Source organism: Tachypleus tridentatus, chromosome 10 (genome assembly GCF_004210375.1).
Source record: "Tachypleus tridentatus isolate NWPU-2018 chromosome 10, ASM421037v1, whole genome shotgun sequence".
Lineage (NCBI taxonomy): Eukaryota > Metazoa > Arthropoda > Merostomata > Xiphosura > Limulidae > Tachypleus > Tachypleus tridentatus.
The window spans coordinates 179,508,071-179,652,249 of NC_134834.1; the positions used below are offsets into that span (position 1 = coordinate 179,508,071).

Here is a 144,179-nt window from a genome sequence, read left to right on the forward strand (position 1 = left end):
ATTATCGTAAGCAAATTGTATTCCTCGAACACTGATTAATGTGAACTATAACACAGCTGTTATATTGCTAATAAAACAAACAGGTGTTTGTATTTCATACAACACGTATGACGTTCAATTTCTAGTTCAGGATATTCTTCCAGTAATTACACTGCATTGATGTGAACTCATAATTGAGAGTTGTTGTTGTTTTGAACTAAGCACAAAGCTACATAATGGGCTATCTGTGGTCTGCCCACCACGGGTATTGAAACCCGGTTTTTAGCGTTGTAAGTCAGCAGACATACCGCTGAGCCACTGGAGGGCCATAATTAAGAGACGAGTTATGATTTGAACAGCATAAGTTTGTATGTTTTTGAATTTCGCTCAAAGCTACACGATGGCTAACCGCGCTAGCCTTTCCTCATTTAACGTTGAAAGACTAGAGGGAAGGCAGCTTATCATCATCATCCGCCGCCAAATCTTGGGCTACTCTTTTACCAACGAATAATCGGCTTGACTATCACATAATAACGCCCTCACGGCTGAAAGGGCGAGCATGTTTGGTGTGACTAAGATTCGAATTCGCTACCCTCAGATTGCGAGTCGAGTACTCCAACCACTGGGCCGAACCAACCATTCAAGAGTGGAAACGAATCGCTTTTTCATCTGAAGTAATTTTTTTTATATATCGTGAATATAATGTTTGACTTTTAATTCATGTTATTAATACCTTAATTTACTACTATTCTAATGTGTACAGTCTTTCATTTCAACTCATTTTTATACATCGTAAATATAGTGTTTGACTACTATTCTACTGTGTATGCAGATTGTAAAAATTTAACAACAATTTTGCACCAGCCAACATATTTGTGTTATGTTTTATTAGTCACAACGGTTGTGTTATTTTTAACTTGAAATTGTTTTATAGCCGTTCAAACCTCAGAATCCCGCTTCGCAGAATAAGTTTATTTTTCTACAGTATAAAGTATATTGTTCCTCTATAGCAGCAATTTGATTTTGGTAAATTGCTAACTATAGAATACTGTATTGAGACGTCTTATATGGTTGAATATGGCATTCATCAAACTCTCCGTTCCTGTTTTTATTTTTATGACAACCTGTTCGTGTTTTGTAAATCCGGCACACATACATATCACGTTATGTATGGTTTGGTTTGTTTATAATTTCGCGCAAAGCTACCTAAGAGCTACGTCGTCCCTAATTTTGCAGCGTAAGTCTAGAGGGAAAGGGACTAGTCATCACCACCACCCCGCCAACTCTTGGGCGACCCTTTTACCAACGAATAATGGGATTGATCATAACATTATAACGCCCCCACAGCTGAAAGGGCAAGCATGTTTCGTGGGGCGGGGATTCGAATCCGCGACCCTCGGATTACGGGTCGAGTGTCTTAGCCACGTGGCGTTATGCATGGATACAAGGGTTACTGATATAACGCAAAGACACACAAGGAAGTACACCCTGGATTTGAGTATTGTAATTACCTAAAGTTACCGCTGACCCTGTGGGCGGATAGGTTACAAAAGACAAGACGATCATATAAGTATTTTTCAATATTTCATTAATTCGTAAAGTATATCGTCTTAAATACGATATTAAGAAATCACACTGTAATGGAACTCTTACTTATATGATACTGGAAAAAACGTTTTTATTTCGCAATGTGCAACCCTCAACGTCGCGAAATTTTTATCCTCTGTGCATGTAGATATGCTATAGGGGTCACGATTTTCCCGTTTCGTTTCAGTTTCCCGTCAGAAAGAAGTTTATTTTCCTCCATTCTCAGGGTGCAGATATGATGTCAAGAATAAGTCACACACGGATCTTATGCACTGGTGCCACAGGTAATCGGCTAGTTCTTTTGTAACTATGCTTGTCATATGACATTATTATTTGGCTTATTATATGTTTAACACTACATTCCTTATACTAATGTCTTATGACAAACAAAATTAATTATAGTCATGTTTCGCCAGGTTAGAAAAGGCTTTCACAACATAAAAACTGTTGTAGTAACATTTTATATAAGTAATGTTCTCTCACTACTGTGTTGTATCCCAGTTGGCCTGAAGAGCTCAGTTTTCAGCGAAAGGCGTTGTTCATGAATGGACATGATGTGGTTGAGATACTATTGTAGACTTATCACTTTGAAATAAAAAGAAAATCCCGTAGGAATGAATAGAGATTAGAGCGTTAAAAATATAATCGGCCTAATAATAATGTCCTATGACAAGCGTAATTAATTATAATCATGCTTCGACAGTTTGTTTGCTTTTAGTTTTTCTCAGTACAATGACATTAAAATCCTCGAGCAACCCCGTTACACCAAACATACTCGCCGTAGGGACGTTAATACGCACGTTCAATCCTACTATTCGTTGATGAAATATCAGAAGCTCAAATGTAAAACTAGAGACGGTTAGTGCAGATAGCCATTATGTAGCTGTACGGTTAGTGCAGATAGCCATTATGTAGTTGTATGGTTAGTGCAGATAGCCATTATGTAGCTGTACGGTTGGTGCAGATAGCCATTATGTAGCTGTACGGTTAGTGCAGATAGCCATTAAGTAGCTGTACGCGAAATTAAAAACAAAAAATTAACAGTTCTCGAGCAAACAGTGAAATCCCGACTTTTTAAATTTATTTTGTAATTCACTGCATCAAAAGGACAAAATTGAAAGCCAAAGTAAACTAACACAACAGTTTTAGGGTTAGAAAACTTAGTGTATTACAGCGATTGGAATATATTCGTTATTTTATGCTGGTTTTGGTTTTTCTGGTGCAAAGCACATACTACGGTGGTTCAAGATTTTCATTATGGCTTTGCCAAATTAGATTTTATTTCTAATTTCGCCAAATGACGGTGATAAGATGTTGTTGTTTTGAATTAAGCACAAAGCTACACAATGGGCTATCTGTGCTCTGCCCGCCACGAGTATCGAAACCCGGTTTTAGCGCTGTAAGTCCGCAGACAAACCGCTGAACCACTGGGGGGCTAGTGATAAGAAGCTAATTTTGGGTACACTGCACGAAAGTTTCAATAAATTAAAAGTTAATAATATAACGTATAATATAACGTATAATGTAACGTATAATGTAACGTATATTGCTCCTCTTAGGTCATTTCGGGGTCCGTTTTGGGATTTAAAATTCGTATGCACAGTATAAGAGTTTGAGGATGTCACTCACGAAGTTTCTGTTCTTTAGGAAATGTGTAACGATTCTTACCTCTCACACCATAACTTACATAAGTTGCATCATTTGCAGTTTCGTCACTCTACTGTACAAAAATAGTATGTATGTGGTTCCTTGTTCCTTTTGAATAACGTGTATGTGTGCTACAAGCTATTCATGTGTAAATATAACATTATTTTATATGTTGTTGATCTGCTACGTATGTTATTAGCATAAATTCAGGTGAGCTATTTTATGTCTTCTATAAAAGAAACACAAACAGACCTTGACAAGTGTGTTTCTAATTACTTTTACACTAGCATAGCGTTCAATCAGTGCAGACATCTGTGAGAAGTCTGTTTCTAACCACTTGTACACTGACACAGTGTTTGATCAGGGTATTCATCTATGTGAGATATGTTTCTAACCACTTGTATACTGGGACAACATTCAGTCAGTGTGAACACACATGTAAGATCTGTTTCCAACTTTGTATGCAAAGTACAGCATTCAGTCAGGGTAAACATTTGTGCGAGATCTGTTTCTAGCTTCTTATTCGCTGACATAGCGTTCAATCAGCGTGAATACCCGCGTAAGGCCTGTTTCTAACTGTTCTACACTGGCAAGTCATCCAATTTGTGTTAGATTTTTCTAGCCTCTTTTACACTGGCACAGCAGTAAATCGGAGCGGATATCCATTTGAGGTCTTTTTCTAACCTCTTTTACATTGACACAGTATCCAATCAGTGCAAAGATCTAATTTTGTTTTGGAGGAAGTACCCTGTGATTGCAACCAGTAAAAATCCTCAGATTGAGGTCCTCCGCAAGGGAATGACAGCATCTCTTGTTCAAATGTCCAAGAAACTTTAGTAATGTCTAGATATCGGCTCCACGTTCTAATAACAACACTTCAGAAAACTTCTACCTGATTCACAACACGTTGTAATTGACGGGCTCCCATTTGTACGATGGCTGATACACGAATGAAAGATGTGATTGAACATTATTTTATAATAATAATTTTGCCTTGTCGAAGATATAATATGGTACAATTCGAATAAATTTATATCATGGTTTGTTTTTCTCTGCTAAATACACATTATCATTACTTCAAGGTTATTTTTAAATAATTTATTTCTAGTTTTGAAATGATTTTTGTATCTAGCATTATAATGTAATTATGCAACAATCTAGCATTTCATGCGTTATTTATTAGAAATTAAGTTCCGTATATTTATATCTCTCTAATAATGTACTTGTAACAGACCATCATCCCGTGCCCCTAGTGGCTCAACGTTAACATTGAAGGCTTATAAGGCTAGAAAGGGGGTTTCGACACACGTGTTGGACACAATAGCCTACGTTGTAACTTTTCGCTCAATATCAAATAAACGCATCATAGCGTCTATTCTACTGGCTACAAAGTAATCCACCGTTGTTTTGACGCGTTACTATATTTTTGGCCATTATCCGAAAAAGCTGGACGATTTCTTAAACACAATACACATTTTGCTACAAATGAAGCTTCCAAAACCGAGTTATCTATCAACTAAAAACAAGTACTGTTCACACAAAACATTTGATATATGACAGTACATTTTAATCGCTTCGTTTTCGTACTAAACACAACGGTTCAAGTTTAATATTCATTTATATTTTAAACGCCTTTATGGATGTGTTTGAAATTAAGCACAAAGAAACGCAAGGGCTATCTGTGTTCTGCCTGCCACGGGTTTTAGCTTTATAAATCCGCAGACATATTGCTGTGCCACTGGAGGGCACGTCTTTATAGAAGCATGGTTAGTTAACACTATTAATTCCATCTAGGAACATAGGGCCGCAATCGCTTGCGGATTCTTCAACAAGTATTTAAGTGAGTAGGTTGTTAGCCCACTGCACCAAGCCGTCCCTAATTTAGCAGCGTAAGACTAGAAGGAAGGCAACTAGTCATCACCACCCACCGCCAACTCTTGGGCTACTCTTTTACCAACGAATAGTGGGATTGACCGTCACATTATAACGCCCCCACGGCTGGGAGGGCGAGCATGTTTGGCGCGACGCGGGCGCGAACCCGCGACCCTCGGATTACGAGTTGCATACATGAGGCTTATTTCATTCCATTTGGCCCAAAATTTTGAGATACGTCACTTAATGTTCGTAAGCGCTGAATTCTCTCTTTAGAGACAAATCGTAGTTTCTCTTAATTATATACATGAGCCGTTAATTTGAAAATTTGTGTTATTTTATTGCGTATGATAGATACTTTTTCCAGATTCTTTAAATGTTTCTTGTTGTGTTTAGAAAATTTGTATGAGTTCCTTTGAAGAGAGTTTACATCTTAAATTGATCCTATTTCTTGAGTTTTTCCTCCTCAAAAAGTGGAGATTATATCACGATTATTGGTAGAGATATGAAACCTTTACTTACGAGTGAAGATTATACGCATCACGATTACTGGTAGAGATATGGAACCTTTACTTATGAGTGAAGATTACTTGTGTCACGATTATTGGTAGAGATATGGAACCTTTACTTATGAGTGAAGATTACTTGTGTCACGATTATTGGTAGAAATATGAAACCTTTACTTATGAGTGAGGATTACTTGTATCACGATCATTGGTAGAGAGATGAAACCTTTGAGGCTCAGCATGGCCAGGTGGGTTAAGGCGTTCGACTCGTAATCTGAGGGTCGGGGGTTCGCATCCCGGTCACACTAAACATGCTCGCCCTTTCAGCCGTGGAGGCGTTATAATGTGATGGTCAATCCCACTATTCGTTGGTAAAAGAGTAGCCTAAGAGTTGGCAGTAGGTGGTGATGACTAGCTGCCTTTCCTCTAGTCTTACACTGCTAAATTAGGGACGACTAGCACAGACAGCCCTCGAGTAGCTTTGTGCGAAATTAAAAAACAAACAAACAAACTATGAAATCTTAACTTATGAGTGAAGATTACTTGTGTCACTTACTGGTAGAGATATGAAACCTTTACTTATGAGTGAATATTACTTGTGTCACGATTACTGGTAGAGATATGAAACCTTTACTTATGAGTGAATATTACTTGTATCACGATTAGTGGTAAAGATATGAAACCTTTACTTATAAGTGAAGTTTACTTGTATCATGATTATTAGTAGAGATACGAGACCTTTATTTATGAATGAAGATTACTTGCATCACGATTACTGGTAGAGATATGAAATGTTATATGAAACCCTTACACTCTAAACAGTCAAATAAAAGGTTCATTATCTTATGAATGGCAGAAATATCTGATCTTGTAAAATAATAGTATCATACAAGTAGTCCTATACAGGGATTAACAGAGGGTGGTTGAAAGACCACTTCAGTAATCTAAATTGTCTGATGACAGGTTCTCTATCTTCTGATTTATTTGAAAGTAAACATTTTACTTTCATTTAAATATTTTACGTTATTTGTGTAAAATGAATGATTTATTTTTGTTTTTAATTTACTGCAAAACTACATGAGGGTTATCTGCGCTAGAAGTCCCTAATTTAGTAGTGTAAGACTAGAGTGAAGGCAGCTAGTCATCATCACCACCTCCAACTCTAACGTTACTCTTTCACCAAAGAATAGTGGGAGTGACCGTAAAATTATAACGCCCACGCGGCTGAAAGGGCGACCATGTTTGGTGGTACGTGGATTAAAACCGGTGACCCTCAGATTGCGAGTCAAGTGCCCTTACCACCTGAGGAAGTTCTGGTTGACAGTTTGTATTGTTTGGGAAAGATCTTCCCTCGAAATAAGAAAAACAAAAATACTTTCTCTGTAGTATTGGTTACGCACCTGGTTCTCAATTATAACCCAAGGAGATACGATATCTTAAGCAGTAAATCAAAGAATCTTCAGACAAAAGAATGTTCATTTTTTCCAGGGATGTTGAGCGTGCAAAATGTACCGAAACAGAGTACATTCTCACAATTACATGTACATCGTGCATATAACTAATGATTACTGTTTTCGATCTTTATCCTCTATACGTAGACTACCCTCATTTGTGCGATTTAGGTCAAAATAATTTTTCCACAGTTTAGCTATAGTTCTTCGTGACAAAAGCTTTAGCGAAAGGTTGAACTTTTGAAATTAAAATATTGTCTAGTTTGTATTATCAGATGTAATATTAAAATGGCCTAAAACTTGATCTCACGAGACTGATACAATTTTTTTAAGAATTATTTTTACAAATAAGACTATCTTCTATTAGCCATGCCCAGTTTTAAGTTTCTTATTTACCTTAAGAAACGACTAAGTAAGATATTCATGATAAGCATGATTTTAATTTAGAGTCAAAGGACGTTTTATTTCATCAACGTGAAAAAAGCTGGTTTTGTTCACAGTGTAACAACTTAAATCAGTATTGCACTCTGAATTAAAAGGCTTGCGTAGATTGATACGTTGCACGTTAAGTTTTCGTTATTCTGCGTTTATTTGTTTTTTTTTTGTAATTTCGCATAAAGCTGACTATCTGTAGCTGTCCCTAATTTAGCATTGTAAGACTAGAGGGAAAGCAGCTTGTCATCACCACCCACCGCCAACTCTTGGGCTACTCTTTTACCATCGAATTGTAGGACTAATCGTTACATTATAACGCCCTCACGGCTGAAAGAGCGAGCATGTTTGGTGTGACGGGGATTTGAACCTGCGACCCTCAGATTACAAGTCGAGCACCCCAACCGTCTGACCGGTGTTATTGTGGGTAATTTGAAAACTACGCTCGGGTTGTAGTTTAATTTCAAATAATGTTATTTAATGATGTTACAGTTGCTATTTTACACCGATATATTTCAGATAGAAAGTTTATTCAGTAAAACGTAATTTGGAAGTTCGTTGAAGTAATTCAGTAAGATGGCTATCATGAACATAACAAATTATTGATACTTGAATAATGATAAGAAGGAATACTAATTCCCGTCTCACTCACTCCAGAAAGACAACTAAATTGCTTTTGAGGAAGACTTTAGTAGCAGCTACTCATTGACGGTTTTATACCTTCTGAATTTTGCTTTATTAAAACTATGGCCAAATTACAAAAGTTTAGTTAGGATATAGTGAATATAGTTATAGGGGACGATTTCATGTGTTTATTATTAAGCACAAAGTGGCACATTGGGCTTTCTTTGCTTTGTAGACAGCAGCGATCGAACAGTGAATTTTGTGTGAAATATTTATCTGATCATGCCATTCAGTAACGCTAGTACTCGAAAGTAGTATGGACGCGTGACATTTTAAAGAAATTTTAAATGACAAGGCTCGGCGCTAAGTGTGTAGGCTTAATACACTAACAACCGGGCTTCGATACCTGTTGTGGGCACAGAATGGATAGCCCGTTGCACCGCTTTACTTTTAAGATCACCTAACCATCCCAGTGACAGGCACGGGACATTTTATTGATTGGTTTATCGATCATATTTTCTCTTCTCGTTAAACATTCATCTCCAAGGAAACGTAACAAACAAAAATGCGCATTGGCTGCGACAAATGTTACGTGCTCTACAACGAAATAATATTGCAGTTCAATATTTTGTACAATCGGTTTTGCGCTTAGCAAACATCGGTAATATGTAATTTTTAGTTGCCGAACTGCATTAAAACTAGAGATATACCAGTAAAATGTAATTAATTGTAGTTTTCTAATTCCTTTAAAACTAATGGTGCACCAGTTAGCTAGCTGTGATTTTCAGTTGTTGGATTCATTTAATATTAACAATATTGTTGAATGCAAAATATCAGGTAAATGGTATCATGCCGCAGAGGATTGAAACCAGGAAATTTAAATCACATAAACCTTGAATGTAAGTAGAAACCAGAATGGAAACAGTTCAACCATGAGGACAGAAATGAAACGGTGAGGTGCATGTGTGTTTATGTTTTTATCTATTTATTTTGCTATAACCTAAATCACGTCTAGATCAAACGTATGCCTGTCAATGCACTTTATGAACACTACATGTAGATAAACAAATGAGAGTCACAATATTAGATGAGTTAGTGTTGTTACAAGTTAAAAATGAAATTTACCCAATGTTTTCATCAGATCAAACTGGACAATGATATGACATTTCCAGAACAGAATGTCCAGATGATATTGTCAAAACTCCACAAGAAAGGCTTAAGTAAGAGCTTCCCTTTCATCTAGTTGATGAGGCTACAACTTAAGTAAGAGCTTCACTTTCATCTAGTTGATGAGGCTACAACTGGCCTGAATGAAAAGTTTTCTCAGATTAAAATTTTCTATAATTTGTTGCCTTTCGTTTTTAGTATCAGATAGATGAACAAGGTACAAACATTTACAAATGGATAGTATTGGTTGTGTTGAACTGAATCTCAATATTTGCTCGACTGTAAATGCTTTTCTAGCTGCTATCTCCAGTTCGCCTTTAGAAATTACATCTTACAGCCTGACTCAAACAGTTTTTATTGTTATGTTTTGTTTTACTCTGCAGTGATTAGCGTTATTTCATAAAATGGCTACCGTGTAAAAAGAGGCTCGATGCGATGGATTGGTCGAGGTGAGCTGATTCATGGCCTCGGCGTTCTACAGACATTTCTCTACTACATTTGTTTCACTGGGGGCATGTTAAGGACATCGTGTATCACATACTTATATCAAAATCACGAAGTAAAGACCAGGATAACGGTGTCATCACTACTGTAACTGTTTTTAGATCTGTGTCCAAAACTTAACCTTGAATTAAGTATATTTTTGTTACTGTTTCTATAACTGTAACATTATAAAAGGAGAATATTATTACGTTTGAAATGAATGAAGACTTACTTGCATTCGACCATGTCACAAGACTGTTTGAATAGCTCAGAAAACATCAGCTAAACATGAAATTTCCCGCACGTTGTACTAAATGGTCACTCCTAAATCATTTATATGTTTAGTGTTACCTTAATTGCGTTACCATTTATGCCTTGTAGAACAATAGTATCATTTAACCTTCTGTGTAACTTTTCTACTTGCTCAATAATATACCATACACATCAGTGCACATTGTGAAAGCACAATTTGTTTGTTTTGAATTTTGCGCAAAGCTACACGAGGACTATCTGTGCTAGCCGTCTCTAATTTAGCAGTGTAAGACTAGAGGGAAGGCAGCTAGTCATCACCACCCACCGCCAATTCTTGGGATACCAACGAATAGTGGGATTGACCGAACATTATATCGCCCCCACGGCTGAAAGGGCGAGCATGTTTGGTGTGACGGGGATGCGAACCCGCGACCCTCAGATTACGAGTCGAAAGCCTTATCCTACCTGGCCATGTCGGACCTAGGCTACTTTGACACGGGGATTTTTTCTATACTAAAACAAATATGCAAACGCTCTACTCTCTTTACTAATTTAAGTAAATGAATATTCAGTTATTCCATTCGATAAAAATAAGATAAAAAACAACAATAGGAAAGAGTTCGAGTAGGTTTAAATAAGTATTATTTTAATTTGAAAAAATTTTAAATCTTTCAAACTGATCTATGTGTCTGCTGAATGTAACAAAATGTTCACCATAAACTCTTACTATGACGAAATATTTTAAATCATAATTACTAGACATATGAACATTGGTACTGTGCTTGTATGGTGAAGAAAGTGTTTCCCTATTTTTATATAACTGCTGAACATTATCGATATTCTAAAGCATTCTCTGTATAAAGCGCCCTCCAGTGGCTCAGCGGTATATCTGAGGACTTACAACGCTAAAAACCAGGTTTCGATACCCGTGGTGGGCAGAGCACAGATAGCCCATTGTGTAGCTTTGTGCTTAATTCAAAACAAACAACAATCTGTATAATTTAGTACAATCATAATACAGAATTTTGTAGCATTTGTAGAATTTAGAATAACATTTTTTCTCACTCATTCTTATTTAACAGCTTGGCATTCATTCTTTTCAAAGTTTAAATATGTTTGTGTTGTTTTTTATTTCCAAATCTGTATTGTCAACGTTTAGAAATTTCTAATCCTATGCGTCGTTAAGTCAATGGGAAGAACATAGAGCTCACAGTTGGATTACGTTGTGTTTCTGAAAACGATTATAGCCTTCAAATCCTAAGACATGGCCAGGTGGTTGAGGCGCTCGAAGGTCGATGATTCGAAACCCCGTCGCACCAAACATGCTCGCCCTTTCAGCCGTGGGGGCGTTATAATGTGTCGGTCAATGTCACTATTCGTTGGTAAAAGAGTCCCAAGAGTTGGCGGTGGGTGGTGATGACTAGCTGCCTTTCCTCTAGTTTTACACTGCTAAAATAGGGACGGCTAGCGCAGATAGCCCTCGTGTAGCTTTGCGCGAAATACAAAACACAAACGAAAAATCCAGAAACATATCTGATGTTAAAACAAATATTTTTTTTTTATCTTTAGGAACAATAAGCGTCATCATGGAATCTATTGTGTGTATAAAAAAAACTTTTGACGCAGTAGCATGTAATATTTGTTACATTTCATGATCTATTCATCAGCTCCAATGACTTGACAAACTGATAAATTAACAGGAAGCCAGTTCACTCTTCCATATTTCTTTGTTGAATAGACAACGGTTTGTCATGTATGTAAATATACATACACACAGAACGAGAGGTGGTTGGATGCGTTATATTAAGGCGATTTTGAATATGCAAGTCTGTAAGTCACGTGAGAAACACAACTGATATGAAGCTGTGGTGGAACAGAATGTATCAAAACTGCATAATGTTTGAAATTCTCAACTAGAGTGATGCTACTGAATATTGATCGCTTATGGGAAGAGTAGGTAATGGTCACATAAAACATATTTATGATTCAGATATAATAGTGACAATTTGTATTTCTTTTTGAAGGTGTCTAATCAACCAGCAGCATCTAATGCCACAAGGGCTTTGTCCAGTCTTTTGAATTGAGTAACAAGATTGAATAAGAGTTCTATGATACGCCCATAGCTGAAAATGCAAACTATTTTTGGCAATATCACGTCTCGGTTCTTGGACTTTTCAAGACATGCGGACTATTAGGTCACGTTCTGCCATGTTTTGTTGACAATCATTTAGACGTTTCCAATCTTTTCATTATCTATGATATAATAAAATGAGGTGAAATTGAATCATGTCATATAATAAAACGAGGTTAAATTGAATCATGTCATATAATAAAACAAGGTGAAATTGAATCATGTCATATAATAAAACGAGGTGAAATTGAATCATGTCATATAATAAAATGAGGTGAATTTGAATCATGTCATATAATAAAACAAGGTGAAATTGAATCATGTCATGTAATAAAACGAAATGAAGTTGAATCATGTCTTATAATAAAATGAGGTGATATTGAATCATGTCATATAATAAAATGAGGTGAAATTGAATCATGTCTTATAATAAAATGAGGTGAAATTGAATCATGTCATATAATAAAACGAGGTGAAATTGAATCACGTCATTCCATATAGACTATTCTAGAGAATTATTTCGACAGTTTCCGTTTCAGGAAATCTTCAGTGAAACTTCCCAAATCAACACCTAATCTGGCAACAGGCTGTTATTTGTACCGGAACTCAATATACAAGACGAATGCAAACAATTACTTAAACTGATAAATTAAGAATAACAGAAAATGATAACAGCCCCCTAATGGGTTTGTAATGGGTATCATATACGGTGAACAGGGGAGAAAAAACTACAGTGAGAGTGGACACCAGTTAATATATTAAACTAGTGACATCAGTCAATGTAACTAATGAGTAACACCAGGTTATTTGTCAAACCAGTAACGTTACATAATATATCAAACCAGTAACATTACATAATATATCAAACCAGTAACGTTACATAATATATCAAACCAGTAACATCAGATAATTTATCAAACCAGTTATGCCTTATAATTTAAAAAAAATAGCAGCACGCAGTATATTAAACTAGTATTTGTTTGTTTCTTTGAAGTTAAACACAAAGCTACAAAATGGACTAGCTTTACCACCCACGGGTATCTAAATCCGATTTCTAGCGTTGTAAGTTCGCAAATATACTGCTGTACCACTGGGGGTTATCAAACTAGTAGCATCAGATTATTCATCAAACCTGTAACACCAGATACTTTATCAAACCAGTGTCAGAAGCATTTATTACAAAAAGCGAAAAATGTACATTTATATGAAACTGAGCACAGAAACCATCATCAACAACACATGTTTTATCCATGACGTCACAAGTATGTTGTGAAAACGAGGAGGAACGTGATAAAGCCGGAACGTAAACAATACATAAACACATAACACTGACGTAGTACTAGAATAAACAGCGTTTTGTGAATATTTTCTTTGCAGTGCCACTTTTATGGGTTTTAGAAAGGTATGTGCCATGTTTCTCGCAAAATATAAATGAAAATGTTTGACTGTTATCATGTTTTGTTTTGTATATATTTGGTGGAAAATTCGTGCGCCTGTGGTTTCTGTTCACAATGTATGTTATTCGTCGTTTCTCGTAATATTTCAGATTAAACGAACCTGATTCTAGATCTCTGAGCTCCTTGTCTTCAACATATTCCAAAAAGTCCTCCGGTGGAAGTCAGCTGTCATTGAACTCTGGCAACAGCCAACATAGTCCAACTGTGGACGATCATCAAGATGTTTGGATGATTTGGGATCAAGTAGTCAATGAATGGGATTATTTTATCAAAAAGAAATATTCTTATGTGAAGGTAAAGAATGTTCTAAAAACATTTTGTAAACGAAATTCTTATGTGAAGGTAAAGGATGATCTAAGAAGCATTTTGTAAAGAAAAATTTTATGTGAAGGTAATGTTCTATAAACAATTTGAAAAGAAAAATTCTTATGTGAAGGTAAAGAATGTTTTAAAAATATTTTGTAAATAAAAATTCTTATGTGAAGGTAAAGGATGCTCTAAAAACATTTTGTAAAAGAAATTCTTATGTGAAGGTAAAGGATGATCTAAGAAGCATTTTGTAAAGAAAAATTCTTATGTGAAGGTAAAGGATGTTCTATAAAGAATTTGTAAAGAAAAATTCTTATGTGAAGGTAAAGAATGTTTTAAAAAATATTTTGTAAATAAAAATTCTTATGTGAAGGTAAAGGATGTTCTAAGAAACATTTTGTTTTTTTGGGAGTTCAGTCATTTGAAAAATAAATATCTATTCTATTAAGGCTTTACAGAAGAAGGTATCATACAGAAAAGAACTTTTACAGGTGTAATCAAACACAATGCTATAAAATATATAAAAGGATATTCTTCAAGACGTTTCTGCTTCGCGAATTCCTGTAAATATCACCAAGAAGTAATATTGAACTATCCGAAATAATTACGTTTCTAAATTTAATACCAATGTATAGCTTCAGTCCGTCAGTGGGCCAGCGACAAATATGAAGCCTTTTAACGCTAAAAACCGGGTTGTCATGCCTGTGGTGAGCACAGCACAAATAGTTCATTATGTAGCTTTGTGCTTAACAATGGAACAAACCTTCTTCATGGAATTTCAAAATAAGGGATGCAGAATCTTTAGCCGTAGTTTCAAACGAAACGTGAAGTAGATATTTAAAAATGCTACTAGAGACACTAATGCATGACAATTTCAACTGTAGAATACAGGGAGGCTCAAAATTGTCTTTTCTATTTTAAAATTTAATAACTAAAGCAATGCAATCATGCAGTACACCTTGTACCCGAAGTCAAACAGTTTGTATTGTCATGTTTTGTTTTACAATGCAGTGAGAAGCATTACTTCGTAAAATGGTTATCGTGTAAGAAGAGATTCGATGCAATGGATTGGTTAGGGTGGATAAAATCGATGTTTCCATGTTCGCCAGACATCGCTCTACTAGATTTCTCACTTTGGGTGTATGCTAAGGACATCGTGTATCACACACCTATATCAAACTTCGTCAAGTAAAAACGGATGACGGATGTCATTGCTACTGTAACTGTGAACATGTTGCAGCGGATGTGAACTAAAATCGAATATCAGTTAGAAGTGCTGACAATCACTGGTGGTATACAAGTAGAAACTGTTTGAGCTGAACTACAATATGTTGAAAGCTGCATGGTTATATCTTTTTAATTAAACTTAAAGATAATTTTAGGTCATCCTTTGTATAAGGTACTATGTTGTGTAAACAGGATAGTGGGATTTTTATTTTGTTACTTTAGCCTTATTTTAAAATGTGTTTGTTTGAAGTTAAGTACAAAGTTACACAGTAAGCTGGCCCGGCATGGCCATGTTGTTAAGACACTAGATTCGTAATCCGTGGATCGGGGGTTCGAATCCCTGTCACACCAAACATGCTCGCCCCTTTCAGCCGTGGGGGCGTTATTACGTGACGGTCAATCCCACTATTCGTTAGTAAAAGAGTAGCTCAAGAGTTAGGGTGAGTGGTAATGACTAGCTGTCTTCCCCGCAGTCTTACACTGCTAAATTAGGAATGGCTAGTCCTCGCGTAGCTTTGCGCGAAATTCAAAACAAACCAAGCCACAATAAGCTATCTGTGCTCTGCCCACGACGGATATCAAAACCTAGTTTCTAGCTATTGTCTTTTTTTTTTTTGTATGCAATTCCGCAGTTGCTCAAAGATGAAGTTTGTGTTAAAGTGATGAAGAGGTAGGCGACCTTAGTGAATCAAAACTGGATTTAGGCTTCATAAAACAATGATTTTACGAGCTACTCGTGTTTGAGTTGTTTTTCTTTGTTCCTAAATAAAACTCAGTTATTTATGTTTCATTAAATCGTCTCCTAGCTTTGTTCAGAATTACTTGTTTCCTTTGCTTAAGATAAAAACAGTGAGGAAGGCGGATCTTTAAAGGATCAGTCTGAGTGTAGCCAGGTGGCGCATTATGCTGCAAATTAAACGGTCCAGAGTTAGAGATTTAAATGATATTGAACACATTCCGCATTTTCAACTGTGATCGCATTATAAAAGTAACTATCTAACTTAATATTCCGTGGCGGCGTATACTACCGGTTACCTACCATCTCTCTCTTCGGGAGTTCAAACTTGGGCAAATCTATAGCTAAATCTTAAACGCTGCTCTTATGGCCATTTGTCAAAAGTTCAGATTGAAAAGGGCCCGGCATGGCCAAGCGTGTTAAGGCGTGCGACTCGTAATCTGAGGGTCGCGGGTTCGCATCCTCGTCGCGCCAAACATGCTCGCCCTTTTAGCCGTGGGAGCGTTATAATATGACAGTCAATCCCACTATTCATTGGTAAAAGAGTAGCCCAAGAGTTGGCGGTGGGTGGTGATGACTAGCTGCCTTCCCTCTAGTCTTACATTGCTAAATTAGGGACGGCTAGCACAGATAGCCCTCGAGTAGCTTTGTGCGAAATTCCAAACAAACAAACAGATTGAAAATCTCAATTCACTGAATGGATTTTATGTTGTAATTATTAATTGACTGTTTAATCGACTGTAAATAAAAGTTTACCACAGAGTACCACTATTTTGTTTTTTACAGGACTTGATTAGGAAGGGTATACCGCATAATTTCCGTGGTACCGTCTGGCAACGTTTATGTAACGCCCAAGCTTGTCCAGCTAAGGACAAGTACGCCGAATATCTCAATAGTTCTTCACCGTGTGAGAAAGTTATTAGGCGAGACATAGCCAGAACGTACCCAGAACACGAATTCTTTCAAGAGAAGGATGGACCGGGTCAACAGAGCCTTTTTAACGTTATGAAAGCGTATTCTCTTCACGACAGAGAAGTGGGTTATTGTCAAGGAACTGCTTTTATTGTTGGATTGTTATTATTGCAGGTAAGTGAATAGTAATAAGAAAACAGTATTACATTCCTTGTTGAAAACATTGAACAAAGTGTGAATGTGTAAATCCGGATATTCAGTTACAAATACTTAAACTTTTATACCGTATCTCTCGATTACTTTTTTATTTATTTATGGCCAGGTGGTTAGGGCACCCGACTCGAAATCTGAGGATGGCAATTTCGAATCCCCGTAGCGTCAAACATGTTCGCTCTTTCAAGCGTGGGGGCGTTATAACGTAACGGTCAATCCTTCTATTATTTGGTAAAAGAGTAGCTCACGATTTGGCGGTGGGTGGTGGTGATTAGTTGCCTGCCCTTTAGCCTTACATCTTACACTGCTAAATTATGGATGACTAGCGCAGATAGCCCTCGTGTAGCTTTGCGCGAAATTCAGACCAAACGTTTTTTTTTAAATAGAAACTATGGAAACCCTAGCGTAATACTGCACCATGGCAACCAGAAACAGCTTAAGTAAGTAGTGTGAATATCTAACGTTTTGTTTGTTTGTTTGTTTGTTTTGGAATTTCGCACAAAGCTACTCGAGGGCTATCTGTGCTAGCCGTCCCTAATTTAGCAGTGTAAGACTAGAGGGAAGGCAGCTAGTCATCACCACCCACCGCCAACTCTTGGGCTACTCTTTTACCAACGAAAGTGGGATTGACCGTCACATTATAACGCCCCCACGGCTGGGAGGGCGAGCATGTTTGGCGCGACTCGGGCGCGAACCCGCGACCCTCAGATTACGAAGCGCACGCCTTAACGCGCTAGGCCATGCAAGGCCCCCTAACGTTTTGTACTCGCTAGTTATACAAATGCCCATTTCAGTGGTCCTTATACATGTGAAACATAAAACAAAAGTGTTTTGGCATTTAATTCCTTTTTGATCTGAAGTATTAAAAATACTTTCAAAGAGCTAAGAGATATAAAACATCCTGTAAGTAAGATATGTTTCAAATATAATGAATTATACTTATCATCAGATGCTATATTAGGCCTTTTATATTTTTCACACTACATTTTTTATCTAATCCTTTACGGATTTTCAAGAAATTGAATAATTTAGTAAAGATCTATCTTCAAAGGGTAGAGTAGTGGAATAAAAGGCAAAAACGCTCATAAAACCATAAAATACAAAACTGAAAATGTGTACGTATCTCCCCATAGACCAAATGAATCCCCAAACCACTGTATAACTGAAGGGGGGGGCGAAGTAGTGGTAAAAAACGCCCATAAAAACACAGAACTGAAAATTTGTACTCCTGCATGGACCTAATAAGGCTTCACACCAATTTTGGTGAAGATTCATCCATATATAATGCCCCTCAGCTGGCATGGCAAGCATGTTTGGTACGACGAGGAATCGAACACGCAAACCTCCGATTACGGTTTGAGCGACTTAACTACCGGATGTGCCAGGCAGTATACTTACTAAGACTGTTTTATGTGTAAGCTAGAGGTTATAGTGATTGTTAAAAATAAATACAAGTGGTAAGACTGACGTATTCAAACACGTTTTTTTTTTTACATTTCTATTTATTTTATTTTTGTGAACTTTTTATTTTACTTATATTTAAAATAAGCTTTCGTCATCAAAAGAAACAGTTGGTGACCGGAATAATCACTTTTTATACATAAAGATATGAGGTTAAAGAAGGCAGAGTACATTTATCTGTATTTGTTTAAAATACACGCATATAGCCATAACAACTTAGCTTAGTTAACTCTCAGAAACAGTAATTAAAGTTAAAGTATAACTGTTGAATAATCAAAGATTAACAAATATGCTTGTTTAGTGAAGTTGGATAATTGTGAGCATCCAACTATTATATCTAGATGCCAGAAGAAGAAGCTTTTACTGTCATGGTGAGATTAATGGAAGACTACAGACTGAGAGAAATGTACAAACCTACAATGGCTGAACTAGGCCTCTGTATGTACCAGCTAGAGAATATGGTCCAGGTAGGAGTATATTATGTATAATATAAGGGACTGTATAATCTATACTTATAACGAGTTAGCCAGTATGGATATTTGAAGAACAGATATCATTAGAAGTATCAATTTATCCTTATATCTTCTTCATTTTACTATTGTTGTTTTAATCACCAGTCTTTAAGGTTAAAAGTAAATTACATTGAAAACAGAAAGTGTATTGAATGCCCTCTGGTGATGACCTTTAAGTTAAGTTATGTCCTCTGACATTTGCGTCAGAGGACACAACTTATTTTTTAATCAAACATACCTATGAATTATTATCTAGCGATGTGGTTAAAATGAATATAACCTGACACCTTAGCCCTGCCCCTTGCAACTAGTTTTTTCGTTTCATTTACAACCAATAAAATTATTGTTTTATAGAACAGTATTTATGCAGAATAAACTAATCTTTATATTCCAATTCACAAATCCAAATATATTTGAATATAATTCACTTTTTTTATTTTCACCTATCAATAATTGAAATGCTAATTGAATACTCCAACCTAAATCACCGATTTCAAACACAGAAACCTTCCACAAGCACCTAATATTTTGGGTGCATTTAAGTTAAAGACACACAGATATGTCTGAGCACCACCCAGTATGGTCAGGTGGTTAGAGCGCTCGTCTTCCAAGCTGAGGATTGCGAGTTCATATTGCAGTTCACCAAACCTGTTCACCTTTTCAGTCTTGGGGGCATTATTATGTGACAGTCTTTCTCACTTTTCATTTGTAAAAGAGTACCCTAAGAATTGGCAGTGGGTGGCGATGACTAACTGCCTTTCCTCTAGTCTTTCATCGTTAAATTAGAGATGGCTAGCATGGTTAATCATCGTTTAGCTTTGCACGAAATTAAACAAATAAACCAGCAAACCGGTTCTTTGTTATGGTCCTGCTGATTTTGTTCTGTTTAACGTGAAATCAAACAGAATTAGTTTGGGTAAACAGAGAGAAGAAAAACAAAAGACATACAGTGGGGCCTAGGAGGTTTGCACAACGCCACTGACTTAACCTAGTATTATGATCATACAATCTTCCTGCGTTGTCATAATACAGAAGAAAAATATTGTATTAGACATAATAAATATGAATCATAATAAAGACCACACCAAGATAAGAGATCTTGTTTCATTAGATTATCGTAAATAATTGGATATAACACAGAAACCTTCATCAGGATTTATAGAAAAAAGATCAACAATATTTGTTTGTTTCGAATTTTCCCACAGGGCTATCTGCGCTAGACGTCGCTAATTTAACAGTATAAGATCATAGGAAAAGCAGCCAGTCCTCACCACCCACCGCAAACTCTTGGGCTACTCTTTTACCAATGAATAGTGTGACTAATCGTCACTTTCTAGCGCCCCCACGGTTGAAAGAGCGAGCATGTTTGGTGTGAGGGGGATTCAAACTCACGACCTTCGGATTACGAGTCGAGTGCCTTATTTCCGAGAGATATGAATCTATAAAAATACGAACTATACGTTGTTATCTTTTTATTCAACGTGTCCAGCATCTGTGAAAAACAATGGAATACCCAAAGTTTGAATACGTTGAATAATTTGTTTTGAGTCCTTCATATAAAAGTTTCAGGATCCTATCTGTGTTATTGAAGAGACGTGTATAATTTGAATGAGTGTTAAAACAATTATTCAATTAACATGACAAAGCAATAACACTGCACAACAAAGCTTTTGCTTCTTGAACACTGTTGGGTGTTCCTTATAGATTTTTTGGCTGCTGATCACGAAAATCACATCCAAATTTGCCCATCACGTACCGTTTCATCGAAATCTTCAGTTTCACCAGGACATTGCTACAATGGAAAAACGATATCAGGACAACTGGAATCCGTCAATGCTTGCTGACTACTGTTGGACACTGCAAAGTGATGCACCGGATATTGAATACAAACGAAAATCAGGAGCAAAACACTTTTAATTATGTTTAACGTAATAGCGTATTAGAAACATAAACGCAATTAAATACGTTATTGTCGGTAACCAGTTAACTGTCTATTTCTCAGAGTTCCTATGTGATGAAGCAAAACCAAAACTATATTTGTGCATACCCACCAGGTACCTGTCATAATGAGTAAAAACTTTTCAGGAAGCAAAACGTAAAAAAAAAAAAAATGTTGTGCAGTGTAATTTAATGTAAAAGGCTGAGTTTGACCTTGACTTTAGACTAAGTGGATAATGATCTTTAAGTGCCAAGGCATCCGTTTCGTTGGTTTAAATGTAACAGCAAAATAATAATTAAAAATACTTGAACCATAGTAATCTGTGTGAAAAACTAAACAATTACATAATGTCTAAAGAGAGAATAACGTAGTAGATCAGCGCCCTCCTCTGATAGTGAATAGTAACTAAGAATGGTGTGAACCGTTTTGAAGCATCTAGTAATATTAAACTTTAATATTACAGGTAATTTCTGAGATTATTGTTTCTGCAATGAATACTCTGGAAATTGTGAGAGGGGAAGATATTTATCATTCAGGAATCTGGAAAGTGAGGAGTATATCTGTAACGTGGAATGTCTGTCTTTCCTTCTCACAGAAAATCATTAATACTGGTATGGTAATGAAATGGGCTTTATGGGTGTCTAGATTTATGTGTAGGAAAACATGACGAGAAACAAAGAAGTCTCCTGTATGCAATCTAATTGAAATACTAGAAGAACAACCTCTGATTTATAGTTATGTTAAAAAGAGATGCATATCTCAGTGAAACTTGTATTCCAGGTGAGAAAGCACTGCGTCGAACGTATAAATGAGGTTTTAGTATAAAGATTAATGATATAAAAATATATCATTCATTCTTTCATAGTTTTTACACATCCAACTTGTTTTTACAAGAACACACTTACGTAAATGAACCATTTTACAATTCCAATAATTAGATTACATTCCATTTGATATAAAACCCGAAACTTGACCTTTTTCGTTCTATCTAAGTTGTGGGTCACAAGGCACGATTACATGTAACTTCTTTACATAACTATTCATTGTAGTCCGGCATGGTCAGGTGGGTTAAGGCGTTCGACTTCTAATATGAGGGTCACGGGTTCGAATCCCCGTCGCACCAAACATGCCCGCTCTTTCAGCCGTGGGGGCGTTATAATGTGACGCTTAGTCCCACGTTTCGTTGGTAAAAGAGTAACCAAAGAATTGGCGGTGGGTTGTGATGACTAACTAGCTGCCTTCAGTCTAGTCTTACATTGCTAAATTAGGGGCGATTAACGCCGATAGCTCTCATGTAGCTGTGCGGGAAATTAATAAACAAAGTGTTCATTGTAACTTGATTTTAGATATTGACCTTAAAATATGGCTTGCTGTAAACTTGTTACAAATATTTTCAATTCCAGCAGTTTATACAAGTAAACAGTATAATGTAGTTATTTATATAATATAAATAACCACGTGAATCAATTCTTGGATGGATATTTTTAATTCCTACGATTTCATTGGTTTATGTACAGGAGATTCTACCCGAAATTCACATCCATCTTCAATCTCAGAGTTTCCACACATCAATGTACGCGTCTTCTTGGTTTTTAACAGTCTTCACGGCTTCCTTACCTTTCCAACTAGCCTGCCGAGTCATGGATCTCCTGCTATCTGAGGTGAGACTTGTCTGGTTGCTCTTGTGTGTCCAATAATTCAACATACAAAAATACATTTTTAATATCTGTTAATTTTAATTAACTTTAAATTTTTCTGCAGCTTTTCTGACTTTTTCACCTTTAGTTATTTTACTTTTTATCACCAATCGTTTAATTATGTTCAATGTGTTTCTCTTTTTACAGGGTATGGAAAGTATTTTTAGAATATCTGTAGCAATACTACAGTTTTGTAAAGAAGATATATTGCAGTTAGATATGGAAGGAATGTTAAAAGTAAGTATTATTTTTCGTATTTAACAAATGGTATTGTTGTCTTTATCTTCTTCAATTGTTTTTGATGAGAATTATGTAAAACTCCATTTTCATAAAATAAATGGTACCCTACGAAATTCCTTCTTGTCGTATAAATGTTTTAAAACAAAATAAAATGAAAATTATATTATTATTTAAATTGCCTAAAGGAAAAACACAATTATGATAGTACATAGTTTATATATCTTATCCTACATACTTATATGTATTACCAAATACAAAATTAGTATGAGAATGCAGAATATAGATTAAATGTACATACGCTATCTTTAGTTAAGCACATACATACACACACAAATATGTATATATATATATATATATAAACACACACATACTGTCTTTGATTAAGCACAACAGTGTTATAGATATCAGAAAATATACATATATACACTGTTTAGGGCTAAGCCCAAAAATGATATAAGTATGCATAATACAGAATATACACGTACGCACATAATCTTTGGCTAGGCACAATCATGATATACGTATGTAGGATATACGCAAAGTATCCAGACATCCTTTGGGGGACCTCAGTATTACTGGTACAGTTTTGTTACACCTTCTATTTAATATTAGCTTAGACCATTTTTCTCTGTTAGAAAAACCTAAATTCTGCGTCGTAAGGACTTCACAAGGCACTGAAACATTTCCACTCAGCGTATATTATAAACCTATGACAAAAACCATCTAAACTGTCAAACATAAATTAGTTAATAATATATGCGATATGACAAAAACCATCTAAACTGTCAAAAATAAATTAGTTAATAATATATGCGATAATAAAACTCGTAATTTGAGTTACAACCTTCTCACTAACTGAGTACGGATTTCCAATAATAAATATGCTCGTTGTTGCTGCTACAGCTTATTTATTGAAGACACTGCTGAGAAAGCCTGGAATTCAGCAGCTGAAATATAACATATAACAGTTGGTTTAAACACTTTTTAAATGAGTCAGTTATGAGATAATCTTTTGGTGTCCTTTGAAACCCTGAACGATATTTCTATTTTTATCTTAGTCATCAGTGGTTGTTGATTATAGTTTTTTCTTGGTGACAGCCATTTCTTTTTCATTGTTGTTGTACTCTACCAAGCCAGTGACCGAAGAGACCTTTGATAAGAATGCTCTAGTTAGGTGACAAGCACCAACTATCATGCTTCTTTAAATGCCAGGAATAACCTTTTTCTACCCTTTGTCTCGCAGGTTTATTTGATAGCATTTTGTTTATTTATTGTGTTTATGCAATCACTTGATACTTCAGATGATCAGTGTGTTACGCATGAGATTATTGTTCTTCATCTGGGCGTGTATTGGTGTATTGGTGTGTATTGGTGGGCCTTAATATGGCGCCAAATGTAAACAGAAGCATGACATGTTAGAGTTAGAGATGCTGGAGAGTGTGCAAGATACTTAAAAATCATAAGCTTAATAAGTTTATGAAAAGAGAGAATACCAGATGCTCTAAGTGTGAGTAAAAAGTCAATATGTGATATAATCCCAGTGTTTGACCACGCTGTATCTACTAGAGCCGTGTATTTGATAGTACTATAAGAAATGCAATTGTACTTCAACGTTATAAAAAATTAAGTCTGTGTAAAAGTGATTTATAGTATTACAGAAATATATATCACAAGTGCTATGAAAGATATTTGCAAACAAATAACAAGGATTATATTCTATTGAATTTGAATTTGTCCTGTTTTCCATGAATGTTTGGCTGTTTTTTTTTTTTGTGTAGAAATTGTTAATTTCGAAATATGAAAAAATATTTTAAAAGTTTTTAGAGTAATAAGATTTGCCAAATTGATGGTGAAATATATTTCTGGATGATAGCAGGTGAACGATTTGACTGTACTTTTGTTGTACCGATTTTGAAGGGTAATGGTCGAGTTACGCATGAGACCTACTCGTGAAATATCTGTACACCTAAATAAATATTTGCGGTTATCAAGTAACAGTGTTAATAATGTATGTTTTATTTATTAATATGGCCATATGTAGTTCTGTATAAGACCCATGCTTACTTTTAAGAGAACAATATCAAGATGTCTGAATAACTCAACCAGAACATAGAGGTTAATTGTATTAAAGATGTTTGAGGCCATTTGGAGTAATAGATATGAAATATTAGATCACACCTTTTCATGTTTTATCAAATGGCCAAAGTGTTTAATCAATAACGATTATACCTTGTAGAACAGCAAGTTATTCAGGTCACAAATGATTTTCACCATATTTGGAAAGGGATCACACGGAACTCCTTTCCAGATACTTTTGATATGGCAGCGTACGTGTATATCTCCAAACTGACATTCTGTCAGTTATGAATTTCAGTCTTCTGAGATTGTTGAGGTCAAGTAAAATTGGTTTTAATGAATTTAGCTTTTGAATGTAATAGGCCTAATTCTAATGCCTTGTGCGAAATATAATTTTAATCATTTTTTGCTCGTAAAAGGCATACACATCATAATAAATGACTCATAAACTAGTGTTCCGATCAATACTGTCTTTGTTGTATTTCAGTAGGTCTGATGAGCTCTGGATTGAGCAAAACTCGTCGTCGACAGTGGATAATAAGCAATATAGTTAGCTGTATAACTAATATTATACACTTTTCTAACTCTTTAAAATCTCTAAATATTAACATTAGACACTGTTATTACTTGAAAATCTCTAAATACTAACATTATAGACTCTTATTACTTGAAAATCTGTAGTGTTAAAATATAATAGGCCTAAAAAGTAATACCTTATGACAAGGATAATTGTAATCATTATTGCAACCTTTGAATGAACTTAGCATCAACTTTAACCAGTTTTTTTCATTTTCATAAGAAACTTACCCTTTTATCAGTTTTATGTTTTACAGTTTAATAATATTAGATTATGTCGTATTCATACAGAGAGTTAAGTAAGTTATAATAAAACGAATTTGAGTGCCAATTTATTGGCAAGTCACGTAACGAACAGCCTGCATAAAACATCCTTTCCCACATAAAATAATCATACAGTAAAATAATAAAGATGTATTCAGATTGGGATTTAGAACTTTTCAAACGGAAATATCCTTCGTAGATAATGGTATTGGAAACGAAAGGAATATGGATCATATTGAGACACTAGGATAACCTAGAGAGAGACCTGAACAATCGTACCACAGCCACGATAAACAAAGTGTGACATAAGGTAAACGTTGCGAATCCATGAACACAAAGGAGAGTAACAAAAGCCATCCACGTGTGCCAGACAGTAGTATAGGAGATAAGTAAGCATGATTTTTATCGAGAAAAGCTATATAAGACACGTGAGTACAAACTGCTTTCACAACATATATGATCAACCACTGCATATTTCAAGCAACTGGAAAATGAAACATATATACATGCTATTCCGTAAAAATAAATACGGGCAAAATTACCAGATGCAACGTATATGTATTTATAAGAAATTTGGCTGTTGAAAACCGTGCTAAAAATTCATCTTACGGATACACTATGTAGCTTATGGAAAGAAGTGGTGTGCGTTGGACATGACAGTTTTACTACAGTGTCTTTTGCAATGGAAAGTATCCTGAAAAGCTATTTTCAAGATCCTTGTCGTGGCGACGTGGTTTTGAATGGTTTAACGAGGCGCCTAAATCGTTTTAATATCACTTACTCAACCTCTGTACATCTCTCCTGGTTTAATGTCACTTAATAATAATATTTATTAGATTTTGCAATGGTCCTTTCCTTTCTTTATAATGTATACATTATCATTTCTGCATTGTTGTAGTATTTTCAGAAAGAAATGCCATCTAAATGTGAAACTGATCCCAACTATATAATCAACATGGCATTGCAAATCAAGTATAACAGCAAAAAAATGAAAAAGTAAGTATGATTTTTGGTCTGGTAGAAGTATAATATGAATATTAAGAAAAACAAAACTGAATTGCATTTAGTATCTTAGACTACACGAAAAACAATTCCTTTTCAATCAGAGGAGGACATTTTGCTTTCAGGTTGGAAAAAGAATATTCATCTTTAAAAGCAAGAGAACATGAGGAAATGATAGAAATGCGAGTAAGTTATTAGTCGTTCGTGTGGGAAGTCAGGTAAACATTCTATGTCAAAGTGAAGTAAATATATTAAAACTGGGATTGAAAACTTGCTGGCTACACAGGTGATATTTGTGGAAACACAATTTACTTTCTTCTGGATTTAAGCCTGTATTAAAACCAGGAATTTTCGTTTTAAACAATTTTATTTGTATAAAATAAAATAAAAACCAGACAAATTCTGTGGAAACTTTTTTCAGATGAAGTAACAACTATTTCTTGTTTCTTTTTGTTTCCTCCAGAGATTAAGGACAGAGAATAGAATACTTAGACAAAGAACGGAAAACTTAGAGAAGGTAATTTGTTTCATTTAATTGCAGTTTTTAAGACAATAATGAAAGTTTATTAGTCGTTTTCATTGCTCTCATGGCAGTTTGAGTTGTTGAAAAGCGCTTTGGAAACAATTAATACTATGCGCAGTTAGTAGAGCACTTGGACAAAAAGTCCAAGGTTCAACCTTTCTTGAAGGAGGCACAAGTGGTGGACCATCACTGATTTAAGTATTCAGATCTTAACTTGGAGGATTTAAAAGAGTCGCTTTCTTTAAATAAGCTTCAGTTCTGAATAATGTGTAACACTGTTTCCTGTTTGAATTGGAAGAAGAGTTAAGTTAGTAGAACTGTTTCAAAATGGAAGAGAAAAAAGACTTTTGAAATATCAAATAAAGTTCGTACTGAAGGTGATCTGAGATAGATGCAGTTCTCGCTGTTAAAATGAATATTATTTGCATCCTTTATACACATGGAGAAACATGTTGAGAATGGGGATTCCCTGAATGATTTAGCCTTATTGTGGGCTCATGGGCACAGCTCCTGTTACTGTTTATCCTGTGTCATTATTTGTTTATCGATTTTAAATAAATTTAGCAACATTTTTTTTGTTCAAGAGAAAGTAGTGCACAACACTGTTCCTTTGTTGTTGTTTTTTAATTTCGCGCAAAGCTACTCGAGGGCTGTCTGCGCTAGCCGTCCCTAATTTAGCAGTGTAAGACTAGAGGGAAGGCAGCTAGTCATCACCACCCACCGCCAACTCTTAGGCTACTCTTTTACCAACGAATAATGAAATTTAGCGTCAAATTATAACGCCCCCACGGCTTAAAGGACAAGTATATTTGATGTGACGGGATTCGAATATGCGACCCTCAGAGTACAAGTTGAACGCCCTAACCACTTGGCCACGCCTGGCTTCGAATGCACAGGATACCGCGCTGCGTTCTTTGGAATTCAAGTGCCTTTTTGAATATAACTTTTGCCTGATGACGACTTTGTACTAATAGTTAAAATCAGAACTTGCCTGCTGTAAACGTTTCTGTTATTGTGTATTTGAAGTAGGTTCCTCACTAAACATTCACAAAGTTATTTTAAAGTTTGCTTTTAATGTGCGTTTATGTAACGTTGCTGTTTAAAATCTTAATTTTATGTAATTACTGACTTATTAATGACTAACACTTGAAAGTTAGGGAAGACGAGAGCAGATGACCCTCAAGTAGCTCTGCACGAAGTTCAAGAAACAAACAAATAAACCTTTAAGGTGTTAGATTTCGAGCACTTACATCTACGTGTAGCTATATAACAAATATCGTGTTAAATGTTTATTGAACTTGTACATGTTTTATACTCGGTTATTTTTATTTACTACGAAATAACATTCGTTTGTAATTACAATTTACTTAGGAGAGTACAACACTAGCTGGTAGGCTAATACAGGGACAGGTCAGCAGAGCCCAAGAAGCAGAAGAAAACTATGTTCTTAAGAGGGAACTTACTGCTATGAAAGATAAAGAATCTGCAATGAGGCACGAGCTAGAGGACGCTTACAAGCAAATACAAGAATTGCACGAGGTATGTAATTTTTTAAAGTTTCTTTTAAACTTCAACAACAGCTTTTGTCCAAAACGTAATGCACAAAATACTGCTAATACATTATTATGGAGAGAAATAAGTTAAGATATCATCCCATATTTATTAAATGACTAAAAACGTATGCATATGTACATTAGATATGAAGTAATTAGAATTACCTTTTTCCAAAAATAGTGAGTTCAGTTACGTGTTTTACTCAAAGCATTTTTGCTCACACGTGTGTACATATAACGTTGTGTGTTAAATTTGAGGGAAAAAAGTATTTTTTAAAACCACAACTTGTTTCTTTGTGGTTCTTCTTTAGCTTGAAAGTTTGTTTGTTTTGAATTTTCGCGCAAAGCTACTCGAGGGCTATCTGTGCTAGCTGCCCCTAATTTTGCGATGTAAGACTAAAAGGAAGGCAGTTAGTCATTCTCACCCTCCGCCAACTCTTGGGCTACTCTTTACCAACGAATAGTGGGATTGACCGTCACATTACAATGCCCCCACGGCTGAAAGGGCGAGCATGTTTGGTGTGAGAGGGATTCGAATCCACAACCCTCGGATTATGAGTCGAGTGCCTTACCCACCTGGCCATGCCGGACGAATGTAGAAATTATCACAATATTTATAATTTGATATTGCTTAAATTGTGACGGGGATTCGAACCTGCGACCCTAGGATTACGAGTCGAGTGCCTTAATCACCTAGCCATGCCGGGCCTCTATGTTGATAGTAATACATTTCGTTTAGTGTTAATATTTGCCTAAAATCTACTGTTGGTTTTTATGTCATAACCATGCTTATTTCACCTCAAGTTCCAAACAAGCCAATGAATTCCAGGTATTACTTTAAAAACCAAATTTTGTCATACTCCCCCCCCGAAATATTACAGGTTTCCTTTTTATTTAATCACATATTTCACAGTGACATAAAATTTACCTCAATTTTTTTCTTTCTTTTGATATTCAGGTCAATAAGACACTGAGAGAAAATACACCTGATAATTATATTGCCAGTAAACTACGAGAGGCTGAGGATCGACTAGCCGTGAAAGAGTTGCGACAGCAAATCACAGATCTTCAGCTGATGTGGGAGGTAAAGAAAAAAACCTAACTGGTTTATCTTTCCGAGATATTTTTAAAAGTGTTTTATCGCCTGATTTTTATGATCTAAAAAGAAGGAACGTTTCATTTAAAGTTAGTCTACACCAGTGTGCCGCGGCACACTGGTTGAGAATCACTGGTCTACACGCATTATTGGGTAACTTTACAAATGATCGGCTGAAGATGATGTTATTAATAAAATCTTGGCACGTTTTTCATAGTAAGAGTTTAAATATTTATTTCTAAACCTAAAGATTCTTAGTCAAAAACATTGATTTGTTTTTAAAATCCTAAGTCAAACTTCACTTGACCGTATATGTAACCTTATTCATCTGAATATAGTGAAATTATAAACTTCTTTCTCCAGATAAAAACTAATCTAGTGCTAATTTTCTAGCAACAGCCGCTGGTAGACTTGAACATAAGTTTTAAGCTATTAGCTTCTATGCTCACTGACGCACGTGTGAAGTTATGTTTCGAAGTTTTCACATAACACATTTTTCTTGTATATTAGTGAGGATACGAGAAGGTAGTTGAACTTACATGAATGTACGAATAATCTCAAATTGAAGTCTCTTAGTCAGTTCTTTTTATCTACCCGGTAATCAAGTAGTGATGCATTTAAAAGTAATTTATATATATATATATGATCGGACATTAATGCTGTAATAACTTACGAAAGTAGCATACCATACACAACAGTTAGTGCAAACCAAAATTGGTAAATTTTAGTAAGGAAACAGCTACGTGGAACTGTGTAAGAGAGGATACGTTCAGTGTGAATAAAAATAGTAGAGTTTAGTAAGGAAACAGCTATGTGGAACTGTCGGAGAAAAGACATGTTAAGTATTAAAGATCGGTGTTAATCAAATATGGTAGAGTTTAGTAAGGAAACAGCTATGTGGAACTGTCGGAGAAAAGACATGTTAAGTATTAAAGATCGGTGTTAATCAAATATGGTAGAGTTTAGTAAGGAAACAGCTACGTGGAACTGTGTAAGAGAGGATACGTTCAGTGTGAATAAAAAATAGTAGAGTTTAGTAAGGAAACAGCTATGTGGAACTGTCGGAGAAAAGACATGTTAAGTATTAAAGATCGGTGTTAATCAAATATGGTAGAGTTTAGTAAGGAAACAGGTATGTGGAACTGTCGGAGAAAAGACATGTTAAGTATTAAAGATCGGTGTTAATCAAATATGGTAGAGTTTAGTAAGGAAACAGGTATGTGGAACTGTCGGAGAAAAGACATGTTAAGTATTAAAGATCGGTGTTAATCAAATATGGTAGAGTTTAGTAAGGAAACAGGTAAGTGGAACTGTCGGAGAAAAGACATGTTAAGTATTAAAGATCGGTGTTAATCAAATATGGTAGAGTTTAGTAAGGAAACAGGTAAGTGGAACTGTCGGAGAAAAGACATGTTATGTATTAAAGATCGGTGTTAATCAAATATGGTAGAGTTTAGTAAGGAAACAGGTAAGTGGAACTGTTTGAGAGAAGATATGTTCAATGTAAATATTCAGTGTGTATAGTCCATTTGTATTTATACATATTTACAATGATAGGGAAACTTACACCATTTATCTGGTCATGCAGCCACATTAATGAAATATCCCTCTTATAGTCATCTAGAACAACCACTTATAGTCATGTAGTTATATTTAAATATAACTAGTGAAGTAATCAGTGTTACAACGATGCAAATACTTTAACTATTCCAAATTGTTATGAAGAAATCAACCATGTTAATCATGGCTTTTTGCAAAGATAAAAAGAGAAAAAATGGTCTTTACCTAGCTAAACATTTTGATTAAAATCAATAAAAATAACGACTTGCGACAAAAATAAAAATTTACAGAAGCTATTTTAATCACATGAAAACCAGGTACATTAACCCGGATAACCTTTCACGTTTCCAAAACAAAATTAGCTGCCTTTTGAGCCCCCCGCTAGTACAACGGTAAGTCTTTGGATTTACAACGCTAAAATCAGGGGTTCGATTCCCCTCGGTGGGCTGAGCAGATAGCCTGATGTGGCTTTGCAATAAGAAAACACAAACACACTGCCTTTTGATGTCCCAATTTCTGCTATGTGGTTAATTGTCATTCGCAGCGTATTCTGACTTTATGGTAGTTCCAGGGGTACAAATCAGTTTTATAGTTTAGAAAACAATGGCTGTTACTCAATGTTAGATTGTTATATTACTGCCATTTTAGCTATAATGTTATCTTTCCGTCCTATTTCCAGTCACATATGTTTGGTATTGACACAACAAAGCTTATGAAGAATAAAATTATTCACACCCCACAACGCATCATCTTTGCTCTTCTGTGTGTTTTCTTATAGCAAAGCCACATCGGGCTATCTGCTGAGCCCACCCAGGGGAATCAAACCCCTGATTTTAGCGTTGTAAACCCGTAGAATTACCGCTGTACTAACGGGGGACTTAAGCTTTTCTACTCATTACTTATTACTTCCACAGAGACGTGCAATTCAACCTATTGTAAATCTTCAAGCTCAATAGACCAGTTATTTAGAGTACTAGACAGTGACCAACCCAACATAAGATGAGTGTTTTATATTTATAAGAATGAGCGTTTTATGTTTATAAGAATGAGTGGGCCTGGCATGGCCAAGCGCGTTAAGGCGTGCGCTTCGTAATCTGAGGGTCGCGGGTTCGCGCCCTAGTCGCGCCAAACATGCTCGCCCTCCCAGCCGTGGGGGCGTTATAATGTTACGGTCAATCCCACTATTCGTTGGTAAAAGAGTAGCCCAAGAGTTGGCGGTGGGTGGTGATGACTAGTTGCCTTCCCTCTAGTCTTACACTGCTAAATTAGGGGCGGCTAGCACAGATAGCCCTCGAGTAGCTTTGTGCGAAACTCCAAAACAAACAGGAATGAGTGTTTTATATCAAACCCACAAAATATTCTTGCAGAGCAACAAACATTTTGATACACCTGTTCCTACTCCTTATTTTGCTACACAGAGATTAAGAACAAAACTTAAAGTTTTTTACATCCAGTCCATAAATTCCTATAAATAAATGTACTCGTGTGTATCATACATACATACTCAGATCAACCGAAAATTATGCTTATTTTTCCAACATTATCAAGTAAAGGTATTCTCAGCGAAATGTTTTACAGTATGATGGTGAACCAACACGACATATTTAAAGGTGGTCATCCTATTTGTCCTGCCCTATGTTGATGAAGGCAGAAAACTCGATCATATGATCATTTCAGCCATCACATCAAACTGTAGGTGATGATCAAGTTCTTATCATTTTAGGTAGAATACGTTTTAGAGGTTTAATAATACAATAAGAAAAGAAAGAATTTTTTGAGATTTAAACAAATAAATAGTACTTCCTCCTCACTATCCACCACACAAACAAAGAAGTAGCGGAAAAACCAAAAGATATTAGAAAACATGTTAGTTATATTAATATGCAAATGTTGTATGATTGGAGAACTCTGAACTTACAATATCTTTGTAAAGCTGTTTATTGTTTTTTTCGTAACAAGATTCATTTTCATCTCTCATCAGACACTTAACATTAATTTTGACCTTTATTTGAGAAGATAACCGTTGTGGTGAGATGATAGAAAACAACAACAAATGAACGTTAGAGGTGTCGCTACTGTCAAACCCTTTCTTGTTCTTGATCATCTGGTTTGGTTTGTTTTGAATTTCGCGCAAAACTACTCGAGGGCTATTTATGCTAGCCGTCCCTAATTTAGGAGTGTAAAACTAGAGGGAAGGCAGCTAGTCATCACCACCTATCGCCAACTCTTGGGCTACTCTTTCACCAACGAATAGTGGGACTGACTGTCGCATTATAACGGCCCCACGGCTGAAAGGACGAGCATGTTTGGTGTGACGGGGATTAGAACTCGCGACCCTCGGATTACGAGTTGAGTGCCTTAACCACCTGGCCATGCCGGACCCTTAATCATCTGAAATTTGAATAGAAATACCTTCGTTTTCAAGACTATTTGTGTTATACATATGTGTAATTGTGAGTAGTGCCTTACAGAGAGCTTGACACTGCTACTCATAGAACCAATGAAGAAACGTAGTGACAATCATAAGTCTGCTAGTTAAATGTTTGTAAAGGTGAAGTGCACATAACATTAAGAGAAATCTAAACATATGAATTTTAAATAATCTAATTTATACATATTGGTAAAGCTTAGTTTGATGTATCTGGTAAAGCTAGTTTGATGTATCTAGTAAAGCTTAGTTTGGTATATCTGGTAAAGCTTAGTTTGGTATATCTGGTAAAGCTTAGTTTGGTATATCTGGTAAAGCTTAGTCTGGTGTATCTCAATTCTTTCAAAGTTTGTAAAAATGTTTAAGCACCACGTGTAACAATAATGATTTATATTGTGTGTTTCAAAAATTTGTAGACTTTATCCATTTTAATCAAATATATACAAAATAATTTATTTATTGCTTAACCTTTATTAGCGTCTTAGAAACTTCTGTGTAAGTATACGTCATACTGCTAAATGAGGTTTTACTATTAACCAAAATATACATTATTATACTTTAATTTCCGCACTAAATTCAGAAATGTAGTTGTTTTTACACAAATATGTTTTAGATGTAGGTCGTTTTTCTTCGATTGTTTCAGCAGCAACTTTCTAAGCCTGAAGCTAACTGTTTGTCAGAAACGTCTGAAAAACAAGAGAAAACAATGATCGCTCATTTGCAGAAAGATTTACTATCAACAAAGCTTCGCGAAACAGATGCTATGATTGATGTGAAAGAGCTGAGACAGAAAGTGCAGGGGTTAGAAATTCAGGTAAGAAATACTCTCTCTGTGTGTAGTACTAATGTACGAAAGAATAGATATTTCCTATATATACAATTGACGTGAGTAAGGTATTGCCTTCAAAAGTATTAGCAACGAGCTACTATTAATAAACTTGGATAATCTTATATAAGTATGTTTGAGGGGTACACTGAAAAAAGCTAGCATGTTGCTTTCGACTTTACCTCGAATATTTAGGTTTGTTTTTTCACAATTCTCCTCTTTTGTGTTAGGGTTACAATATTGATGAATGTTTCCCTGTCGGTATGTTTCAATTTCATCACAATTTTCCTGGATGTGATTAATGGTGAAAAATGTCTTTGGTTGTGTTTAAGCGTAAAGATACACAACAGACAATTTGTATTCTACTAATTGCAGGTATCGTACCCTGATTTTTAACATTATTAAATAGCTTATGGAATAAAAACTTTGTGTGTGTGTGTGTGTTTGCTGATTTTGTTGGTATGAGGACAGAACTTGGCAGACTGAATAACTTTTACTCACCTTGTCATTTACTGTTGTCTTATTTACATTCAGTATAACGTTCTACGGGTCGATTAGTGCAAAATTACATGCTTTAAATATCAAAAAAAGTCATGAATCAGTTTTGAGAATTTTTTCTGATGTCTTTGAAGTTGGATACTATGTAAGTGCTACATTTTGTTACATCAGGTTTGAAGCAAAATAGCCTAAAATGGTGAGGTCCACTTATTATCACAAATTAATACATTTTAACAGATGTCAAGTACTGACAAGATTTTATTTATATTTATTTTGTTTATTTGTTTTGAATTTCACACAAAGCTACTCGAGAGCTATCTGCGCTAGTCGTCCTTAATTTAGCAGTGTAAGACTAGGGGGAAGACCACTAGTCACCAACACTCACTGCCTACTCTTGGGCTACTCTTTCACCAACGAATAGTGGGATTGACCGTCACATTATAACGCACCAACGGCTGAAAAGGCGAGCATGTTTGGTGCGACGGGGATGCAAACCCGTGACCCTCGGATTACGAGTCGCACTTAAATTTATTTAAACTGCAAATCTATCTTTCATTTAAACACCAAATTTGTGTTTAATGACAAAGTTAAACATCCTTTAATGATATCAAAAGAACAAAATCATCACAACATAAGAAGAATTATTTTCTATGTGTCAATAGAATCAGGTTAATCTGAACCAGATTCGACGACAAAAAGAAGAAATAAAACAGCTACAGGAAAAGCTGGATACAGCAGAAAAAAACAACAATATCCCAGATCAACAGAAGGAAGAACAAAGGAAAAATACAAATGGAAATTATGAGGTTTGTGAGAAAATTACGTTCATTAAATAAATAGTTTATCTCCAAACCATATTATAGAAATATGGTTTGCATATTTCTTCAAATGTTTGTACAATAGAAGCAGTAAGTAGAAACAGAAAATAGAATTTATGAGTACAAATCCTATCTCTTAGTTCTGTTTTACTTTGTTCAAATAAAACCACTGACTGATCATTAGAAACTCTGTAAATTTTATCGTAGGTAATCATTCCCAATAGTTTGACGTACTTGTACATATGGTGTGGAATTTTCTAACTGCAAGTTACTGATTTAATAATTACTCACTTCGTTTTTCCAAATATATATTAAGGCATTAATTTGATTCATGATTATCTATCTATTTGTTTCTTAAATTTTATTAAACATAATAAATAATAAGAGCTCTAAATGTATCAGTGTTTAATATGTATTAGTGTATGGTTTTCATATACAATTGCAAACTCTGTAGTGCCATGTATCTGTGACAAAATTTCTTCAGTTTCGCTACTACAGGGCCTGGCATGGTCAAGCGTGTTAAGGCGTGCGACTCATAGTCTGAGGGTCGCGGGTTCGCATCCCCGTCGCGCTAGACATGCTTGCCCTTTCAGGCGTGGGGGCGTTATAATGTGAGTGAACAGATAATTTGATGTGGAAAAGCATATACCAGTGTTTAAACCAATGAATTCACTCATAAAATCCTTATCTAATACAGACAGTGCTTTATGTCAATTCGTAATTATTGATATATGGGATTAATTTTTGCCAGTTATCTTTGCATTTGATGTGGCATCAGCTACAATGCAATTTTGACTCACTGTTCCTGTATCGTTACAGAATATTGATAATTTCACACCTAGCGACTGGATAACCACAATTTAAATGGAGGCACCATTATTCGCACTTTAGCCTCTTTTGGAATAACAATTGTTTCTGCATAAGAAGTACAACCATAGCAAATAAACCTGGGAAACTATTTTGACCTATAATGAAACATGACACTTTGTAGCATATGAACCACTATAACACTTGCTTGGTGTTTTGGCGTGTCATGAACTATAGTGGTTCATTTGACACAAACTCACACAACGTTGTTAACTTGTACTTCTGCTCAAGTGTCCACTTCAATGTCAGAATCTCAAACCAGGAGTGTGATATCTTTGAGACCCATATGCTGTTGCATTGGTTTGGTTGGTAGTATACCTTACTATTAAGATAATCACATCGGTTAACAGATTGCATGCTCAGTAATGTCTTTCAACGCCATCTTCTGAGCTCATTCTTGTAAACAGATGAGTTTTTGTGTGGTTTATGCGTTTGCACTTTGAACCTGGCCTCCAGTTATCTGCAAAACTAAATCTGAAACATAATCGTGTTTTGATCATCAAATCCCACTTCAGCTAAATGTTTTAGGGATGTGGAGCAACAAACTATCTAAGCTGATCATCAGACGTTTCACTTCTTGTCCCTAATTCCATCCATTTCAAGCAATAATCTGTCTTAAACTTTTTAGTGGAAATCCAGATCATATTTCACAATTACTTTAAATACTTAAGCACATGTGGTTTAGCCTACTTCATATCACCACCAGTGTAAAAGTTTATTGGAAACAGGTACCTTCCATCAGTTTTCAGTTAACACTGAAAATTAATTTGTTTGTTTTGGAATTTCGCACAAAGCTACTCGAGAGCTATCTGTGCTAGCCGTCCTAATTTAGCAGTGTAAGACTAGAGGGAAGGCAACTAGTCATCACCACCCACCGCCAACTCTTGGGCTACTCTTTTACCAACGAATAGTGGTATTGACCATCACATTATAACGCCCGCACAGCTGAAAGGGCGAGCATGTTTGGTGCGGCGGGGATGCGAACCCGCGACCCTCAGATTACGAGTCGCACGCCTTAACACGCTTGGCCATGCTGGGCTCCTGAAAATTAATAGTTGTTTCAGTGAAAAGACTGGCTGAAGAAACAGGAATTACAGCAGTACTGTTCGATCATTCGTCTTTCAAGTGTAGTAATGCAGCTTAAATGGACTTTTATTCATTTTATCTGCTTGAAACTAATCTTTGAAGCTAACAACTAACAGTTAGTATATGGAAAGTATGTTTAGATGTGTGGTCTAAGATTGATCACCATTTTTCCTAAAGCTTATTAATGGAAAATATAGTGTCAGGCAATAATGCATAATAATAGCCATCAAGCTAAGAATAGTCAAGGACAATATTGAACCTAGAACATCATTTTTATAAAGTGCGATTCTAATTAATTATTTCTTTGTTTCTGAATTTCACGCAAAACTACACGAAGGATATCTACGATAGCCGCCCCTAATTTAGTGGTATAAGATTAGAAGGAAGGTAGCTAGTCATCACCAAATGCCAACGCTTGGGCTTCTATTTTATTAACGAATAGAGAGATTGACCGTCAGTATGAAGCCTCAGAGCTGAAAGGACGAGCATGTTTGGTGTGACGAGGATTTTAACCTTCGACCCTCACATTATGAGTCAAGCACCCTAAACACCAGGCCATGCCGGGCTCACATTAATTAAACTCAACCGATTTCGACAAAAGGATCTAATTTTCAAGGGAGGATATAAACCAAAGTGTCAAAAATACATGGTTTTCAACAAGTTTCTTTAAATTTGATTTACCAAAGTTGTTTTTCCTGCTTTCTTGTTTTTATTCACTGGTTAATAATTTATGCTAAAGGTAATATCTTTTTGATCAAAGATCACCTAACTCTATTATTTTCGCGTATATTTTACTTTAAAGTATTAAACTATTTAAACTGTTTTATATACAGATACTCTGAAATTATTTATAATCAGTTATTAAAATACGATAATATAAGTGATATGATTATAAACCAGAAAAATGTTAAATTCAATAATTAATTATTTTTTTTTATTAAATGATAGGTGGTATATCCAGAAACCCAATACAGTAGATTAATATCTACAGAAATCAACACCACCGTAACTAGTAATACTTCTAAAGGGTCATGTAGTGAAAATACTAACTTCATGGACCTACCCTTTAGTGGATGTAACAGTACTGAGTGACCAGCTAATACAGATTAGCAAGAAACCAAACCATGCTATCAGCAAATATTTGTTGAAGAGTGGTACGATAGATGTAAATGAAGAGACCTGACATCTGTGACCTACTTCCTAAGTAGACTAATAGGAATATTTTGGGAATGTCAAGATAAAGTAGTATTGTGTCTTTTTTTTTAATATGGCAAAGATTTAAATACATTTATTGTTTTGAATGAAGAGTCTCTAATTCATTTTTTTTTTTTTGCACTAGGAACATAAGTCAGCCTTAGAACCTATTATGTATGAGAACTTGAGCATTTAAAAACTTAATTACCGTGTAAGAATGACAGAGAAAATCAAATGGTACATGAAATTCAATAGAATGTTTATTTATTTTGTTTACGTATACACATCAATCTCGCATACATTTCCCGTTAAAAAGATATTGTCTACAAGTTCATATGTCGAGTTTCCCCCCTCAGGACACGTTAAATATCTTTGTATTGTTTATTAGTCACTGATATTTCCTTCTAGCTAACAAAATGCCCTAGTTTCTTAAGTCTAGTTACCTTAACGAAGTCTTGCAAGCTACCGTATAATGTTTCGAATTTTGTATGATTTTGTCTTGAACACTGCATGAAGTTTTAATATAATTTGGTGATAACGGCTCTGACTCATCACATCATCTTACTAATATAGATAAAAAAAAGGAAACTGAAAATAATGGAAGAGCACATTTGCACACTGACTTCTGCATCATACGTGTTCCTCTATCACGCATGGAATAATATTCCACTTCTTTTTTTGCTAATCCTTACACTCTCATCCAACTTACTGTCATCACTTCTGTCTGGTTCCAAAAAATGACTTTTGTAGAGTAGAAGTAGTTTCAATCTTCAAACGAACAATTTCTAAGTAGTTATGTTTAGAAAAAAAGTGGAAAAAATACTAATCTTTTCCCCCTGTTTTATATTATGCTACATAAAGGGTGTATAAAGAAAACAATGATCACTAAAACAAAAATTTTCTGAAGTTAAAAAGTAACATCCATTTATTTAACATCTACAGGTGGCACAGTCAACACTACGTCTTAAAATACCAACAGGATACAAATACACTGTGTATTGTCATTGATTTTCGGCCAGTAACTCTGAAATGGAGGGAAATGTAATTATCTTCTTTTAGTCTAGAGGATTCTCAGTATGCCTTGCAATAAGCCAATCTAGCGTGTTTTGGCCAGATTGAAGTAAAATCTATGCTATAAAGTGGCTTCTATTAATATAGCTGCTGTTGACAAAAATGACCAAATTCACTATCTCTGATCACCAAGAAACTTTCAGGGGTTCTTCAAATGGATTGTAAACCGCTAACGTTTCATTTTCTCATCACTACGAGTATAACAATCATTTCAATTTTCCTCCTTCCTACTGCAAATGAATGATGCACTTGCATGCCATGCAACTATTCACATGATGTAAGTTACCATGACAAAAGTATCAAACGTTAACATCAGTGAACAACATGGTTTCCCTAGTTAGATTTCATTGGTAAATAATATACTTATTGATATAAATATCTTAAATTAAAACATAAGACGGAGAATTTTCAGGTCACTGTATAATGATCAACATACAGCGAGAGAAAACATACATGTATTAATTATTCTATAGTACAACAATTGTATGGCATGATGAAAAGCAACAATAAAAACATTGTAATGGATTGCAAAAACTACACTTCCAATCCTTGCTTTGTAATGCATAAAGAAAGAATTTATTTTATGATCTTGTTCAATATAAACGTGAAAAAAACGTGTATTTGTTTCATATAAACGATTACAATACGAAATAGTTTTTATAATAATGCAACATTAATGAATGTTGAGTATTTTATAATGTCACCAAATAACAAGAAAATAAGTTAGACAAGAACTTTCTTCATCAAATTAACCATTAAATAACTTGAAAACTTAGATTGATTTTGGTATATACACATTTACTGTTTGTCTAGCACTGAAGATATAGGGTTTATCAATAAACTTTGCTAATCAGGAAATACGTGTTGGGTAGAAAATATTAAAATCACTTTCCAAGTTACTATTGTGTTCGTGTATATACAACGTGCAACAATCAAAGCACATTTGTGATACAAATGCCTTAATACGTGCTCATGTCAAATTGTTTTAATATTGTGGTACATTTGGTGTTGTGAGGAAATGTATTGATGTTATTTCAGACGTTATTTATCACTGTTGATTCGAATGATTTTTTTCTTACTTTTGTTGGTTACAATTTATTGAGCATAAGAATTGTGGTTTTGTGTCAAGACAAATGTTTTTTGTTATGGTACACAATGACTTATACTGATGTTGTGTGTTGCAACAAATCTGCTTCATCACCATGAAACAGATACACCATAATAACGTATATATTATAAATTACTGTTATAAATAACGTTTCAACCGAGACTTTATGTGTTACATTCCTAACCAGCCCAATAAGTTATGATATCAAATGAAAGTCGTCGCTCAAGATGCTATGTTTTTTATTACTAGAAACTAGTAGTATTTGGCTATTAAAGAAGTTTTTATAGAAAATTATTACTAGTCTTGTTGCGATGTCACACAAACTAGCAATTAAATTTGTTGTGACGCCACGCAAACTACAATTAAATTTGTTGTGATGTCACGCAAACTAACAATTAAACTTGTTGTGACGCCATGTAAACTTACAGTTAAATTTGTTGTGATGTCACGGAAACTAACAGTTAAATTTGTTGTGATGCCACGCAAATTAACACTTAGATTTGTTGTAATGTCACATAAACTAACAATCAAATTTGTTGTGATGTCACGCAAACTACGAATTAAGTGTTTATAGTTTTAATCTGGTGTGATTATTCACGAAATTTTATTTGTATGAAGGAGCTAAGTAGTTGTTTTTCAGTTATACAAAACAGCTTGTATTTTTGCTCAAAAATCTATAAGAACTGTAAATTTCTTATTTAGAATTATAAGATTCAACTTTATCATTTTCACAGATATATATTTGTCTGTAAATATTTTGCTGAATAAGGCAGCTAGTCAAGGTTCAACACTTTGAATGTTCAGTTTCATTAGTTTGAGGGAAAAACTATTCGGGAATATTCATTATATGCTACCTTATACGAAAAAGTGATAATTATTACAATGTCATCATAATACAGTGTCACGGCAGCGTCCTCTACAGCCAAAACATTGCTATCGAGACTTTAATTATTTCTTATTCACGCCCACACCAAACGTACAATATTGTAAAAAAGTGAGCTATAATTTTAATAAAATGGCAAACAAGTATTTTCTCAACCACTTTCTTCTCAATGTTTAGCGAATATCAAATGTTAAACTTATTCTTTAGTAGTTTGCTCAATAATAGCCAACTTTTTGTTACGTCACTAACATAAGGCACTTCGTACTAAACTGAATCGTCTTTACATGCACTCGTTTCGATTTCAGTAATCTTACACCAGTTCCACGTAAAAACACGTACATATTACCTCTATGATATTCAAGTCACTGCTGGAGAATAGGTTGGTTGCGTATTTTCAAATATGTATTTTTCCTATTACTTAAAAATTTATATCGCCCTTTCAGAGTAACAACAACAAACTGTTGTATTTGTTTTGTGTTTAAATGTAATATATAATGTTTGGCAGTTATAAAGTTATATAATTTGCATGTAATACAGGCAGTGTTAAATATATATGTAAATACATTACATAGCACAAAAGAGTTGTGAAGATTGCTACATACTTGTCATTACAAAATGCAGATAAGCAAACTTGATATAGCTCAGTTTTATTAGTATATACTGGTGTACGTACAAATATTGTTGACGAATTTCTAATGTGCAGTTAACACTAATCTTTCTGAAGATTGAGATGATGTATGACTAAAGTGTAGTTATTGTTAACCTCTTTCAAGATCGAGATGATGTATGACTAAAGTGTAGTTATTGTTAACCTCTTTCAAGATCGAGATGATGTATGACTAAAGTGTAGTTATTGTTAACCTCTTTCAAGATCGAGATGATGTATGACTAATGTGTAGTTATTGTTAACCTCTTTCAAGATTGAGATGATGTATGACTAATGTGTAGTTATTGTTAACCTCTTTCAAGATTGAGATTATATATGACTAATGTGTAGTTATTGTTAACTTCTTTCAAGACTGAGATGATCTAAGGCTCATGTGTATTTATTATTAACTTGTTTGGAGACTTAGGTGATACAATAGTTTATATTTTTCTACATTAAGTCACTAATGCGAAAAAAAAAGCTTAATCTATACTCTGAATCCTTACCACAGAAAATTTACAAAGCTTATAAAGCTTTCTCGATTTTGAACTTCATAGATAACTATTTTTCACAGAGAAAAAGCAGATAAAAGGTTAACCTTTTAAAACATGACAAGTTATTTAAACAACTGATTAGAAACAAAAGTGTCGAGACTTTTGTAACGTTTTACGTGCCTCGATTTTTCTTTCAAATTTCCACTATTTTTTCATGTGCATTTTAGTAACAAGTGTTTTAATTTATAAATATTATTTCAATAAAACACTCATAGTTAACTTCAGTGTATAATGAGCCACTTACCTCTTTTCCTTGGAGTCTTATTGGTTCATCTCGAAGTGCAGTAATTGATTGTAAACCTGGACAGAATATGATATATTGTGTTATAGGTCTTCTTACAAAAAAAAACCATTGCAAACAGAAACACAGTTTCAGTGTTGTTGTTTTTTAACTTTCTCAAAATGAAATATTTCTCTAAAAATATCTACGTTAAAGGCACGAGTCCAAACTAACTGTACAGCGTTTGTTTTTAGCCTCGCGTTAAACCGCATTTCCAATATCAGGCACAAAATTATTTTTCATTGTACTGAATTGTTCTCTCAATGCCAAACACCAAGAACATTTACAGACGGCTGTAACTGTTTAATTCGTCAAAGTAAGTAATCAAAAAGTCCATATCAGCGAACACTTTATGGAGTTTATCGAAACAAAAGGATCGATGGCAGTGATATAACATACGTACTGTTGCAAAAACGTCAAGAATTAGGACTCAGTCCAGACAACATGAGATAATATGGCCATGGCAACGGAGGAATTAGGAAGAACAAGAACAATAATTGAGTTCGGAATTCTAAAACTAAACTTGTTTTGTTTGTTTGGCATTAAGCGCAAAACTACACAATGGGTACTCTGCCCACCACGAGTATCGAAACCCGGTTTCTAGCGGTATGAGTCCACAGACATATTGCTGTGCCACTGGGGCCCTGAAACTAAATCCAAAGTCATTCTTCGTGCCATGTTGGCAAGAGTGCTGCAATGTTCTATTTTGAAGCTAAATATTTTTTTGAACGGATCAAAGTGTATTTGTCTTTAGGGAGGGGATATAAACGACTTTATCAAGAAGTTTGCTACTACACTCTGTTGGAGAGTATTATAGAGGTTGTATGTGCTATCAGTTATCAAGTTACAAGACGCGCAATGCTTTACTAGTCCTAGGAAAAGACATACCATTCATGGAAGAATCAAAGTGTAAAACTAACAATCTCGCAGCGAAGCTCCAATCTTGAGACCCGGCATGGCCAGGTGGTCAGGGTGCTCGACTCGTAATCTGAGGGTCACTGCTTCGAATCCCCGAACATGCTCGCCCTTACAGCCGTGAGGGCGTTATAATGTGACGGTCAAGCCCACTATTCGTTGGTAAAAGAGTAGTCCAAGAGTTGGCGGTGGGTTGTGATGACCAACTGCCTGCTTTCTAGTCTTGTGCTGCTAAATTAATGGCGGCTAGCGAAGATAAACCTCGAGTAGCTTTGCGTAAAATTAAAAAAAACAAACCAAATCTTTAAATTTATGTTGTTTAATGACTGGATGCGCTTTTTCCAAGTGAAAATGGTTAGTAACACGTTACAGACAGCCTCACTTTGACTATGATTCCTGTTACACAGAAAATGTTGTCTGATGAGAGATTTGCAAATGGCACTGATAGATAGAAACACACTTGTCAAGGGGTTGATAAATGATAGTAATTTTTAGGAGAAACTTAAATTCATTAAAAATAAAACAAAAGAAAAACAAACGAAATTTTTGTGCATTAGTTAAAAGTATTTTTATACAAAAGCTAAATCTGTGCAATTAAAATAATACAGAGAACCATTTCTGTGACTAGAAGAACTCGTTTAAAAATTCATTTAATTAAAAGACCACAAGTGAAATTTTCAATTTATTTTTCGATGCCAATTGCACTTAGCATTATATAAGTTTAAATTCTGACGTAAATTTTAAATTTATACTGATGGAAAGCTATCAAAGCTATCTGTTACCTTCATTAGTTTCAAACTGATTAGAGAGAAAGAAGCCAGCCATCAACACCCTACTTATAATTTACCGACAACTTAAAATAAGGGAAATATTTTATTTGTTTCTTTGTTTTGGAATTTCGCGTAAAACTGCACAAGGGCTAACTGCGCTAGCTGTTCCTAATTTAGCAGTGTAAGACTACAGGGAAGGCACCATTCACCCCAACTCTTGGGCTCTTCTTTCACCAACGAATAGTGGGATTGACCGTCACATTATAACGCCCCACGGCTTAAGGGTTAGCATGTTTGATGTGACGGGTATTCGAACCCACGACCCTCAGATTACGAGTCGAACGCCTTATCCCACTTCGCCATGCCGAGCCACTGCTTCTTTGAGTGATTTAGTGTTTCATTTTTACGACATTAGCAGTCCCTTAAATGTCATACTGTTCACACACTGGCAGGACAGGAGACAACGTGTGAAAACAATTTCGCTGATATGGTGCCTTACCCGATCAAATACAAACCTCTGAACACTGAGCAAACTCGACAACCAGTTATCGATGTTATGCTTTATATAGCATTCCTTCACTATTCCAAATATCTTTGCAACTGGAAAGAAATCTCATCCTTAAAAAAAGCTTAAAATTCAAACACACACGTGTATTTGTGAATGAGAAAATGTTCACCATGACAAGAGGAGAATGACTTGGCAACAAGTCATTTCCTTGGATTCCAACACAGACAAGAACTCATAAATATTAGATGACCATAGAGAAAAAAGGGGCCATTGATAAATATTTAAGAGAATGGGATGAGAGCAAGTGTTAAACGAATCCAGGACTTCCAAGAAACTACACGGAGTAACAACAAATAAACTGTACTATTGTGTATTGTTTAGTAACTGTGTGTTCCATAGCGAGTAAGGTAGCATATAACTAACTGCAAACACAAAACGTGTAGAGACAATCCTGTGAACAGATGAGTTACCAGGCTAAGGTGAACTTGTGAAAGTAGGTAAGAAAAGAAAATAAGAACTGGATATAATAGAATTCTTGAAAAGTAACTTAGAACTTCCAATAAAGAGAGGCCTTATACCTTCATTCACGTAATTTATTCATCTTGATGTAAGTACGTCCAGGGCACATCTTACAGGCAGCCAGCACTTAAAGTTTACTTGAGATAAATTTGTGCTTCTCCAACACTCACTAAACTTGATATTTCTAGGATTATAAGGAAGGAGAGCTTGGGTACAAGTGAAGGCAGAGCTATCTTGTTTTGTCGATCAAGTTTATCACGGTATCATGAACAGCTAGTTGCAGAAATAAAGTAGTGAGTGTTCAAGAACTTCTGGAGTTTACCCACAAAACTTCTCTTGAAGGTATGCAATAGTCACATTAATTCTAGTAATGCCACTCACACAAACTGTAATCACTAGGAAGCTTGAGAGTTCTGAGATGCATCACATGCATTGCCAAGGCAATTATATCTCCAGCACATAGTCAGAAAGAAAAAAGTCAATATATACCATACGTTCTACAGTACAATGCACCAAAAATATTACAGCAACTCGGTGATGTTCAACATGTCAAGCAACACACTGTGCATAATCTGTTTAATACACAGGTGTTATGTGGACAGTCACATTTCACAGTTTAAACAGACAAAATCTGTTTAAAATTATAATGTTGCAAAAGTAGTGGAAATACACATTATGTACTTTATTAAATAGTATAATTACTGTTCATTCTGATATTACGTACTTTATTAAATAGTACTATTACTGCTCATTCAGATATTACGTACTTTATTAAATAGTACTATTACTGCTCATTCAGATATTACGTACTTTATTAAATAGTACTATTACTGCTCATTCAGATATTACGTACTTTATTAAATAGTACTATTACTGCTCATTCAGATATTACGTACTTTATTAAATAGTACTATTACTTTCATTCTGATATTACGTACTTTATTAAATAGTACTATTGCTGTTCATTCAGATATTACGTGCTTTATTAAACAGTACTATTACTGTTCATTCAGATATTATGTACATTCACAATGACTCAAAGGACATCCAGTGCATGTGTTTAAATAAAAAATGCACAATTTTGACATGTTTTTTAACAATAGTCACTGTATTTTCATGAGGAATAAATGCTCAAACTGTAAAATCATTATCATAAGTCATATGAAACTATACTCAAAAACCATGATCAAGCACATGGTTTCCAAACCTTTCCAACTGAAGACCAGCTAGTTTTGATCCCAAATTTTCATGGACAACTTTATATAGTATTCATTTCTAAAGGTACCTTCATATTATATTGTAAAACAATGTAGACCAGGTTTTTAAATAGACTTTTTTCCACTACTGTATAGATTAGTTCGGATTTTTCTGTGGAGTAGCAGTTGAGAATCACTGATATAAACAAATACTTCCACTGCATGCACACACTGAGGTGAATATAACAACCACAACTAATTTATGTGAGAAGAGTATATCTGCTATGAGCATTCAATCTGAAATATATATAATGATTTAATCAGGATTTATGAGACATTACTAATACTGAGAAAGAGTTATATCTTAAAAACATATATTTTGTTTTACTAAAATGCAACTTCATACACACAGAAAAACAAATCAAACTCAATATAAAATGTTATAACTTTGTGTTACTGTAATAGTTACTGGATGTTTCCATGCTGTAATTTTATAGCTAAACTACTATTCCATGAAAAAAAACATACATTTCTTTGCATAACATTAGACACCTTTGTAATTATAATATACGTGGAAAGACAGTTTGATACTGAGGAGATACATAGCTAAATCCATGTAAATTGTTAAATATTGTTGGGTAAAGAAAGTTGATTTCTGTTCTTGAATGTAGTGTCCTGTTCTTGATGTTTATATACAAGGTATTTGCTTTATCAACACCAAACCTTTTCGAGCTGATAGTTATTTGATGCAAATTATTTCATTCAACATATTCCACCTTTTAACTCTCTGTATGTGGGTTTGGTCCAATTTTATAAATGTGAAACTATACATCTCTAAATATATTATGCTTGTGTTTAAGTAATTCACAATTTAATGAAGCATTTTTTTTATAAAAGACTTATTGATGAATTAAAGAAGCTTTCTGTGATCCAGTGAAAGTAAAAGGTGATTTTTATTGCTGAGAATAAAGTTTTATTTTCTTTCTACATTTCACATATTTCATTCACATAACGTTTAGTCTCCTATATGAATAACATGTTGTTTTCAGGAAAATAACAAATGAAGTAAAAGCATCAGTATATACAGTGAAATGAAAAGTTGAAAACATGAAAATGAATAACTCCTTTTTTTTCATCTTAACTACTACTGACCTTTTAACATCTGCTTCATTTTAGTTTTGCAACTTACTTACCTATACTTTGGACTACAGAAGCAGTTTATCCTCTGTAGAAATCAATAAATCTCAGCTAGAACCCATTAGTTATTTCCAATAGAAGTTATGCAACCAGCACGCCATCTAGTGACCAAGTATTATAGTATTTTATACAAGTTTTCTTCTTTCAAATATGCATTTTAAAACACAGAAACATGTGAACTGCTAGAATAGAATGTCTCAAGCCTCCTACAATTTACCTGGCATTCTAGGCAAGTTATAAATATGTTAAAAAAATTATGTTAATGTTTGGAACACTAACTCTGACCAGAACAAACCAGTCACCTCTATCAATTAATACCTTTCAAAATCAAAACCAAACAACATATAACAATTAAGTAGAGTAGAATCTGTGCTATCCAGTGGTTATAAACATGTTGCCATAAGCAGGTAAGGTTGATTAGTAAACTATTTTGGAAGTCAGAGAGAAGAAGGTGATGGATTTGGCAAATTTATTGATAACATAACAATATTTGGTGACAACAAGAGAGCTACTGGTCCATCTTGGCTATCCCACCAAAACTACTGAAAAAAGAAGCCAGCTCTTATCATTCATATATCTATTAAACTTTCTTTTGAAGTCATTCAAATTTACTGCTTCCACACCATCCAAAAACAACTCATTCCATTGGCCAACCACCCTACTTGAAAAATAAAATTTTCTTAGCTGAAGACAGTTTCTATCATGCTTAAATTTATATTTCTGTCTTCTAGTTCTATAATTCTCACTGTTAAATATGAAAAATGTTGATGTATCAACATTATCAATTCCTTTTACAATCTTAAAAATTTTCAATCAGATCCCTTCTAGCTCTTCTTTTACAAGGGAAGACAATTTTAAAGATCTTAATCTCTCCTCATAGGACAACTTCCCTTAGGCCAAGGTACCATTTTAGTAACTCTCCTCTGAACCTTTTCCAATAATTCAATGCCTTTCCTAAATTTAGTAAGGAGCCCCAAACTGAACACAGTATTCCAAATGTGACCATACCAGTAATCTACACAATGAAATTATAACCTCTTTAGATTTATATTCAATATTTCTGTAAATACAACCTAAAATCTTATTTGCCATACCACTAGCAACAGTACACTGCCTGGATGGTTTAAGAGACTGATCAACCATTAAACCAAGATCTTTTTCTTTCATGACATTATTAAGGTTATTCCCATCCAAAATATACTTATAATTCAAATTATGATAACCAACATTCAATATCTTGCATTTATCATAATTAAAACCCATCTGCCATTTATCTGTCAAACTCACTAAATGATCTACATCCTTATGTAAAGCAGCAGCATACTCTTAAGAGCCATCAATACCCAAGACCTTGATACCATCAGCAAATTTAAGTACTTTATTGACCATTCCTTCATCTGTCTCATTGATGTAAATCAAAAAGATCAATGGTCCAAAGACTGAGCCACAAGATTCACCACTTGCAACATTAAATTCAGTTTGATTGAAGTCCATTTACAACAACCCTCTGCTTTCTTCCATCAAACCACTCTTCTATTAAAATTGGTTAGCTTATCCTCCACACCTGTGGAGATACGTTTCTTAACAAGTCTTTTATGTGGCACTTTGCCAAATCCTTTATGAAAATCCTGATACATTAAATCTACATCCTTACCCTCATCTTCATATGCAGTAACACTTCCAAGGAATGTCACAAGATTTGTAAGGCTAGATTTTTCATTAGTGAAACCATGTTGACTATCCATCAAACTTCTAAACATTGTTAAATTACCTTCCAAAGCATCTTTGAGAGACTTTCCAAAACCTTTCCCACAAATGATATAAGACTAATAGGTCTATAACTACTGGGACAACTTCTATTATAACAGGTCTATAACTACTGGGACAACTTCTATTATCTCCCTTGAAGATAGGAGTAAAATTAGTTAATTCCAATCTGTTGATACATGTCCATTATTCAAGAACTTACAAAAAAAAGGAAAGTGTTTCACATATCAAAATCCTTGGCCTTCTTTAAAACCCTTTGGGAAATATTATATGGCCCATGAGCTTTATTCTTTAAGCTTCCAAAATGTAAGTAAGTAATGAAGGCAGCATGTTAGTTCACAAATTTTAGATTTTCGCTAATAATTATGCAACGTTTGTGTTTCTAACTCACTGAAAACTGTGAGATTCTATTACCGAAATCATCAGTTTGTGAAAATGATAAATCAGAGTAAAAATGCATTACACAATAGAGATAAATGAAGACTAAAGATTAAGTTAAAACTAATGAATATCTGAATCATAAACAACATTTTTATGCAAGTTTACTGATACATTAATAACAATTTAATTAAATTGTAAATTTAACACTGTAAAAAGCAGTGACATGCACAACAGAGCCACAGAACACAATAAATATTTACAAATGTGACAAAAGTATTGTGCATTAAGTAATTTTTTTAAAATAATTCTAAATTAAATAGAAACCAATCAATTTACAGATTGGTAAGTTACAAACTAATACTATTGAAACAAACTCTGAAAAATAAATCAGTTTTTAAACCTGTTGTGTGACATATGAACTAAAAATTAACATGTGTGACATAATTGTTACAATTTCTCATCACAAAAGAAGAATGATGAAAAAAGGAAAGTTTCTTCAATCACTGAATCATGTCTTATTTTATTTAAATTAGTTATGACTAAATAAATTCAAATTCATAGTATGTTTTCAAACAATGAACCTTGGTTTCAGTGAGAACAAATTCAAGGTGTTCTGTCATTAGAAACAGGAGAATAAAAGTCGAAATAGAATATGAATAATCCTCATACACAGAGATAAATGAATGGTTCCACTCAATATCTGCATTTCTATAATAAATGCTTTATTTACATAGATTCCAAAATTAAGTTTGCTAAGTAATTTTAAGAAGAAAATTTTTAAGCAGATATATATTAAAACTGTGAAAGAACTACAACTAATACATTGCGGTGATCTACCTCAATAATTAATTTCTATCATTCCAGCTTGTCTTTGGTAACGGTAAGAAGTGGTGAGTGGTAACTATCATAATTATGCAAATACCTAGACATTCATCTTTTGTAGCATGCTGCCTCTGTTCCAAAAAATCATTATGCTGCCCAATAAGTGGCATGCCACACCTTCAAAATCCATCAAGGCTGGCAGGCTGATTTGTATGTAACACTAGCAGAGGGGATTAAAGTGCAGAGGTATGAACAATGGCAGATTGTAAACATTTTTCAGATTCTTACTTAGACTTAGATAACTTTCACACACAAAACCATTGACACTTCACAAGGTTTATGTCTGTCTACCAAATCTGGTACTTGTCCCACAGCAACACCAACCAACTCCAACTAAGGACCAGATAGTTTTGATCCCAAAATATCACAAAGCACATTATCAACCTTTTAAATTACTCTTGTGTTACATTGTAAAACAATGTACTTCAGTAGATATACTTTAAAACACCTTTTTCTTCAACTGTCATGAGGATCATCTGAAATAACCCTTGCATGGACCAATTCATGGACAGTAGTTCAAAACCATTACTACAGAAAACATTAACTTGATCCACTGAATGAATCAATCCAACTGGCATAATACCATATCACATGGACAGAAAACAATTTCATTGATCCACAAACCAGTGGAGAAAACACAAGCATCTAAGATATCTGAAAAGTTAATACAACACCATGAACAAACACCTTAATTTATAAATACCTTACAATTCAATATATCTGCAGTCTCACAATATAAAATGTTTCAAATATTCTTCCCTCATCAGAGGCTACCTACTTGATATAGGTAATTTACAAATTGTATTCCTTATTGCTCAGTCAATAAACAGTTTGACAGACTTTGTTTTTACCACTAAAAATACATTGTTGTATTAATTGGGGATCTTTTTTCTTATTTTTTAAGCTTGAAACTTTAATTCATGATTTTCATATCACTTTTGACATTTTATGCTATTAGCAAATTTTTTTTTTCAAAAATATGACATGCTGCCACTGATCAAACACTACTTACAGCTCAGGTGAGCTTATAACTTCAAAATCAACTTCACTCCTATATTTTATATCAACTTAGTTTGTGTTTTAACGTTGTTGAAAAACAAATTACTCATTTATGTGAAGTCTTTCTTTTTCAACTCACAGTTTTCAATAGAAAAACCTTTACATAATTTTTACAACATTAACAAATCAAAATAATAAAACATGTATTAATGTATATTTGGACATTTCACATTTCATAAATATAAAAAGCACTGGTATTAATAATTAGGAAGAATTATGAAACAACTAAAGATATATCTCAACTGCTTTATGAAGAAACACCGAATCATCAAAACAGTACAATACACATGCATTGTACAAACTTTCTATTCTGATGATCTCTTACTGAAATGAATATAATCTTGAAGTATACAACATTTTCTTAATATATTATATATGAATGTTTACTAATAAATTACATAAGTTATGTCTGCTGATCATTAAATATTCACACAATTCTGTATGTAAAACAAAGCAACTGGTACTGCCTTTTGGCAAGAAATGTCAAAACCAAAAAGGTGAATATACATGAGATGCAGATTTCCTGATGTTAAAACTAGCTTATTAAACATACAAGCCATTTTTCTTATTTCAAAAAGATACAATTAAGTAACATTTAAATAAATCTGAAAATGTATTAATTCCTTAGCATAAATTGCAAATACAATGTACTACACACACAGTTTTGCACTCATTTCTCTACTAGCATTTAACTTCTTAGTTGGTAATCCACTGTGGATTTTCTACTTTCTGAAAAGTGTTGCTTATAAGAAATTTGTATTAAATAAAGAAAGAACAAAAGCAATACAAGACAATTTACATTCAATCAACAGCCATCTTAACATCAAATTTCACAAACCAAATAGCACAATAAACATATGAAGTACCATAAAAAATTAAATTATTATTTACCCTGCATGTAACTGTTCTTCCAACATTATGCTTTACTCTAATCTTTGTCATTTTAACTGAAGTTATTCATTATTTGAAGACACATGAACATCTTACACAAGACAGCACGATCTTTGCATACATCCAGAACAATTGAAATAACACTAAAGTTTAAGAATTAGTAGAATACTACTTTTAGAAAAAAGATCTATAATTAAGACACACATTTTTTCCCCATAAAAGGCCATTCACTAACATATAACTTAAGCTACCAAAACATATGCTCTTAAACACATATAATGTGCTAAATATTTTCTAAATACATTAAATGCAAGAATGGTTCTTGACAAAAATTATGTATTGCAGAGTAATATAATACTGTATCACCTAAAGTGAGGTAAAATGTTCAATGATTGCACAACATCTATAACAATAAACTTCTTCTACAATTGTTTATATTGTTTACTGAAGCACATGCAGAATACAATACCAAAATATTAAATTACACAATATCATCCTTGAACTCTTTGCTAATGAAGTAACATGTATAAAGATGTAAATAAATCAAATTATATATTATAATCATAGGGATAGTGTACATCAATCTACACTAGCCATGGGTAGTCTATAGACATCCTAATTGTATATTATAATCATAGGGATAAGTGTACTTCAATCTACCCTAGCCATGGGAGGTAGTCTAGATATTCTAATTGTATATTATGATCATCATTAATTTACACTAATTGTATATTATATTATGCTGTAAAGATTCTTGAACGCTTGTACCTCTTCCTCTTTTGAAAAAGTCAAAGGATGATTTTGTGAATTGTATTCATGCTTCAGTGAACAATAATGACATGTATAGAATGAAATTAATCACACAAAATAAATAGATTTCAACACCTGATGCATAACGATAGGAAAAATTTATAACAAGTAAAAAGATGGTTAAAACATTCAAGTATTTCAGTTTTGTTTAAACAATAATTAGTTTTCAGAATTGATACAAACATCAAAGACTATACAGACAAATCAAGTAAGAGGTCAAAATGTCACTTTTAGTGCACACCTAATAAATTAGATTAGAAAATTTAATATTAATAACCCACTGGTTACTTTGGACCACATTAGCTGCTCAGGTCACGAAGATCACTAAGAAACCCTTCAGGTGTGAGAATGTGGTCAGATCCTGAAACAGATTAACAAATCTATTACAAGATTTGGCAAAAGAGAAATTCTCACATACACATACCTGTTTTGATATAGCGATTAGATTTTAGAAAACATTTCTGAAGTCACACATAATCACAACTGTTAATTTTTAGGTTGACTTTAAAGTGACTGAAAATCAATCAAGAATGGTATGTTACAATTTCTACACTGCAGAATTTTAATTTTTTTTTTCTTCTGATATTGTTGGAAAACAAAACTTTGTATAAAATACATTACTAAATATTTTAAAAGAAAGATGATAAAAATAAGAACAGTAAAATATTTTTACAAAATATTCAGTACCACAGGCTTAAGTAAAATCTTTTCTGATTTCCAACAATAAGGTCAAACTTCAATAATAATAAAGAATTTTCCCCTTGGCATCACAAATGCTACATCTTCAAGGTACAAATAATATCAAGTATACAATCTTTATATGACAATGATCTTCTGGTGCTGTTAACACAATTACTGCTGATCTTATGAGATGCAGCACAACATATTCCATTACTGTAATAGAACTACAGAACATATGTCATGTAAAAATGCATAAATTTCAATTACCTTCTAATAATGTTACACTATGATTACTGATCATACAACATGTAACACACACATAACGAATCAACTTCTCTTATGTAGTAGCTATTGGCTATTAGAGCTATACCACATGCACTACAAACCATTTAGTTCTATTATGTAACAACTACAGGCCATTAAACATGCAATATATGCACAAGTTTTCTCATATTGTTATATAATGACCTCTGACCAACAAAGTAAGCATATCAAATGATCTGCTAAAACTGTTATACAATGGTTACTGTCTGCGGGTTAATATTTAGTTACAAAGTGTTCAATTTATATCATATATCAACATCAAATCAGTATGACAAATATATGCACATATAATAGGAGGATCAGAGGTAAGAAAGCAAAAGCTGAAATAATGTAGCTTTACAGGGGAAATACTACATAATTATATTCTATGTTGCAGGAAGAAGTTTATTTCCCTGAACAATGCACTATACAATGAGCTACATACTAATAACTGTAATACATCTTATAAATAAATAAGAAAAAAACAATATTATTATTCTCAAATCCATTTACAATACTGCTCTAAGTTTTTCTCTCTATAACATTTTAAAAGCAACAATACTCTATAACATAACACGACTAGCTGTTGCTAAAACTAATGGATGGAAGTGAATTTCTAAATCTTTTCAAAGCTTACCAAGTATAACTTCCCAGTTCTTTATTACTTTTGTGACTTCATATGCACAACGAATCTCAGAATAAGTAATTCCTCCAATCACATATATAATCAAACGAGGAACATTCTTCACATTTGGTGTGTTTTTATCTTTGTGCCAATGGCCATACCGCACACTATGAAGGAAAATGTATTGCAAATAAAGTAATGAAAAGATTAAAAAAAAAACACACATCTTTTATCAAATTAATCAATAATGTTTTGTGGGATAATTAAGATAATATATTAATAATATATGTACATTATTAATGTACATTGTACATGCAATGTATTAATTAGATAAAATATAATAAATTTGTGACATATTTCTTTCAACAAATACAACAAACAGCTTTTCATACAAATGCCTGTTTACTGATAAAAAAAAACAAACAAAAAAAAAACCACTAAAATGTTTACTTCCATTCCTAAACTTTACCCATGTGCTGTTAACATAACAACCCTCAAAGTTTTAAAGCTAACACTGGAAAAAATTTTCTAAATTATTTTGTGTGTATGGGACTTTAGGTCCAGAGGAAAACTATGAAAAATTTCCTTTTTTTCCTGATGAGAAATTATATAAACCAAAAAAAAATCTCATTTCTTTCTTTCTGTAACAGAATACAAAGTTTGAAATTATAAATTAAGCTATTCTACTTCATTTATATCAAAATTTACAGTTAATTAGCCATATATAACAACTATGCCAGACTTGTAAACTTGTTGAGATATCAATACATTTTTAAACCAAGCAAACAAACCTTTTACCCCTCTTTTTAATGTTTTGTGTTGTTTGGAAATTTTGAAAGTGAAGATGGTTGATATAACATAAAACATTTTATTTGCAATGTTTGAACATTTCAGAATAACTTATTTCATCTTCAATGAAATCTGAGAAGTGTTAGAAAGATGATTATTACTACAATTATATCAATCATTAGATCACTTAGTAAGAAAAGATGTAAATGAACAGGTAAAACAATGTTTATATATCACACAACAGCTGAGTTAAGTATGGAAGTTTACAACAATTTTAGATCTAAAGAACTTTGTGAACTGTTAAGGGTTTACATATACACACATGTGTATATATATTTTAGTGAAATTAAATAAATACATTTAAATGAAGTTAAATAATAAAACAAAATTACAAGGAAGGATTGCATTAGAAACAGGAAATCCCAACCTCTGATTAATTATATTACAACCATAAATTTTTAAGCTAAATGATGAAAGTTAGCTCTTGAAGGTTAGCACTGGGGTTAAGACTGACAGATGGTGTATCCCCACCACAATGTGGGTTCTACTTCTGTAGTTACCTCCAAAACCAGATAATTTTTTTAGTCCCACGTTGTAGCTTGTACCATTGGATCTTTTTTAAAAAAATGCAGTCATTCTGAAACATTCAAACCTCATTAATAAAATGCTTTATCAACTGTCTTCAGCTTCCTTATTAAACTTGGGTTTCCCCATCATGAATCCATTGCCAATGTTTGCTTAACATGGTTAATGGATGTAATTATAACAAATAAAAAGAGTGGATTCTCTTCTATATAAAGTTTGACATGCATTTTCCATTTTTGGCAGCAAAAACAGACAGCCAAAAGGAATTGCTTTGTTTATTGTTATTGCATCTGATACAAAAAAAAACACTAACTGATTTTTTAATCCTACTTACAGCTTACTTAAAAAAAAAATGGAAATATTACAGTAGTTTTAAAATATTTAATTCTTATGACTGATATATTTTTTGTATTCTAAAATGTATTTTTGTATTCTATTTTGTACATTTTACATCTGTAAAGTAACCCATGTATTCTAAAATGTATATTTTAAAATACATGGATTACTTTACAGATGTAAAATGTACAAAATTCAGTAAAGCTCATGAAAGCATGGCTTTTAATTTTATGAGTGCAACTGAGTTTGAATGTACAGGGAGTATTATAAATCCTTGCTTTAATTAATATTTAAAAACATTTTTGTTAATAAATGTAAAATATTAATACTATCAACTTCTCAGCTTAGCTTAATAAAACTTCAATAAAATATCTAAAGTTCCCCAAACTTAAACTAATCATACACTCATATCATGTTTCACATATTGCTAATATTACCAGTGCCTGAAACAGCAACTGGATCATGCTATGATTTATTGCTTTGTGGACTTAAAGATTACTATATTTAGTGGATGCAAATTAATACAATAAAACTATAAGAATAAGATAAGAAAATGTTGAAACTTTCTAAACAATACTCATCTTAGTTTAGATGAAAGAATGGTATTACTCATTTTATTATGTTAGGGAGAGAAAATAAAAGATGATTTATAAAAGTTCATTAAATGTATATTCATGTAGGAGGTGTTTAGATGTTACACTCATGAAATAATAAAATTGTGATAGAAATTTTTATTCCTTTCACTCAGACTGAGCCAGTAAAAGCTTTGATATTTTGTGTACAAAATACTTATTATATAACTGACCTGAAAGTTCACTTTATATATCTAATGTGTTTCTTTTGATATTTTATTCTGCTGGTTGACAGAACACCAACTTTGTTAGTCTGCTTAGATAAAGGCTTAGCAACTACCTTCAAGCTTTTGACTCATGCTTCAAAATGACATCATTGTTACCAGTGTTATGATTTTCGTTAATGTTCTTGATGAAGAGAATGTTAATTTCTGATAAACATTTTTAGACAAATAAGTTATTTTACTTCTGTGCTGCTTAATTAACTTCTTAATATATTCCATAAAAACTTACATGATCCACCTTAATAACTTGTAGTTCTCATGATACTCCTTAAACTTAAGTTGCATGATGCATTGTCAAAAAAGAATACTTGTATGTTTTTTGAATCTTGCACAAAGCTACATGAGGGCTGTCTATGCTAGCCATCACTAATTTAGCAGTGCAAGACTACAGGGAAGGCAACTAGTCCTTACCACCCACTGCCAACTCTTGTGCTACTCTTTTACCAATGAATAGTGTCACATTATAATGCCCCCACGGCTGAAGAGGCAAACATGTTTGGCGCATGTAGATTCGAAACCACAACCCTCAGATTGTGAGTCGAATGCTTTATCCAACCTGGCCATGCCAGGCCTGTTTTAAACAAATTTAATTTAACACAAAGCTTTTACTAGGAGTGAAAACACTATGCATTAGGACCCTTTGTTTACCTCTACTGTATAGTTAATATGTTGACTAACCACAAATTACAACAACAACCATTTCATTCACTTTGTACCAATGTATATAGACTGGATACTATTCTATTCAATCATTTTTAGCTTTTCAAAACCCAAGTATTTTTAGTAAATGTTCAGACCACATAAAACCAAAAATCTTAAAAGTAATGGTCATCTGATGACTTAAACTTTAGCAGAATCAGCAGTATTTCTTTAGCTTTATAATTACCTTGTAGGAGTTGGTCGACCATATGCTGATGGTGCCACCCGACCAGCCAGGAAAGGGAAATGTTTGCTATCCAACTTATCATCAATAGTATCCTGTGAACACAGGGAATCATGTTAATATAACTATAACCATCTCACTTATGCTTTGAATCTTCCTGTTACTATAAAAATAAATGTGATTCTTATGTTGTTATTTAAAAATATATTCCTTCACTAAAATGTCACTGACAAGTCTAAAATAAATATTTCTTGTTTTCTAAGCATCTTAAGGAGACTGTTTTTATACATTTGACATTAAAAGTTTAAATGGTTTTAGTAACTAAACCATTTTCTAGAATTTGAAATATCATGAACGGAATGGGAAATAGATGGCCAAAGACACACCTCCATAATATCCTTAATGGCAGGAGTCCAACGGGACATCTGGTAGGTCTGTTCTGTGATACGCTCCTTTCTTGGGACTTGATACAGTTTCTTCCTGCTTCCCTGTATAACATATATTTATATAAATAATCTTAGTTCTTGTTTTTGTTTGTTTTTGAATTTTGTGCAAAGCTACATGAGGGCTATCTGCACTAGCCATCCCTAATTTAGCAATGTAAGACTAGAGGGAAGGCAACTAGTCATCATCACCCACTGTCAACTCTTGGGCTACTCTTTTACCAACAAATAGTGGAACTAACCCTCACTGTATAATGCCCTTATGGCTGAAAGGGCGATCAGGTTTGGTGTGACGGGACTCGAACCTACGACCCACTGTTTACGAGTCTAGTGCTTTAACCATCTGGCCATGCGAGACCTCATAACGTGGGTTATTATGTAATGTGTCCTAGTTTTTGGAAGTACTGAAGGAAGATCTACTTTAACCTCAACTTCGCTAGTCATCATCACCCACTGTCAACTCTTGAGCTACTCTTTTACCAACTAATAGTGGGAGTGATCACACTGTAACACCCCCACGACTGAAAGAGCGAACATGTTTGGTGTGTTGGGGATTCGAACCCATGACCCTCGGAGTCAAGTACCTTAATCACCTGGCCAAGCTGGACCTCCTCTTGTTTTTGAGACAGAATTAAAAGTATCAATCTGAGGTGGAACAAGAAAAAGACAATAAATGTATAACTTGGGTAGCTCACACCAGTGTATGTAAATCACAATCATAGTTATCTCAGAGCTGGAGCAAAGAAAATTTAATTTGAAATCAGAAAACATACATTACAAACTAATTTTAAGGACCTCTTATTAAAGAAAAATGACAACTATTAACCTAGAATTACCAATAGGGTTTAAATGAGTCACACAAATAGTTAAATAAAATCATTATCAGTATTGAAATTAATCAAACTAAATGCTGCTGAAATTCTATATTATTTTGCACACAAAAATATGATTTCACTCAGTTCTCTTGTTCAGGTCTTCAGTTTGTGTTATAACAGGCAAAAATGTAACACTACTCAATACGATGAACTATATGGACCCTATATAGGGTTAACCACTAAATCAAAATACTCACTTCATACTTCCTTTACTTTGAGACAGATACTTAATAAACAAACTGTCTAATCCATTAGGTAAATCTAAACATTAGAAAGGAAAAATGAAATACTCTTAAGATCAAACACCTACAATGTTAGACCTGAAAGAACTGTATAAAATGAAACAGTGGTGTTAAATACTGAAGATATTATTTGTGTTATGACTTGTTCATTTAAAGAATCTGCTAGTTAATGCATTTAAATCAACTTTGCATTATCATTGAAAATGGTAAAGACCGTAGCAAGTCAGTCCTTTAAACTCTCTGATAAAAACAGTATCAATACAACCTTTTGTGCTTGACATGTCTGTCTCATAAGATATTTCTGTGTTTTTACATGAGATAAAGAACTCTACATGCAACATGAGATTATCTAGATATTGTCCAACTCACATCAGTAACAATATTGATTCCAAGATTTGCCATGTTGGTGATGATACATTTCTCTACAGCTGGAATCTGAGCATGTTGGATAAGTTTGGCTAAATTTTCTTCAGATATTCCTACATAATAAAAAAATACTACTTAATTATCACAGGACTCATCAGTGTTTCCATTGGATCAAGAATGAAATATCACCCATATTCAAAAATAAATAACATTCTGATTATGGTTAAACTCAACTTTATTAATCTATACAAAATTCAAACATTACGGTAACCTCAATGTACACAAAAATACCAAATGTATCAGTAAATCCAAAATAAGTTTACTTTTGAAATGATTATTAATACTGCTATTTAGATTATAAACACAAACCAAAAATTATATCAAAGTCAGGTTAAGATTTTAATTCTTACTTGAAAGATTGTTTGAAACACTACAATTATCGAAATTTAATGGGCTGATAGTGTTCATTGGTATCAGGTTATTTCCCGTATTAACTAATATGTTGTTTTAATATCCACACACAAAACATCTAAGAAACAGTACTTTTGTAATCAAAGGTTTAATGCTCCTGTGACACATAAAATAGTGATTAAAAAACAGTGAAAAATAAGTTACAAACCATTTTTAGAGAGAATGTACAACAGTATAATACGAATCTTGTCAAAAGTAGTAACATTTGTATCCAAGAGAATAGGGACAATGTTCCTCATTGGATCCTTGATACGTTCACCTTCTGCATCAGTACCCATAGCCAAGTCCTAATTTTGAAGTCAAAGGTAGTTTTATTAACAGATTTACAATACTGAATAAAAAATTAGAATTTAAACAGCAGTATATATGGAAAAAAGAATGGGAATTAATCCACAAACAAATAATGCTTAGCTAGAAATAAATATTTCCAAATAACACTTTGATATAGAAAGCATGAGGAAGAACATACAATTCTTTAACAGAAGTTTTATTTCTGAACAATTTGTTTCTTAAATATAAAGTACATCTTGAGAGTGCATGGTGCTTCAAAGGAATGCAAAGAATAGCAAAACTAGGAGCAGTTGGTTTCCATTCACATTACCAATCATCTTTGTTATTCTTGAGTTTGTTCTCTTGTGTGTAAAATTTGCTGTCAAGTAAAACAAGTTATGCTTGTGTCACAATGAAGTATATTTCTGATGCATTGCTTTGTAAGAGTATCTCGAGCGTAAAGGCTTTCTAAGATATCATCCTATTAGGTCAATACATTAGCTTTTAAATGAGAATTATGATGATTCTAGTTTTTGCTTATTTACAGGAAGCTACTAAGCTTGAATTAAGAAACAAATGCATATTAAAGGTTAGAGGAAGTTAACAGATTGTGTTTTACTCTGAACTGAAACAAGTATTGTCTACACACATGCAAGTAAGTTTGTTATTAGTTGGTCCAGAGTTAGCTAAAAAGTAAAAAAAAAATTAACCCTGGAAATAAGTCCTAGATAAAGTAAACAATGAATTAATAATAAGATAAAGTGTGGCTGTATTTACAAGACCAATCAAGTAATATGGTAGTTGTGTATGAAAGCATATCATGATAATATAATAGTAACTTGACAAACAATGACTTACAAACATAGTAAAGTGGTTTTATTAGGGGCAACATACATTTCAACAGATGGTTGGTGTGAATAAGTTGGATAAATGTTCTATCAAAACATACAGTTATGTTCCCTCAAAATAATACCACTTCATTGTGCTTATAAATCATTCACACACACATCTCAAAAGTTGTATAAAGAGTATTCCTGATGAAAATTAATCAAAGTCACTGATGAAGTTAACATTAAAACAATTCTATACCTGTTCTACTTTACACAGCTTATCCACATAGCCTTGGTAAACCTTCATACAATCTTCTGCCAGGTGAAGATGAGTAGCATATTTACTGAGTTCTTTTTGGTACTGAGGCATTTTCTTGATCATTGTTGAGAGGTCCTTAATACTTGCCTTATCAGTAGACGATATCATTCTCTTACTTTCAATGAACTTTTTCAATTCCTTAGTTACACCTCTAGAGAGACAGAGAGAGAAAAGAGATGCTACAGACACAGACAAATGTGAAATTCAGACAATAAATAATGTGAAATAAAGAAGAATAGTTTTTACTGTGTTGCAAGTTTAGCATTAAGGGAGTTGTATTACAATACTACAAAGCAAGAAACCAACAGAACTCAAAGATATTGCTTTAACACTAATTTTCAAAACAAATGTTTATTTCTTAAATGCTTTTTTCATTCAATTACAAGTTTTTTCATTTGTGGATATTTTAAAAATGCTGTCCAAAGTAACAATATTGCATTTTGGTAGTAAACTATGGGAGAACTATACTGATTTTAATTCTATACTGTTTGAAAATGGTTCAGAACACAGGGAAAAAGATGTGTAAAAAAAACAAATCACACCAATTTCCAAAATCTTAAATACTCAAAAACAATTAAGAAGTGATCAAAGTTTTCCTTGTATAAAGTTAATATATTTTAATTTTTGACAAAGTGTCCATTTGCACAAGTTCTACTGTTGCTGCTCATCCCAAGTAAACCTTCTCACATGAGTCAAGAAATGTACACTGAAAAGCTTTCAAATGTCTCTGATTTGCAAGATACAATTCTTGTATCAGTTACTGGTTTGTGAAAAAAATGTGTACATAGGTGAAGTACAACATATCTGCATGTATGCAAATTATCAGATTCATCTAATATAAACTTTATAATTAACATGTGTAATTACTGTAAGTAGACTATTACCATCAAACTGAATATATAATTATAACTCACAGCAAATATTTAATGTGTGCTTGAGCTGTATGCTTATAATGTCAGATATAAACAAATGAAAAAAATAAGCTTTCACACAGAAAAAAAATAATGCTACTAAAGATATGTTTATTTATGCATATCAAAAAGAAAACTATAAAAGTCCAGACTGTTATACCACTTAGGAAAAATACCACAAATGTTATAAAGTGAAACTCTGATTAAAATACTCTGTTCTTAAACTTTGGTATGAGGTGGTTATAGAGTTTTATAATTCAGCTAACAGTTATATGTGATTTTATCTTAAGAATTGGTAATAACTCTAGTAACAAGTGGGCACAAACTCCTTACTATAATAGAGCAGCGTCATGTCCGACTATATATCTATCTAGCTATGTGACTAAAATAATAAACACACTACTACTATCTGTTGTGCTAAAATACAAGATCTCAATGACAGTAGTAGTGATTGAGGCTATTGAATGGCATCACAAACAAAAATCCATAAAAACATTTTACATTTTGTGTATTCAAGATTCAGACAATTGAATAAATGATTATAGTATATACAGTATGTGCAACAACCATTTCTTCATAAAAGTACCTAATTTTGCATAAATGTACTCTCTTCACAATAAGAACACAACTTTTGCTAGGTCTATAAATAAGGGTTTGTTTAAATCTTTACTGAACTAATTTTAAAATGCAGTACTAAAAAAACTGGAGTTCTTAAAAAACTACTATTTCTTCAATAAAGGACAGAGCTTTTAATATATAAAAACATTACAGTTTATATCAGTAACATTTATAAAAACGTGAGCCATGTATGTTGAATCATTTTGATGTAGAGTTGCATACGATTAAAGAGCACAATCCAAACACTTTTACCTTGAACTATTTCCCAGAAAAAAATTTTTTTAAAGAAAATGTTTATTTTTTACTATGATGTCTGAACACTATGCTCATTAATTACTAGCACAAACAGCCTCCATTAGGGTGGCATTTCTGCTATTAGTAGAAATCACAGATTGAAACATATACGGAGTTGAAAACCAATCTACCTCATGGTCCTTTTAGTATCACTTTGTAAAATAAAAAGCTTCATTTCAGTTACACTAACTAAATGAGATTGAGATCATTGTTAAGAAAAAAATATCTGTAAAGATTTAGGTAAACATTCTGGAGGTTTTAAGTGTTCTTACAAGAAACACTTGCATTATTTCATAACTGTTTTGTGTGCATGCTACTGATACTGTTTAAACATTAACCCTTTCGCAACAGGTCACAGTTCAAAGGCTATGCCATCCCGTTGGTTGACTTGCATTCAAAATATTGATTGATTGATTGATTGATTTAGTGTTTTATGGCACAAAGCAGCGAGGCTATCTGCGCCAGACATTCAGTAAAAATGTAAAAAAAATAAAATAAAAAATAATAATAAATAAATGTAGTAATAGACATAAATGGAAATGAAGGTAAAACAAAAAAGTATAAAACCAATGTTGACACCTAGTCTACAATGTTAAGATAGAAAGCAGAGTATAAGAAGTTGTAAGGTATTTACTCTAGCAAAAATGTAATGATCATAACCCGCCAGGAAGACTAACAGGTAAGTTCAAGAACCACCGTCAGTCACCTGAAGTTGGTCTTTCCAGTCCTGGTTCCGTGTTATGTGTCATAGCAACCAGTATCAAAATGTAAAAGAATAGAAATTTTAAAAGATACATAGCAAAATTGTAACAATGAGTAGCCAAATGTCCAGTAAAAAGATAAAGTCAAGTAAATGGAGTAAAATTTGTAAAAGTAAATGAAGGTAAAAACAAAACAGCAATTAAAACAGAAAATGGTGTAAAAACCAATGGTGACATCCAGTCTTCAAAGTTGTAAAATATTTACTCTAGCAAAATGGTAATGATCATAACCCACCAGGAAGACCAACAGGTAAGTTCAAGAACCACCGTCAATCACCTGAAGTTGGCCTTTCCAGTCCTGGTTCCGGGTTATGTGTCATAGCAGCTATTATCAAAATGTAAAAATAAAAGAATAAAAGTTTTAAAAGACACTCCGCAAAATCGTAATAATGAGAAGCCAAATGTCCAGTAAAAAGATAAAGTCAAGTAAATGGAGTAAAATTTGTAAAAGTAATTGAAGATAAAAGCAAAATGGCAATTAAAACAGAAAATGGCATGAAAACCAATGTTGACATCCAGTCAACAAAGTTGTAAAGAACTACCTGTAGCAGAATGGTAATGATCATAACCTGCCAGGAAGACTAACAGGTAAGTATAAAAACCACCATCAGTCACCTGAAGTTGGTCTTTCCAGTCCTGGTTCCGGGTTATGAGTCAATATGGCCAGTACTAAAAAGTTAAGTAGTAAAAGTGTGAAATGATATGCAGCAAAAGTATAATAACAACTCGCCAGGACGACTAACGAGTAGTTCAAATGGATAGTTCAAACAGTAGCGTTAGTCACCTGAAGTTGGCCTTTCCAGTCCTGGTGTCGAGTTATTTAATGTTCTGGCCATTGTCCAATGTCAAATTGAAGGAGAGAGATTAAAACTGTAAAAAAGGAACCACAATTAAAAAGGTGTAATGAATAAATATGCAACACTTAAATGAGATTAATGGCCATTAAAAACATTATCAAGGTGGACAGAGTCACCATCACCAATAACTCTGTCCAATGTTACAGACTGACCCTGGGAAAAAATATGTTTAAAATATTGCAGTCGTTGAGAATTGTAACGATGGCAAGAAAGTAAAATGTGGCTGATAGTGATTTGAGTGTTACACAAACTACACATTGGTGCATCAGTTCCAGATAAAAGAAAATGATGAGTTAAAAAACTGTGACCAATGCGTAGCCTAGTGAGAACAACTTCCTCCTTCCGAACTTTACGGAAGCTAGATGGCCAAAGTCCAATTTTGGGTTTGATTTGAAAAAGTTTGTTGTCACGTTGCTCACTCCAAGTGGACTGCCAGCTGGCACGGAGCCGAGCCTTGAAGACAACACCATAGTCCATGTACGGAATAAGCATAGGAGTGATGGTGCTGAAGCAGACATATTTAGCTGCCATGTCTGCAAGCTTGTTCCCGCGAATACCAACATGGCCAGGTATCCAGAAAAACTGGATTGAAGTAGCTGCTAATGAGAAATGGGCCAGTCGGTTTCGAATATCAGCGAGAATAGGATGTGAGCTAACATGTAGCGATTCCAAGGCAAGTATAGAACTAAGCGAATCTGTATAAATAGTGCAGTTGGAGTACTGCTCAGCTGCAATATGATCCAGGGCAAGAGATATGGCATACAGTTCAGCAGTAAACACAGAAGCTGTAGAAGGGATTCTGCGCGCAACTACTGACCCATAGCAAACCATAGCAGAGCCCACTAAATTACCTGATTTGGAACCATCTGTACAAATGGGAACTGAATGATTGTTTGAAAGATATTCATTGAATAAAAGATGGTACTTCCAATCTGGAGTATCTGCCTTTTTTAGGTGACTGAAAGAAAGGTCACATTTGGGGGCTGTAATAAGCCATGGTGGGATGGGCCAACCTGTGGAATCTGCAATGTTATCCAAGGACAGACCCAATTCATCCAATTGCGCCCGGATGCAAAGGCCAAACGGAGCAATGACAGATCGTCTATTCTGAAAAAGTACTGCCGACCTGTGTTTTCCAGGTGGGATGCTTTGGTAAGGAATGAAGTTTCAAAGTATATTGTAAAGATAGTTGCAAACGGCGAAGGTGTAGAGAAGGTTCATGAGATTCAATGTATATACTTTGAACTGGAGAGGTATGGAAAGCCCCAGTGCAGAGTCGAAGTCCTTGGTGATGAATGGGGTCCAGCATCTTCAAGGCCGAGGGACTGGCAGAGCCATAGACCACTGATCCATAATCGAGTTTCGATCTAATAAGAGCACGATATACCTTTAACATTGAACAGCGATCTGCCCCCCAACTGGTAGAAGAGAGAACACGGAGGATGTTCAGTGCTCTTGTGCATTTGACCAAGCTGCTTTAAGTGTGGTATAAAGGTCAGTTTACGATCAAAGATAAGCCCCAAGAACTTGGTCTCCGGGACCACTGGCAGCAAAACTTCATCGATATGAAGTTCAGGATCAGGGTGAATACCCCATCGACAGCAAAAGTGCATGCATACAGTTTTGGAGAGAGAGAAATTAAAGCCGTTCGCCAGAGTCCACTTCCGTACACAATTGAGGGCGGTTTGTAGTTGCCGCCAATATATCTCATGTTTGACGACTGACATGAGATGTGAAAGTCGTCGACATGCAGCCCATTCGCAACAGTGAGAGGGAGTTGTTCAGTGATGGCATTTATCTTTATACTGAAGAGTGTAACACTCAATACACAGCCTTGAGGGACTCCAAGTTCCTGTACAAAAGAACGGGAAAGTGTCGAACTCACACGAACTTGGAATCTCCTGTCCATTAAAAATTTTTTAATAAACATGGGTAGATGGCCTCGTAACCCATATGTATGGAGGTCTCGCAAAACGCCATACCTCCATGTTGTGTCGTAAGCCTTCTCTATGTCAAAGAATATTGATACAAGATGTTGGCGGTTGAGAAAGGCTTCTCTGATAGATGTTTTAAGACGAATTAGGTGGTCTGTGGTGGAGTGCTGTCGACGGAACCCACACTGGGTGGGCGAGAGGAGGTTGTTTGATTCAAGGAACCAAACAAGACGAGCATTAACCATCCTTTCTAATGTCTTACAGAGACAGCTCGTCAAGGCAATTGGACGGTAGTTTGAAGGAATCTTGGGATCTTTCCCTGGCTTAGAGAAAGGTAAAATAATAGCCTGGTGCCAGGCATCAGGAAAAACATTCTCCTGCCAGATCCGGTTGAAAACAATCAGAAGGACATCAAGAGAAGCAGGAGATAGATGGTGCAGCATGTCATAATGAATATCATCAGGTCCAACAGACGTACTGGCAGACTGATGAAGGGCCATTTTTTAGTTCCACCAGGGTAAAGGGACAATTATAGTCAAAGAAACAGTCAGTTCGAAAGGAAAGAGGTGATCGCTGTGCCCGAGTCTTGATGGCTAGGAAGGTGGAGGAACAAGCAGAAGTGCTAGATACCTGGCAAAAGCTTTCACCTAGAGTGTTAGCGATGTTCCGAACATCAGTCACCTCCTGACCATCAGAGAGTAAGATGGAGAGGGGGACAGAATTGTAGTGCCCATTAACCTTTCGAATCCTGTCCCATATGATCTTGGAACTGGTGGTAAAAGATATGCTGGTTGTGAACTTAATCCAAGATTCCTTCTGGCTTTGACGTCTTACCCACCTAGCATGTGCACGGGCCCGTTGGAAAGCAACCCGGTTTGAAAGTGTGGGATATCTACGAAAAGTATCCCAGGCCCGCTTTTGAGCCTTCCGTGCTAAGTGGCAAGCAGGATTCCACCACGGAGGAGGATATCGTGGAAAACATGTCGAGGTTTTAGGAATACACTGAGCAGCTGCATTTGTAATACAGTCAGTTACCACTGCTACGCAGTCGTCTATTGATGGCTGATTTAAGATGGCAGGATCAAGTTCTGCGAGAGCAGTGAAAGTGGACCAGTCTACCTGATCCAGCTTCCACCAGGGCACGCGGGTAGGGTGGTATCGACCACGGCCAGTCTCTCTCAAAAGGATCGGAAAATGATCACTGCCTAGTGGATTACTGTCAACCCTCCATGAAAAATGGGAGAATAATGAAGGGGAGCAAACTGAGAGATCAATAGTGGTAAAGGACTAAATAGGTGCATGAAAGTAAGTGGAAGAACCAGTATTGAAAAGAGAAAGATTGTGATCAGAGAGCATCCGCTCTACAGATCGGCCCCTCCCATCAATAATAGCACTTCCCCAGAGGGGATGATGTCCATTAAAATCCCCTAGGATTATAAATGGAGATGGCAATTGTTCAATGAGAGCATCAAGATCTGATTGATCATATGTCTCTCCAGGGGACAGGTACAGAGAACAAACAGTGATGGTATGACCCAAGGAAACACGGATGGCTACAGCCTCCAAGGGTGTGTTGAGTGACAAAGACAGGGTGGGCACGTGTTGATCAACCAACAGTGCCACCCGTCCATGTATTCGACCATCACACAACCTGTCATTTCTGTACAGAGAAAACTGCCGAATGGAGACAGTATCAGCAGTTTTGAGAAATGTTTCTTGTAAAGAAAGACAAACAGGATGGTAGGAAGCAATCAGCATTTTGATATCATCCAGATTAGAGCGTAAACCTCGACAGTTCCATTGTATCAAGGTGGCCATTTTAAGAACGGGTAGGTGAAGTGGCTGGAGAACCCTTCGGTTTACAACCACGGTCTTTTTTCTTTACTGTCTTTAGTCGGAGGAGGTCTATCAACCTCCATGGATCCTGCTCTGGGTCGGGTGGGCAGGTTTTTGTTATTGGAAGGGGAATCCAGTGACTGAGGACGCGAACAAATAATTGTTTCGTCTCTTGTGGTGGGAGAAAAAGATGTATCAGAAGAAATGCCTGTATTTGAAACTGAAGGATGTGGATCTTGAGGTTCGTTGGAAGGTATGGGAGGAACAGAGATGGGTGTGGAAGTCGATTCATCAACCTTTTTAACCATGGAGGTCAAAAGGCTTTTCATTTGTTTTGAAAACGATTCTCTTGGAGGCACAGAGAGATCTGTCTGCACTCCCACTGTAGTTGTGGAATGAAGTGCAGCAGCATATGTCCGAGATGGAGTTGTGGACAGAAATTTCCGAGCCTCAGGATAACTAATGTTATGTGTCGTTTTCAAACGCTGCACCTCTTTTTCCTCCAACAATTTTGGGCAAGAATGAAAGTAAGAGGGGTGAGAACCATTGCAGTTTACGCAATGTGGGTTCATGTCACAGTCATAGGCATCGTGGTCCTTGCCTCCACAACGAGCACATGTCAGGGAACCACGACAAGATGTCTTTGAGTGGCGAATCTCTGACATTGGAAACATCGAAGAGGGTTTGGTATGTATGGCGAACCCTGCAAATGAGATAACCTGCCTTGACGGTGGCAGGTGCACGTGGTGAAGTAAATGTTAAAACGAGGGTATTTGTTGGCAGTGTAACTCCATCTTTGCAGTGGAGATGCCTCACTGCAGAAACTCCTTGAGTGGAGAGACCAGCGAGAATCTCTGACTCGGGAACGTTCTTCAAATCCCTTTCAACAATAACTCCTCGTGAAGAATTCAAGGTAGCATGGGGTGTAACCTCAATAGGTATATCCCCAATTGCCTTTGAATTCAAGAGGAGTTCACTGTGTTGGGATGTGGATGTTTCAACCAATATGTCACCAGATCGAAGTTTCTTTACTGACTTTGGAGAACCAGCAAGTCCCTCTAGTCCCTTTTGAATAAAAAAAGGGGACATTTGCCCAAAAGGTTTTTCCGAAAGAGAATATAATATAAGAAAATGAGGTACGTGTGTTACTGATGTTGAAGATTGCTGTTCTGAGTATTCAAGATGTGGTCGCTTACCCATTGACTGTTTTTTTTACAATTTTATTTAATTTTTTTTAGAGGATCCATAGGAAAAGGAAAAAATTTCGGTACCCACTGACCCCACCCACCATGGAGCCCTACAAGGGGACGCACTACAAAGTCATGCAAGGACAATGCAGCAACGCCAGGGTTTTGTGAGCACTATACCCAAACACCAGCATCAGGCACAATGTCCACAACACCCGTTGAGAAGTTCCAACACTGGTACTTGGTTGACTCTAGCCCAAGTGGACCAGCCGATTGATCTAAGGGGGGCCACCCAAAGGCCGCCCGTCTACAGGAATTTGAGGCCAAAGTGGTGTGTTAGGGTTGGACCCCTCAACCACCAGGATCCTCTCCTCCCCTTCACGGGTCGCCACGCACGGCAAACACGTGGGTGGATGTTTAGATCCCAGAGAAGGTAACCAGATAGAACAGAACCTTCCCTGGGAGGTCCCCTCACCACGTACAGGAATCCACACCGAGGGGTTCAAAATATTATGGAACTACTATTTATGAAGTTATGTCAATAAATTTGGAATCAATTTGTTTAGATTATAATTCAAACTTTAATGTTATATACAAGTTAATTACTTAATTTAAAATAAATATTAAAAGGACAAACCTAAATACAGATTTTAGTGAGTAATGTGGTATGTTGAATGCAGCACTTTAAAATTAGATGTTTGCAATGTCACGATACAGAGTCTATAGTTTCATACAAGTTAGGAACTCAAATTACTAATATTGACGAGTTAGAATATAAAATGAATAAATATAAAATATTTTTGTTTTGCAGAGATATGTCTTATGCACTGAATCAAGCATGGTGGCCCCATTCAACTCCTTCCACTTTTTGAAATGATCCCTTATATATTCTTACTAAAATATGACATGAATAACCAATCTACAGCTTATAATGTCCCCTTAGTGGTTTTCTCAGTCATTTTAATCTGTGAAAAGACTGCATTAATGCAAGTTATGTAAAGTGAGCTAGGTATGACTGGAAGGTTAACATAATAAAAAAACAATAAAGGTATATCGAAATATACAGTGTTAAGAGGCTTAAGCAACTGAGACTAAACGTTTGTATTTTCACTTTATAACATGTGGTCATTCTAGCATAAAAAAAGCATAATTTATATTTTTCTTGATTTTTTATGATGTTTACAAGGTTAGTCAAGTAACAGACCCCACATAGTTAGAGTACAGAAAATAATTTAAGATATAAAGTCTTACTGAATACAAATATTTGAAATATATTTAGAAAATTTTAGAGAATACATAGATAATACTGGAGATTTTGGGGGCAAAGAACAGTTTTCTTAATCATAACATAAAATCACTTTGCACTCAGACTAGCAAAGAAACAGAATATTTTCACAAAAATTTTTAATAAAAATATTTCATGAGAAATTCTGATTTTTTGTTAACAAAAAAATTGTAATCTTTACAAAAAGTATACCAAATTTTGTGAAGATAAACATGTTGTATCAAATGTTATAGTGCAAATACTTAACATGTGCAAATGTGTAGATGAATTTGTGTATATTATACCAAGCTTACTGTGAAAGGGTAAATATAAAAAAATCTTTTATACATGATTATTTTGTAACAAACATTGTCTTGAGAAACTATATTCACATAAATGTTACATCTGACCAAAAATAAGTGGTCAGTTTCTGCCATGTACCCAATGTTAAATAAATATCAATTTCACAGTTCTATACACTTCATTAATGAAAAGCAGTACTTTTATTCTTAGCATGAAAAACATTTTTCTCTCAGAATGACTCAGTAAAAGCTTCCTAATTCACACACAAACCCTGTTATTAAAAAATCTGATTTTTTGAGCACAGCATACTTGTAATGCTTACTAAAAGCTTGACAAATTTCTTAAAGATATACTTGTGTGTATGTGTGTGTATATATATATATATTACAAGGTCAGTCAAACTGACCCTGACTCAGTATATATTTTGTTAATGAAACAAAATTTAAATTTGGTCTACTAAAAACGTAAGACAATAATTAGATAAATTTCGATGCTATTTTATATATTTTTAATTTTGAAAAATGAAAAAAGTACAAAAAGATCTCACTGTGAAACCACAGCAATATGTTGATGACGGAGCTCGACCCAAATTTCATCATTCTCATCTAATAAGACCTCTTTCTCCCTCACATCATTACCAGCAGATGCCTCAAACTTGTACACATCATTCTCAATTGGAAGAAGATCATAAGCCATAGCTTGAAATGTCAGCTCATGGAGAAGTGGAGACACGCAGTCAAAACTTCGGTCAAGGATCAGAAGCTGTGATCTCATTTTCTCTGGCCCCTGTTCAAAAATATTTTAGAATTATAATTTATCTTCAAAATATTAAAAACTTTACAAGTCTTAATTATAAACTTGGAAAATACAACCAATTTTTAAACAGCATATTTTCATTTCCTAAGTATAATGAATTCCAACTTACTTCCCCCATTGTTGGTTCGTCTGCTTTATATGCATCCAACTTCTGCTGAATGAGCTGAGAAAGCTCAACGTTACGATCAAAGTCACTGAAAGAAAAAAGTACTCATAATTAAGTCAAATAAGTAAAAAATCTTGAGTCATTTAGCTTTCAACATTTAGTCAGTAGAATTTTTTTTTAATGGTCTGAGTGCAAAATGATTTCCAAAATAAGATTAGTCATTCTGCAACTGGCTTGATATAAAATACTGAAGTTTGTTTACACATTTGCACACATTAAGTATTTATACTATAACTTTCAATGACATTTGTGTATCTTCACAAACTTTGGTAGATTTTGGAAAACCTAACAATTCTTTTGTATGCAAAAAAACAGATTTTTTTTAATGAACTGCTTTTACTGAAGACATTAGTTTGTATGTTGAATCTTTTTCATTACTAGTCTGAGTGCAAAGTGGTTTTAATCTTATGATTAAGAAAACTATTCTTCTTCCAAAAAATCTCAAGTAGCATTTATGCAATCTCTACAACCTTCTAAGTGCATTTTAAGTGTTTTTATACAGTAAAACTTTATACCTTATGTTATTTCCTCTATGATAATTCTATATGGAGTCAGTCAGTTTGATAGATCTCATAACCACCATAAAAATCATGAAATGTGTTTTCTTATAGCAAACCCACATTGGGCTATCTGCTGAGCTCCTGATTTTAACGTTATAAATTTGTAGATATACTGCTGTATATAGAGGGAGGCAAATCATGAAACATAAATTATGCTTTTTTCATTCTAGAATGACTACAGATTATAACAAGAAAACATAAATCTTTAATCTGAATAGCTAAAATCTCATGACATTATACATTTTGTATATGTTTATTATTTTGACTTTTTCAGCTGCATCTGCCTAACAGTACAGAAGTTAGAATTATTCAGCACACATGCATTCGTTACTGTATCAAAAATATAAAACTGGTCTTTACAAAGTGATCTGTATTGGCTGTGTTCTAGTGCACTATTATTTTGTAAAATACAGTCACATTATAATACAGTCAATTATTATACATTATAAATGCACATAGATTATCAATATTTACAATTAAGTTCTTAAACATATTTTTCTTAAAACACAGAAATAAAGAAATATAAGGGAATAATTATCTTCCAGTTGCAAACTTTGTATTCATTTTTTGCTTGCTGTAGGTTGCTAACCTTATCAGATTTTGCACAGTAGATGTGAAACAAAATAATTTTTTGGTTTTGTGTATACATACATGTTGAAATAACCAAAATTCATAAGTTACTATATAAATACCATAGAATTCCATTATATTTTATCAAACTTAGTAACTAAATTGTATTTGAGTCTAAAAATATGAAATTTTGAGCTCTGTGTATTTGAAAAAGACTGAGAAAACCACTAAGGGATATTCTGAGCCCTCAATTGGTTATTTGCATGTCATAGACAGAGGCAAATGTACGTAAGCACTTCCAAAAATGAAAAATGATGGGCTTGATTACTGTGCTTGGTAGCAATCTCTTGGCAAATAGAAAATATAGGAAGTTCATATTTTCTATTCTAGCTTGTCAGTACAGATAATTTATGTTCCTAATTTTTAAGAAACTATATATTTTGTATTTGGACATTACAAACATCTTGACAAACTTATTGACCTAAGCTTATAAAATAGTAATTGAATAAAATTTTGAACACAAGTCAGCAAATGGGATGATATTTCCTGGGACCCCTATCAGTAGGATCGTAAATACATTTTCACCTCAATCTGAAATTTCAGTTACATAATCTATAAAACCTCCTAAATAAATTTCAAATGGTAAAGCTTATTTATTATTTTCTCTACCATAACTGTATACATGGTTGGTTAATTTGACCGACCTCGTAACCACCAAAAAATTTCAAAATATAAATTACCCTGTTTTTCTGTCCAGAATATCAGATTGTGACATGAAACTACATTTGTTTTCTTAAATACTTTTAAACTCATAATGATATACATCTATTTATACTTAAATTTTGTTTTATTGCCTTTTGACACATACCTAACTAATATTGTGCAGCTCCCATTATGCTGTTCACATTACATTGTTCACAAGCTACTCAGAGCTGTTTGCAAGCATAATTTGAGAAAATTTTGATTATATTATTATTGTTATTTATTTTACTTAATCTAACTTTAGCTGGTTTAAGTATCCTTTTTTACATTTGATTTATTTTTATAGTAAATAAAGAGTACCCATGAAAAACAAGAAATAAAGTACTTAGCTAATCCTGTTTGTTTTTTCATGTCAACTGTTAATGACACTTAAACCTTACTTTTGATATTAATGGTAGTGCTGCACCAAATAATTTTATGTAACTAAATATTGCACAAAAGATCACACAAAAATAATATGTAAAAGCAGACAATGTCCCATAACTAACACGATTTTTCAGGTTTTCTTACTGTGCAACAAAAGCCATAAGTTAATTGATGTGTTTCCTGTGAAATAAAGCTTGAACTGAAAGGGAAATCGTCAAATATCTGTACAAAGAGATCATATTCTTTGGTAAATGAAAACTCTGGCCTTCTATTGGTTATAAATAACATAGTATTGAACTTTAAAGAGAGCTGTTGGCACCTTCTGAAGAGAGGATGTAATAGTTGGCCTGGCAAGAAGAACCTGATTTTTTATTTGATTGCTCTGTAACCAAATAAGATTAAAGGCTATAAAAATTATCCTTTGCCTGACTGATGAAGATATTATAATGAGTAATATACATAAAGTTTTGTATTTCTTGGACAGGAGATAGGTGAATTATAGGATAGAGCGTGCCTAGAGAAAAAATGTCACAATTCTCTTACTAGGGAAAATTTAATATTTTTTTTAATGTTGCCTTATAAAAATTAAGAACTTAAAACTTGAATAATATTAAAATATGGATTATAATCTATGTTTTTATGCTATACTTATTGATATAGCTTGTACAAAAAAGTAGTTATTTAATTTTGAATATAACTTTCTAAAAACCTTGTGATACATGCAATAAAGGATGAAGCAAGAGGATAAAATAAAATTTGATAATCAAGTAATCATCAAACTCATTCATCAATTACATTAAATTAATTGATTTTTCAACATTAGACATACAGTTTAATATTTTCATGAGTCATGACACATGACAGTTAAACTCAACAACCTTAAATTAATCAAAAATAGTAATAATTGGAAAGTCTTAATTAGTTGATTATTTTCATTGCAGTAATTGATTTAATTTCAATTATTTTATGTGATACAGAATAACTTAATTGATACCAATATATGGACAAATCTTCAATGAAAGTACTTCATTACAAAACCCAGTTTTGTGTGTTCAAAAGATTTGTCATATTTACTAAAACTGCCAAACTTTGTGAAGATACACATACTGTTCTAAACATGATAATATGGAAACTATAATAAGTACAATATGGTTATAAAGTTAGTCAATTCAATCAAGCCTATTCTAAGCATTTTAAACACCTAGTTCTTCTTCAGTTTCTATGACAAATAGAAAATTAATACTTTTGTACCTTCTATATCGGACCGAAGGATATTCTCCTAATGTAGCACACAATGTTGCTACTTGCTCAGCAATTCTTTCCAAGTGAGCAGTACGGAGAGAAGCTTTAGCTAGATTATAGTAATACTGGAAAGAATCTGGAGTGTCCAAAGAGAAAATCTACAAAAAAGTTAATGTGTTTGTTCACTTTTTCATGCATCTCAAAATTTTAATAGAAGAATCCTCATATTCTACTTTAGTATGGAGTTTACAAAAAAAGTAAAAAATACATCCCAAATATTTCATAATGCTTGAAAAATGTACACTTCAAAGTAAACACAAATATAGCTCTATAACCTTAGCATTTTTGATAAATGCACATTCCTTCTCTACTGGGTGAATTAGGAATATTTTTACACACACACACACACACACACATTTTCAGGAATTTGTGATTCATGAGAAAGATCTACAGCAGATTGCACTCAGCATGCTTGGTAGGTCACTACTAAACCATTTATGCAAATCAGTTTAAATCTGATCTAACAAATTCTTCAAATAAAATTATCTATCTACAGATGTATTAAATCTCCACACTGTGAAAATATTTGCAAAACTGTGGTAATTTTTCTCATTCTTAAAATATTTTAACAATCAAACAAACATTCAATACCTATAAACCTATGTGTGTGTGTTTTACATATTCTTGAGCTCTCTCTATAAGCATATGAAAGGCAATACACATCTAATGACTTTTTGTGGAATACCAAACTCTCTAGTAAACCTAACAGTTACAGAAATATACATACCTGTGATTCATATGGTAGAAAGGCAATATTTATCTCCTTTAATGTTTTAATCACCTTAGCACTAGGTGACTTACAAAGTTCATTAAACAGTTCATCAGGGCAGGCTAGAATGAAAAAGATCAGAACCAGCTTTGCAACTTGTTTTTAACAACAAAAGTAACAGCATATAACCAAATTTTCTAACTCCAAATAAAATAGCAAAACATACATTGAATAAAAATATTTATCATATCCAATATTTATGGCTCATACAGAGCTCTTTCTCTATATTTAAAAGCACTTGTGTCCTTATACCCCTGACTTGTCCTTATACCCCTGACTTGTCCTTAGCACTGCCTGTGTTTCTTAATTATCTTATTACTACATAACTAGTACTAAGAATAAATTCAAGACCTATGACTCTGTTAATCTGATAAACCTTTGTCATAACAGACTAGATATATGAGATATATTACATATCGTGGACCTTGTTACAGTCTAGCTTCCTTCTTGTTTACCACAAGTAATACTGTTCTTCCTGATGGCATGCTCTTCTCCTTTGATTTCAATCCCCTTGAAAATTTTTCTAGTCTTCCTACACAAGCTACAGTTATTATATTTGAAATTACATTGTCACCAAACACATACATTGATTGTTCAATTCCCCTACTCATGTAGGTGATTTTAAGAAGTTATTTACAACATGAAAAACTGGGAAACCATGCTCCTTCATAATGTCTTCATCAAATCTTAAACATTGATAATGGAGGTATGGTACACATATCTATATTTTTTGTATGCCCAAAGTATATTGCCTTGCATATATGTTTATTCTTTTCTGTACAGCTACATTATACTGTTTGATCAAACTGACATAGATTTTATTGTTTGTGGTTCCACAAAGCAGATTCAAAGAATGATAAAAAAACAAAACAGCATGTCTTTCACATTCAAAGCACACGAAATTGTGCATCACTTTCTAATTTTGACTGCAAAAAAACCGAGAAAATAACTCTGTAGAAATGTGAATAAATTACATCCATTGTATATAATAGTTGGTTGCTTGGCATTTCTTGGCACAAAGCAACTAGGCTATCTGCATCAAACAACTGGTAAAAACACTGAAAAACACAACAATAAAATGTCAAAAGAAAACAGGTTGAAAATGAAAAAATGTTCAAAAAGTAGTTAAAAACTGATGTAAAATAGAGGCCCATAACCTGTAAAAACTAAAAACACAATAAAATACACTTCTGAAATAGTGTCACTACTCACATTCATAATGACAAAATGGAGGTAAAATGTGAACAATTGGGACTTGTCACAAAAACCACACATTGGTGTATCAACTCCACATAAAAAAAAACAATACAATGGGTTAAAAGTTGTGATCAATGTGTAGCCTAGATAAGACAGTTTATTCCTATCAATCTTCACAGAAACCTGACAGCTAAACAACAGTAGGTTTGATCTGGAGAAGCTCATTATGAAGTTGCTCACCCCAAATCAACTGCCAACTGATGCAAAGCCAGGGCCTTGATCACAGGACCACAGTCCATAAAGGGAATAAGCACACTGTGAGCAACTCAAAACACACAGACTTAACTGTAGTATCAAAATTCTTATCCCTTCATTTAGGCAGGTATCCAGAAAAACTGGATGGAAACAGATGACAGAAAAAATTAAACCAGTCATTTCAGAATGTCCAATAGATCAGATTGAGAACTGACATTAAGCTATTTCAAAACCACTAGAGAGCTAAAAGTCAGTGTAAGGGATGTATTGCTTTGTTTCTACATGATACAAGTCAAGAGAAATTGCACACAACTCAGCAGTGAGCACAGACATGGTAGAAAGGATTCTGTGAGCAACCACTTAGCCAGAATGTACCATGGCAAAGCTCAAAGAGTTACCTGATTTTGAATTATCCATAAAAACAGGAACAAAAGAATAGTTTAAAAGATGTTCCAATTAGGTGTATCCACCTAGCTCAGATGACTGAAAGAAAGGTCACCAACGGAAATGGTAACAAGTCATGGAGGAATTGTCTGGTCACTGGATTCAGCAATCATCCAATGATAGCCTCACCTAACTCTGCTTGAATATGAGAGTCAAGTAGAGACTGCTGGTTCATAGACTGAGCATGAAATATCTACCTGCTCTTCAAGTGGTGGTAGAGAGAACACAGAAGATGTTCAGTGCCCTTGTACACTTGATGTGAAACTGCTTAACATGAGAAATGAAAGTAAGTTTACAGTCAAACATAAATCCCAAGAACCATGTCTTGGGAGCAACAGGAAGAACACCACCATTGAGATGTTGGTGGAAAATGGACAAATGGTTTTTAAAAAAAAAAGCAAAACCATTTGTAACAGGAGGAGGAAATTGCTTAATGGTAATATTTATCTTTATATTGAAAAAGGTAACACTCAGAACACAACCTTGAAGGACTTTAAATTCCTGTGTAAAAGAACAGAAAAGGGTCAAACCCACATAGACTTGGAATTATCTGTTAAGTAAAACATTACATATAAAAATGGGCAACTGGCTACATAACCTGTAGGAATGAAGTCCAGCAAAATGCTAAACCTCCATGTAGCATCATAAGCCTTCTCAACATCAATAAAGACAGATAAACCCTGAATGAACAGCTGAAGACACCGTATGACATCTTCATCACTAGACCTCAGTCCACAGGAACTCCTTTTTTACCAAAGTATTATGAAAAATATAATTTTTGAAAAAGAAAGTCATGGCAACAAACAAAATAAACACTTTGTATTATCTTACACATTGTCAGAGTGGGTGTATACTTTATATGTATAACTATTAAAAAGGATAAGTTGAATGTTTCATCATTCTAAATTAAAACAAACATCATGCCACATCATTGCCAATAATATATTTCATTGTGGCATAAAAATAAAACTGACGGAATCACAAAACTACACCTCTAGTTTTAGATTGACAAATGTCCATTTACAGTTTTTGGAAACAACTATATAGTTTGCAGAACACTATACATTTGTTGAAAGGTAGATTATAGAAAAGAAGTGAATAAAAAAGTGTAGCAATTAACATACTGGGGCTATGGTATTTCTTATAAGAACTTGTACACCATATCATTAAACTTTTCAATATATTTACACCCCTTGAATGCATTGCACTATCTCAGTACTTACAAAATTAACAATAATTTAAAAATTATGTATATGTGATTAAACTGTTTCATGAAACAGCAACAATAAATAAGAATGTTTATAAACTTCAGACTTAAAAAAACAAATAAACTAAATTATGTAATAAACAGCAGTATCATTAAATATTTTAAATTTTAATAGCAAAGAAAACAACTAAAATGATAGTACATCTCTTAATAATTTTATAATCACACCTTGGATCCTTCAGGAATGTTGTAAAGATTAATTATGTGCCATAGATAAGTAACTAAACAGAAATTAGTTTAAAACATCAAGAAATTGTGACACATGAATGCCTTATTTACTACACACAGGTACAGAATAAGTATATTATAGGCAAATAATTATAAAAGCATTCTTAAATAAAATCAAACTATATGCAACTATAATAAATGTACAAGAAAAATTACCTTCTGTAAAAAAAATATGTGCGCAACGATACATGTGTCGGCTTGGAGTCTGGAAATCTCCCATCAGAGCTCGAATAGACTACAACAGAGGAAGCGATTATAGAATTTATATACAGAACTAATTAATTCACAATCTATCACATAGCACTGAAATAAAATAATGACTTGTTAAAAAAAAAGTTAAACTTTATAAAAATGTAAAACTCAAGAGAAGTGTCTTTAGTCTTGGGTAGGGAATGTTAACTTTCTTTAAAAGCAATCACTGAAAAATTAATTCATGTTTGTTTTTATTTTCATTTTGTGCAGTGGAAAAGCACCAACAAAGCACAAGACAAGCAGAAGTCTGAAAAGTCAAAAAAGCTCTTCACTGAGAAATACAAAGCATCAGTAATAGAAAGATAATAAAACAGGAAGTTTAATAAGAGTTTTGAAAATTATTTAACCTTCAGTGTGGGAAGAAATTATCCAGCAATAACCAATTAATACAGAAGCAAACCAACTTTCAATGAACAGAAGCAACATGAGCCTCAAAAATGATGAAAGGTTTCCACTAAGAAAGCACAAAAATTGGGAAAAGTAGAAGTAAGACCTTGCCCAAAAAGTATATGTCTGCCAAAACAGAAATACAACACAGCTCTTCTTTAACATTTTGAGCCACTAGCACATGGCTAGCCACACAGAAATAAAGCAATATCTGTACACGAGACATGAAGATTTGTTCTTATTACTGCATGTGTACTTTCAAAACTGTAAAGTTGTAATTGCCAAGTAAAACATAAAAGTCAACCATTATTACAAGTTTAATCACTTTGAAAGAAGTTAGTTACATGCTATAGGTTTAAATACCATGAATGCAAAAGCCCATTAATTCAAACTGATACACCTGAAAAAATTTGAAATGTTTTTATTGGTTCCTCAGTTTGGAATCGAACTCAAGACCTCTTGGTACACCAGCCGAGTGCTCTATCAGCCAAATTAAATAGCTAACCAAGTAATAAGGTACTTTTTAACAGCTGAAATTATCATAAAAATGTAATAATTGTTGAGAAAAATCAGATAGTAAAATTAGTGATTGAAATTCTAACATTTTCACTTAATTCAGGCTTTAACAATATCACATTTTAGAAACACAAGTACTAATACGATACTTAAACACCATACTTTTCCTTCAATACTTGTCAGTTGTAAATATTTACTTACAAAACCATTAAACTGTTTATCTCATGTTTGAGATCAATAGCAGTCTTCCTTTGTTCTGACCTCTGCTGGTACAGCAGTAAGTCTATGGACTTACAATGCTAAAATCAGGGGTTTGATACCCCTCAGTGGACTCAGCAGATAGCCTGATGTGGCTTTGCTATGAGGAAAACACACTCCTTTTGTTCCAAAGGCTGCATAAACAAAGATACTTAACAGTGGTATCATTAAGCATTAAGGTTAGGTGTTCTGCATTTTCCATTTATATTTTAAAATTTACCTGTCTTGGTCTCATGATCTAAAATGTATTTGACAATGTTTGGGGAGCATTTCAACTCTGCAGCAATTTGTTGGAGGGTCCAACCAGCATTATGTAAAGCTTTAATGGGAACTCTTTGGTCATGGAATGACAACAAAACATATATATATATATATAGTATTAAACACTGTTTTAACAAGATTTATTTGTAGTGTTAAATTGATTTCTTCTACCATATATTGGTACCATATGCTAGCTCCTTCCTATGTGCTTAAGAAACTCCATGTGGTACCACAACAATTGTTTCAGACCCTAAACCTGATCAGTATGTTCTTTCAACCAGAAACTTTATGACATGCCCTTGGTACAAATATGTGGTTATTCTAAAGAATGATAAGTATTCTCATCCTCACTCATTCAATTATCAACAGGGGTCAGTTAAGCTTTACAACAGTGTTGACATTTACATTCTGTATGGCTATAGAAGAATTAGTACTAAAAAATTGAAAAAATGTCAAAATATTCTCTTGTCCTAACACTTTTGCACAGTACTGTGCTTTTTTTTTTGTTGTTGTTGGAGCAAAACTGTTAATTTATGAAACAGATTCCTCATTAATGTAGTGCATACAGAATTTTTAAAATGTTTAAAGACCTTGTCAGATGTTACAAGTCATGTTTGGGAAGCAAAGTAACCTTGATCGAACAAGCAAGATACCATGAACTTGCTTAATTTTGGTTTTACAACTACATATCCTGTTGTGCCTATCATATCTAATTAAGAATGGTATTAACTGATAAGCAAAGTCATAATTAACTAAAATGAAAACTTACCTTTTCAACTGGAGTAATTAAATATATTGCTTCCATGTTTGGCAGTGGTTCTCGCTTCTTGAAAATGTCTTCCACAACTACATCAGATTTTAAAGGAATAATACCAAAAAATTGTACATTTCATAATCTCAAATGCATTCCTACACAATTACAAGCTGTTTAAGTCCTACCAATAATGTATGTCCTTTGTCAAAGACATCTGTCAGGGGACAACATTTATAATTATACTATGTATATTTACATATTTTTTTCTTCAAAGAATAAATCTAAATTTAAATTATTTTGTTCATTTTTTTTGTAAACACCACAATGAAAATTAAATGGACTATTTGCAGACATTAAATTATTGTCAAAAAGTGTTAAAAGAATATACAAAACAACTGAAATATGTGTAGTTGATTGCATCATACAAATATATTAAAATAAACAATAAAATTATGCAAAGAAGTATTTACTTCAATACATTTTACTAACAGAAAAAAATGTGACAGTAGATTAAGCATACAATTACAATACCCTTGGACCAAAAAAATAAATACAGGATTTATAGCTTTAGAATGACAGATCTTGATGTACTCTTAGTGCAATTTACATTCAGTTAATACAGCAATTGTTCCTTTATGGTAAACTGTATTCTATCCTTTAAAACTTTAGTGCAGTCAATGAAGTAAAAGCTAGCATGTACAGACATATTTAGGTAACATCCTGAATTTTTAGTTACAGCTAGTTTTAACATTTATACAGTATAAACATCTACAACTGGTAATATTTAAAGTGCATGTAACAAAGTGTATAATGTTATTTGCAATAAGTCCCTAAAACAGAATTAGTTTAAAATAAATTTGTGGTTTGAGCCAAACTACTTTGTTATATTTAGTGATCAAATTGATGTTTACAATTGTCACATTTTGCAAAAAGTAATAAAAACACCCAAAACAAATTTCACTATGTAACAGTTTTTGTAGCATATATGGAGATCACATATATTGTAATGCAGTCTCTTTAAAAGTTGCAAATTGCTTAAAATCTGGTAGCAAACAGGCTTTTAGTAATTATTTTTTATTGATATAATGATAATTATTTGTATTTTTCTTTAACATTACATGTATGATCATGATATATGTACTGAGTTTGGTTAGTTGGCAGCTAGATTGTCTGTGCTGAAATGTACCAAGAAGCCTTTCATTGTAACTAACTACATATTTCTACCAATTCAAATTCTTTGGCATACATGTACCAACAGAAAAGATATATACAAAACAAATAAATATGGAACAAGATAATGTATATAAAATTTAACTCATTGTTATTACAATCTTGACTAAAATTAAGACCAACATACATTGAACTTGTATACCATTCTGAGAAATAATTCAATTACCCATACATCAAACACTTACTTGTTATTCCCTCAGCAGCAATTTCATGCATTTTACAACAAGCCAGAGATCATTCTCATACCCAACTGGTCCACCACTAGAACCTTCCACTCTCCTTTCTTCTTCACAGCTTTGATAACATCAGTCATTATCTCTGCAACACAAAATACTTGACTAAATACCTCATAAATGTACCAATGTGCAGCACTTACAAAACACACCTGAATACCAATGCCATTTGACAATAACCAATGCAACAACCTCCTAACATCTACTACACATTTTCTGCTCATATATTTATGAGACAGAACTTTTTTATAAACATATCACCTACTACTTCTTTTGACAACTGGTGATGTAAATTAATCACAATCATAAGGTTAGGTTTCTGTCCTGTCCCCTGACTGTCAGTTTATAAATTACCTATTATTGTGAATAATTTTTTCCCTCTTAAAGATGTAAAACATTGTGATTTTTACAAAAGGCACCTCTGGTGGCAAGTCTTTAGTAAAACACTGTGGTTTCTACGAGAGGCACCTCGTGTGGCAAGTCTTTAGTTTGTATGAATATTTCAATCCAAGTGTTCTTGAGTTAAGTAATGTGGTGGGTACTTTTTCAAAAGAATCCAATATACTTTATTTGGTAATACATTATCTTTAGATGAAATTACTACAATTGTAAACACACTTTTTACAACTAGTAATTGTTTTAAACATTATATAATGATTATGCCATTACATTAAAAATGTTGAAGATGAAGCATTAGATTTTGTGAAGCAATGTTTTCAGAGAAAATTGGAGAATATCAGAATCAAAGAAGCATATTTAGTCAGGAAGTTGTACACTTAAATAATCTTAGAAGTTGTGGATGCTCTGTCAAAAAAAATGTTTTGCTCACAGCACTACAGTAGGTTAAGACCTTAAAAAAACAACTACTTAAATTTAAATAGCAACTAATCTTTAATCTTGGGAGATCATGGACTTTTGAGGTCACAACTTAAAGTACAAGATAGCTGGAAACTAAAATATAAAAAATAAGAAGTTTCAAATACTTTAACACAAAGTATTTGGTATTAATGAATTCTGGTTAAATGAAGATTAAGATAGGTTTTTTAAGGTCTTTCAAGGATACTACACAAATTAAAAGTTTGTTTTTTAATGTTAGAAGTGATTTTACAATTGTGGGTTAGAGAAGTGATATTTTTAAGAGAAAGAAATTCTGACCTTTTCTACTGATCTACCACATCACTAACATTCAAAGGAACATACACAGACAGGTTAGTTACGTTGCTAATAGCAGCACTTTAAAATTAACTAGGTAATTTATGGAATACTGTTTTCTCTTTCCCTATGCACAGATACAAACCATCTTACTATGAAATATATTATATCTAACTATAAGAAACATGAAGAATATGATAAGAATTATAGTATTGCAAAAGCACCACAGTACTAATGACCATAACAATACAGTATCATTCCTTTTATCCCCCCCTGTATTTTTTTAAAAATACAGTCACATTTTAATTATTAAACTAAGCTGTATTTTGGCTCTAGTTAAAAAATAAATGAAATTTTGAACTGGCTAAAAACTCAACTTAGCAACACCAAAGTTTGTCTCAGAAGAAAGAAAGGATGCGGTTATATTTGAAAACAGCCAAGAAAATCACTAAGAGGACATTCTGAGCTTTTGAATGGTTATTCACATGTCATATATACAGTTACGACAGAAAGTGTTCGTACCCCTGTGTTGTGAGTAGTTTTTTCCTCATAACTTAAAAAGTATCATTATTAGGATAATGAAAGTAGAGTATGTTATAAATATTATACTAATACACATTTACATAAATTTTTATGTAAATTGAACAACAAATAAACTGTTTATAAACAAATAACCAAACACAGGAAGAGCAGAAAGTGTTTGTGAGTCTACTTTAATGATCAGTTGTGTAGCCTTTCAGGTGAATTACTTGGCACAATCTCTCTTCATAGCCCTCCATGATCGTTTGACAGTATTCAACTGGTATTTTCTTCTATTCTTCTTTACAAAAGGCCTCCAACTCTTGCAAGTGTTTTGGATGATGCTGATGAACCCTGGTCTTCAACTCATACCAAACATTTTCAATTGGGTTGAGATTGGGTGACTGTGATGGACACTTCAGAACACTTATATGATTCCTCTGCAGTTGATCCTGTAAACTTAAACTTGGCAATTATGCTTTGAACAGTAGATTTTGGCACATTAAGTTGTGTAGCAATACTGGAAAGAAATACACGAGACTTGTATTTTACAATAATTCAATTTTTAAATCACTAGACAGTTGTTTCATGTTCGCCATGATGACCAAGCAGATAATGACGGAGACAGTGCTAAATTGCTAGAAGTACAATTTTTGCTGGCTAAATTCCAATTATGAATCCAGTGTCTAGTTCTGGAATGGTATAATGTAGTTTATTTGCCAAACTAAACAAAATTTTTTACGGGATTATCAGTTTTTTTACACGTTCTGAACTGTATGAACACTTTCTGCTCCTCCTATTTTATTTGTTTATAAACAGTTTATTTGTCATTTAATTTACATAAAAATTTATGTAGATGTGTGTAGATGTTCATTTATTTTTTAACTAGAGCCAAAATACAGCTTAGTTTAATAATTAAAATGTGACTGTATTTTTAAAAAAAATTAAAAGGAATGATACATATGGTCATTAGTACTGTGGTGCTTTTGCAATACTATACTTCTATTAGCCTAATTGTGATACTTTTTAAGTTATGAGCATAAAACCACTCTTGACCCAGGGGTACGAACACTTTCTGTCGTAACTGTAGAAGCATGTATAAAGAACCATTTCAAAAGGTGGAAAGAGGCAAGTGGGGCTGCTGTATTTGAATCACTAAGTAGGAAAGATAAAAGGTATTTACTTCATATTTCAGCATATCAATATCAGTATGTTAACATCACAAACGTCTAACTTGTACACATGCTGCATTCACAATATTGTGCAAACACAAAAAAATTCAATGTTTAGGTTTTTTAAATATTTATTTTAAATTAAGAAATTAACTAATGTAAAATATGAAAATTTGGGTTATAGTCTATAGTTTTATACCAAAGTTAATGACAAATTCATAAAACAGTAGTTGAATAACATTTTGAATGTAAGTCAACAAACATGAAGACCTGTGTGGAAAGGGTTAACTGAACTAAATTTATAAATCCTTCAAAATCTTGCTCTACAAATAAAAGCTGATTCTTAGATGAGTGAACAAGAAAATTAAATGATTATTACACAAAAATCACTCCAGTTTAAAAAATGTATGATACTCAGATTTATTGAAATAAATAAAGATTACAAAAATAGTATTGTATTATTACAGTTACAATGAGTGTGTACATTTTTCTTGCAGTAAAGCTTCATTGGGCTATCTGTTGAATCTACTGAGGGAAATAAAACCCCTGATTTTAGCATTGTAATTCCACAGACTTACCACAGTACCAAAAGGGAGCCAGTTGCAATGCATTATTAAACTTTCTTTAGGAAAATCACGCTTTCATGTGAATTAACCGCAAAAACATCTGTCACAAATGATTCTTTGTGATTCTAACATGAATCTATTATTAAAAAAAAATGGATGAAGTGTTGTCAATTTTGCATTATGTTTCATGAGAGTTACTGCACAATTCATTCCTAATTTCGAGTATGTTAAAGAAAGCATATGTTTAATACCATTCACTAACATATATTCTGATACTTCTGATTATTTTTATGATGCACCCATGGCTGCAAAGTTGGTGTGCAGTTTGTTGCATTTGTCAGTAATAGAATTCAAACTATTGATATATCTGAGTAATTAACAGGATTTATTCAGTAATTAATCATCAGGCTCATTAATTTGTTATTCTCATGAGATGGCTAAAATAATGAAAAAAAAGAAAAGGCAAAGATTAGTCCATTGTGTAGCTTTGTAATAGCAAAGAAACATAATGGCAACATTCTGATTACTTTGATAGTTGGAATAATAACAAAATAGTGAGGGCCATACATAGCCATGATTCTTGTTCAATATGTGTGTGTGTCTTATGCCTATAACAACTTTCCTCTCAAATGAAGAATGAACACTAGTTTTTAGATCTGAAAATATGGGAATGTCCCAACTTTATGTTCTGAAAATCTGGTCACCCAAAATATAATATAGTTTTTGTCTCTAATAAATTATACTGATTTATTAGAAAAGGTTTAGAGGGATACTAGGATGATTCCACAAATGGAAAGGTTCTCTAACAAGGATAAAATAAGGTAAGGGGTAATTTTTTTTAAACTTACAAGATTATTTAAGGACTTGTTAAGACAAAGAAGGATCATGATTTATTTAATCTGTATGCTGACTAAGGATAAGAGAGCACAAATATCAAACTTAAAAGAATAAAGAATAGAAAACCATTTAGACCGTTATTCTTTCCAACAGTCAGGTCAACAGATTCCAGTACAGGCATGTGATCATATATGTAAAGTCCTGATGCAGGTTGCATATATTAATCACTATATTTCCACTTCTATCCATGTGAAGACTAGTCCAAATTTTAGTTAAAGCACTGTTCACCCAAATAAATGTTCTTTTCAAATGGTGATAACCTTGTATTACATATCTATGACATTCCTGGGTGTAAACAACAAGACAACAGCCACATCAACAAATTTTAAGTTAAAGTAATAAAAGATTGATTACATTTCTTAATAATTTGTCTTCCAAAGTTCAATTTGCAGTTTCTCTCATCAAAACAACCATATTAGTTATGAAAATATAAGGAAAATTTTGTGCCCTGTTAGGTGTTCTCTAGGTCACAGATTTAACTACTGATTTATTGTTTGCATAGGTTAAAATAGGAATCACTCAACTATTAAAAATGCCACAGATTGTTTTTAATTGACATAAAGCCGTAACTAAATATGATATGGAATGCACTTTTGGGCTTTACATATGTTTACTACTAGTAACACAGTTGACTGATTTATATATTTTTTGCAAAATTTCTATCAACAACATGATTTGTATTGCAGTTTATTTGAGCAGTAGTGGATACCAGTAGCTAATAAGTGCTTAAATTGAATAACTAGATGTACGGAACCAATAATTTCCTTAAAAATGACAGGAATTCAACTTTTTACTTTTTTCTTTTTCACTAAGACTTGTATTATGGATGTAAACAGACAAGTTGGAAGTTGAAGGGCCAAAAAAAGATTACTGATTGTACGTACATTTTTAATATTCTATTAAATAAAGAAACAATAGGTCTTGGTCTTCAGTTTTCTTAAAATGTAAGTTAAAATGTCAAAATGTATAACTATGTTGATTAGGCCTACAGTATTAATACAAATAAGACTGAAATATTCAAAAAGCAATTTTCGTATACTTTAACCGCTGGAACAGAATAATAATTGGTTCTTAATGAAGTTGACAGTAACTAAACAAAGCCGAACTTACTCATTCCAACAAGAGTTTTAAGCGTCATTTTGTTAGGATATTAAATACACTTTCCTGCTTTGCTCCTGTCAATGTAGTGCAGTCTAATCCGTGAACAGCGCTGTGGTAGTTTTCGAAAAATCCAATAAATTATACGTGTTAAATATAATGTATGTATATATATATATAACGGAATTTTTTTCCGTATTTTATTATGCATTTATTATTGTCACTATTTTACAAACCTTCAACTCCAAAACTCTAATGTTTTGATGCACATGATTAACAGTAAGATACGTATCACACCCAACATGAAATGGATGACAATATAGAATTTTGTATACAATGCAATGCTCTCTCTTGAACTCAAACTCTGTGTGTAACAAGTAAAATTATTTAAGAGATTGTGGTTAACTATCCAGTAAAAGCACTGTCCTTCTTCTTGTGCGCCCCCCAGCTGTGCTGGGCAGAGTACTGATAGCCCTTTGTACATAATAATAAACAATAATCGTCTTGTGAATTTGTCCATTTTTGTGTTTTGAATAAAAGCTGTTCAGTGTTTTCAGGCCATGTATGGCCTGGTGGTTAGGGTACTTGACTCGGAATGTGAGGTTAGAATCCCCGTCACACCAAACATACTTGTATTTTTAGTTGTGGAAGCATTTTAAATTTCTGTCAATCCTACTATTCGTTGGAAAAAAGTAGCACAAAAGTTAGCAATGGGTGGTGATGGCTAGCTGCCTTCTCTCTGGTCTTATACTGCTAAATTAGGAACAGCTAGTGCAAATAGCTCCCGAGTAACTTTGTGCAAAAATTCAAACAAACAAATACAATTTTTGACATTGTGCCTGTCTCTCATTCTTCAGATTCAGTCAAAGGGAGATAATTTTAATTTGCTACATACTAAATTTTCTGACGAATCCATTGTTATCCTACAAAACCTACTTTATTATATTTAGGAAAACTTAATGGACCTGATAATTCCATTGTAAAAAAAAAAGATAGACAAAAATAATTATAGAGATTTTAAGCTAAATAACTTGAGATTTTTTTATTGGTAACATTTGGCTATTTTGAAAAATATGAATAAAACTTCTCTGTGACGTAAGCCAAATAACACGAATTTTCAAGGAAGACATAATACATTTTTTATCTGTATATATGTATATCCCAAAGCTGCATGGAAAAACGAAAAACTGTAAAAATTATGAAGGTTCTTTATGTTTGGTTACTTTTTTCTATAATAAAAAAGTAACAACTGATGATTCGAATTATCAGGTTGGGTTTAAACATTAAACCTAAAAATAAACATGTTGACCTTAATTTTTAGCTAAAAATTAGTTTATTTGAAATTATATATATATAGTTGGGTGGGTGTTACTTGACAGAATGGTTCATTGTTTCAGTAATTTTCTCTCAGAAAACTTCACAAGGATTTGAAAACATACAACTCTTAGTAGAAAGTCTAATACAGTGTATAATACTTCAATGCTTTTGACAAATTTAATAAAGTTCACTGACTACAAATTAACTGATATGTTTTTCTTCATCTATGCTAAATCCAAGTATGATTACCTTCTTTTCTTATCCCTTTTTGTGCTCAAACTCCAACGAATTATTGAAATGTTGTAGAGGTTCTTAGTGGTCTGTGTACGTTTAATGAAACTTAGGCCCGGCATGGCCAGGTGGTTAAGGCACTCGATTCCTAATCCGAGTGTCGCGGGTTCGAATCCCTGTCACACCAAACATGCTCGCCCTTTCAGCCGTGAGAGTGTTATAATGTGACGATCAATCCAACTGTTCTTTGGTAAGAGGGTTGCCCAAGAGTTGGTAGTGGTTGGTGATGACTAGCTGCCTTCCCTCTAGTCTTACACTGCTAAATTAGGGACAACCAGCGCAGATAGCCCCGTGTAGCTTTGCGCAAAATTCAAAACAAACAAACAAATTAATGAAACTTCACAGTTCACCACGAAAGTATTTTTTCAAAGCTAATTTTAGCAAACTAATTGCACAAAAGTTCGTGGATTTTACCAAGTTAAAGAACGTAAAATAATTGTTTTGGTGTTTTGTTTTAGTGCAAAACTATCTAGTAGGTTATCTGCGTTCTATCCACCTCTGGAAACTGAACTCTGGATTTTAGTGTTGTAAGTACGTATAGATTTTGCTCTGTTGTTTTACATATTTATAGAAATTATTGTTCAGTGAAATATTGATTATTTGGACTTTGCAATTAAATCTTGGTCTTGCTCGTGCGGATCAGACATTTCTATTTAAAAAGAGAAATGGATAAACTATCTTTACATCATGGTATCTTAGAATTTATTAACATATATTAACTTTAGAATCGCAACATGAAAAAATATGAAACAACAATAATTAGGCAGCGCTATAGATTTTGAGTCATAAAAACAAAGTTTTCACTTTATCAAGTGTTATTGGTTGGATGGTTGTTAAACGCTAAAATACACTGGCCATAATAGCTGTACTCCACCAATCACAAGTATCAAAACCAGATTTTAGCATTTTAAGCGAATCTTTGTTATTATGCCTTTTGTAAAATTTTTAACAGCTCTATTTTGTTTACAGTTTTTCAAGAATATGTTTATTAATTGTGATGTTAAAAAAATCTGTTATGTATTGAATGCGTAAAACAGGACTATAATCAAAAAGAATCACAAGAAACTTCAGTTCGGTTATTGTTCTGTTTTAAAACACGTGGATTTCTATATTCAAAGTATTTATGTTCTTAGTGAAAAAAAAAAAATAAGAATCTCACGCCTGATATACATTCTAGAAAAATAACACTATGTAACACAAATTTTGTTCCTGGATAGTATATGTTATTTCTTAATTGCTAATGTTGTAAAAGTACAGAAAATGGCCATTGTTCCTTTCAAACTTTGCTTTTATGACCTGGATATGAAATTAACCTATTTTCTATGTAAAAACGGGCAAATTTGCACATTTTCATTTACATAAGGTCTAAATAAAACAACATATGAATCATGATTTATGTGTATTTATACTAAAGTTATACAAAAATGTTTAGAAGTGAGTAGTTTTTCGAGATTTGTGACTGTAATGTGAATCACTTTCACGTATTAGTCCCCAAATATAGTCTTCCATCATGTTTTCGTCATACGCTCCCAGGTCATAAAAGCAAAGTTTGAAAAGAAAAATAGGTCTTTTCCATTTACTTTAGGCATAAGCGATGGGAAATAACAATTTCTGCCAGGAACAAGAAAAATTAAAATTTTGTTACATAGTGTAATATTCCTTCCCACTCGGGTCAGGTTTCTGGCAATGTAGCTAACTAGCACTAGATGCATCATCTGTCATTGTAGTAAATATACTTCAAAGTGTTTATTTTAATCCCCTTGGTGATTCAGCGGTAAGTCCGAGGGCTCGTCACGCAAAAATCAGGTTTTGATACCTGTGGCATATGTATCATAAACAACCTACAGTGTAGCTTTGTGCTCAACAACATACTTATTTCAAAGAGTCAACAGTTTTATGTCTTTTTTAGTTCATTCCAATAAAATTTATAGCATTTTCAAACTGAAAAGCTCTTTCTCAATAAATCTTCATTTTCTTTATCAAAATAATAAAAAAGTGTTTTAAAGTCCACTCTAAATACAGGGTTACTATGTTTATTAAAACTTGCACAAGCATAAAATTAAAAGAAACATCTGATATGTAATAGAATTAAAGTTTTTCGTTTTTCAAACTACTACGTATTTTTGGAGAAGTAGTGTAATTTTAAGATAATTTTTCTTTTAATCTTTACGATCTTTTAAACAATCCTATAATCAACTGTAATATATATTTTATAACTTTGTGATCTAATATCTGTCTTTATAAAAGTTCTTACTGGAGATACTATAACTATTGTGATGAATAAACAACGGAAAGGCAAATTGTTACATTAATTTGAACAACTTTTTTTCGACTCAGTAGAATAACTTATTTTCCTGAAAAATTTAACAACATGACTGAATGTACGGTCATAATTTCAGTCATTTTCAAACTTTACATAGAGACACTGAAGAATAAACCCTTAAAACGTCAGTCTCGAACCCGAATATCTGATTTCATTTGTACTTTCGATGGGATACACCTGGTTTATGAATTCAAGGTATGTTTCAAACCTTGATGTCACATTATAAAATTAAAAGCGTTTTAATATTGATTACATGGTATTAATATATATCATGTCAATGAGACACTTAATAAACGAATCAAATGATGTAGAGTTACTATTTCATAGTGACTTCAGTTATACTTAGTTATTTTTTGCTACTATAAAACTATGTGACAGATCTACTATTATAGATATATATTTTAATATCAATGTCTGATTTGGTTAAATATATACTATTAAATCTGTATCGTGAAATTCCCACCTATTAACTAAAGTTGTAGAAGATTTTCGAGTTAAGAAACAACAACGTATATACGTATGTAAATGCCAGTGTTTTTGGTTTAGCTGAAACTACGTTTTTGACCAGAAACGTTCATAGATTTCGAACATTACAAACCGTTTAACTCCAGCAGATTGACATCAGAGTTAGTATTTTTACGAAGACATTATATAACTTCAACTGTGAGAAAGTCACGTGTGATCAGCGAAGAGCTAACTATCTCATGATTAGGTGAATTATACCTTTATCAACTTAAAATTAATTCACTCATCATGAAACTTCGACAGGATATCAAGAAAGTTCCAAATCAGATAAAACATTCAATGTTGTTTGTAAGTTTATGAAACTTTTGTATATAAATCGTTATATGTAATAATTGTTATTATAAAATGTATTATTGTTTGTGTATTAAACTATATTTGCGTTAAGAAAAAAAAAACTGTATGTATTAATCTTGTTAGCAAATATAAATTTAATATATATATTGACATTTAAGTAACTTCCCAATTTAAATTACAATTTAACTCAGTTTTAGACTATATAAAATCGTAATATATAACAAATATTATTTACTTTACTTAGTGCAAAATACTATAGGTTTCAACTATTCAGGAAGTCACCTGTACTTGAAGAATACATGACAAAGTTGAACGCTAATGACCAGTTATACGTAAAAAATATACATATATATATTATATACTTTAAATATACATAATCTGAAACGTTTATCATGTTTCTCTTATTACACATTCAGGACTAATTGTTAAACAGTCTTTTTTAGTGTTTCCATATATGCATAAGCGTAAGAATACTGAATTGCGAGATACAAAAATCTGATTGTATTTTTGAGAAAATACTATAATATTTTCACATTAATATTTATTGTAAAGAAACAGACACAAATGTAATTGAATAACATCCACTATTATCAGTCAATAACAAACTCGAAGAGCCATAGTTTCACATATTACGTTGTTACATAGCAACTGAGTATTGTTGGTTTGACGATTTATTTCTCAGGTGTGAGCAAAGACGTCAAGTAAATAGCACACATTTTAATGTCTGGTAAATCATATAGAATCGTTTATTATTATAATTCGTTTTTTTAATTCAGAAAGAAGTAGAAAATAATGCACTTTATTTTATGGTATAAAAATTATCATTATTTATCGCTTTTCAGTCTTTTTTATATATCTCTTTGTTGATAACATTTTCTTAACTAGTGAACTTGCGTATATTGTTAAGCAAACTTCCCATATTTTCACAGAATAAACTGAAGATCCTCGCATTGAGTGGTCTTGATTTTATAAAATTAACTATTTTTATGACATCACCAAGGCCCAGCATGGCCAAGCGTGTTAAGGCGTGCGACTCATAATCTGAGGGTCACGGGTTCGCATTCACGTCGCGCCAAACATGCTCGCCCTTTCAGCCGTGGGGGCGTTATAATGTGACGGTCAATCCCACTATTCGTTGGTAAAACAGTAGCCCAAGAGTTGGCGGTGGGTGGTGATGACTAGCTGCCTTCCCTCTAGTCTTACACTGCTAAATTAGGGACGGCTAGCACAGATAGCCCTCGAGTAGCTTTGTGCGAAATTCCAAAACAAACAAATAAACAAGACATCACCAATGCTTCTTTCAAGTCTTCTAGCATTCGTTTCCCTGCAAGTGCATGACGATGAAGACAGCAGTTGGCATTCTCGATGTCCAGATTTTTCTTTTTTATGCGTGCCACTGCGCCTGAAAACTTTCCAGTCATAGCTGCAGCCCCATCAGTGCAAATACTTAGCAAAGCTACCATTGGATCTCATGTTCTTCCATAAATAAATCGATCAGTTTAAATGTTTCTTCGCCTGTTGTTTGAGTAGGCAAAGGTTTGCGAATAAGCATGCCTTCTTTAAAACTAGCTTCGTGAATATAGCGAACAAACACAAGCAACTTCGCATAACCTGCGAGATCTGTTGATTCATCCATCTGAAGTGAAAATGTTGAACTCGCTTTACTAACTTCGTTAAACAATTTGTTGACATATCCTTGATTCTTCGAAAAACCGAGTTGTCAGAAAGGGGCACAGAGTTAATGTTTTTAAGAAATTTCTCATCAATCGTGCACTCTAATAAATCTTTTGTGCAAGGTTTTATCAAATCTTCTGCAATTGTATGACCTTCATCTGCTTTTGCAATACGGTAACTAACACGATATGAAGCAATAAGAGAACCTTTGCTGTCCTGATGGACAAACGAACGAAATGTAGCTTTTCTTGCATTTAAGTGCAAACACTTTCTTCTGAAATACTCGAACGTTAAATTTTTAATTGGGAGTGTTTGGTTTCCAGATGCCGTTTTAACCTTGCTGGATACAAACTACTGTTATTTAACACTGTTCCACATTCAATATACAATCCAGTAGGTCCATCTTCATCCTGTCCATGTAAAACCATATTCAATAAAACTTTTATCATACTTTATTTTCTTTCTTGTTTCGGTACTTCTTGCGTCATCCTGCGTTAAAGTGTTTGCACACAAAGCTAACGCCGATGAATTCGTATTAGGCCTAGGCCTAGGAAAATTTTTGTTCATATCAAATTTATTAGTTATTCAGCTACTTATCCATTATAAGGGTTACAACTAATTATTAATTTCTATAAAAACGTATTCTTACATTTTTGGCACTTCAAAAGTATTTTCACGGACACAAAAAATAGCTTCTTAATGAAAACTCGTTCAAGCACTTGAGTTTTATCATCATATAATAACATACTGACCTAAGATCACCGTTGCCATAACGAAGTCAGAAATAAAGATTTGTGGAGAAAACGCTAAGCTGCTAGACTAATATATTTTTCTAAACCAAAAGGGTAACCTATTATTTTTAATCTTTTTTGGTTTTTTAACAGAAATTTTTAAGCCAAATAAAAAATATTAAGCCAGCTCTGACGTGTGTTTAAATTTCGAACAAAACAAAATGAAACATGACGTCATGTGGGCGTATGACGCCATAGAGCTAATTTGTTTGTTTATTATAATTTTGCGCAAAGCTACTGGAGGACTATCCGCACTAGCCGTCCCTAAATTAGCAGTGTAAGACTAAAAGGAAGGTAGCTAGTCATTACCACCCACCGCCAACTCTTGGGCTACTATTTTACCAACGAATAGTGCGATCGACCGTCACGTTATAATGCCCCCACGACTGCATCACAATGTTTCAAATGTGGACAAGTTTTAGCTATAATGTCATGTTTCATTTCGTTCGAGATTTAGCCGCTAATCCAGAACTGTCTTTAAAAAAAACAGGATTGACCGATGTTTCATACGAAAATTACTAGCTATCTTGTATCTCTCTCTGTATGAGTATTTGGGTATTGATGTTTATCTACCTAGGAGGGTCAGGTTTCTTTAACCTCTTCCTTCTTCCTTCAGATTTTGGTTTCTTCAACTGTTAAGTGTATTTATATTTGGTACACAAGGATCAGAGTAATCCTCACTTACTCAGGCTCCTTTCAGGGCAATATCCATGCACGATCTATACATACACTTGGTGCAAATAAAACATTTCTCTTATAGTTCCATAGATTCTTTGCATTTTTATCAGTTAGATATTAACTAGAAAACGTGTACATAAGAAACCCTTTCAATGTCTTTCAATTTCTTGTAATTAATCTCTAAACTAATGTGGAGTCTAGTTAATAGGTGGCCTTTTATTATTATTGTTATTATTATTTAGAAAATATATATTCACTGGAAAAAGGTGCTTAGGTCTATCATCATTATGTAAACAATACTTGTCACGTTCGTTCACTAGTTCATTTTTTCTCCAATTTTTATTAAAATAATTTATTGTACTATGTAGGAGTTTATCTGCTATTGTTTCGATATGTGCGTATTTATGCATAAATTCGGAAGATGTTCTTGGTACTTTATAAGCTGTTGTGAGTAATGTATTTTGTATTGTTTGTAATTTTGTTTGAAGTAGTTTTTTTTTTCTTATATTTATCCATGCATGAGCTGCGTAATCAATGACGGGTCTAAAGTATGTTTTATATATTTTTATAATGTTGTCTACCGAAGCTCTACTGTTTTTGCCAGTTAGACTCTTAGCATAGTTTGTTCTTTGCCAAAGTTTTGTTCCAATATTATTTATGTGGTTTACCCACGTAAGTTTTGAATCAAATGTAAGGCCTAAGAATTTTGATGTAGCAATCTGGAGTTGTTCACCATTCATATATATCTGTGGTTGTGCTTTTTTACGTTTAGTTAACTTTGTGAATACTACAAGTTGTGTTTATTTTGATTCTGTATTTTTGGCAATATTCACTTATTCTGTTTAATTGTGGTTGTATGTTTGTGGCTGCTATTGTTGGTGTTGATGCATTTTACCAGATTGCTACATCGTCTGCGAACTGTGATGAGTATCCATTATTTGGATCTTTTAGAGGCATATTATTCACGTACATGATGAATAGGATAGGGCAAACTACCTCGCTTTGAGAGACACCAGCTTCAACATTTATTCTGCAAGTTCTGTTTTCCAGAAAGTTTGACAGCAAGCGAATAGTTTCCCACGGTAGTCCCATTTCTTGTATTCGGAACCAGAGACCGTTGTGCCATACAGTGTCGAATACTTTCTCAACGTCGAGAAAGCAAGCGACAATACATTCTCTTTAATTAAAACTATTTACAATTGTTTCTGTTAATCTGACTAAGTGGTCTATTGTTTGTCTGAATTTTCTGAAACCAATTTGTTCTTCTCGTAATTTGGATGTTGTCTCCAGGAATGCGGAGAGTCTGTTACTAATTATTCTTTCTAGAATTTTGCCTACACAGCTGGTCAGGCTGATTGGCCGCTAGCTATTTGGGTTATTGGCTGGCTTTCCTTCTTTATGGAACATTAATACTTTTGCATGCTTCCAAGAAACCAGGATATAATCAAAATATATTGATAGATTAAAACAATGCTGTAAGATGTTCAAATAGTTTCAGAGTGCCTTTCTTAAGAAGAATGGCTTGAATACCATCTTCTCGTGGTGATTGATTTTTAGTGTTTGTTTTTGCTTCTATGAGTTCTTGTGCTGTAATTGTGTTTGTGGTTTGATGATTATTTAAGTTTAGTGAGAAGAGTGGTTTGAATAATTTAGTGTTGTACATTTAAAATTGTTTATTTTATTATAGTAGTATGTGTTCATGTCTGGGTCGTTATTTGTTTTGATTGTTTGTGAATTTTGCACAAAGCTATCTGTGCTAGCCGTCCGTAATTTAGCAGTGTAAGACTAGAGGGAAGGAAGCTAGTCATTACCACCCACCGCCAACTCTTGGGCTACTCTTTTGCCAACGAATAGTGAGATTGACCGTCATATTATAACGCTCCCACGGCTGAAAGGGCGAGCATGTTTGGCGCGACGGGGTGCGAACCCGCGACCCTCAGATTACGAATCGCACGCTTTAACACGCTTGGCCATGCGGGCCATATTTAGTTTGAACGTATTTTCAAGTTGTTGTTTGAAAGTTTCGGCTTTTTCTTTATTTGTATATGCTGTGATATTATTGTGCTCTAAAGGCGGGTATTTTCTTGTTGTTGTTGTATCTGCATTTATTAGTCTTTTTAGGTGTGTTTAAAATTGTTTTGGATCTGGTTTTTCTTGTTTTAATAATTTAACTTCTGCTCTAATTTGGTTTCTTATTCTGTTTATTTGTTTTTAATTCGCTATATCTTGTGTCTATGTATTGTCTTCTTAATTGTCGTCTGTGCTTAATTAGTGTTAACAGGTGTTTGTGAGGTTTCCATGTGTTATTTTTCGTTTTATGTTGTTGTTTTGGTATTGTCTGATGAGCTGCGGTTTGACAGTAATTATCAATATCTATTTTATTTTTAGCTGTTGTTATAATTTGTTTGGCAATCGATGGTCTAATTAGTGATGTCGAGAAAACCCACTTGTAGAGAAATATATATGCAAAAATGGCTCGGTTGGGTTGAGAAAATATTTTACATAGAAGAGCGAACAACGTTTCGACCTTCTATGTAAAATATTTTCTCAACCCAAACGAGTCGTTTTTGCATATATATTTCGATGGTCTAATTGTTTTATGGTATTCTTTCCAATTTGTTTTTTTTTGTAATCGAATTTTTCTTTTTTATGTATAATATTTCTATGGGGGGTGAGACCGAAGATACACCACATGGGTAGATGATCGCTGTCTACATCTTTTCCCACTTGAAATTTTATAAGCTTTTCGCTCATGTTGTACGAGCTTAGGCATACGTCTAGTATGTCACTAGTATTAGTGGCATACGCTGTGTGCGTAGGTTTATCATTATTCAATAAGGCTATGTTATGTTCATCTATAAATTGTAGAAGTAGCCTTCCATTAGCATTTGTTGAATTACATCCAAAATTAGTATGTTTGCTGCTTAGGTCTATTAAAATGGTATTGTGATTGTGGGAAAAGATGTTGTTTATTAAGTTTAAGTCTATTTGCTTTGTCTATCTTGCATCTCCAATGACACATGCGATTTTGAGATGGCACCATAACTATTAGCAACCAGTTGTGCCACTGTCGAAGTTAACTGAGATTGTATTAGCACTTTCACCGCGAGAACTATTCCTAAACTAAAATCGTCTGGCGTTAGGCAGAATAAAATATTAAAAGACCCAATACGCGATAAACGTGCTATATTAAAGATATATTTTACTTTTTTGTACAGTGTATTCTGATTAAATTTTATAGTTTTAGGAAAAAATATTAACATTCTAAAATTTATTTGGGGAGCCCCAGGTAACTGTGGCGGAGCCTAACGACTCCGAGGAGCATAGTTTGAAAAACCATGCTCCAAGCTAACGTACTCGTTACATTTGATTCATCTTTACGACAACAGACACCTACTAAACAGGGAGTGTGACGTAGTTTAACTGTAATCCTTTTATGCAGAGGTTAATTTCGTTGTACAAGCTTGAATGCTGCCTTCATCACTGTCCTTTCTGCAGTTCTCTCTCCAGTGTGTCAACAGTCTGTGGGCTGATATTTTGAAAATTGGGTTTCGATACTCATAGGATACAAAACGCAGATAACCCCTTGTGTATCTCTGTGTTTAATGAGAAACAAAGGAATAATTCCCCTTATAAAGTTGCATTACTAATCTGTCGATAGTGAAATTAAGACTTAGTTGTTTGGATGATCCACAAACATACAACAACATTTTGTGAAAATTCATTCATAGACCTTCTGGCTTTTGAACATTTTTTTAAAAATAATTAATTGATACAAAGGACATTTCCTTAAAGAATATACAACTATAAATTTCTTGTTATAACTCTTAATAACGTGTTTTAGGAAACAGTTAAATTGCAGTAAAGTTATCACAGTGTTGTAAAATGCATAATTCATAGTTCAAGATTTAATAATAAGCAGAATTATTGTACTTTAATATAATGAAGAAATATAAATTTGTATCTTAGCAACAATAATATGATATGGCACATGTAAAGTATTTTGAGGAAATAAACGTGCAATATTTTTCAATCTACCCTTTACATGCACTGAGTTGAGAGTTTATAATTGTTTTCCTATCAGAAGGAGATCTTAGAACACCCAAATCAAATAAGTAATTTTAAGACACTTTATTTGTTTAGCTACTTAATAGTGTATTGTTAAAACATTATTAAAAATCATAGTTTCATATCTTTAAAATATTAGCTTTAGAAGATTGAAACTCAGGTAGTAACTGTGTAAATTGTTGACTTAAAACCGTTAGGTGGCGACATGTAATTATTTAACTCTTGATTAAAAATTGTAAGGTAACAAATTTGTAATAAGTGTTGATGTAAAACTGTGAGGTAAAAATTGTCGATTTGAAACTGTTAGATAACAAATGCGTAACAATTGTTGAGTTAAAACGATCAGATAACCAGTGTGTAATAATTGTTGATTTGAAACAATTAGATAACAAATGTATAATAATTGTTGATTTGAAACAATTAGATAACAAATGTATAATAATTGTTGATTTAAAACTATTAGATAACAAATGTGTAACAATTGTTGAGTTAAAACGATCAGATAACCAGTGTGTAATAATTGTTGATTTGAAACAATTAGATAACAAATGTATAATAATTGTTGATTTAAAACTATTAGATAACAAATGTGTAACAATTGTTGAGTTAAAACGATCAGATAACCAGTGTGTAATAATTGTTGATTTGAAAAGTTAGATAACAAATGTATAATAATTGTTGATTTAAAACTATTAGATAACAAATGTATGATAATTATCGATTTAAAACTGTTTAGTAGTAACCATATAATGAAGAGTCTATAGAGTTAAAGGCACATACGAAAAAACTACCAATGCAAAATGATTTAAAAAATTAGTAAATATAAATACCGTGTGTAATCCAATCTGATTCTGCAGCTGGTTACTTACAGTGAACTAATGACTTTGGTATATGCATTTATTTTCAGGAAAAACTACTACATTTGGAAAATATAATAGTGTAATGTTAAATAACAAAATGTAAGGGATGGATTTTGTTTAGGGTAGGGGCTTACCATCTTAGGCTGTGGATCTTCTTGTTATGATACCTCTTGTCATGCTTCGCACTTTTATCTCTTTGTGCATTATAAAATTAACTTAATTCAGTTAGTTGGTTCTCGTCAATAATTCACAATTAAATCTATGACGTGCCCATCGAATCAATGTTTTTCACATGATACCACTGACCCATAACGTAATTACGTAAAAGGTACATTTAGTGACCATATATTGAAGCTATGCATTTAACTTAAGGTCTTTAGTGAACAAATTTCGATTTATCTAGAATTTGTGGCGTTTTCTAGCGAATAGTGGAAAATCTATGATGTTCTTTTTATAAGTTATTTTTTGAGGAAACTTTCAATGGCTATAATGAATCGTTTAATGGAATGATTCTAAAAAGTGATATTTTAACATGAATGCGACGGTATGGAAATATGATATATCGTGACTTCAAGAGGTTTATGAGCCCGTAGAAAATAATTTTTCAGTTATTTAATATAAATTGTTGTACAAAGTCAATCAGTTATTTAATCTTAAGAAAGAACTAGTCATACGAGCTCTGGCTGGTATTGAGTGTAAAATCTCGCAGACAATGTGAAAGCTAAATATTTAAGAAGTATTTATGATGCATTTTGACAGAAACCTTCAATGTGTAAAAACATTCAACATTTAAATGTATTTACATGTTAATAATATCAGATATTATCAGTTTTGTTGATTCAAGATTTACTAGCTTGAGTTTGGTGTAATCTGTAATGTTCTATTTCGAAAGATAAGACTGGATTTTACTTTCTGGTCGTATCTCTGAATTATATTTCATAGTAAATTTAATTTAACATAGCATAAAACATAATCCTCCTAACTACAGAGTACACGCTCATCATAAAACTTAATTTCCCGGTAAGGGGGCCGAAGGTCACCTACAGGATTCGCTTGTTTTAACCACTCGCACCAGTTTTGTCATGTGTTGCATGTAAGTCAGTTAGTAGACATTAAAATGACGTTACAAATGGCCACCTAACACTGTAGTTTGTACTTTCGTGATGTCAGTAAAACATGAGCATGTCATTAATAAAGAAATTAAGTTTGCTCTCTGTGGCTATAACACAGCATGATATGAATTTCAAAAGCAATAAATAAAAAGAAATTCAGACTCCTAATTTTGGTTTTATTTATTCTTGAAACAGAACTCTTTTAGGGCCACAGTGAGAGTACATCTAGCAAAAATATATTTGCATTTAGAAATTTATTCTTGTTAAATACAAAGCTAATAAATCATCTATGCTCTCTTCCACTGCAATTATCAAAACTCAGTTTTTAACATTATTATTTTTATTATTAAGCCCCAAGACTTACCGCTGAACTTACCAGGAAATTTAGGAATTAGTAAACTTGAGTACAAGAATCACAAACTGCTTTGTTTTACACGCTTTATAAATGCAGTTAGTCGTGTGTTTTGAAGATGTGAACTTTTTTCATTGTTTTATTTCAACTATACAAAATTGAAAACAAAAATTCGACTTGAGATGACAAGTTTTTCAGTATCTACAAGCCATCATCTGCCCGACTGGTCTATTTCGGACTATATTCAAGAATTAAAGTATATCGTTCGTGTTAAAGGTAAGTTAACTCACAATTTCATAAGACGAATTGTATTATAAATTATGTTCAGTTAAAGATTCCGTAAAATGTGTACACCAGGAAAAATTTACAGTATAATAAATTTCAAGCCTTTTACTTGAAGATTACGATAAAATAATATAAAAAAAAACTTCCCAAGTCTCTGAGCATATGAGTAAACACAGATAGAGTTTTTCTGAACAGAACGTCACAGTACTAAGATATGAGCCTGACACTAACAGAAGAAAAATGAGAGAAGCCTTATTAATAAAATTAAACATTCACACAGTTAATAAATACCATTACACATCTGTACATTCACACAGTTAATAAATACCATTACACATCTGTACATTCACACAGTTAATAAATACCATTACACATCTATACATTCACACAGTTAATAAATACCATTACACATCTATACATTCACACAGTTAATAAATACCATTACACATCTGTACATTCACACAGTTAATAAATACCATTACACATCTGTACATTCACACAGTTAATAAATACCATTACACATCTATACATTCACACAGTTAATAAATACCATTACACATCTGTACATTCACACAGTTAATAAATACCATTACACATCCATACATTCACACAGTTAATAAATACCATTACACATCTGTACATTCACACAGTTAATAAATACCATTAAACATCTATATATTCACACAGTTAATAAATACCATTACACATCTCTATATATCTTTGATCGTTAATTCCTAAGCTTATGCAAATAATTTGCATAAAATATTCCATAGATCTTTTGAAGTATTTATTCATCTTTATTTATTTTGTTTAGTTTAACCATATATAAATAACCTGTGAAATTCACGTGGATTGATATTTATACAAATAAGAAACTGCAATCAAATCTAGAATTTAAATACATTGGTGGATTTTGAGTGATGATTTAAATACTGAAACGTTCTTTGTTGTAAAATGTTGTGCTCTTGATAAAGGCAGCACCAGCAATCGAAACGTCGTACCTGTTCTAAAACTAATCTTATTTACTTACTATAAAAGCTGTAAATGGTATTAACATATAATTTAGAGTTATACTAATTACATTTCATAATAAGATATACTGGGTGTGAAAAAATACCAGGCTGTAGCCTTAATGTTTTAGCATGTTGATAAAATGAAGGAGAATCATCATTTTTAACCTGTAAACACACCAATGCGCGCGCGTGTATGTATTTATATCTTTACTTGAATATCATTGTTTTGTTCAGTCTGAAATAACTTTAATTTTATAATCGAAAGTTTTTGTCATTAGCCAAACAGAAAAACATCAATGCAAAACATTTTCAAAAAAAGCAGGATTTGTTTAAACATCAGATAAAAATATTACGTAAAGAAATCAGTGAAGTTCGGAAACGAGTCCATAAAGCCTTAAACGTAAGTAAATTGGTAGCTTTTGATTTATACTTATTTGGTAAGTTGATTAATAAAAGCCCATGCTTCGTAACTTTGAATTATACGTTATATTAAGACTATTTTGAAGTCTTTACATGCCATTGCAACTCACGTTTCCACATCTAGGCCTACTCTATTCGGGGTGAACCTTGAGAATAGCTTTGCAATTTAGTTTTCATTGCAAAAACACACTATTTTTCCTGATATATTTTCCATAATACATCCATATGAAGACATGGTTTCTCATCACCAATTTGAACTGTCCAAGCATATAGAAATATATAAACGGTAAGTTCGATGACCTAACTAGCATGTCTTCAAGTGAAATGGTGTAGACATCCATTTTATTTTTCAGATGATTGAGGTAAGCGACATTTAAATGGATATGTCTGAGAATTAAATTGAGCATTCACCATGTATTTTGTTTTTGCAAACGAAGATCTTTCTAGATTATGTTGCCTAATATTGCCACTGAAATTACGTTCATGAATTTTAATTTGTTACAAGTCGTCGTATTTTGCTTACCGTGGCTGGGATATGACTTTTTGCAGATCTATTCTTGAGTGGTTCTGGTTGCTTAAGTTGATTCATATTCCTTTGTTTTCCAATGTCATTGAGTGTAAGGAATATTTCTATCTTGGAAATTCTAAAGCCCTGATCTGAAAATATGTATGGATATTTTACGTCAAAAAGGATTGTTATGTACCCTTCTTCAACACGATAAATTTTCTATGTGAACGACTTAACTGTGCATTACATTTTGTAATTCAAATTTCGTGCTGAAAACTTAACTATGCATCACATTTTGTAATTTCAGCTTGATACTGAAAACTAATCAAACTTTTAACCCTGAGTTTGCGAATCCTAAACACCTGGCCATGCTAAGCCTCTACTGATACAGACAAGATTTCTCAACTTTTCTTTTCATCACATGGGGTATACGTACAGTCTATGTACTTTCAATCATTACTGATATATTTAACATAAAAACACTATTTATATTCATGACTGGTAGAATATTAATTCTACAACTGAATTTCGTTTTCTATTTCGTACATTGCTTCCACATACTCTCAAAATAGACACACTTTATTGAGTAAGGTGTTTTTAAGTAACGTGTTACTTATTGCTTTTTGATAAAAAAAACAAACAAACTTACTTAAACAGAAAATAAACTGGCCAGGTAATCAGGGCACTCAATTCGTAATTCGAGGGGCGCGGGTTTGAATCTCCGTCACACCAAACAGACTAGCCCCTTTTAGCTATGGTAACTTTAAAATGTAACCGTAAATCCACTATTCGTTGATAAAAGAGTAGCCCAAGAGTTGGCGGTGGGTGGTGATGAGTAGCTGCCTTCTCTCAAGTCTTACACTGCAAAATTGGGGACGGTTAACGCAGATAGCCCGCGTGTAGTTTTGCGCGAAATTAAAACACATAAACAAAAATAATTTTATTCTTATATACTTTCTACTGTCATTGGTATACTTCGGAAAACAAACAATTCTTTCTAACCTATCACGGTCCATTATTTGGGCACATCTGTCAATAAAAATTAAAAGAAAAAATTAATATTCGTTAATTTTACTTTATAGTTATTAATCAGTTAGATGCTAAGTTTTTAAGAAGATGTTTGAACAGTTAAAATACTCAAAATTTAATTGCTCCAAAAAATTCACTTGTGGTTAAAGTTAAACTACTTTCAGTCCCAAACATTGTAGCAGTTTACATTTTCATATAAAAATCATATCCTTTCTGTATTGTGAATGGGTACGTAAGCAATCTTTTTTCACCTATGTTTTTAGGTTGACGAGTTCGTGATCCAGAAAGGTTTATTCGATAATAAAAGAGCAAGGTTGTCCTTCTGTCATATTCCAGCAAAGGTATTGGACTTTCACATTTCTATGTACGACTCATGAACTTTGCAGAATTTTTCTGACACAAATTCCGGAAAATATTTATTAAAAATATATAATTTTATTGGATTATTCTTTTAAGTGGGTATCTGTGTGAAATATTTCAGTACATATCTAATGACAAATATTTAGAAAAGTCCTCCCTTAACCCGTTCTTAAGTGTAAGCTGAGACGTATTAGACAAATATTTAGATAGTCCCTCATTTAATCCTGCCACTCCCCCCCCGCCAGCACAACGGGATTTATAACGCTAAAATCAGGGGTTCGATTCCCATCAGTGGGCTCAGCAGATAGCCCGCTGTGGCTTTGCTATTAGAAAAAACACACACACACATTTAACCGTTCTTAAGGGTAAGCTGTGATGTATTAGGACAAAATATTATTGTCTAATGCTATTCTAACACAGTCTTATCTAAAATAAAAATAAAAAAGAATTTAGATACAAATCTTACCGTTTACAAACTTCTTTAGTTATCAGATGTACATTTTACCGTTTACAAACTTCTTTAGTTATCAGATGTACATTTTACCGTTTACAAACTTCTTTAGTTATTAGATGTACATTTTACCGTTTACAAACTTCTTTAGTTATTAGATATAAATCTTACCGTTTACAAACTTCTTTAGTTATTAGATGTAAATCTTACCGTTTACAAACTTCTTTAGTTATTAGATGTAAATCTTACCGTTTACAAACTTCTTTAGTTATTAGATGTACATTTTACCGTTTACAAACTTCTTTAGTTATTAGATATAAATCTTACCGTTCACAAACTTCTTTAGTTATTAGATGTAAATCTTACCGTTCACAAACTTCTTTAGTTATTAGATGTAAATCTTACCGTTTACAAACTTCTTTAGTTATTAGATGTAAATCTTACCGTTTACAAACTTCTTTAGTTATTAGATGTAAATCTTACCGTTTACAAACTTCTTTACTTATTAGATGTAAATCTTACCGTTTACAAACTTCTTTAGTTATTAGATATAAATCTTACCGTTCACAAACTTCTTTAGTTATTAGATGTAAATCTTACCGTTTACAAACTTCTTTACTTATTAGATGTAAATCTTACCGTTTACAAACTTCTTTACTTATTAGATGTAAATCTTACCGTTTACGAACTTCTTTAGGTAATTTACTGGGAAGGTTCTTTGTTAGAGATGTTTTTCTTATTCTGAAGATGACCTAAGAAGGTCGAAACGTTGTTCTCTACCTTATTTTAATAAAAGTTTTAGTATCCAAAACAGCCGTTCTGAGATACATTTTTATTTCAATGAGTTTCTCTTCATCAAGAATTTTCAACTTGATTAATTTGTTCAAGTATGATTCTTGCCACACTGTTTTATATTGTTTTCTTGAGTTTTAAAAAGACAGTAACTTAAAAGTAACACTATTTCATTTATATAGAATTTATAGAAGCTTCACTTTAAGCTTGATCCCCTCAGTGGCTCAACAGTATGTCTGCGGATTTACAACGCTAAAATCTGAGTTTCGATACCCGTGGTGGGCAGAGCACAGATAGCCAATTGTGTAGCTTTGTGTTTAATTCAAAAGAACAACTTTAAGCTTGTTTACTTTTAAAGTAAAAGTTTTATTCTTCCAAGTTGTCATTAATTCCTGCGATACCTGGGCCTGGCATGGCCAGGTGGGTTAAGGCGTTCGACTCGTAATCTGAGGGTCGCGGGTTCAAAACCACGTCACACCAAACATGCTTGTCCTATCAGCCGTGGGGGCGTTATAATGTTACGATCAATCCCACTATTCTTTGGCGAAAGAGTAGCCCAAGAGTTGGCGGTGGACGGTGATGACTAGCTGCCTTCCCTCTAGTCTCACACTGCTATATTAGGGACGGCTAGCACAGATAGCCCTCGTGTAGCTTTGCACGAAATTCAAACAAAAAACAAACAATCCTTGGCGTTTGTTACTTAGGGTAACACATGATTTTAATTCACATCTAGCTTGCTGGTTTGTACTTTGTTTCGTAAACCAGGCATTATTTTAATTTTATCGAGAGGTATGCATGTATTTGCCAATACATCTGTACTTATATTAAATCATCTATTCATTTGAAACTAGCACTAACATCTTTGTGTGAAAAATTATCTTGAAAATTATTGCGGAAATAATATAAAAACATTTTCGAAAAAAAAAAGGTTTTAAGTCATTTTAAAAAAAATGCTTATAAGGTTTTTAAAGAATGCTCAAAAGTTTTTAAAGAATGCTCATAAGGATTTTCAAGAATGCTCATAAGGTTTTAATGATGTCATAAGGTTTTTAAAGAATGCCCATAAGGTTTTTAATGATATCATAAAAGTTTCACGTTTTCTTTTAAAAGGGATAACTTTTGAAGCATAGCTCACCGTGCAAGGCTTCAAGTAGGACGACAGTATTTAAGACATAGCTCAATCAAATAACGTTTTAGGTACTCAGCTTAGTCATCAACACCGAATAAGAACTATTATATTTAAGAAACAGCCGTTAACACGTGGTATGACAGCGTTAAGGGCGTAACTCAGGCCTTAACACTAAGATAACCCACGCAAACTTCACATTAAAAAAGAAAATCCACGCTTTACACAAACATTCGTATTTTGCGATTAACATTAATCGGGTAACATGATCCCTCCCACGAAATGTAAATACTTACAGGTCATCAATCAATCCCACTGCCGTCCTCCATCGGTATTAAAACTGCCAATCTTTGCTATCGTAACTATGTAACGTACTTGAGATTTGTAAAAATATTTTTTTCCATATTTCATGTATTTCGTTATGAATGAGATATTTAGTATTTTCAATAATCCTTTTATTGTAATATAAACTTGTCTAAACGTAACGGTCTTTTGAGTTCAGTCTAAATTCTTTAACTTATAGACGGAGATCAGTAAGACTGCCAAAACTATTCTTGTTACTGATAATCTTATAATTTGAATCTTAATACCAGGAAGCTGTTGATATTATGAGCAAACAATGCCTGTTGTTGGAGAGACACATCAACGAACTTCGTCACATTCAAAGAATGAAAAAAAGGCATTTAGCGAAGCTTTTGAATTATATAGACAGATTACGAAAATGTTCTAAAATTACAGAAGATGAAAAATCTCAAGAAGAGGTGTAGTTTTTCTTTATAGAAACTTATGCACTTTTAAGGATATGTCATAGTACCTACTCAAAGGTCCGGTATAGCCAGGTGTGATAAGGCGTTCAACTCGTAATCTGAGGGTCGCGGGTTCGAATTCCCATCGCACCAAACATGCTCGCCCTTTCAGCCGTAGGAGTGTTATAATGTTACGGTTAATCCCACTATTCGTTGGTAAAAGAGTAGCCCAAGAGTTGGCGGTGGGTGGTGATGGTCTTACACTGCTAAATTAGGGACGGCTAGTGCAGGTAGTTCTCGTGTAGCTTTGCTCGAAATTCAAAACAAACTATCTATAAGTATTTTAAAATTTCAATATTTAAAACACTTAAACATACCAAAATTTTTAAATGAAAGCATTCAATTATACTGAATTATAATTTTATATTTTTGAAACTATCTAGTATTATGATGCGAGTGAAGGACCTTTCTTTTTAACTTAATAAGTATTTATAGTTTAAAAACATTTTAATATTTCTTTTTATTATCGAATTATAAGTATTAGTTAAACTCAAATAAGGATATAATACTCCAATTCGGATTAACAGTATAATTCATAATACAAATATAATTTCAAATATTTCTAAAACGTAAATAGGTCATACAAAAAACACAGATTGCTATCGAGGAACTGAATATTAAAATGAACGCTGCAAAAATTGTCTACGATAAATACAAAATCATTTTTGAAAACCTACTGAAAGAGACCACAACAATGCCTCATAAGCTTACAAAAATGGTGTTTTATTTGGAAAATCAAAAACGAAATTTAAACGATATTCGTGAAATTGTATCTGCCGCTGTCAGTACTCGAGACGAAGAATACGATGACCTAGTCTTTCTCGAAAAAGAGACAAATATTAAAAGACTTCGAAGACACCGCAAAATGAAGGATCTTCAATACGAACTAACTAAGTTAAACGAGCAGAAGACGAATGACAATAAACAAAAGGTACGTTTTTACTGTATGAAAATTGTTTCTTTTTTGTATAAATAAAACAAAATAAAATAATTTAATTTTCGGATATTCACTCAAATGTTTTACTTTAAAGGGAAAAAAAAATAATGTGTCAGCGCTCATTTCAGGTCCAGAAGCAGAACCTAAAATAAGCTTTATGGAATCAAAATAAGTATTAGTTTTGTAAAAAAATATTTTATTTATCGAACATATTATTGTGTAAGATTTATAAATGATGAATTTACGCAGCTATAATGCCAAAATCTGGGGTTCGGTTTCTCGTGTTTGGCATTTCATTGTAAAGCTTTGGCTAAAACATTGATAACAATCTATATTGATAACATTAGGAAGGACTAGTACAGCATGATGCGACCAGGTATTCACACCAGTAGGTTTTAAATAGCATTTGGAATTATTCTCTTACTGACATTACAGGTCCGGCATGGCCAGGTGGTTAAGGCACTCGACTCGTAATCCGAGAGTCGCAAAGCTACACGACGGCTATCTGTGCTAGCTGTCCCTAATTTAGCAGTGTAAGACTAGAGGAAAAGCGGCTAGTCATCACCCACCCCAACTCTTGGCTACTCTTTTACCAACGAATAATGGGATTGACCGTACATTATAACGCCCCCACGGCTGAAAGGGCGAGCATGTTTGTTGCGACGGGGATTCGAATCTGTGACCCTCAAATTACGTGTCAAACGTCTTAACCCACCTGGCCATACCGGGCTCTAGCTGGAAGGAGCTCAAACAAACCATTGCAAAAACAAACTTTGACACTATTTGAAGAAACGAACACCAACCAGTGTAAGAAAGAATTTCAAACTATTGTATAAACAACACTATAAAACATAAACCACTGTATAAAAGTCGGACACTGTAAAAAGCAAGCTTTCAAATGCTTTAAAAACTTCAGTTATCATAAAAAATTTAACTTCCAACTATAATAATAAAAACACTTGTATTCTCTGTGAGAAATAAGCCTCCAAACAGTATAAAATAACAAATCTCCAAAAATTCTAATAAACAATCGTACAATCATTATTAGAATGAAACTGCGTAGTATTGTAATGAACAAATTTCTACCCACAAAAACAATGAAACTTACAACAAGTATGATCCCGGTAACTTAGCAATAAGATTGAAGGCACACAAACTACTAAAACCGTGTTTCGATAGTCGTAGTGGCTCAAACAGATAGGCCATTGTGCACCTTTGTGCTTAACTACAAATAATATTAAACGAAAAATAAACTTCCAAGTATTATTCTAAAAACATACAATTTCCAAGTGCTGTAAAAACCAGTGTTAAATACATCATATTAAAACGAATTTGAGTACGCAAAATCAGCTAGCCACGTAATAATCCTAGCCAATACAAAGTCGCAGTGAAAAAGCATGTATCCGAACTACATTTAGAATTTACAAAACATGACTGTTATATATTTTAAAGAGTCTCAATACCAAAGAATATTTCCATGTGTGATTACTGACCTGTAAAGTTCTATAGGACATGATATTACTTATAAGTAATATTAACATCAGTAAGGAAAACATTAATTCTTGCCTTTTTAGCATGACACAGAGAATAGAGATTTTAGTTTCATCCATCGAGAAACAGTTAAAACATCTGTTAAGTTCAATAATACTGAATCAAAGCTTCACGAAGCAGAGATTGTAGCTAACAACTTAATGCGCACCACGAAGACTACAGACTTAGAAGTAAGTGTAATAATGTAGTTTTGTTTTGTTGCTAAACCCGTTTAAAAGGAAAAAGGCTATGAATATTGCATAGAGATAAATATATCATTTTTAGAGAAATGGAATCAGGTAAAGTCAATATCTATTGTTTGATGTTAGTTTTATTAATGCTATTGTGCTATTGGTTAAAATGTTTGATATACATAACTTATGTTATTAATACTTACTTTATTATATAGACATGTATTTTTTCTATGATTATTAATTTGCATTGTTAAATATGTACACGTATACCTCCGACTTTCGATACCCTTGCTTCCAGTGCTTTACCGGATTATCCGTTTTGCTGGACTAATAGAAGTCACGCAATAACAACACTATGCAACAAAATATTTATTTTTTCTTGTTCCTGGGCAGAAATTGTTATTTCGCAATTGCTTATGCCTGAAGTAAATGGAAAAGACCTAGTTTTCTCTTCAAATTTTGCTTTTGTGACCTGGAAGCGTATAACTAAAACATGATGGGAGACTATATTTGGGGGCTGATACGTGAAAGCGATTTACATTACAGTCGCAAATCTCGAAAACCTACTTACTTCTAAACATTTCTGTTTATTTTTGAATAACTTTAGTATAAATAGATGTAAATCTTGATTCATGTGTTGTTTTATTCAGACCTTATGCATACGAAAATGTGCAAGTTTGCCAGGTTAATTTCTGAATTTCATTATCCAGGTCACAAAAGCAAAGTTTGAAGGAAATAATGGCCATTTTCTATATTTTTACAACATAAGCAATTAAGAAATAATACATACTATCCAGGAACAAAATTTGTGTTACATAGTGTGATTCAACAACAATCCCTGTCTCGCTAATTATACCCCTCCGTGTCTGTAAAGCAGCATGGACTGCTAGAAACTTAAATGAGTGCTTGAAGTTGAAGCCACAGAATTATTGGATGTAGGCCTGCTGCTCTGACATGCATTCTTGGCTGTTTTTAAAACATTTCATCCATGTTAAGTTTTTTTCTTTGATCCTTCCCTGTGTAAGTTTTTTCATACAGCACATGAAGTCATTAGCCCTAGTTATGTTACTAAGGTGTGTTGCTCTAATCCACTGATTAATTCATCTGTTAACTTGTCCATAAAATGTCTTACAGCTACATCTGTTTTATCTTCATCACTTTAGTTGTTTTTTTACACGATTCAGAACAATATTCATAATTTCAGAGTCAGTATGATGATGAACAACAAGTGTTTCGATTAAACTTTCTTTGTTGAGCTTACTTGCTTTTATACTCTCGGCAGCAGGTCCCGTAAAACTTTTACTATTCTCAAGCAACTCATGAACAACTTTTTCTTTTGATACGTTAAACTCTATGAAGTCTGTAAATAGCCTTTCGCGAAAAAGCACACGCCACATGCAGTGCCATCTGTGGCCGCCCAGTGAACTAGTCTGGTGGTTGCGGGAATTTTAAGTGCTCTCTCTTAATTTTGTCCGGATTAAAGAGGAGGAAGAGGTATTGTGCACCTGACCTCCTGGGTATTTAAAAATTCAACATACCCAAATACCCACAAAGAAGAAGGGAACCGGATTAAAGAGAAGGAAGACGTCAAAACGCATCTGACCCTTCAGGGTACATATGATTACCCAAATTCCGAAAGAGAGAGAGAGAGAGACCGGATCAAAGAAGTCTTTTAATGGAGGGAGAGGTCTTTCAACACCTGACCCTCCTGGGTATAAAGATTTCCAACATACCCAAAATACCCAAATACCCATAAAGTTTGTTTGTTTGTTTGTTTTGGAATTTCGCACAAAGCTACTCGAGGGCTATCTGTGCTAGCCGTCCCTAATTTAGCAGCGTAAGACTAGAGGGAAGGCAGCTAGTCATCACCACCCACCGCCAACTCTTGGGTAACTCTTTTACCAACGAATAGTGGGATTGACCGTCACATTATAACACCCCCACAACTGGGAGGGCGAGCATGTTTGGCGCGACGCGGATGCGAACCCGCGACCCTCAGATTACGAGTCGCACGCACTACCCATAAAGAAGAAGCAAGGCTGGATTAAAGTACACAAATATGAAGGAGGTGTCGAACCGTTATTTGCCGAAAAATCGGTAGTGGACCTGTTTATGTGAAACTAAACTTCTAAAATGGCTGAGTCTATTAGGATTACGGATACCTATCAGATGATTCAGTACACTTTAGTATTTACATGGTTTTGTTTTATGACATAGCACATTCCTAGTTAGACCGATACATAAATTTATTTACGTTACTTTCTGGGTTAACCTATTTATTTAAGAATACTCTACAGAAGGCCTCATAGTAAATTTTCAGATCTGATCCACTTGAGTGGATCAAAGACACACATAGCTTTGATCAGTAGTATATGAAACGTAAATTGTTTTTACTGAACTAAGACTTATGTACTTTTTATTAAAACGTAATGCATTTTGTGTTATATGTATATATTGTTTACATTACAAACAAAAGTGCATTTAGAAGAAGAGTTCTGAACTTTTATATAATGATCCTTTATAAAAATGTAAACAAAAGTTATGTATTTATTACTTGTAAGATTCAGTATGTTTAAATATGATACAAAACAATGTAACATACAAGTAAAACATCTGTCTCTTTGTGCGTTTAAAGTTTCACGTAAAACTTTGCCCAACAAAATAAATTATTGAATAGAAATGGCATGGAAGGTCACTGAAGTTAGTGTGTGAAACAGAACTGTTCAAGAGTGAAATACAAGTATCGTTTCGTCACACACTCAAAATAAAATCTGTTAAAGAGCTTATCAGGTTTAGTAATAAAAGAAATAAAAACTTAGATTATTTTAATGAATCTTATTGGATCTCAAACATTCACCTTTGACACTTTCGAAATAATGAACGATTTTATGAAGAAAAGTTTGTTGTTGAGATCTCATACTCTCGTTAGCAGCGACTTCCTGGAAAAGGTGAACTTTCACTAAAATTCTCAATACGTGTTTTTAATGATTTTATAATGAAAACTTTATGCCGTTCTCACTTTAGTATTCAACAATATTCTAATAGCATGTCTAGTTAATTAACATTGTTAACCTTTGTTAACTGTCCTTCAAGCATACAGACCAATTTGTACAGCTCAGGTTTTTCAGATAAAAATTACCCAGGAATATGTTTTGTATTTAACAGAATTAAGGAACACACATATATATATACACACACTGAAGAACTTACAAGACGACATATCCATTTGTTTGGTTGGTGATATAATTATAACGAATAGAGTTATACATAAGATTTGTCTGAGGATTCACTGTTGAATATTTATTTTAATATCGATGCTTGTTTCAGTTAAGTATGTCTTTAGAAATGCATGTAACTTATACTGTTAAATGTCTACTGCGAAATTTCCGCCTATTCCATAAATTTGTAGAAGATTCTTGAGTATAAGAATCAATAATAATTTTTATATTTCTAGAGGGCTAAATATGTTCAATATTTCGTTCTTCTGAGTGCACCTTTAGCTACTACTATTTTATTATAATCTAGCTCTTCATTGTTTTCCCTGCTGGAACAGCAGTAAGTCTACACATATGAAACGCTAAAATCAGGGAGTTCGATTTCCCTCGATGGACAAACAGAGAGCCCGATGTCGCTTTGCTATAAGAAAAAACGCACACACACTACTATTTATTGAAACTCATCACATACTTTATAGTAAACTTAAAAGTTTAATTTAAATTAAAAGTTTATTGAATTTTAATCTTTAATGCGAGATTTTTTGTAGAAGTTAAACACTAAGCATTTTGAAGATTTTTTGAACTCAGATTTATTTTATAAACAAAAATTGATATTTTTTCGTCTTTTGCATATAGGATGTAGAAAGGAGATTGGTTAGCCAGGAAATAGCTCAACGATGTTTAATTCAAGAAAGAAATACAAAAGAAGAGCTTCGTGAAAGTTTATTAAGGATGAGGGACGAACTAGAAGCACAATATTTGTTTCACAAAGATTCCCTAGAAATGAGCCTTTCAAGGTTTATTCACGTTTACCACACTATACCACTAAAGACAGATAAATTATTTTAAGACATTCTTTTATGGCAAATAATATAAAACTGTTACTTAAAACAGGCTTTAGTTTCGCACCATTCAATTACTAATGGTAATTATACCTGTATATGAACTACCCTTGAACTATATAAGTTATTCCTTCTCGTCATGGCTAGGCATGGCCAAATGGTTATGGTTAAGGCACTCGACTCATTATCTGACGGTCGCGAGTTCGAATTCGTGGGGGCGTTATAATTGTACGGTCAATCCCACTATTCGTTGGTAAAAGAGTAGCCCAAGAGTAGGCGGTGGGTGGTGATGACTAGCTGCCTTACACTGCTAAGCTAGGGTCGGTTAACGCAGATAACTCTCGTGTAGCTTTGCGCAAAATTAAAAATAAAGAAACTTTCTCTTCTGAATTTGTTTTAAAAGTATATAACACAAATGAAAAAATATGTAATTTATAACTGCATTTGCTTACATAAAAATTAGGACGTTTTGAGTAAAATCACTCATTTCCATGTATGAGTGAAAAATGTATAAATAGCCCTTTATCGCTCGATTTATTTGTATCTGAGAACAATTTCTCAGAATATTGTACTGTTATGTTATTTAAAGAAACTTTTTTTAAACCAGTATTTTAGCCTTAAAACTATTTAAATAAACACGTATATCTCGAGATTTGATAGTGCGTTTCTATACATAAGTTTTAGGAAAAGAAAAACGCTAATTTAACTTTGCACACGATAAACGTAAGTCATTGGAAATTAATCTGTTCTAGAGGGAAAAGAATATATGGGATTTAACTTGTCGGATTGATGAAGAAGAAAATAGAAAGGCTGAAGCTCAGAGGAGAGCTAATCGTATCGGATCAGTTCTTACTGATGTCAAGAAAGCTGTAGAATCTATTTTACAGAAATTGTTTGATATCAAAGTTGTAAGTAAATCATATCGGATCAATTCTTTCTTATCTTACGAAAGTTGTAGAAATCATTTTACAAGTATTGTTTAATATCAAAGTTGTAAGCAAATCATATCGGATCAGTTCTTATTTATCTTAAGAAAGTTGTGGAAATTATTTTACATAAATTGTTTAACAGCAAAGTTGTAAGCAAATTATATCGGATTAGTTCTTATTTCTCGTAAGAAAGCTGTTGAAGTTATTTTGCAAAAAAAAAAAGTTTAATATCAATGTTGTAAGTAAATCATATTGGATCAGTTCTTATTTTTCGTAAGAAAATTGTTTTACAAAAATTGTTTAATATCAAAGTTGTAAGGAAATCATATTAGATCAGTTCTCATTTATCTTAAGAAAGTAAATATCTTGTGGAAGATATTTTACAGAAATTGTTGAATATCAATATATATTTATTCTTAAATACCAATTCTTATTGATTGTGAGAAAACTGAGGGATCCATTTAATAGCCTTCCGCTAATACAGCGGTAAGTCTACGGACTTACAAAAAATAAAGGGTTCGATTCCCCCACGGTGAGCTCAGCAGATAGCCCAATGTGGCTTTGCTTTATATGGCCCGGCATGGCTAAGCGTGTTAAGGCGTGCGACTCGTAATCTGAGGGTCGTGGGTTGGCATCCCTGTCGCGCTAAACATGCTCGCCCTTTTAGCCGTGGTGGCGTTATAATGCGACCGTCCGTTCCACTATTCGTTGGTGAAAGAGTATCCCAAGAGTTGGCTGTGGGTAGTGATGACTATCTGCCTTCCCTCTAGTCTTACACTGCTAAATTAGGGACGGCTAGCACAGATAGCCCTCGAATAGCTTTGTGCAAAATTCAATAACAAACAAACCATTTTATAGAAATTAACTGAAGCTAAAATCGCTGGTATCACATTGGTCTAGTTGTTATAGAAGTTGTGAAGCTGGTAGAAAGCATATATTAACTACAAATGTATAACAGGTTTATAACGTAATCGATTAAGTTTACTGTCGAGTGGTTATTTTATACTTTGAATAATGCAAGTACTATTATCACTAAAACAGACAAAAATGTACAACTAATTGTAAAAGTATATCTAATTAATCTGTTGTAGCTCTTTGAAAATAGTTTAGATGTACTAATGATAGTATACTTGTTGAGTCACTTACTTTCAAACGAAGGCACCACATAAATACAACAAAAATTTTAACGCAGTCAAACCACGTTTTTATTGGAACAGCATCACTCAGCAGGATTTTTTTTGAGATCAGATGTTTGACAAACACAGATTTTTGTAGAATTGTTTCAATACGTTATTTATGTTCACAATCTCGTTGCTTCCAGTTCCTCAGTTTTACAATGTTTGTGCTCTTTATTCTAATGGCTCAGCGATAAGCTTGAGAACTCATGGCGTGTGATCTCATCAGGTGTGGCAAACTTGATAAGCACAGCATGGATGGATTTCACAACAACAACAAAAAATCTTCGTAATTTCTGTTTCTTTTGTTTGCTTTTCAATAAATCTAAAAAGCCTCACACAACAAATTATTTAGTTTATCACCCTCTCACAGTTTGGTTGCTACATTTTTAACCAGTTTTTAAAGGCATAAAAAGAAATTTTCATGTTTATTCGAATTTATTTATTATAAAACCACTTTGTTGACTTTCACTTGATAAGTTCATCCTTCAATGATTGGAACGAATTCTTTTTACCAAGTTCTCCATTTTGTAAAGTTCTCTTAAAGCAACGAGAACTCATTACTACGTGGTTTCAGCACGAGGAGCTTATATATAAATTAAACTATGAGTTCTTAGCATTATAACATGAGAAAGCTGTTTAGTTAATCTAAAGTTTACCTTTTCATGTTTTAGGAGTTCGAGTTTAGTGAGGACCCACTGGACCAACTTCTTCTCTGTGGCCTTAAAGTGGACAGTCTTCTTGAATCCATTGAAAATCATTTGTCGGAAGATGATAGCTGCATCTGGAGGGAAGACCTGAGTGAAGACAGTCACACCCAGTTACAGACCTACTTGACACGAATGAACTGTGAAGGGAATCAGAAAATCTCGTTCTATAAGGAAACAGACACCCCTAGTAAGTTTGAGGTGGTTCTAACTCTTCTTCGATATAATTCTTGTCATAACGTTTGTTTGTCTTTTTTGTAGACAAACATTCATTTACTCATTAGACAGGTCATGCTCTATTGATAGTGAATTCACTATTGCATTAAAAACTTTAAATTTAACCTCCAACCCCCCACAACTATTTTACATTTTCCAGTTAGGAGTGTCACGATTAATTTCTCACATTGATAACACGTAATCTTCTTCAAATGTTACTCGTCATTAAATTATAATGGGTCGCGCTAAATTCAACAAACAAAATAAAGGACTCGAATGCATATGCAATCAATCTATTCGGCTTAAAATTGTTAATCTGTATTCAGATTGATATAAACCTTCCCCTACTTATACGAGTCGGGATATAAACCTTTCACTACCTATACGTGTCAAATGAAATCATTAGTATTATTGTTAAACGATTTACTTGGATTTTATTGAACTTTTTTTTTTCAATATCTACAAACTACATTCCAGTTAGAAGTTATTTAAACACACCAAAGTGCTTAACATATACAATGTATGTACACGATTCAGGGCTGGAATATCCGTGGTATCCAACTGAATAATGTAATTTTTGGGGAGAGGAGTTGTAGATATCATATAATGTAGTTCTAGATCAGCAGCTGTGTTAAGTATAGAACAACCATGGTTGACATTTTCTAGAGATTCGTTCATATAAATTGCTAAGTGACACCACAAGCACTTAGGAAACTATCCAAAGCACAAATAATAAAATTGTTGATAGTAATTTGTGAAATGAAGCTAGCTTTGTATAAAATCTAATGACTAGTTTGAATGGCACAAGTGAATAGAACATAAGTTTTATCAGCTGAATCTGTGGAGCTGTTCTTCCATCTTCTGTATCGATTGTAATCTTGAACTGACAGGCTGGAGCTAAGATATTGTATTAGAATAACTAAACAAGATGTGATGTGATTATAATAACCCTTGGTAGGTTATTACTCTGGATAGTCATGACCTGACAGGCTGGAACTAGGATATAGTATTACAATAACTAAACAAGATGTGTGCTGTGATCTCAGTAACCCTTGGTAGGTTATTACTCTGGATAGTCATGAACTGACAGACTGGAGCTAGGATATAGTACTATAATAACTAAACAAGACATTATGTGATCATAATAACCCTTGGTAGGTTATAACTGTGGATAATCATGAACTGATAGGCTGGAGCTAGGATATTGTACCACAATGACTAAACAAGATGTGTGATGTGATCTTAATAACCTTTGGTAGGTTAGCACTGTTGGTGTAAGCAACGCCAAATGTAATGAGGACAAAGTATTAATAAACTGGTTAAAAATTCAAGGAATTAATTCTAACTTTACCATTAAACAAATGTTTCAGTCCAAAATTTGGGTTAAATGCGAGTCTATACACGATTCTCGTTTTAAATTTCTTCCAACCACTTAAAGACACAAATAATATATTAACAAAACTTTTAAAACTTTTTGAAGGTTCAAAATAGTTTATCATCTCGTTTAGTTAAGTTGTTTTTATCTGTTTGGATAAAATGTGCTTGTTTGAGAGAACAAAGTGTAAATAACTGGACTACGAACTTCAGCACTAATTTTTGTTATAATAGTTCATGCACTCTCTTTGTTTTAGAGCGAAGCCACATTGATCTATATGCTGTGTTCACCGCGAGAAACCTAAACACGGATTTTAGAGTTGTAAGTCCGTAAACTTACCGCTGACCTACTGGGTGGACAATTACTGGCATAAAATACCGCTATGAGGTTAAAAGACCCCTCATGATTCACGGATAAAGTGTGATGTTCGATCAGATGGAATTTTATTTGCTTAGCTTATGTAGTAGAGAAATTGGTTTTGTAAACTTCATTTGGTGATTTGATTTCTTTTTTCGAAAATCATTCATATACAATTAAAACACATGTTATCTGATCATATAGCACCATTTGACTTACAGTACATTTTATCTGATAACATGGTATCACTTGACAAAACACAAAATGGAAAGTTTAGTATTTATTTCACATGGTTAACTTGATTTTTATTGTAGATTTGTTATAGACTTGCGCTTAGAGCCGCGCTATAGAGGAGTCAAACAGTTCTGTTCAAATATGATATAAATTATCCAACCACACAGCGCAAGAAACAACAGGTATTACATACTCTTTAGTTTAGTTACTAGGGTTTATGTTAAGAAACCTGTTTTGAAAACGTTTCATTTTAGTGCTTTTAGGTTGCATAAAATACCTGGTATAGATAAAAATCATCTGTGCTAGGACTTTTTAATGAAAATAGCCTTTTGATGGCTATATAGGTGACGTCAATTTGAATACAAATTAAAACACTCGTACAGGAGAGATATATAAAATAATTTTTCTTTGAACATATCTGTTTCTCTTTGGTCATACGATATTTTCATATAGAATATATATATATAAGCTTTGAATGTTTCACGTATAAATTAACTGCACCATAAAAAGGTTGTTTTTTTTTTCTCAGGTAGATTAATTTACAAGTCGAACATGTCGTGTGGATAATTATGTGAATGTTATCTAGAAACGAAACTGTAAAACCGTTGATGAAACAAAACATTATTTTCTTTAACGTTTGTTATTGAATACATGAGTATCGAACATTTAAGAAATAATAGAGCAAACACAATGTTGGAGATTGTTGTCATCTATATGAAAACAAGGTTCATTAATAACGCCACTTTCGTAATTACAAACCAAGACACGTAAATATCACACGAATAAATAATCTCTCTAGTTATTTTATAATCATCTGATAAAATCGTTTTTTATCAGACGTAACTTTCAGATACAAATTTAGTACAAGTTGAAGACTTATCTGAATATGCAGATTTATAATATAAATATATTATTATCCTTTACAATCAATATGAGTAATCAACGCGTTATATTACGACGACCTCTCGTGTTCCCCTTATAACTATTGGTCCATCTAACGATAATCGATTGAACTAAACGCTCTATGGTAGACCTGGTATGAGCTATCAGGTTCTCTGGTTGCGCTTTATTCAACTATACACTTTCTGAGAAGCTCATGCTACAATGAAACGATTGGTGAAATTGATTTTTTGTTTGTTTGTTTTTTTAAATTTCGCACAAAGCTACTCGAGGGCTATATGTGCTAGCCGTCCATAATTTAGCAGGGTAAGACTAGAGGGAAGGCAGCTAGTCATCACTACCAACGCTTGTACTACGCTTTTACCAACGAATAGTGGGATTGACCGTAACATTATAACGCCCCACGGCTGAAAGGGCGAGCATGTTTGGTGCGACTGGGATTCGAACCCGCGACCCTCAGAATACGAGTCGAACGCCTTCATCAACCTGGCCATACCGAGCCGGTGAAAAGAATACAAAGCTTACTGGTAGTGTGAAAAACAAACTGTAACACTGTTTCATACTCTAGAGCAGGCAAGTGTTAAAGTGGAGATAATGGTGTTAAATGTAGTGGTAAAATTAGTTGTTTTAAGAATGGTAGTTTAATTACATATAACGCCCATTGTTTTTGTTAATATTTATATATATATATGTTCGTTAATGAGTATATCTTCCGTATATTTTCTTTCTTTAACATATTTGGTTTGTTGTAAGATAGGAACTTTAAATGGGTTTTCTGTATTCTGGCCTCCATGTTTATATAGAGAGTGTTTTGCTGGAACAGTTTTGTGTTGGTAATGCGCATATATGGCAATGATGTGTTCTGAGATGCGAGTGTGAAAAGGCCTTCTGGTTTCACTTATATATGTGTCGTGACATATATTACAAACAATTTGGTATAATGCGTTTCTTATGTGGCACGTGTCCTGTTCAATTTTCTCTGACGTATCATAGTTTCATTTGTGAGAATTGAGACCAAACTAAGAGTTCCTTCAATGTTTACCTGTTTGTATTTGCCTTATGCTATTGTCAAACAACAAATAAAAAATATACCGGTATTATTTTATATTTATCTGGAGTGTAAAGGTCGTTTTTTCTTGATCTTAATCAAAATGTGTCAATCTCTCCAGTATACACTACAGATGTTGAATATTCTTCTACCTATATCTGATATAACTAAATTGTATTCAATTTGTACGAGGTATAACTGAATTTACTGCAATATATATCAAGTAAAACTAAATCTTCTGAAACTTATATCAGGTAAAATTATAATGTCTGCAGCGAGGTACACCTACAGTCATGTGAAAAAGTTAGGACACCCTATCCCCTAATAGCTAGTGTTATCCCCTTTGGCTGAAATAACTGCCAGAGCCTGCTGTAGGTCCCGTGATGACATGTTAGGGTGTTTGGAGACCTCTTTTAGCATCTTGCGGTCTGCTTTCGGGGTGAACTTGCTTGGACGACCAGACTTGGGCATGTTGGCAGTTGTTTTGAAAGCCGTCCACTTGTTGACTATTTTCCGGACAGTGGAATGGCTGATTTCAAAATCTTTTGGGATCTTTTTAAATCCCTTACCAGACTCATAAGCTGCTACAATTTTCTTTCTGAAGGCCTCGGACAGCTCTTTTGCTCTCACCATGGTGCTCACTCTCATTTCAACAGTCAGGAGCACACCAAACTAAATGTCTGAGGTTTAAATAGGGCAAGCCTCATTCACAATGCTGAGTAACGATCTTCTAATCATGTGCACCTGGTGTGATACACCTGTGTGTGAGTTGAGCAATTTTAGGTGGGAATAAATGTGGGAGTGTCCTAACTTTCTCCTCAGTTAGAATATGCATTTTTGCAGAATTACATTTACAGAAGATCTTGAAAAGTATTTCCTTCAGTTTTAATTGTTTAGTTATATTCCTATAATCTCTCAGTATTGTTAAAATTGAGATTAAATATCTATATATCGAAAAATGTTACAAAAATACACAGGCTTTCATAGGGTGTCCTTACTTTTCACATGTCTGTATGTTTTCTTCAACCTGTAGTTAGCAACTTTAAATATTCTTTAAACTATATCTTTTACATCTTAAGAACGTTTCATTTAGGTAACCTTGGATTCGTTTATGAAAGCGAAAACGACGAAGAAGAAGCTCCAACTCGTGATAAAATCAAGCAGATGAGTCATGAAAGAGTCACAGCTGCTAGGAACCAACGTGATAAAATCAAGCAGATGAGTCATGAAAGAGTCACAGCTGCTAGGAACCAACGTGATAAAATCAAGCAGATGAGTCATGAAAGAGTCACAGCTGCTAGGAACCAACGTGATAAAATCAAGCAGATGAGTCATGAAAGAGTCACAGCTGCTAGGAACCAACGTGATAAAATCAAGCAGATGAGTCGTGAAAGAGTTACACCTGCTAAGAACCAAAATAATCAACGCAACTAATTACTTCTTGCCAATAACAAGAATAAACTCGAAATTTTTATAATCCGTGGTTTATTTACAATAGTTTAAAAATTGCAGATACTTTAATAGCTCAGAAAGAGGTAAATTCTTCAACACAACTTCGTAAAAATTTGTGCCAAAAAGTTATTGAATAACGTATGTTGTAAAGTTTAGAGGCTTGGATTGTGCTGTTTACACTTAGAATTATTATTTGAATAATACTGTAACATTTGTAAAGTTATACTGGCTTTTATGACAGTATACCTATGAACATATTAAACTGAAATGTAATGTTAGACCGAAAACGTAAAATGTGTAAAGTAAAATATCACAGATGATTTGAAATTAACATGATGAAAAAACATGTTGCGTTTCTAAGATTTTTGTTTCGTAAAACACATGTTATACATCAAACATTTTAAAAAACTTCAAATACTTTTAACCAATTTTCTATTTAAAATTATTCTAACTATAAACTGTTGTTGTCTTTGAATTAAGTTCAAAGCTGCACAATGGGCTATCTGTGCTCTGCCCACCATGGATATCGAAACCCACTTTTTAGCGTTGTAAATCCGCAGGCATACCGCTGAGCCACTGGGGGGAGGGGTAACTATAAATACAAATAAAACTTTTTTAATGTAGTTTTATTAATACTTTAAAATGTTCAAAAGGAAAGACGTTATACAATGACGTTTTTGAGTTGTTTCGTTTTCTGTTAATTTGAATGAGAAATATATAACTGGAATTGTATTGTCTGCCTTTAGCATTTCAAAACTCTCAATTTTAAATCGTGACGTTTTGCTTTTTCCATGGAATAACTCTAAAATATTTACTTTTCTTTAAAACGTATACTTTTAGAAACATACATTACTTGTCAAAATGTTTTGAAAGATGTTCTAGGCAGTGTTATCGTAGTTAGTGAGCATGAAGAATGAAAACTCCCAAAAACGTTGTCAGATCCCAAAACGTCAGATCACAAAGAAACTGCTCTCTCTCGAAAGTCTCCACTCGTTCTACCGCACTTCACTAATTAAAAGTCAAAATATGAAAAAATATATATTGTATAAACGATTGAATATGATGTTTGTTTTAATTGTGCGCAAAGCTCCACGAGGGCTATCTGTGCTCGCTGTCCCTATGTTTGACGTGATAGACTTGATAAAAGGCAGCCAATTATCACTCCCCACCGCCAACTCTTAGGCTACTCTTTTACCAACGAATAGTGGGATTGATCGTAACATTATAACGCCCCCCACGGCTGAAAGGGTAATCATATTTGGTGTGATGGGGATTCAAATCCTCAGATTGCGAGTCAAGCACCCTGACTACCTGGCCTGAATATCATGAGAAAAAATGATTGGGTAAATTATCTGAACGGGGAAAATATGTTATCAAAATATTGGATGTGTTTCATTAGTTTATAAAAAACAGTTTGCATGCAAGAAACAAAAAAGCAAAATTTATGAAAGATGTTGCCTTGAAAGTAGAGGTTTAACAGGATGTAAAGATCGTTTTGTTCTTGTCAGGTACTGCCTTAGAGGATTTTTTACCTTAAATAAACTTTTTCAAAAGCGTAATCCATACCAGTGGTTAACATATCAAGTTTAAAATAATTCTTTAACAGTAGGCCTGGCGGTTGGGTCTCGACTTGTAATTTGAGGGTCACGAATTCTTATTCTAAATACAAATCGTGATGTTTTTGTTTGTTATACTTTCACTTTGATATGTAATCAAATTAAATATCGCTCGGTGTTATATAATTAAATATGTAAATTATTACAGTGTCAAGGTAAGCTGTCTTATTTATCCGCCATTAATAATGACAACCTAAAAAGCACATGAGTTTTTTTTTTATCGATTTACAGTTTATTTATAAATATCTCATTTCATCTTGCAGTCTCTATTGTTAAGTCTTGAAACAGATAAAACAGGCTTTACTCAGATAAATGTCTCAAACTTGAGCTAAAATTGGCATGTTACTTCTGGTATCTGCTTGTTCAAGTATGTTCACAAACTTCTTTTAGACCAAGCATTAGGACAGGATGATCCCTCCACACCAGTCTAGATCCTCTGGCTCGAGGACCTTGTCGATGACGTGGATGACGCCATTACTTGCCGGAATGTCCGCTCGGTACAGGGGCGAGTTGTTAGCTTCATAAATACGCCCTAGGAATATCACATAGATGCAATACTGGCTATATGTTGAATAGAATGTAAGCTGTAAATATCACATTTTAAGGAACTGTTCCGTAGCGAGATAGAAAATATCAACCAAACGCCACTTATATTCGGACCATGTATTATCAGTATTTTGATATACACTACATGGCCAAAAGTATTTGGGCACCCGACCATCACACCGATATGCGCTTGTTGAACATTTCATTCCAAAACCATGGGCATTAACATGGAGTCGATCCCATCTTAGCTGTTATAACAGCCTCCACTCTTCTGGGAAGGATTTTACTAGATTTTGGAACATGGCTGCAGGGATTCGCTTCTATTCAGAAGCTAGAGGTCGGGCAGTGATGTTAGGCGAGAAGGCCTGGCTCGCAGTTGGCATTCCAATTCATCCCAAAGGTATTCGATGGGGTAGAGATCAGGGCTTCTGTGTAGGCCAGTCGAGTTTTTCATACCAACCTCGGCAAACCATGTCTTTATGGACCTCGCTTTGTGCACGGGGCATTGTCATGCTGAAACAAAAAAGGGCCTTTCCCAAACTGTTGCCACAAAGTTGGAAGCACACAATTATCTACAATGTCACTGTATGCTGTAGCGTTAAGATTTTTCTTCACTGGAACTAAAGAGCCTAATCCAAACCATGAAAATCAGCCCCGGACTATTATTCCTCCTTCACAAAACTTTATATGCATTCAGATAGGTTGTGTTCTCCTGACATCTGCCAAACCCAGATTCGTCAGTCAGACTGCCAGATAGTAAAGCGTGATTCATCAATCCTGAGAACGCGTTTCCATTGCTCCAGAGTCCAATGGTGGTGTGTTTTATATCACTCCAGCCAATGCTTGGCATTGCGCATGGTGATCTTAGGCTTGTGTGCAGCTTCTCGGCCATGGAAACCCATTTCATAAACCTCCAAATGAACAGTTCTTGTGCTGACTTTGTTTCTAGAGGCAGTTTGGAACTTGGTTGTGAGTGTTGCAACTGTGGACAGACAATTTTTACGCACTACGCTTTTTAACACTCGGCGATCCCGTTCTGTGAGCTTGTGTGGCCTACCGCTTCGTGGCTGAGCAATTGTTGCTTCTAAACGTTTCCATTTCACAATAACAGCACTTACAGTTGGCCGGAGCAGCTTTAGCAGGGCAGAAATTTGACGAACTGACTTGTTGGAAAGGTAGCATTCTGTGCAGTGCTACATTGAAAGCCACTGAGTACGACCCATTCTATTGCCAATGTTTGTTTATGAAGATTGCATGGCCGTATGCTTTATTTTATGCATCTGTTAGCAATGGATGTAGCTGAAATAGCCGAACCCACTAATTAGAAGGGGTGTCCACGTACTTTTGGCCATGTAGTGTATCTTATATATAATATCACACATTTTTAAAAGTTTAGTAAAAAAGGAATGTTTTAAAATTACTGTCTGTACATAGATTATAAAACCAAAACCGGTCTTAATTATTTTGTTACAGTTATTAAAACCACTGAAGAAAATTAAGTTGGATTGAAGAAGACACGAGGATGTTCACATATAAATTCGTTTTCTGTAATAGTGGATCTAATATACACTTTAGATTACGTTACACTGTAAAGTGCACTTAGCTACTAATAGTGAAAATAGAATTTTACCAAAACTATTAAGACAATGTGGTTGGTCACCTAAACCTCTTGCCATCAACCAATAATATACATTTCATATAGTATACAGCTACACTTCTTGGAATTCAATTGCAAGTGTGGTGAAAGTTTCAGTTCTGTCTCTAAGGTAGATGTCCAAAAATTTAGTTAAACGTAGAACTGAACTGACTCAGTCAGATTCTCAACATTATTTATTTCAAACCAGTGTTGAACGTTATATGCAATATGGTATGATATGTCATCACATTGAAAGAGGTATAATCCTTCTTCAAAGACTTTTGCTAATGTACACAGTGCAGTAATGTTCAGATGAATCTACCTTGTATGGTTGGAACGGTACAGTAATATTCACAGTTCCCCCAACATTCACCAAACAAAGTCGACTGCTTATATTGGCGACCCTAATGAAGGATATTTGGACTACAATCTGTTTATAATAACCAGCAGCATAAATCACGTGTGACTCCTTACACTGAAGACCATAATAAAGGATGTTTGAGCTAAAACTCATCTCTAACCCTTTTCGCTGCTAGGTTTTATAGATGAGTTTTAGCCCAAACATCCTTTATTATGTTCCTCAATGTAAGGAGTCATACCTGATTTATGAGTTTGTCAATGTAAGGAGTTATATCTGATTTATGGGGTTGTCAATGTAAGATATTAGGGATGCAACCGATTCATAAAGTCCAGCAGCATAAAAGATGTGAGTTGGCTCCTGGTATTCCAAGTTAGAACATTTGGCAGTCTCTAATTTTTTGAAGCATTATTTCCAGTTGATTTGAGTATCATTAGGCGGGCCAAAACGTCTCAAGATTTATCGTTCTATAAAACTCTATGAGTTTCTTTCATCGATACATCATTGCTATAACTGATTGTCCGTATTAGCGATTGGCCTCACCTATGCAGCAATGTATCATCAGATTATATATACTTGTAGTAAAGACGGTTGTTGTTGTTTGAGCACGACGCTACACAAAGTGCTATATGCTATCTGTCTACAAGGAGTATAAGTCCGCAGACATAACCCTGTGTCAATATGGAGGGGGAACTTACGATAAACGAATTATTAACCTGGGTTGTACTTTAGGTAATAGATAACACATTACATAAAGAATTCTGACAGAGTATGTGAAAAATATTTAAGACATAGAAGTACTTACTATGGCATCCATCAACAATCACACTAACTCTGATTGGTAGAGACTGATAGAATGAAATCAGATACTGACCATCCTTCAGGTCTGCTCCATAGTAGACTCCGTAAACCAGGTGATATAGAAAGAAATCTAAACCAATTAAACAGTGATATATTTTGAAACATCAGTTGTCAGAACGAGAAAACCAAATGAATAGTCTAAAAAATATATTGTTGAATATGATACATTAATCCCTAGAAACTTTGATTTAACCACCACCTAGGTAATAAACAGGCTTCAATAAGTGATATGTACGTCATCATACATCACTATAAACCTACGCAACTTAGTTTAAGGTCTTGTACAATATTATGGATCGTGTGGGTCATAAGCTATTATAACGTTTTTGTTACTATGGATATAATACTCAATCCACAAACTTTTTCGAACATTCTAATTAAATTATTGAAACATTTCCAAATTATGATTATTATTATTTTAAATCCTCTGGTTACTAACGTGTAATCTTTACTTAACCATCTCACGATAAATTACATCGTTGTTCCTCATATATCTCTGCATTTTCCTTTGAAACATACTAAATTTTGACCGAATTATGTAGCACACGCAGATAAAGTATCTATTTCATATGTGTGATATTTATTTTTTCTCATTTATCCTCTATTATAAATTTATATACAAACATAAATTGCGTTAGAATCATTGCATTCACTATTTCGGAAAAAAAAGAACTTAAGAGGATTTCCATAGGCGACTTTGCTCTGTTCCTAATCGAGAAGGTAATATAACTGGTAGTTATCTAAAATGTTATAACAATGGCTGCTTGGTAATTAAAGAGAAATTGAATTTTACACATCGACCAACAATGAGAAAATACGGAGCCACAAACAACACGAGTATAATCAAAACCTTTTTATGGATAATATCCAACAGATGCCGCCACATTTAAGATATATTTTTACCTTTAAAACTATTTGAATTCCGTGGAAAGCTAGCCGTCCCTAATTTAGCAGTGTAAGACTAGAGGGAAGGCAGCTAGTCATCACCACCCACCGCCAACTCTTGGGATACTATTTTACCAACGAATAGTGGGATTGACCGTAACATTATAACGCCCCCACAGCTGAAAGGGCGAGCATGTTTGATGCGACGGGGATTCAAACCTGCCACTTTCAGATTACGAGTCGAACGCCTTAACCCACCTAGCAAAGCCAGGCCCACTAGAAGTCATACTGTATGAAAACTTTAGGGTTAATTAAACACACAAATGAAAATGATGTCCTAATACGATAAAAATAACAATAATATCGAGACAAGACATTGACTGTATTACTTTACAACGCGAAATTTTCAGTTTTAACCTCATATTTTCTTTTTGATAAAACATAGAAATGTCAGGAACAATGATTTACAGATTCATGCTGGTAATTAACTAATTTTTACAAACGTGGTATCTTCACTTACATTGTTTTGTGATTTTTATTACGGACCCAGTAACCAACAGTCAGGAGCCTACAGGTGTTTTGGTGAATGAATAATAGTTGAGAAAAATTGGTTTAAAACATGATGGGTATGGATTTAATCGTAATTTTTGAGTTAAGATCAATAATGTTTTGTGCTCATTTATCGTAAAACATTAATATTTTAAAAATAACACGTTTCTAAAACAAATTGTCCACCGTACATTCTTATTAGTTTCCATGATCGAAAGTTCTGTTACGCAGTTAGTTGCTAGTTTTACTAAGATATAGTCTTGGCTTAAAAACACGATTTTTAATTTTGGAAAAAAAAAAGAGTTGCTGAACAGACTTAAGTGTAAAAGTGTAGCTTATAAATAAACAAATAAAGAAAATAACTATTACCTCGTAGAGCTGTGACGTTTTTCCCTAAAACATTCAGCTCATTTTCAGAAAGCTTGGACAAGGCATAATTACTCGGCAAGAACAGTGTGTAGGGACCACCTAAAAAGTTTGTCAGAGTGAGAAAATAAAGCAAAAGATATTACAAAGAATTCAAACGAAACCCAGTGACTCTTTACATGAATTGCCACAATGTTATAACGCGCAGCGTAGGTCAGAAGAAACTACTAGTTTTAGTGCACATAACATGATCAAGCCCATTCTTGTTCGGTGTGTTTGAGACGTACTTCAAAAACGTCAAAGCTGTGGTTTAATTCTAAAGATTTTGCATCCACCTTCTTAACTGACTTTTATTTTAAGCCACATCATAAGGAGAAATTGTGGTAAAGGTTTCCTGGCAAAATCTTTGTTCATAAAACCTATAATTTAGCTCCTAGCTGCAGATCACGTCTAGACAGTGATTGTGTTAAAGTGAAGCATCGTATTTTTCTTATTTGACGAATCTCAGTGGTATTGTTTGGAAGACCTATACTAGGTTTACGTTGATTTGAATGAACTGTTTTTTGCATCATGCGAGATTCGTTAAATATTTCGCGTTTTCTAAAATATTTGATTATTATAGCATCTCGTACTCAAAGCTGTCCTTTTACGCTTTAAATAACACTTTATGGTGGTATTTTCAAAGCACAAAAAACACGTAAAATCATAAAGATATTTATGATAAAATTTTATTATAAGTATTTGTAGAACACATTTCAACTCATTATATAATATAAAATTTACTAAAACTTTAACTTATGGCAAAATATGGGTTGTTGAGTTTATTATAATATATTAGCAGATTGATTGGAATCAACCACAAAGCTACACAATGGACTATTTGTGTTCTGCCAACCACAGGTATCGAAATCCGGTTTCTAGCAATCTGAGACCACTTACATGCTGCTGTGCCATTACGGAACTATATTAGCAGAAACGCCTCCTTACGGACAGCTGTATGTACTATTAATTACTAATCATAGTTTTCACACCTCTTTGAAGATAATTTAGAAGAAAAAATGGAAATTTCGTATTGTGCTCTTTAGTCATACACAAGTCATTGCATTAAAATATTTCAATGTATAGACTTGAAAGTTTTAATAAAACTTACTGATATAAACTGTGATATTTTTGAATATTAAAACTGGTAGCATCTTTAAAAATATGAGTTTCTCTTCTTACAGAATCAATTTTTAATACTGTACTCACAAATTACATCAATAAGATATAATTAAACCCTCACGTACAATACTAGTGAAATTTGGGTTCTTGCTGTGAGGAGAGCATTTTTATTCAAAATTATGTTCTGTTGTAAAGATTTGTTAGGTTTGTTTAGAATTTCGCGCAAAGCTACACGAGGGTCATCTGGGCAAGCCTTTCCTAATTTAGCAGTGTAAGACTAGATAGAAGGCAGCTAGTCGTTACCATCCACCGCTAAATCTTGGGCTATTCTTTTACCAACGAATAGTGGGATTGACCGTAACATTATAACGCCCCCACGGCTGAAAGGGCGAGTATGTTTGGCGCGATGGGAATGCGAACCCGCCGCCCTCATATTACGAGTCGCACGCCTTAACACGCTTGGTCATGTCGGGCCAACACGCATCGACCTAATTGTCAAATACAACAAACAACAACACTCTGCTTGAATCATTCGTAAAATAATGATTGTGAAATTCGTAGTAAAAACACTCTTTTAATGTTTGTTTGTTTTGAATTTCGCGCGAAGTTACATGTAGGCTATCATAACGTTCTCACGGCTGAATGGGTGAGCATGTTTGGTGGTGTGGGGATTCGATCCCGCGACCTTGGATTACGATTTGAGTGCCTTAACCACCTGGTTATGCCGGGCCCTCCTTTAATATTGTGAAGAATATCGAAACAATAATTCAAATAATAATGTAAGTATCCGACATGTTTATTCTATTTTTCAATTATAGTTTGCTCAAGGTAAATTATTATAATATTGTTATTATTATTAACGTAATTTTGTATCCAAAATATTATTCTAATGGTTCTTGAAACAACTGTGCATATGAGTTAAAAAAAACTGATGGAACATTCTAGTATTTTTCATAAATACCTACCATAAACTATCACCTTTTTAAATAACAAAGTAAAATCTCTGAAACTTACCCCCACGCAAATAGTCTATTAACTGCGTTCCTTCCAAAAGTGTTAGAAATCTGTTGTATTTGTTGCACTGAGTTATAGTATCTGCGATGTCTTTGTCCGCTGTTGGATATAGTATGCCATCAACCACATGAATAATTCCGTCTTCTGGGCCTGGAACGTTTGCGGTAACAATACGTTGTCCATTGATATTCACAGCCTGAAATTCGAAATAATGTCCTAAGTAGTAAATTAATACCTCAGTAATACTTCTGGTTTCACAAATAGTTTTCATTAGCTAAACAACACCATTTGATAGATGAATAATATTATATTTCTAAAAATTCGCAGAGTCGAGTGTCTTAACCACCTGGCCATGCCGGGCCTTCAGATGTGTTAAGCAATGAATTTGTTAATGTATTTCATCAGTAACGTTTTCGATTGTAGTCCTTTTTAATGAATTTCCAGCTTAGAGATACTCGGCTTGAACGTAAAACAACTAAATTAAGTACAAAATATTTCTTTGAAGGGTAGATATAAAGATTGACGACAATGTTTAGAATGATTCCTCTTTAAAGATATGATGCTACGACCGACAACAATATTATAAAAAATAAATAGTAATATGTTAAAATAGTTTTCCAGTATTACAACCTGTAGAACGGAACAGTATGAGAGAAATATTTAGGTTTAAAAGAAGGAAAAACGTATTAGTCACAAAATTCTTGATACTACAAGAAAGAAGTTGCAGTGGTTTACAGAAATAAAGATATATACGTGAACGTTTAAATCTTTAAAATACAGTGTGTTCTAAGTCTCTTCACCTTAAACCCTGGCCTTTATCGAATTCTTTCAGAGGAGCCCCCAGTGTCTCAGCGGAAAATCTGAAGGCTTATTATCACGTTAAAAATCAGGTGTCGAAACCCGTGGTGGACACAATACAGATAGACCGTTTGGTAGCTTTGTGCTCAAATATAAACAAACAAATATTTCTGGAAAACGTAAGGTTAACAGCGTTCGTAGACTTTGAAAGTCAGACAAGATTAGTCACTAAAAAACGAAAGAAACTGCTCTTTTGTAAAGTTCTAGTATTTTATTTCTTGTAACTGACACATCTTTAAGTTACTTTATACAGGTAAAACATTGAATCTCCATCTTTAAGTTACTTTATACAGGTAAAACATTGAATCTCCATCTTTAAGTTACTTTATACAGGTAAAACATTGAATCTCCATCTTTAAGTTACTTTATACAGGCAAAACATTGAATCTCCATCTTTAAGTTACTTTATACAGGCAAAACATTGAATCTCCATCTTTAAGTTACTTTATACAGGTAAAACATTGAATCTCCATCTTTAAGTTACTTTATACAGGTAAAACATTGAATCTCCATCTTTAAGTTACTTTATACAGGCAAAACATTGAATCTCCATCTTTAAGTTACTTTATACAGGCAAAACATTGATCTCCATCTTTAAGTTACTTTATACAGGTAAAACATTGAATCTCCATCTTTAAGTTACTTTATACAGGTAAAACATTGAATCTCCATCTTTAAGTTACTTTATACAGGTAAAACATTGAATCTCCATCTTTAAGTTACTTTATACAGGTAAAACATTGAATCTCCATCTTTAAGTTACATTATACAGGTAAAACATTGAATCTCCATCTTTAAGTTACTTTATACAGGTAAAACATTGAATCTCCATCTTTAAGTTACTTTATACAGGTAAAGCATTGAATCTCCATCTTTAAGTTACTTTATACAGGTAAAACATTGAATCTCCATCTTTAAGTTACTTTATACAGGTAAAACATTGAATCTCCATCTTTAAGTTACTTTATACAGGTAAAACATTGAATCTCCATCTTTAAGTTACTTTATACAGGTAAAACATTGAATCTCCATCTTTAAGTTACTTTATACAGGTAAAACATTGAATCTCCATCTTTAAGTTACTTTATACAGGTAAAACATTGAATCTCCATCTTTAAGTTACTTTATACAGGTAAAACATTGAATCTCCATCTTTAAGTTACTTTATACAGGTAAAACATTGAATCTCTTATGAGGTAATTTAAGTAGCATTGGTTTTATTTTAGTTTCATATTCTGAGTAATGGAAATTGATACTCTATTTTCTGCACGTGTACAAATATGTTTCCTGTTATCTGAAAATATATTTGCATAATCTAAATAAAATGAGCTTTTATCATAGATATGGTCTTTTTTTTTAGAAGTTTAATATGTTTGTTTTGGTACAACAGAGTTTTAAGTATAATAAAATATACATATTCGATGCACGACACGATCATAAAGATGTTTTCTACTATTTAAGGTACAAAATTCAACTTTCATATATTTTTTTTCTACAATATTCACTTAACGTGGCAAATTTAATATTTTGACCACTTAATAACGAAGAAATTCACAGCTTATGTCCAGCGAAAGGTGTGTGAAGAAAGTCGACTTAGGCGTTACCTTTGACCTGGTTTACTATTGATAGCCTTAACCCTTTATTGACCTATACTCTTTCAGCTTGGCTATATCAGATGGTCATACTCGACTGGTCGTTATAGTGTCAAGGCCATGTTTGAAGTAGAACAGTGGGTCACTACTTCACCAGCTGACCTCACTGGACTACGCGGGTGGTAGGGATTTTTCCCTCTGAGCCTGCAAACGCAGGCGAGTCACTCGTTCCTTGTCTAATGCATCGAGAGGTGAGGGACTAAGGTGAAATGACATTTAACAACAGTTCATACCAACTATAACAAGAATAGCACAGCTCAAATCCGTGTCACACAGTGGAAATTCAGAATTTAGATCTATAACTTTGAAGCCACTGTTTTGTCCTTATTGTTTGACATGGAAATTACCACACTCGTGTCCACCATTTCTAAATTGAGAGGCCCGACATGACCAGGTGGTTAAGGCACTTAAGAGAGTACTTATAAACATTAAAAAAAAAAACCTTTCTCGATGAATACGAGCTTTTTCCTTTGTATCGATCGTTAACACGCGACATGGTTCATGGGACAGTTTCACAAGAAAACAAAGCAATTTAACATGTGCTGAAAATTTATATTCAAGATAGATATGTTCAAGTACTGTCTAGTTTAATCTCTGTTTTCTGGAACATTCGTCAACTAAATAGACAAAATATGTATTGTAACTTATAATTACAAATATGGTTGTAACTTACAATTACAAATATGTATTGTAACTTACAATTACAAATATGGTTGTAACTTAGAAATATGGTTGTAACTTACAATTAGAAATATGTATTGTAATTTACAATTACAAATATGTATTGTAACTTACAATTAGAAATATGGTTGTACTTTACAATTAGAAATATGTATTGCAATTTACAATTAGAAATATGGTTGTAACGTACAATTACAAATATATATTGTAACTTAATAGCACGAAACGATAACAGCAATTAAGGTGGAAGACTGAAAACAACAACAACAAAAGACTGTTTATTGTTGGAATCTAATTCCTGCTTGCGATTGGTAGAAAAAGTTTAAATCGCAAAGTGATCGACAAAATCGTTTAGTTAAATCCTGTGTGCTAATCCCTGTGCTAATCCCCAACTTAAAGGTACTATTTTTGTACATCGTACGAAATGTACTAAATTTGTTTCGCACGTAATCTTCTATCTATCTATTTATATACCTATATATATATATGTACACACACATACCTAGTGCAAAGCTACACAATGGACTATCTAAGTTCTGTCCACCGCAGCAAATCGAACGTTGTAAGTCCATAAACTTGACACTGATTCATCAGAATACTTATCCACTCACTTTTGAAATAAGTCAGAGGGAGTATGACTGACTCTTTTGCTATTTTTAGACTGATAGTTGTTAATGCTAAGTACTTAACATCATTGAAATATATTAAGTAAATGTGTATTCTTCTAATTCAAAATGTTATGCAACGTTCATACTACACAGCATAAGTCCACTAAATAGATTTCTTTACTATCTATGGTAAGAAAATTCGTTTTTCTTGTTGTTTTTTGCAGATATTCAAACTAACAATTAACATAGTGAATTATTTCCTAGTTTACCTCTTTAATAAAACAAAAACCTGCGAAATATGTTGGAAAAGGCACAAGATGTATGTGGAAATAGGAAAAACAGAGTGATATTGAAACATTTTCCAAAGTTTTTCGAGTTCTATTGTAGTTTCTTCATCGATACAGTCTGCACTGGTTGGTCGGTATGTTTAGTAGTGCTCAGGACAATAAAACTAAGGGAATAAGCCAATGTGCTTATGTAATGTCTCTAGTCTCCATTGATGTTTTTAAATAAGACTATTTGAAACTGTGATGGTAATCCTATAATAGTACAAATATATTTACCAGATGCTTGGATTTCAGATGCAATGAGTAATTTTCATCAATCGTGGGCTGCTAGATCTGTAACTTCTCTAATTGTACACGTCTATGAAACACCCTCCAGCTGAAAGAGGGTATGTTTACAGCCTTACAACGTTAAAACACCAAGATTGATTTCCCGCAGTGTACACGGCAGGTAGCCCAGTGTGTCTTTGCTCTAAGACAAACAAACAGGTTATGAAAATCTTCATATGATTTGAACACACACTTTTCTATCTTAGTTTCTATATACACAATGTTTTCTCGTAATGTATAGCTGTGCTTTGTTTTTTCTGTATACACAAGGTCTCGTGGTTACGGTTCTTTGTTTTCTGTATGCACAAAGCTACACAATGAGGTATCTGTGCTCTGTTCACAGCGTGCATCGAAATTCAGATTTGAATCTTTATCTTATTACGCCAGTGAATTCGAGATGCTTGTTGTGGGTGCACAAAATCTTTAATTCATTTCTTGTAAACAAACCAAAGCTTACCTCGTTTTTATTGTCGTTGACGTACAAAGTGTTAACATTAGTAGCTTGGGTGTAAACCTTAGACTTCCGACGAAGTTCTTCCAGAGACAGCTTGGTGGGAAGTACGTGGTTGAGTAATATTCTGATAAGGGTGTTCGAATCTTGTTTCAACCTTTCCAGCACCCCAGTTGGCAGACGAGATAAAGCGTTGTTTGACGGAAGAAGTAAGGTGTATGGACCTAAGAAATAAACAACGCGCAGAACATTTGTGCCACAGATAAAAATATGAAATTCGCCTCAACAATACTAACTAAACTTTAAATAATATTTTTGTTGCTTGTTTTTCAACAGAACAGTTGTGTTCAAGAAGTAATTCACTGGACTTTTGAAGTGTTTTAGCTCACTTTAACTCATCACAGTGAACCTATGTTTATATTGCATTTGATGGTAATAATTTTAGTCTTCTGAATCATTCAGTAGAGAGAAGTTCCTTAATATAGTGACAGTAAATATGAAACCCATTACACCACTCGAATAAGAGATTGAACTTCATATTTTTGTTAAATAGTATGATTAATTAAGTTTCACATAGTGGACTTACAGATCATAGATTATATTTTCAATTTTATATTTGGTAAAAGTAAAACAAAATTGTAATATAATCTTTCATTAAACAGGCAGTTTGCTGTTTAATAAGAAATTACGTTGTTTTTTTTTAATTTCGCGCAAAGCTACTCGAGGGCTATCTGTGCTAGCCGTCCCTAATTTAGTAGTGTAAGACTAAAGGGAAGGCAGCTAGTCATCACCACCCACCACCAACTCTTTCACCAACGAATAGTGAGATTGACCGTCACATTATAACGCCCCTACAGCTGAAAGGGCAAGCATGTTTGGTGCGGCGGGGATGTGAACCCGCGACCCTCAGATTACGAGTCGCACACCTTAACCCACCTGGCCATGCCAGGCCAGAAATTATAGAACAATGATATAATATGTGTTTCACGACAGTTGGTATGGGTATTAACACTTTTACTAATAAAGCAGAGAACAACGTTACGACCTTCCTAGGCCATCTTTGGTTAACAAAATTAATTTATGTTACTTAAAAACTAATATTACTAGTTTGGTTTGGTTTGAATTTAGCGCAAAGCTACTCGAGGTCTATCTGCGCTAGCCGTCCCTAATTTAGTAGTGTAAGACTAGAGAGAAGGCAGCTAGTCATCACCACCCACCGCTAACTCTTGGGCTATTCTTTTACCAACGAATAGTGGGATTGACTATTACATTATAACGCCCCCACAGCTGAAAGGGCGAGCATCTTTGGTGTAACTGGGGTTCGAACCCGCAACCCTCGGATTACGAGTCGAGTGCCTCAACCACCTCGCCATGCCTGGACCTAATATTACTAAAAGAGAAAGCGAGAATAATTGTTATCCAATCATGTTATACAATTCTGACAATATGTTAAATATACTCAATACAGCTCAATACATTACAAAGAAAATGTAACAATATTTCTAATCCACTTTATAGGAAACCATGATAATATTTTAAGTCCACTTAATGTAACTTTGATTATTAACAATAAGAGGAAACCACCACAATATTTTAAATCCGCTTAATACAACTGTGATTACTAAAGCAATGGGAAACAATAACAATATTTTAAATCCACTTAATACAACTCTGATTACTAAGAACAATAGGAAATAATAAGAATATTTTAAATCCACTTAATATGACTCTGATTACCAGAAATAATAGAATGTGTGTTTTCTTATAGCAAAGCCACATCGGGCTATCTGCTTAGCCCACCAAGGGGAATTGAACCCTTGATTGTAGCATTGTAAATCCGAAGACATACCGCTGTACTAGCGGGGGTAGAAAATAGTAGGAAACAATAACAGTATGTTAAATCTACTTGGTATAACTCTGACTATTAATAACACTAGGGAAACATGTTAATATTTTGAATATTATATTAATTCAACTTGTAACTTCGTTATTTCCTCCCACAGTTGTATAACTAACAAGATTAACTTTGGTAGAGTGTTTTTTTTTTTGGGGGGGGGTGGTTTGGGGTTGCCTTATCTGAAACAACATCGGAAAGACACCTAGTCTTTATGCAGTTCTGTGAATAGGTTTGTAGAATCGCCGAACCCGAGTCTAATATCGAATTTTGTCTTGTAGACGCCATGTTTATGTATTTATTTATTTCTGTATTTTTGAGCAGATAACCTTCCTCACACAGTTTTGAAGTTATTAGATCCAAACTTAGCAGGTGGAGTGAGGGTAACCGGGTGGTGTTCTTAGCTATAGTGTGTAGTACTCTTGTTAAAAGGGTACTAAGGGTACTAAAACATGCCAGAAAGGTCACTTAGACATGCTGGGGATCTGCTAAGTGTAGGTTTTTAGGGCCGATGCACCCGGTACTGGAGTAGAATTTTGTTCTCTTTCCATGTTTGAAGGTCCGGCATGGTCAAATAGTTCGGGTGTTTGACTCGCAAGTTTAGGGTCGCGAGTTCAAATCCCCGTTCCACCTAACAAACCAAATCCATATTTGAAACTGTGTCCAAATATATCTTTCATAAGCTAGCGGGATCAGTGTTGACACATGTGCACAAGTATCATAGGCAGATGTACCAACTGGCTTTTAAGGGTATCCTTCCCCCCATAAT

General features: G+C 33.7%; 2 protein-coding genes across 4 annotated transcripts; one reads left to right on the top strand and one right to left on the bottom strand.

Annotated features, from left to right (window-relative positions):
* The first annotated feature begins 8,695 nt into the window (after positions 1-8,695).
* On the top strand, positions 8,696-44,785 carry LOC143231042 (ecotropic viral integration site 5 ortholog-like). Of its 3 annotated transcripts, none has more exons than XM_076465536.1 (14): positions 8,696-9,050; positions 13,678-13,882; positions 16,647-16,946; positions 18,788-18,913; positions 22,415-22,558; positions 22,742-22,831; positions 26,649-26,746; positions 26,878-26,938; positions 27,216-27,269; positions 28,647-28,814; positions 29,787-29,912; positions 34,556-34,726; positions 35,899-36,042; positions 38,956-44,783. In XM_076465536.1, the coding sequence occupies exons 1-14, from the start codon at positions 9,031-9,033 to the stop codon at positions 39,097-39,099; spliced, it is 1,851 nt and encodes a 616-aa protein (XP_076321651.1). In that variant the 5' UTR covers positions 8,696-9,030; the 3' UTR covers positions 39,100-44,783. The 3 variants fall into 3 exon arrangements, with proteins under 3 accessions (XP_076321651.1, XP_076321652.1, XP_076321653.1); XM_076465537.1 differs by having other exon boundaries at positions 34,559-34,726; XM_076465538.1 differs by lacking the exon at positions 35,899-36,042 and having other exon boundaries at positions 38,956-44,785.
* Positions 44,786-54,742: 9,957 nt separating this feature from the next.
* On the bottom strand, positions 54,743-91,529 carry LOC143231040 (protein ROP-like). The gene is given in 16 exon segments (XM_076465529.1): positions 54,743-54,999; positions 56,260-56,414; positions 59,700-59,791; positions 60,083-60,184; positions 61,626-61,735; positions 62,242-62,380; positions 63,453-63,663; positions 74,025-74,263; positions 74,403-74,487; positions 77,969-78,117; positions 78,747-78,850; positions 82,336-82,414; positions 84,623-84,699; positions 86,023-86,065; positions 86,067-86,155; positions 91,487-91,529. Coding segments are annotated over 16 exon segments (1,764 nt in total). The 5' UTR covers positions 91,515-91,529; the 3' UTR covers positions 54,743-54,937.
* Between the last annotated feature and the right edge of the window lie 52,650 nt (positions 91,530-144,179).

Excerpts from the sequence above, each read along its gene's own strand:
- LOC143231042 (XM_076465536.1), top strand. The coding sequence starts at position 9,031 with ATGAGGACAGAAATGAAACG. Across the intron at positions 16,947-18,787 it reads TTGGATTGTTATTATTGCAG|ATGCCAGAAGAAGAAGCTTT; the intron begins GTAAGTGAATAG and ends TATTATATCTAG. Across the intron at positions 36,043-38,955 it reads ATACAAATGGAAATTATGAG|GTGGTATATCCAGAAACCCA; the intron begins GTTTGTGAGAAA and ends ATTAAATGATAG.